The sequence below is a fragment of the Nycticebus coucang genome, chromosome 1 (genome assembly GCF_027406575.1).
Source record: "Nycticebus coucang isolate mNycCou1 chromosome 1, mNycCou1.pri, whole genome shotgun sequence".
Lineage (NCBI taxonomy): Eukaryota > Metazoa > Chordata > Mammalia > Primates > Lorisidae > Nycticebus > Nycticebus coucang.
Window position 1 is genome coordinate 151,768,347 of NC_069780.1, and position 121,269 is coordinate 151,889,615.

Below are 121,269 nucleotides of genomic sequence, written 5' to 3' on the forward strand. Positions count from 1 at the left end.
TGGGCTTAAGCAATCCTCCTGCCTTAGCTTCCCTAGTAGCTGGGACTGCAGGCGTGCACCACCATACCTGGCTAATTTTTCTATTTTTTTGTGGAGATGGGTTGGGGTGGGGCTCACTCTTGGTCAGGCTTGCCTCAAATTCCTGAGTTCAAGCAATCCTCCCTCCTGCGCCTCCCACAATGTTAGGAGGCTACCTACCACACCAGGCCCCAAATTAGCCATTTCTTGAGAGGAAGCTAATTCCAAAATTTTTTTGAGAATGAAGTTGATATAGAATACCCAGGGCTAAATCATAGATTTCAAATTACAAACACTGGAAGAATTTAGAAAGAAAGTTAAGGCAGTAGAAGTTAACATCTATTGAGCTCTTTAGGCACCAGATACTTTACATACAACATATGCTGGTAAATCAGCTCTCAAAAAAAGAAAAAAGTCCTGACTTATGGGAATTTCTGTGGCATAAATACACTCATCATAGCCGATTTCCAGCTCCCAAAATCACCTTACAAATCTCTGAATATTTAAGTCATCTCTAGACAGCAGATGGGAACCAGCATCAGCATACCACTGTTTTGCTATCCCATTTTATCCTCACAACAACCTTTTAGGGTAGGAACTAAATACTATATATCCAGTGTACATATTAGAGGAAATAGTTAGAGAGGTTTAATAATTTGCCCAAGTGCGCAGAGCTAGAAAGGTGCAGAACTTTAAGAAACTCTAACATGTATGGCCCTGATAATACCTAGCTATAGGCTGATTTTATTTTTATCTTTAAAACACAGATTCACACAGATTACTACAGAGATTCAAGATGGTAATAGTTGCCAAGTCATTCCAGTCTCCAACTCTGACTAGCTCTGTTACAGATTCATTTTCTGAGGCCCTTTGAGAAGTAAGTTTATATTTTTGAGTTTTTACTGCTCAGTAATGAACCTCCATGTAAAAAGCCCATAAGTATATTTATTTTACTTAGTATTTCAAAAATATTCTAGCCCCTCACTGCTTAAGAAATGGTTCAACTAGCAACATAATCTGAGGACCTGCTAGAAATCCAGAATCTCTGCCCCTGCCTAGATCTACTAAGTCAGAATGTTGATCCCCAGATGATATGTGTGGGGATAAAATTTTAGAAGCTTTGCTTTAGCCTCCAACGATCAAACGCAGGCTCTCATATACCAAAAGTGTTTCACATTGTAAGTTCTTCTTGCTGCTGGCAGGGACACCACACTCAGTCTTGTTCTGTCCCCTTGGTGGTGTGCAGAACAACTCTACAGAGTGAGACTTTTGCCTTATTAGCAACTAATTTAAGCAAACAAACAGCCACATTGATATTCTTTGGTAACTCCACATTCTGTTTTCCTAACTTTCCTAACAAGAAACTTCAGAGAGCCAAGTTCAATTAGATTCCTCACAAGGACTTCCTGTCAGAAAAATTAATGCAAAGACAAATATTCTAAACACTCTGGAGTTTGCCAGGAAGACACAGAGAGGAGGAGTGAGATTGCTGGAGCCAGATCCCTGTGATGTGCTAACTTAATTCAAACCACAGGACTGCGTTTGAACTTGGCCAGTCATTTGCAAATTAAAAATAGAAGTAAAAGACATGCGGTTAAAGTTAGAAGTTTCTAGAAACGCTTCTGAGATGTTCAGCAAATTCACCATCCACATAAACTTTTAAAAGCATTGTGGGTTGGGTTTTTCTTATGTTTTGTTTTCTGTATTTTCCCAAATCCGTTGGATAGCTGAGGAAGTGGCCGCAATCCAAGGTTTTCAGTGGAGGTGGAAATCTACTAATGAAACAAGTACAATTCAGAGGAAGAAAACTTTTCAAAAATATCTATTTGAGATTTTTAAAAGAAATGCCAAAGTGATTCAGATCTGTGGATATCCATAGCAACAGCAAAGCCCACCAGCCTGTATGAGCCTAAATATATCCAAGAGGGATGAGAAACCCCTTTAAATCTTTCACCTGGGCAAGGTAGTTGAGCAAACCCACCTATTAGATAGCGGCAAGAGCAGCATTAATCAGTGAGGTTAAGAAGAAGGTCACTGTGTTCTCACAAAGGTGGCCTTCAGAGATGTTCCCTCAGCATCCATGAACTCTGAGATGTCTGAATACCACAGCAGGTGCCCCCTACATCACCTCTGAACTAAAAGCTTCTTGAGAACATGAAGCACACATACCATTCTAGTCACTACCATGTCCTCAGTACCAAGACCATTGCCTACCATAGTTAATACTCATTACTTATCATAAGATTGGAAGTATGAAGTCATAGCTCCAGGTTAACCTGAGCAGGCTAGAAATGCCTGATAAATGCTCACCCAATTTCCCATAATTATATGCATAAAGATAAAAGTTCATAGGAGCCAGGAAACTTAAAGGAAAAAATATGGCCACGTCAAAACAGGGAGTGTCTGCACTAATTAGAAGTGAGATTACATGGACTGAAACAGGAACACTCACTGTGCACACAGCACACGATGGTGGGGAGCATGGTAAGACCAATGAATTCATTTCTTTTGTGGAGTTCCTTGATCAAAAGCAATACTATATGGAATATCATGAGAGTAGATACGGCATTAAGTCCACAGCTGTTGGTTTGGGCAGAAACATTGTGTGCAGAGAAGACACATCTGTATCCAGAGTAAATGTCCAATCCAGTAAGAATAAAACTTGGCCCTTTCATGATGGATTCAACCCACCACCAGGTAGCTGGCTGATCACCCAGGGAATGGTGCCAAATCAGGGCCTTAGTGTTGGTTTCTGCTGCTGGGAGGTTGGGCATCCTACAGTGGCCATAGCCAGGTGAGCCTTGGTGAGTGAAAGTCCATTTTCTAAGCACATTCATAATCTCCATCCCCATCACCATGGGAGATGACAGGTGTGGCTGGGGACAGAGGCTGAGAGGCAGTCACAGAACAGGTCATCCTACCTGCTTGATTATTAAAATTCTCTTCTGAGGAGGTCACCTTTTAATGACCCTTCCCATGGGGCACAAATAGCTTCACTTTTTTTGCCCATTCAGCAAGGCCTACTCATGTACCACTTCCCCAAATTTCCTCATCATCCATTTTCCGATCATGTTTCTTCTAAGTCCTTGTCCATATAGGGCCACAGCCAATGATAAGTCAGCATGTCATTGCACATCTGGCTATTTCTCCTTCCAAGACAAGTGCACAACCAGCTCAAAATAAACCCGCATAAGGTTATCAATATAATGAATTAGTGAGATAGCTGGTGGGAGGGAAGGGCCGTCAATAGCCTTGCAAACTGAATAATGACATAAGGCTGGATAGGCCCCTGAGCTAGACCAGTAAAGGTGTATTTCTGGCCTTGCCAGGGGAAAGTAAACAGCTTCTGGTCATCTTTACTAACAGGTAAGGAGAAGAAAGCATTTGCAAGATCCATAGCTGCATTCCAGGTACCAGAGCGGGTGTTAATTTGTTAATTTGCTCAAGCAATGAAACAAAATCTGGCACAGCAGCTGAAGTTGGAGTTGCCACTTGGCTAAGCTTACAGAAATCCCCACTCATTCTCTAAGATTCACCTGTCCTCTGCATGGGCCACAAAGAAGAGTTGAACAGAGATGTGCTCAGAATCACCACCCCTGCATCCTTTAAGTCAGTGATGATGGCACCAAGCTCCTATCCCTCCAGGAGTGTGGTGTTGCTTTTGGTTTATTATCTTCCTAGGTGGAGGCAGTTCTAGTGGCTTCCACTTGGCCTTTCCCACTTTCCACATGGGAGTCCTCACTTCACAGGTCATGGGCCCAGTCAGTGTAGAGATTCTACCTGTTGCCAAGTGTGCCTATTCCAATTACATATCCTGGAACTGGAGAAAGAACCACAGGATGGGTTCAGGGTCACACTAGACCCCTTGTGAGATGGACTTGAGCTAAAACTCCATTGACCACTTGACCTCCGTAAGTCCCTTCTCTGACGGTAGACCAGTGATGTTTGAGTCTCCTGGAGTTAGTATCAGTTCAGAGCCAGTGTCCAATAGTCCCTGAAAGGTTGATTATTTCTCTTTTGCCAGTGAACAGTTATTATGGGGAAAGATACATCCTTTTGGGGAAGACTGGGAGAAAGATTAACAGTATGAATTTTAAGTAGTATACTAAGTCCTCAGGACTCAGCCTCTCCTTCATTAAGGGGTTCTGAGTCTGTAAGCAGGCTCAGGTCTGAGGATGGACTGAGGGTCATGGCTGTCTGTCTTTATGATTCAGGTCTGTTAGACTCATTCACTTGACTGAGAGCTTTCTGCTTATATGGATCAAGTAAGAATTTAGTAGGCTTCTTATCTATTTTACCCCCAGATACACCTTGGTCAACTAGGCAATGCCATTGGTCTGTGTGCATCAGACTATTCTGATTCCTGCTTGGACTATACCGTCCATGACAGTAACTAGTCTACCTTGCCTTCGAGGTGAGTCTCACCACTTGGCCCTGCCATCCTGGGATCCGGTGACTCTTATTTCATTTAGCTCCCCAATTTAGTGACTGCAGTTCTCACTGTAAGCTCTACCTTACAGAGAAGAATACCACAGGGCTCTTCACAGATGCCAGGCACCCCTTACAAATTTATTTCTCACAGTATTTGTAGGAGTATATCTTCTGAATCTTCACACCCTGCGTAAGTAGATCTTGAATGACAAATCTGCCCTTCTACATCAATCTCCCTGAGCCTTTGAATCCTTTCCTGTACCTTATACCAAGGCAAGAGCAGCATTTCCAAATTGCTCACTGTGGGCCACATTTTGATTCACATTTCAGTTAACTAACCAGACTGTTGGGCCCTTTCAAACTCCCCAGGATGCAACTGTTAATGAGGAATCTCTGCTTACTGAGCCCATGTCAGTTTGACCTGTTCTAACTTCATGCTCTTTTCATCACTATCCTACACTTTCAATATCCATCCCCAAATATGCTTTCCAGATTTCTGCTTGTATAAATTGGAAATTCAAGTAGTTCTTGTGCAGTGTCATGCACTTCTTCACGGGTCCTACTTCATATCTCGCCTTTAAAGGCCTGCTGGACTTGGATCTAATTATGGGTCTTCAAGCAAAGAAGGGTGCTGAGGGTGGCTCCTAAGGAGAATCAGAATTGTCTTTCATAGTAATTAATTGGCATTGTCTTGCATAGCAACCGCATCAAGGGAAGTCATTATCATTTCCTCAGACAGTGCAGAGTTAATCTCCTCAGACTAAGGTGGAGAGGCCACTACCCCTGGGACTTCTGCTGGGGATGGGAAGGGATTCTGTTGGGGAGGGAAAGGGATTCTGTTGGGGATGGGAAGGGATTCTACTGGAGAGGGAAGGGAATTCTGCTGGGGAGGGAAAGGGATTCTGCTGAGGATGGGAAGGGATTCTGCTGGGGAGGGAAAGGGATTCTGTTGGGGAGGGAAAGGGATTCTGCTGAGGATGGAAAGGCCACTTCCACTAGCAAAACACTCACCAGAATTTGGAGGCTTGTTGTCTCCAGTTTTATCAGTCTTCTCACCCATCCCCATTGAACATACAGAACCTTATATTTTCCCAATCGATCTCCTCCCTTTAACAATAGATGGTCTGTGACACTGGAAGTTTAATTTGCCTTGGAATTCAGCCAACTACAGGATGAGATTCTGCAGCCACCTCAGCCCTGTGGCTCTCCTCAGATAAGGCTGTCCTGCAGAGCACATGAACACCTCCAAGTCATCTATAAGGCACTTGAGCTGGGAATTACAATCCCTGAGCCGATCCTTTTTTTCACCATTTTGTCCAGAGATATCAGGAATAGCCAGCCAACTACATTGTATTCATTCATTGTATTCAGCCAACTACATTGTTTTTTAGGTTTCAAAAAACATTTGAGAGTATCAGATAGTCACTCAGCTCCTTGCCTATGAAAAGTATGATTAGTGATTGATTAAAAATACTCAACAAAGATATTTTGTGTATCTCTATTACCACTTCACACCAAGGACTGTCAGGTGGTTTTTTCACTACTGGAATAGAACCATTATCATCTGTAAATCTAATCAGAATTGATAGCCAATTCTAGAAACCCTAGAACCAATTCTCAAATGTATGGTTTCTTGTTTAAATTGGAAATTTTCAAGGACAAGAAAAGTTCTTATCAGTAAGTTCTCACTATAGAATTATTGCAGTGAATGATAGTTAATTGGGTTGTAATATTACACTCTCAATAAACAAGTCATCAGCTTGGGCAAGGACATTTCTTCAGTGATATTTCATTCATTCACTGAATATCTATTGAGCACCTGTATTACAGGGAGTGAACAAAGTACACAAGCCCACCTCCCCTTATAAAATTTACCTTCCACAAGGCATGGTGGCTCATGCATGTAATCCTAGCACTCTGGGAGGCCAAGGCGGGTAGATCACCTGAGCTCAGAAGTTCAAGATCAGTTTAAGCAATAGTGATACCCCATGTCTGCTAAATAGAAAAACTGGCCAGGTATTGTGGCAGACACCTATAATCCCAACTACTTGGGAGGCTGTGGCAAGGGGATCAGTTGACCCCAAAAGTTTGAGATAGGTGTGAGCTATGATGCTATGGCACTTGACCCAAGGCAACAGAGTGAGACTCTGTATAAATAAATAAATAAATAAATTTTATTTTCCTGGTAGATAAATGTCTTAAATTGGGGTTTCCTAGAAGCAGACCTTGAGGTAATGATTCCAACGTGAGCAACTTACTGAGGGGGCAGGAAATACCAGTAGGAAAGTCGGGAGGTAAGACAGAGATTGGATGGCAGCCCATAAAAAGTATGTGGTGAAACCTGTTCCACATGTGGCAATGGAGTTTAACCCCAAAATGGAATGAGAAATGCAGCAAATCAGCAGGCCTCGGAATCATCCCAGCCAAAGGCAAGAGAGCAAAGGCGATTACAGACCAGCTCTTAAGAGTCACTGGCTCGGGGTTGCTCTGGGACAGGGAGAGGGCTGATTAATTCCTAGCATTTCTGGCCCACCCTCAGAATTTGCAAAGTGACCTTCTACATTCTGAAAAAAAAAAAATGCCCTCAGAACAAAATACACACACTGGCCAGTATTTGCTATAGGAAGACACACAATGAAGGCATAAGGAATTACAGGGTAATTACAGCTGATGATAATTAAAGAAAAACAAGGACATTATATTAACTATAACTGGAATTTGGCAAAGAGGCAGCCGCTCCTTTAGATGGAAGAAGGAGATCAAAGAAGGCCTCTCTGAGCAGAGATCTGGATGGTAAGGAGCCACCGTGGGAAGAGATGAGGGAAGAAAGATTTAGACCAACACCAAAGTGTGGGTTATGGCTAGTGCCAAACCAGGAACTATGTGTTATCAGTTTGTGACAGGGTAAGTATAAAAATTGATAGTACCTTTAAATGTAACCATTAGATATGGTTACAACATGTCTAGGAGGTGTCTAGTTCTATGAGTCTGCCTCAACTTCCCCATCCTGTGATTGGCAGAACTGTCACACTGAACATGGACTAGACCAGTTTGAGTGTTGTTAGTTTTGCATGGAAAGTCATGCACAGTTAAAATAGGCTGCATTTTAAGATTAGTTTGTCAATTACACTACAAAAGTATAAAAATGCCTGAGAAAAGCAAGTATTTATTTCTGAAAACAGCCATTTCTGATTATTTTAATTTTTAACAATCGTATTTTAAAATTTAGGTTAACTTCCTTAGTTAACTTACAGAAGTAAGATTTGTATTATTGACTCTTCCAGGCTTATTGAGGTTGATTTATGTTTAGTAATATGCAGACTTAGAGGTGTCTAGTTCTATGAGTCTGACAAATAAATACATGGTGTGTAACCATCATCATGATCAAGATGCAGAATGTTTCTATCACTCCAAAAGTTCTGTCCTGCCCTTTTGTAGTCCATTCCTGCCCCACTGGAAAGCCTTATCTGTTTGTAGACCTGGTGCCTTAGAGATAGAATCACACAGTTTATAGCCCTTAACATCTGGCTTCTTTAATTCAGCACAATATATTAAAGATTCATCTGTTAATTGCACACATCAGTAGTTTATTCCTTTTTATTGCTGAGTAGTAATCCGTTATGTACCACAGTTTGTTTATCCATTTACTGGTTGATGAAGATTTCAATTGTTTTCAGTTTTCTGTTATAATAAAGCTGCTGTAAACATCCACATGCAGGTGTTTCTTTTTTTTTTTTTTTTTTTTTATTGTTGGGGATTCATTGAGGGTACAATAAGCCAGGTTACACTGATTGCAATTGTTAGGTAAAGTCCCTCTTGCAATCATGTCTTGCCCCCATAAAGTGTGACACACACCAAGGCCCCACCCCCCTCCCTCCGTCCCTCTATCTGTTTCCCCCCCCATAACCATAATTGTCATTAATTGTCCTCATATCAAAATTGAGTACATAGGATTCATGCTTCTCCATTCTTGTGACATGCAGGTGTTTCTATAAACTGATGTGTTCATTCCTCCTAAGTAAATATGTGGGACTTGGTCTTCTGGGCCATATTTATGTTTAACTTTATGAGAAACTGAAAAACTGCTTTCCAAAATGGCTTCTCCGTTTTGCCTTCCTCCTTCAGCAATGTCTGAGAGTTCCAGCATCTTCACCAGTATGTGCTAAGTGATCTTAGTTGAACTTACATTTTGCTAATGACTAAGGATGCTTTCTTTGTGTGCTTATTTAACTTTGCCCTTTTAAAAAATCGGATTGTTTATTTTATCATTGAATGTCGACAGTTCTTTATACATTCTGGATGCAAATCCTTTATCAACTTTGTGTTTTGCAAATACAAACACATAGCATCTCTCAAAGAGCAAAAGTCTTTAATGATGACAAGGTAAAATTACTGTGGCTGCTGTGATTAAGGAACTGAATTTCATTTAATTTTAATTAAATTTAAATGACCACATGTGGCTAGAGGCAACTGTGTTGGACAGCACAGATTAATAATACCTGAATGCACCTTCAATGAACAATGTGTGCAACTTTGGTAGTTTTCTTTCATCCTATGTTTATTCTGATTATGTTGATTGACATGTAACATTATGCCTGTTGAATCTAATAATAAAAACTGAAGCTTGAACTCTCTGTCCTATTTTTTCTTTTTATGCTCTATCATTAGTTTTTAATCACATTTTAGAAATGTATGAATTCATAGTAATTTGGAAATTTAATAACCTGGTCCTTCACTGCAGATTCTCTGAGAGTCATTGAACAAGACAGTTGTTGGCAAAGACCCAGTCTCCCTGGCAAGGCTATTTCTCCTTGTAAATTCACAAAGTGACACTCTGGAGAAGGACATGACTAATGGGGTGTGGGGATGGACAATATGGTCAGGCCGCCTCTCTACTGAGTGCTCAGTATAGCCTCTACACTGGTGGTATTGGAGCTGGGACCAGAACATTCCAAGTAGAGAAAGAGAATAGTCAAGTTTTGGGGGATGAGAAAGGGCTTGGCTCGTTCAGGGACAGAAGAGACCAGCACAGTGGGATATTAGGAAGGGAGGAGAGTGGGGAAAAATAGACTGGAGGGGAAGGAAAGAGCCAGATTTTGTATGTTCATACAGATGGTATCCTTTCTTCCCCTCCTACATTACAGATTAAAAGCCCAGGCACCTGATAGGTATGAAGAGGCGCTTTAAACAAAACGTACTCGAAGAACAACCAAATGTTACTTACACTTGGCTTTGTATAGAAAGAGCTAACTCTTTGTTTTTATCTTTTGGGTTTGTAGCCAAGAATGATAATAATAGTCAGCTCTCACAAGAAGTCAGGGGGTGGAGTTCCATGCCACAGATTAAGACGCGGGGGCACAAAGAGCTGTGTAACTTGTCCTAATCACACACCTAACAAGAATCAAACTCAAACTCATGCCCTTTCCACTCTATTCAACTGCCTATCTTCAAAATGAGCCCAAAGCAGCCCTTTACAAACATGGAAATATCTGTATACTTAATTTGGGTTTGGTAATGATAAATGTAACAGTTTTAGATGTGATGCATGTGTTTTGAGAGTTCCCCCTCTGTATTAGCTTCCTGGAGCTGCGGTAACAAATTTGGTGTTTTAAAACAACAGAAATTTATTCTCTCCCAGTATGAAGTCAAGGCGTTGGCAGGTCCTCACTTCCTCCCAAGGCTCTAGGAGACAACCTATTTCTTGCCTCTTCCTGTGTGGTGGACTGCAGGTGCTCCTTAGCTGGTGGCTGCATCTTTCCCACTCTGCCTCCGTGTCTCTTGTAGGACACCTGTTATTGGATGTTGGATTTAGATCCAACTTGGATAGCCCAGGATGACTTCAACTTGAGATCCTTAATCATATCTGCAAAAAAACCGTTTTCCAAAGAAGGTCATATTCCCGGGTTATAAAGGTTAGAACATGCATATGTTTTATAGACCTTTCCACATACTGCCCCCTCCATACACTGTGACCTGGAAACACTCCAGGCAGTAGCTGTGACTTCTTACTCTTACCCCACTTCTTCCCCCCGGGATCACTGTCCTGAGCAGCCTGCTACCTGGAAACCATTTGTTGCCACTATTTTTTCAGTTTTTTAGTTGTCTAAGGCAGTAGGGTGAATGTAGTCCCTATTACTCCAGCCTGGCCGGAAGCAGAAGTTTCACCCAGGAGTGTGAGCTCACTGAGCATGGGGACCTGTCCTATCCAGCTCCCGGCTGCATTGCCAGAGCCTGTAGGGATGGTCGTGGCACCATGCCCCTTCCATAGCACCGGATGGATTCATGAACAAATGAAAAGTTCACCCAAATCCTTTCTTTTTCTCCTCTCTGGGACCGAGTGCCAAGCATTCCTTTTATGTCAGTCAGTTGGATGAGCCTATCCCATCTCTCCTTCACTAAGGATCTCCTGGTGTATTTCTCAGCCTCCTCCTCAAACCACTCTCAGACCCCCTCCATTTGGTGTTCATGGTTAATACAAGGAACAAGGTTGGGAAATTTAAGAGATTTACCTATGGAGCACATTTCCAGTAAAGATTTATATGATGTATGTTCTCCCTCTGTTTTTAAACAAAAAGAACATAAGGCATTTGAGGGATGGGGCTGACGTGGAAAGGGAGAGTAGATAGTGGATCTGAGCGAGCAGTGGCATTGTCACAGAGAACGGAGGCCTGCCAGTTTGCTGAGGGAAAAGAAATAGGAGGCAGGAGGTAAGTAAAAACCTACGAAAAACAAATTATAAAGTAGATCAATACATATCAAATGACATGACATGTGGTCATGTACAGAGCAAAAATGGTTTCTGAGTTTATTTTCACATTTGCAAACTAATTCAGTTAAAAAGGAAAACAGTTGTTATCATTATTGATAGCATTTATGACAGCAGCTACTACATGGCTGCCTGGCTTATCCAAAAATCTGGTCGAATTTATTATATCATATTCTTATTGCAAATATAAAATATTATAATAGATACCTATTATAGTAAGCCAAAAAAACCTGCAGAGATTGATGAAGAACAGTTAGAAATGCCCTCCCTTAATTGCAATCCCCTGAGGTAACCAACACTAGCAATGTAGTTTGTATCTTTCAAATGAAATATACAACTTGTTTGTTTCAATTAACAATAGATTAGTGACTTCCCACCAGATAAATACTCATAGATTTAGTTATGTCAAATTTTTTAATCTAAAGGATGAATTTACTACCATTTATCCAACTGCTGCTCAAATGATGTAGATTTGGGTGATTTTTTCACCACGTATAATACTGCCTTAAGCAGCCTTGTGACTGCAGATTGTTTTAATTTTATTGTCACAGATACTTGAGCCTTGAAGTATAACCTTTCAAATGACACATTTTCCTCTATCCTCCCTGTCCAAGGACAGAGCTGAAGCGAGTCTGCAGATAAAACGGGGAAAGTGGGTAATTACTCCACACCGCACATGGCCAGCAGCCTCCTGCTACAATATTTACGTCCTGTTTCATTGAGGTGGCACTCTCTGCTCACATGACCAAAATGCAGTTCTCCCTCCACCAAGGGCACGGCCGAATGCAAACTGCATTGACAGCTTTGCACATGCTCCGTCTGCCCTGTGAAGCCTCACTCACCCATTGAGGTTTCTGTTGGTTTAAAGCGACATTCCAGCTGCAGAAGCTGCGTGACCTGCCGTGTGTTCCCAGCCCAGATCCAAGGCAGGTGGCCCCACAAATACTGTTTCTTAGCCATTTTGTTTATTCGTCTGGGGGGAGGAGGGCTTACAATACTTACACACAAGTACAGCTGATGAATGAAGCCATAGAGTAACCCTCTTCCTGGCAGGTATTTACAGGAATAGCATTTACCTATTTTCATCCTTCGCCTTGACAACAACCTGCAGCTCTAATGCACGTTTAATTCTCAGACACAGGTCTTGGCAAGCCATGCTGACTCTGCCTGCTGTGTTGACTGTAACGTGTGAGATGGTGTTTTCTCCTCTCCAGAGACTCTGATGATAAATGATGAAACAGGCTACCATGGATTTCAGCACCCCATCTGTGTTTGATCAGCAAAGAGGTAAAATTCTGCTTTAACACATTCTTTGGTTCTTAGCCTCCTTAGTCCAACGGCAGGGATTTATAGTTGTAAGGAGAGAGAGAAAGGAGTGTATGTGTGCATGTGTGCGTGTGTGTTTGCTATGTAGGATATGGAAAGAGAATTTCACCCAGAAAACAAACCTGTTCTAACTGTTCACTTCTAATCAGATAAGCATTTGGAAGAGAAAAATAAGCTTATGGTCTGTCTGGTTACAGATTTTAAAAATTGGAGCTCAAGCACACCAACTATTTCAGATAATGTCATCTTTAGTCTCAAATTTTCTTAAATCTTTAATAAATATTAAAGTAAGTAATATTCAGAGAACACAACCTGGGTGTCTTTTAAGACTGTTAACCCAGCATCTCCTTGCTATATCTTCCTAAGCATCTCGTGATTTCCTTCAGGAATAGATGTTACCCATATTTAGGTTGTATTGATACAATCTGTCATCGTAGCTAGGCAATGACTTGTCACTCTGTTATGATTTGCAGTGAAGGGCACGTCTCCATTACTCCTTACTCCTTATTCAAAAAAGGAAGTAATTTTCCATATACAAAGGTTGCTGTGAAATCGACTAATCCTTACAACATTGTGTGTTTACCCTCCCAGTCTGTGTATATATATGAGAATGTAATACCTACATGTAATTATAAACATGGTTTTGTGTACATTCAGGAAATTTCCACTTTGTAAATGTAATAAGTATTTTTTAGAACCTTTTAAAAAGATCTGATATCTGTACCACTTTCTACAGTCTCTGAATGAATTCTTTAAGATCTGAAGTTCCTTGGTGATTTTATTTGTTTGGATAACAATGTGAAATGGTGGTTTGTGAAAGGCTCATTAAGAAAATGTATTGCTTCTTTCTTTTTTCCCTTTTCCTGCTCTAGGCCATAGTGTGTTTAATACCCCTCCAGCTACATCTGGCTTCCTAGGTGAATTATTTCAGTCCAGTGGGTTTCTCAAATAAGAAATTTAATTTCTGAGTATAATGTGTTCTCCAGACCCTAACTCATTTTGAATTGTGCATGTGTGTGTGCGTGTGTGCGCGTGCACCTTCAGAACATGCTGGCTCACACTGCGTTTGGATCTGAACACCACAGAGAAAAGGATTGTGACAGCTGTGCTCTTTCTTCTTTGTACACTGACTGCCGTCAGCCCAAGTGAAAATCTGCTTGAACCAAAGAGCTTGTACTGGCTAAAAACTGATGTGGTCGCGCTATACAATTTACAGAGGAATACAATGGGTTTATTTTTTGAAAATGAATTTGAGGGAGCTGGGACTGGCTGCAGAAGAATTAGACCTTCATAATGAATTCATCTGTCTTAGTGTCTTATCTTCTAGTAGGACTGAGCCCAAAACATAGTTAAAATATAGCTGTATCATATTTATTTTCTTGTAACACCTTTCATGTGAGTAATTCACAGCAGTTCCTCCGCCCTGTGTCGGGCTCCCTCCCGCAATAGTTAACCCTCTTCCTCCCATCTCTGTCTCCATCCCTTCTCAATACTTTCTTGCTAGAGGTGCCATGATATGGTGGAAACAGCACAGGCTTTGGTTTCAAAATCTTACAGACCTAGGTCAGAATGGCAGATCAGCTACTTCTTAGCAGTGTGACCTCAGCAAGTCACCTAACCTCTCTGATCGTTAGTTTCCTCAGCAATAAAATGAAGGCAATGATGCTTACCTAGCAGGATGTTGTGATGATCTGAAATAATATACAAAAAGCACCTGTCACATAGCCTGCCATGCAATAAGTATTTTCACATCATGATGACTGCTACTGCAGCTATTATTAATATTTGCTACAATTAATATCATCGCCTTGGACATGGAGTTCCTCAAAAGACTTCTCTCTCTCCAGCTGGATTGTAACAATCCTCAGATCAAAGGAGAGCCTATTAATACTGAGTGACTAGATTATATTAATCTTTTCAGAACCTCAGCATACAATTTAGAGTGGGGTTGGGGAATCTTTTCATTTTGGAAGTCTGCATTAATTTAGCTGTAATCAAATAAGGCCATATTCACTTTGATTAGGTATACTTTAAAATGCACATTGTTCTGTAAAAATCTACCTACCTTGTACTTCATTTCAAAAAATTAAAACTATTTGTTAATTTTCATGTTAACTAACCTTTTACTGACTTTGTCCTGTTGGCTTTTGGTTGGAGAGCATTTGAATATTTGCTTGCAGCATGGAGGTCCACAGTTTCAGTTGATCCTCTAGATGGGTTATCAGTCCTTTGTGACTTTAAGGGCATCTTGATTTGGGTTAGGTAAAAGATTGTAGATTCCCAGCAACAAATAGTTGAAAAGCAGGAGAGCAGTTTTCAGGCATGCTGCCAAAGGATGGCATTTTTCTATATTTTAATAGGATCTCCTTAGCATTAAACAATGACTTTAACGTGTCATCTACTGAGAACTCAATCAGTTCCATCTGTAGTTCTTTAGATGCCTTGGGGATATCAGCTAGGTGAGGATGACATGCTAATTTGAGTACGTTGTCATAAGTCTCAAAGACAGTGAAACTTTCATTGTATTCTCCAATTAATAGGTCTGTAACAGCTGAGTATTATTCAAATGATTCGTATATATCGTCCTGTTACCTTTGCTAATTGGGGAAAATGTTCATCCGAAATTTCCTTTTGAAGTAATGTTTTGAAAAAAGATTTTCAAAATGCTTAGATTTTTTTTTTTGCCCACATATCATATCATATATATAGACTTAGTTTCACCTTGCAAAGATGTTTTGATTTGATATGATATTACAAACAAAGGCTATATTCCCTTAGAAATCTTCTTTGAGTAATTCACATTGCTGATTCTATTCTTCACAAAATTTAGGTATCTGTTCTTGCAGAGATAAAATTTCAGCTAACACCTGTGCCTGTGATAGCCAACATACCTTAGAATAATATGGCAAATCCACACTGAATACCTTATCCTTCAACTTTAGCATGTTTTGGAACGGATGGTGCCAACTGCCCATGCCATCCATTAGCACAAATACAGTTCAAATGATAACTTGTCGCAAAATGTCACTTAAAATAGTAGCTTTAGCACAAAAATTTTGCTGATGGAAGATACAGCAAAAAGAAATGCGAGCATCTGGGCCTGTCCATACTTTTTAAATCTGTACAATAAACTGTTCGTGTTTGCCTGTCATGGAAGGTACACCGTCTGTACCGACACTCACTAAATTCACTAAATTCAGTCCAACTTCATGGCATTTATCTCGGAAGTCATTGAAGATATTTATTCCCTATGTTCCAATCACAAGAGTGTCCAAAGCAAGTAACTCTTTGTAGCAAAGAAAATCTTCTGTTATGACCCAAGTATAAAACTTCACTGAGTCAGTGTATCAGTTGATTCATCCAAAACAATTGAATAACACATATTTTCCTTTTGAAGTATGCAGGCAGTTGTTCTGTTAAGGTGAAGGTTAATTCATGCTGCCAGTCAGTTATGATTCTCCCTGATAGAGGCAGCTCTTTGTACTTTGAAATGTATGAGCATCAAAGCATCCTTCAACTTTAACGGTGCATCTTTTCACAATTTCTACATCGTTCGGTGGCTTTCCTTTCTTCCCAAGTATATAGCTGCTTGGGGAAAAGCAACTTAGAAAGCTGTTTTGTAAGTTGCTTCAGTGGCATTATTCCCAGGTGGTATTGCTGCTTGAAAGAATTGTCTTTGCTTTTGATTTTCATCTTTTAATTTCTGCAATACAACCTTTCACACCTCTCCCTCTAATTTAAAATATTTGTGGTCCCTGTGAGTGTTATAATGCTGATGAGCACTGAATTTCTTTAATGTTGATTTTGCAGTACCACAAAGCGAGCGAATCATCTTATCTTTAGCAGAAACAAGATAATATTGCAATTCCCAATCCTCATTAAAAAATCAGTTTTCTTCCTTCAGACTTCTCTTGGTCTTCTTTGATGTGATGGGCTGTAAAGCAGATGGAACTAAAAAAATACTGTTGAGCTGTGCAACTGTTCACAGAATTCCACTTCAGACAGACACACAATGCATCATCAAAAGCTGTACCAAACTGGCGTACTTGACCCCCATAACCTCTTACCAACCGGCCTCGTGTAGTCATGGCACCAGTCAGGTGGGGCAAGTTACAACTAAGTCATAAGCATAGCAGCTGTCAATTTAGCCCTTATGACTTACTAATGTTCTAATTGTACTGGTGTCAATCTGGGAAGATTATTTCGTTGAAATTTATCCTTTGGTATTTTAGATATATTCATGTTAAAAATAAAAATATAAAAAACAAAAAAATTATTAATATTATTAAAAATAAAAGGATTTATTCTATAAAATTTGGGTTCAATCAAAAGGCTGCACTTAAGGACCTAGAAGGCTACATGTGTCCTTAAGGCCACAGTTTCCCCATCCCTAATTTAGAGCAAGACCTAGAATAATAATTACTTGACACTTGAATAGTTTAATGATTTCATTAATCCTTCCTCTTTTAAAAAAAAAAAAATGTGAAAGACCATAAGTTTAAACCATCACATAGATTTTAAGTATTATATTGTTAAGCAAACCAAGGTGATGTGACTTTCCATAGAAAAGTTGAGTGCCAGACTTTATCAATAGTTAATAACTAGAGAATCAGGCTTGGCGCTTACATTGGTTACAGCGCCAGCTACATACACCGAGGGTGGCAGGTTCGAACCCAGTCGGGGCCAACTAAACAACTGCAACAACAAAAAAATAGCCAGGTGTTGTGGAGGGCGCCTATTGTCCCAGCTACTTGGGAGGCTGAGGCAAGAGAATAGCTTAAGCCCAAGAGTTGGAGGTTGCTGTGTGCTGTGACACGACAGCACGCTACAAAGGGTGACAGTGAGACTCTGTCTCAAAAAAAAAGAAAGAAACTAGAGAATCAAAATTCCAGCCCTCGGGTTTCACAAGCATATGTTGACAGAAGATGGGACATCTGAAAGAATCTTAGAATTCATGTAAGTCATGGTTCTCAAAGAATGACCCATTCTTATGGCTGCACGGGCAGGTTACCTGCCTGGCGATGTCTCTGGTTTGCTTTGTAGAGCTGTGAAGGAGGGAGTCTGGGTCTCCAGAATTCTCCACTCCCCTGTGTGCACTTTGCTTTCACCATGGCAACAGCTCTTCTGGTCCCACGTGCTCTCTCTTCTCTCTGGCTGTCTTCCTTCTCAAAGCCCACACACAGGAAAGGGCTGTAGTAACAGCCCTTCTTACTACAGAAGACAGAGGTTTCTGCTGAAGTCTACCTATTATGTAACTGAAGATATTTGTGTTTTAAGCTTTGTCACGACTTGTGAAAAGAAAAGCTTTGCTGTACCTGAAAGAAACTCAAGCCTCAAGACAAAGCAAAAAAAGAAAGGGTGACCCCAGGCCTCATCCACCCCTCTGTGTGGCAGAGAGGGAGGAGGGCCCAGCCCTGCCAGGTTCTGTCTGTGGTACCTGGGGCCTGTGGACCCCTCACACACAGGCTGTTTCGCTTGTCAAACTACAGGCTGCTGTTGCAGCCCTAATTAATACAGGATATGAGTGTCCTGGAGCTGCTGCAACAAATTACCTCTAGCTGGGTGGCCTACAACAGCAGAAATGTACTCTCTCACAGTTCTAGGAGCCAGAGCCAGGCTGGGGGGCTCCAACCTGCAGCCTATGGGCCACGTGCTGATTATTTGAGCACTGCTTTTGCTTATCTGTGGTGTTGGGTAGCAGGAAAATTATGCACAGACCTTTTTCTGCTTATCAGCTTTCATTAGTGTTTGTGTATTTAACGTGTGGCCCAAAACAACTCTTATTCTTCCAACGTGGGGCAGAAAACAAAAAAGGTTGGGCCTCACCCACCCCTCTGTGTAGCAGAGAGGAAGGACACCCCAAAGTAGGGCACCCCTGTGAACCTTAGGGAAGAATCTCCGTCTCTTCCCGCTCTGGCTACTGTGGCTTTCCTGCTCCAAGGAAGAACGGTGGTTTGCTAGCTAGCCTTCCTCTGTCTAGACCAGTGGTTCTCAACTTTGCTAATGCCGCGGCCCTTTAATACAATTCCTGTAGGTCGCGACCCACAGGTTGAGAACCACTGATCTAGACTGTCAGTCGAAAAACCTGCTTCATGCGCCTTCTAGTCTGTGGTGTGTCACTCTGTGTGTCTGTCTCAAAGTCCCTCAGCCCCTCTCTATGAAAGAAAAGCTTTGCTAAACCTGAAAAAACCCCAAGCCTCAAGAGAAAGCAAAAGAAGAAAGGGTGACCCCAGGCCTCACCCACTGTGTGTGTGGCTACATTTAGGGGTCACCCAGACAATTCAGGGTAAGCTCCTCCTCTCAAACTCCCTGATGTAATCACACCTTAACCTGTAAAGTCCTATAGGTAACAGTCACAGGATCCCATGATTAGGGCCACCATCCAATCCACTACCTGGAGTGAAAGGGTCAAATCCCAGAAAGCACATGACCTCGTGACTTGGTTTTTGGTAAAAATCCTTTCCCATTTAAGCTAGAAGGAAAGTTGGCATCTAAGAGGTGGGGGTGGGCTGGAGCATCTATTAGGTGCATAGTCTGTGCAGGTGCCTGACATCGATTGCTTAATGATGCCAGGTAACGTTTACTGAGCACTTAGCGCGGCTGGGCCCTGTGCTGAGGATCCTACACAGACTAGCTCATGTAACGCTGCCAAGGTTCAGCAGCAAAGCTGGGATTCCCACATAAACCTGTTTGATTTCCAAACCTGCATTTTTTCTACTGCAGGATGCCTCTTCGTTGGCCAGCTACAAGGGTTAATGAAAAAATAAGACATAAACAAAAAATAAAATTAGTGAAGCTTCTACGTTCATAATCAAGCTGCTATCCCATTGTGTTGTGGTTTTTTTAAGCACCCACACACAGATGTGCTGATTTTCAATCCCAACTTGTCATCTAAAATGAGGATGCTAAAGAAAAAGATCTACACTTTGCTGAAAAAGCAAGAGTTAAGATTCTAGTGTGACAACCGGATGCCTCTGGAAGGACAAATAAGCAAATTTCAGGAGAGATCAGGGGACAGGCAGGCCAGCAGACGGGAAAGAGAGGGAATGGTTTGGGGGTCAGTGCTGAGTTCAGGCTCAGAGACTTCCAACAGGAGCCCACAAGGAAACCAGCAACACTGGGGAGAGTTCTGTGATTGGCTTCCGGACCGACAGTCCAGATAAAGGAAGGCTAGTGGCAAATCGCAAATGCTCTAGTTTAGAAGCAGACTATCTGTTGCCTCTGAGAAAGTGCTTATCCTTCTCCCTCTCTTGGTCAAGAAAGAGGAGCAGAAGGGAAAGGAGAGATGGAAGAAGCATCTTTTTCCAGTTTTCCTGACCACCCCAGACAGAGCAGGTGTGCGAGAAGCCCGCCCTGCACCTTTCTCTGCCCCCTTCTTAATGCTGCTGCCTTCTCCCTCCCATAGACCAGATCCTGGGAGAGACTGGGACAAATCAGCGCATCCTGGGGTCTCTGCTGTGGCCTCCATCTGATACCACCTCAGACAGGCTCTGCCTCCAATAACCTGAGTGTTCCTCTCTTTACACCACCCTGGCTCCTCTCACAGACTCTGTGGAAGGGAGCTCCTAACTGATCGTGTCTGAACAATTACCACTCACAGCCACGGACAGCCATCAGTATTACCCACTGGATGGCCCCACAGTCCCCAGGGAGGGCTCCTCTTGCCAGAGTGTGCATCCCAAGGCGGGGGCGGGGGGATGGACCCTGGAGTGGCATTTAGGGCACAGAAAGGCTAACTTGGGCAGCCACATCGCCTGGCCAACCCTGATCTTGTTTCCCACAACTTGGCCAGATCAACACCAGAAAGCTAAAAGTCAGCCAGGCCACCATGTTGAGCTTCTCCCATTTCTCTTCTCATTCTCTTTACGACGTCTCCCCAAACTAAGCAACTGTTGGGTGACTGCTACCTGTGGATTTTCCCTTTAATAACACCATTTTGATGCAAGAATACTGCTATAGTTTGGCTGTTTGCCCCCCAGACATGTTGAAATTTGATCCACAATGTTGGAAGTGGGGTCTAATGGGAGGTGTTTGGGGCATGAGGGCAGATCCCTCATGAATGACTTGGCACCTCAATGATGACTGAGTTTTTGCTATATTTTCCCATGACGGCTGGTTGTTGCAAAGACCCTGGCACATACCTCCCCCATCCTTTGCTTCCTGTCCTGCCACATGACCTCTGCTCCCCTTTTACCATGAGTGGAAGCAGCCTGAGGCTCTCACCAGACACCCAGTCTCCCAACTGGCAGAACCATGAGCCAAATTTTTCCTTTACAAATTACCCAGCCTCAGATACTCCTTCATAGCAACACAAATGAACTAAAACACTAAACATATATAACTGTTTTTTGTTATGAAACAAGTATGAGACAACTTCTCCATCTCCAAATATGGGAGAGGGAGAGTGCCTGGATGCCCTGAGGGCCAAGGTTGGTACAAAATGGGCATGTGACCGGGCTTGGCACCATCTCACAGAGAGCTCATGCCACCCAGGAGTCACATGTCTCCTGCACTTGTAACTCTGTTGGTCATCCAATGCAGTTACTGCTGATTTTGAGAATTTTTTCATGTCATGAACAATCTATGGCTCAGGTTTTCTGATTTATCTTTTAGAATCGTGACGATTTTACCCTAATATTAAGCTCTATGTGCTTAATATTTTCTTTTTCTTTTGTGAAAACAGAGAATGGCCTTTGCTCACTGATGAGGCTATTCTTATCTTATTGGGTCTGTAGGGGAGGACAAGAAGGAAAGACATTTCCATTTTACACAGAAAAGTATTTCCATTTATAAACATACCCTCAGAGGTTAAGAATACATGCAGATCATATTTAAGTGTCCTAATCCTTTTAAATTTGTTGTTTGAAAATCATTTCAAACTTACAGAAATACTGTAAGAATAGTATAAAGAACACCTGTACACCTTTTATACCGAGACTCACCTAATGTGAACATTGTGTCCCATTTACCGTATTGTTTGCTATGTCAGTGTCTATGTGAGTGTCTCTCTCCCTCTGGGTGTGTGCACTTTTATTTAATCCACTGTCTGCCTTCCAATTTTGGAATTGAACTCACCCAGGCACAATTCTAAGATACTGCTTGTTCAGTTTTCAGATCACTGCCATAAAGTGAATATCACAATAAAGTGAGTCACACAAATTTTTTGGTTTCCCAGTGCATATAAAAGTTGTGTTTACACTACACTTTAGTTTACTAAGCATGCAATGGTTTATGTTTAGGAAACAATGTACATACCTTAATGAAAGATGCTTTATTGCTAAAAATGCTAACAATCATCTGAGCCTGCAGGGAGTCCTAATCATTCTGCGAGTAGAGGGCTCAGTGTAGGTGGCTGCTGACAGATCGGGATGGTGATTGCTGAAGGTTAGAGTCCCGTAGCTGACAGATCAGAGTGGTGATTGCTGAAGGTTAGGGTCCCGTAGCTGACAGATCAGGGTGGTGATTGCTGAAGGTTAGGGGCCCGTAGCTGACAGATCAGGGTGGTGATTGCTGAAGGTTAGGGGCCCGTAGCTGACAGATCAGGGTGGTGATTCCTGAAGGTTAGGGTCCTGCAGCAATTTCTTAAAATAGGACAACAATGAATTTTCCAAATTGATTGACTTCCCCGTATGAAAGATTTCACTCCCGCATGTGATGCTGTTTCCCAGTGTTTCACCACCAATGGGGGATCTCCAAAGACTGAAGTCAGTCCTCTTCAGTCCTGCTGCTGCTTTACCAACTAATTGTATGTAATTCTCTACATCCTTTGTTGTCATTTCAACAATGTCCACAGCATCTACACAAGGAGCAGATTCCATCTCAGGAAACCACTTGCTTTGCTTCATCCATAAAGAACAACTCCGTATCCATTCCAGTTTTATCATGATGTTGCACCAATTCAATCCTATCTACAGGCTCTGGTTCCAATTCTGGTTCTTTTGCTGTTTTTACCACATCTGCATTTACTTCCTCCATTTGAAATCTTGAACCCCTCCAAGTCAGCCATGAGGGCTGGAATCAACTTCTTTCAAACTTCTATCAATGTTGCTATTTTGCCCTCTTCCTATGAACCAAAAATGTTCTTAATGGAATTTTGAATGGTGAATGTTTTCCAGAAAGTTTTCAAATTACCTTGCCCAAATCCATCAGAGGAATTGCTTGGTCTATGGCAGTGATAGCCTTGCAAAATGTATTTCTTTACTAAAAAATACTCCTGGATTCATGGCCATGCCTGTGTGAACCAGCATGAAAACATTAATCTCCTCACCCATCTCCCTTGGAGCTCTAGGTTGACCAGGGGCATTGTCAATGCTCAGTCATATTTTGAAAGGATTCTTTTTTTCTGAGCAGTAGGTTTAAACCTGCAACAGTGGGCTTAAAATATATAATAAACCATGCTATATACAGATGTCATGTCATCCAGGCTCTATTGTTTCATTTATAGAGAAGAGGCAGAGTAGCTTTAGCATAATTCTCAAGGGCCCAGGAATTTTTGGAATGGTCAATGAGCACTGCCTTCAACTTGAACTCATCAGCTGCATTCTCCCCAACCAGGAGCGTCAGCCTTTCCCTCGAAGATTTGGAGCTAGGCATTGACTTCTCCTTACTGTCTATGGAAGTCCTAGAGGACTTCTTCCAATATACGGCTGTTTTATTTATTTTGAAAATCTACTGTTTAGTGCTTACACCTTCATCAGTGATCTTCATTAGATATTCTGGTTAACTTGCTACAGCTTCTGCTTGCTGCTTCACCTTGGACTTTTACATTATAGAGACAGCGTCTTTCCTTAAACTTCATGAACTAGCTGTGTTAACCTCCAATTTCTGCAGCTTCCTCCCTCCTCTCAGCCTTCATAGAAATAAAGAGAGTTGGGGCCTTACTGTGAATTAGGCTTTGGCTTATGGGAATGCTGTGGCTGGTTTGCTCTTCTCTGCAGACCCCTAAAACTTTCTCCACATCAGCAGTAGGGCTGCTTCACTTCTGTGTTTATCATTCATGTGTTCACTGGAGTAGCACTTTTAATTTCCTGCAAGAACTTTTTCTTTCCACTCACAATGTGGCTGTTTGTTGCAAGAGGCCTCACTTTCAGTCTGTCTCAGCTTTTGACATTCCTTCTCTACTAAGCTTAATCGCTTCTAGCTTTTTTTTTTTCTTTTTGAGAAAGAGTCTCACTTTGTCACCCTGGGTCGAGCGCCATGGCATCGTATCTCGCAGCAACCTCAAAATCATGGGCTCAAGCAAGACTCTTGCCTCAACTTCCCCAGTAGCTGGGACTATAGGTACCCACCACAACACCTGGGTATTTTTAGTAGAAACGGGGTCTCGCTGTTTCTCAGGCTGGTTTCAAACTCCTGAGCTCAAGCAAACCACCTGTGTTGGCCTCCCAGAGTGCTAAGATTATAGGTGTGAGTCACGGCACCTGGCCCGCTTCTAACTTTTGGTTTAAAATGAGAGACCCACAACTCTTCCTTTCTCTTGAATACTTGGAAACCTTTGCAGAGTTATTCACTGGCCTCATTTCAATAATATTGTGTCTGGGTTAGGGAGATTCGTGAAGAGGGAGAAACATGAAGGAACAGCTGGTCAGGAAAGTGGTCGGAACAAACTCAACATTTACCCATTTAAGTTCACCTTCTCACATGAGCATGGATCATGGTGCCCCCAAACAATTACAATAACAACATCAAAGATCACAGGTATAATAAGCATGCAAACATTTAAAATATTGTGAGAATTACCAAAATGTGACACAGATACACAGAGTGAGCATGTGCTGTTGGAAAAACAGCACCAACAGATTTGTCCACACGGGGTTGCCACACATCTTCAATTTGTAAAAACCACAATACATGCAAAGCACAGTAAACAAGCTCTGCCTACAATGTCCCTCAGAGCCTTTCCCCCGTACGGAACTAGTCTGCATTTAGTTATCATGTCTCTTTAGTCTCCATCAGTCTCCTTCGCTCTTGAACACTTTGGCAGACTTTCTTTGTCTTTTATGACACTGACATTTTTGAAAATTATAGTCTCTTACTTTTGTTAAATACTGAGTTGCTCTTTTTGAGTTCATCTGAGGCTTCATCGTGAGTCAGTTTAGATTATGCATTCCCAGCCAGAACACGGCATAGGTGATGTTGTGGCTGTCACAGTATTATTTAAATCCCTTATAATGATCACTGGGGATAGAGTTGTTACAGTATTAAATGTCAACTAGTTCTGAGTTCTTTATTTCTTTAGCCTGGCGCGTTAAATGATTCCCCCAATGTGAGGGAATCCTTGAAGTCGAGCCTGGGCAACATAAAGAGACCTCCTATCTCTAAAATAAAAATAATTATTTTCTTAATTGTGAAACTAATACTACCTTCTTCAAAAAAATCAAGCAATACAAACCTGAACTGTAGTGTTATACTACCTCAACTAGCAAAGGACTGTGTTTTTCAGAGTCTTTTAGCCCCAACCTATTCCCAGCTTCTCAGCCACCAAGATGCATCCCTGACAACTTGCCACCTGTGCTAGGGCCAGGGACTATCTTCCCAAGAGAAATAGGAGATCAGGCCAAGAATATTAGCCAGTGTTCATAATTAGAAGAGGAGTGATCCCAGTAGCTGGTTGAGCAGCACCCCATGTGCCAGGCACTGTGTTAAACTCTTTATTCCTATGCTGTGTTTTAATCCGTGCTACGGCCTCGGAGATAGATTCCATTTTCAGAATGGAATATGGATAGATTTCCATATTCCATTCTGAAGGCACATGACTTGCCCAAAGTACGAAGGGCTGAGCTGCCACTTTAAGTCAGGTTTCTGTCCCCTAACTGCTTCTCACACTCCCCTCCACACCAAGATACACTTTCTCAATTCTGACAGCCCACCCCACCAACCCCTCTCAACACCTAGCACAAGAAGGAAAGGAAAGAGAAGATGATGCTGGAGCCCCTGGCAGAGTGCTCGGTTCCCTCTGGGATTTGCTCTGCTCCAGCTGGGCTGGCCAGGACAACAGCTAGAGCTGTGGCTCCCGGGGCTGGGAGTCCTCTGCAGCAGGCTCTGCCCAGAGGCCTGGGCTTGGTGGGAAAGCCCAACCCTTCCTGGGTAGGGGCGGATCCAGTCTCCATGGCAACCTGCCTTTGGGGCAAAGAATGACTCCAGAATCCTGGGAGGGGAGGAGGAGTTTAAAAGGGGGAGATTACACTGTAATAGGACCTGTAGAACCCAGGTGATTAGGAACCAGGGATTTGCAAGGTCAAGACTTGGCTTCCACCACAGAAGCTTCTCAAGGATATTCTTTCTTGATAGAGCGCTGTGACGTCACAGCTCACAGCAACCTCAAACTCTTGGGCTTACGTGATTCTCTTGCCTCAGCCTCCCAAGTAGCTGGGACTATAGGAGCCCACCACAACGCCAGCTATTTTTTTGTTGCAGTTGTCATTGTTGTTTAGCTGGCCTGGGCCGGGTTTGAATCCGCCAGCCTGCATGTATGTGGCCAGCACCCTACCCACTGAGCTAGGGGGGCCGCCCTCAAGGAATATTCTTTATCATTTTCCTACTCAGCCCACTTTTTCTGTGCAGCAACAAGTTGGTGTTTCTCCAAGAGAAAGTTCAGAAATCTCTGATCCTGTAAACAAGGTCATACAAAGTTAGCAGTTGATAAAAAAGAAAAAAAAAACATTCTTTCAACCTTGGTGTCTTGCACTTTAGCTGTGGTTCCATCTATTTTATCTTTGAGACTACTTTCTTTGAGCTCTGATTCACCATAGTAAATCAGAACACAGTCTGCTATTTTTAAAAAATTTTTTGTGTGTTTTTTTAAAATTTCAGATTAATATGAGAGTCCATTAAGTTACATTGTTTGTATTTGTAAGGGAAAGTTTGAGTCGTAGTTGAGTCCATCACCCAGAAAGTGTGCCATACATTCATGCATAGTTCCCATTGGGTGGGAATTCACTGAACCTTCTGCCCTTCTCCCCTCTTCCTGAATTTAATTGACTTTTTATCTCCTGTGGGCACATGGCTGTTAATCTACTAGTTTCATTTTAGTATTGAGTACATGGGATAATCGTTTTCCCATTCCCTTTGTGGAGTGTTCTCCAAATCCATTCAGGTCATTACAAAAGACACAAAATCTCCATCTTTTTATGGCTACATAATATTCCATGGTATACATAACCACACTTTATTAATCTATTCATGTTTTAAAGGACTTTGGGGCTGTTTTGACATCTTTGCACTTGTGAATTGCGCTGCTGTGCAAATGTCCTTATGGTAAAATGACTTTTTCTTTTGGATAGACACCTAATGATGGGATTATAAGATCAAATGAAAGGTCTACTTTTAGTTCTTGGAGGAGTCTCCATACTTCTTTCCATAAAGAATGTACTAGTGTCCAGTCCCATCAACAGTGCAAGAATTTTCCCTTCTCTCTACACCCACACCAGCATCTGTTGTTTTGGGACCTTGTGATGTGGTTCATTCTCACTGAGGTTAGGCAATATGTTGAAGTGCTTTTGATTTGCGTTTCTCATTTTTAAAAACCCAGAGAAGGCCCAGGCCCACTGGCTCATACCTGTAATCCTAGCACTGTGGGAGGCTGAAGTAAGAGGATTTCTTGAGCTCAAGAGTTTGAGACTAACCTGAGCAAAGCAAGACCCTGTCTCTACTAAAAATAGAAAAATTAGCTGGGCATTGTGGTGGGTCCTATAGTCCCAGCTACTCAGGAGGCTGAGGTAGGAGGATCACTTGAGCCAAGGAGTTTGAGGTTTCTGTGAGCTAGGCTGATGCCATTGCACTCTAGCCTGGGTGAAAGAGTGAAACTCTGTCTCAAAAAAACAAAGAACAACAAAAAATAACCACCCTGAGATGGACACCTGAATTATCACTTTTATCCTTCTACGATTTAAATATTATTTTTAAAAAATGGTGTCCTGGATTTTGGCCACAACAAAGCTGACTCAGCATGGACCCCTGAATATGAAAGACAGTTGAGATGGGCTCAGAGTTAGTGGGTTCAGGTGGCCACAGCAGAAACCAATTTAAGAATGGATCCTGGAATTGTTCTGTCTCAGAATAGTAGTACTTTCAGAATTGGCGAGAACCTTAGTCCCTCCTTTATATTGGAGACTGAAGCAGAGTGGGATTAGCTGTGGTACAGTGGAGGGGATTGCATGGGCACTGGGGCCCAGTGCTGCCACCTACTGTGCGACTCGGGTGCCTACATCTACGTTCTTTGTTTTCCTCACCTTCTAAGTTAGTAGGATGCTACTACAAAGGATGGAGATAAAGATTGAATTACATCAAAGCACCTGGAATTGTGCCTGACCGCCACAAATCATTTAGTCAGTGCTAGTGATTATTATAAATGACTCGCTTAATATCATATGGACATCCAGACTCCCCAGGTCAAAAGAACATGCCACCCTCCAAGTTGTCTCTTCCCCTGTGTTGAATTCATGGCCAACCACCCCTTTTCATTTGGAAGTGCAGCCTCAGAATTGCCTGAGAAGGTAAACCATATCAGAAGGAAACTGACTCATCATGGATGCTCATAGGCTTTGGAGGGGTTCTACTTTCCCTCTTTTCTCTTCCTGGTGTTCTGCCCTGAGTCTAAGGCTTTCTAGAAAAAAACTCTTCCTTTGGTCAAAGACCAGCCTGCCGGTTTGCTTCCCCTTCATGCTGGTGCCAGTTTTTGGGGATCTGTGCTGCTCTAGTAGTCAGTCAATCTGGTGTTGAAGCAAAATTTCATTGTTTTAATTGTTTTATAATATTGTGCGAGCTGACATAGCAATGTCCCTCAATACTATTTCTTATTGGCTAGTCTTATCCTTTTTTATGTTTTATTTTTTGTTTATTTTTGCTTTGGGAATGGTAATACATTCACATACTTTCAAGGTATAAAAAATGTACAGTGTAACCCACGCTTGCTCCACTTCCAACCATCCAATTCCCCTCCATGGAAGCAAAACAATGTGATCAGTTTCTTGGGTATCCTTCCAGGGCGAGTCTATGTATTGGTAACTTTATATTTTCAATGTAATGGGTTATTTCCCTCCTTATGTTATTTAATATAGAACTATCTAGTTTTTTAACTATTTTAAAATCTGACTAACTTAAATCAAATCTTATTAATTCTACTTGTTCTATGGTTAATTCACTAGTGCTGCCGGATACATAATTAAATCATTCAAAATCCTGAGGGATATTGCCACATAGTAGTTGAGAATCCTTGCTCCAGGTCAGACTGACTGGTTCAAAGCCCACAACTTAATAACTGTGCAACTTTGGAAACGTGGTTGAAACTTTCTGTGTTTCAGTTTCTTCATCTCTAAATGTGGGTTGGGGAGAAGGAAGATACACCTATTTCATAAAGTTGTTGAAAGAAATAAATGGCCTAATTCAAATGAAACTATTAGGACAGTGCCTAGAACATGTCATCTGTAAAAGTAGCTATTATTACATTTTGATTATTTTGCTCTTCCTTTATGATTATAGTATCTCGTTTCTTTGTGTTAATAAGTAACTGTCTTATTGCATTAATTAGAGTTTGTCTTACTTCTTCCTTCCTCTTTCATATTATTATTGGGTATAATGTTTGCAATTGGTTTAAAATATATGTACTTAATCATATTAAGAATGTCATCTTCAGGCTGGGTGCAGTGTCTCACGCCTATAGTCCTAGAACTCTGGGAGGCTGAGGTGGGTGGATTGCTTGAGTTCAGAAGTTGGACACCAGCCTGAGCCAGACCCCATCTCTACTAAAAATAGAAAAATGAGCCAGGCAATGGGCACCTATAGTCTCAGCTGCTTGGGAGGCTGAGGCAGGAGGATTGCCTGAGCCCAGGGGTTTGAGATTGCTGTGAGGTAGGCTGATGACATGGCACTCTAGCGTAGGTAACAGAATGAGACTGTCTAAAACATATATAGATATATAGATAGATAGATGTTAAGGACTTTTTTGGAACAGATATCAAATTTCATCAAAAGTCCTTCTGGTCTTCACTCATATAATCATGCCTTTTTTCTATTGGTGTGATAGACATTCTCAAATCAAAGTATCTTTATATTCTGGAACAAACTCTATTTGGCCATAATGTATTTATTATTATTTTAATACCCAATGAAAATTAATCCAGTAGAACTGAATTTAGAACTTAGAATTTTGCACTGACGAATTTGTTATAGATGCCTGTGTGTGTGTCTGCATTTGTGTGTATCATTGCCAGTTTATGCTAACCTTGGAAAACAAATTAGAAAAATGTCACTATTTTTCTGTGCTTCAGTTTAAGAGTTATTTGTCCTTTGGCCATTTGACATTTAACTTAACATTTGAAAAGCATTCACTAAACCTTGCTTTAGAAGCTTTGTTCTATTACCACTAGCTTAAATTCCCTCCCTGGTGTACAGCCAACTCTTCACAGATGTGCTTCCAATTTTTGGTTAATGTGTAAAATTTTTTGCTACAATCAGTATAAATTCTAGCACAATGATGTGTCAGGCAAAACCCAGAGCTGCACAACTTGTGCAATAGGGTGGAGGGCAGGGTACAAGCTGCTAAAAGAAAGAATGGAATGTGGAAATGGGGACTGTCCACCCAATACCAAGGAAAGGCCACAAGTTTATTGGGCTACATTAGGGCTTTGCCTCCAAGTGAAAGAGCCTCCAGACAGCAGTGTTTATGGCTCCCAGGGTTAGAACCTAGGGCCTGATCGTCTGCAGCCTCAGCTGGGTTTCTCCACTTACTACCTGTGTAGCTCTGGGCAAGTTACTTTCCTACTCTGTCCCTCAGTTTCCTCATCCATAAAATGGGTGTAATTGTAGTACCTACCTTATACAGTGAGACTTAAGTGAGTTGATTTCTAGAAAGTTCTTGGCCCAGTCCCTGGCAGACAGTGAGCATTAAGTGTTGGCCATCTTCATGACTATTACTCAGACATGGACATAGCCCTGAAAAGCACCTGTGAGCAAATGCAACCACTGTGGATGCTTTTATAGATCCCAGGAGATATTGTTATTCTATAGAAGTGGTTGCGTGGCAGTTTTCACTTCTTAGAATTTTAATTCTTTCCAGTGTGCTACTAAAAATTCTAGAATTCAAAATTGTATAAGAAACATTAAAAAACTAAGAAGCTTGACCGTGGACTGACCACAAGTCTCTATGGAATATGCCTGAGGTGGACTTCGTTGGTATCTCCAAGTCCACATATGTACCACTGCAGAGAGGGTGGTGCTGGAGTCCCTGCTCCCCAAGCCACAGTTGTAGTAAATGGGCCTCCTAAAGTGAAAATAATGACAAAGTATTCATAGAGTTGCTGTTACAAATTAGTAAGAAAAGGGAGAATTATCCAATAATTGAAAATTTGTTTAAAAATCTATTGCAGTATAAAAATGAAGTTTAAAAGCTTCATATTTTGTGGAACTAAATAAAAACAAATATAAATAAGCATAAGGTTTCACAATGATGACCCTTCTGATCATATAAGCATTGAAATAAATTTTAAAATGCAGTATCCATAAATACTGAAAATGTATTTCTTAAAAACTAACATAACACAACTGAGAACTTAAGTGGCAAACGTGGAAAGGTAACTACAGCTTTATAACAGATGAGAGGCTAGGGTCTTTACTGTGTATAAAGCTCTTTCAAATCAATTTTGAAGACAAACATCTTAAATAATAAGACCAATACATAATTCCTAAAATGGGCATAAATGTATCAAAAACTTTCCTCTCCTCAGAAACAATGAAAGAAATGGCCATTGAAAATAATATACTATTCTCCTTTTATATCAGCATTAATTTTTTTTAAAAAAGATAGAGTTCCAGCCAGGCATGATGGCTCACACCTATAATCCTAGCACTCTGGGAGGCCTAGGTGGGTGGATCACTTGAGCTAATGAGTTTGAGACCAGCCTGAGCAAAAGCGAGACCCCCACTGCCTCCCCTACTCCCCACCTTCCCCCCACCCCCCCCCCCCCCGTCTCTACTGAAAATAAAAAAACTGAGACAAGAGGATCGCTTCAGCCCGAGTTGGAGGTTGCTGTGAGCCGTTTAACACCACGGCACTCTATCCAGGGTGACAGCTTAAGACTCTGTCTGAAAAAAAAAGAAAGATAAAGTTCAATATCACTGAGAATGGGGTGAAATGCATGCTCTTAAGCACTGCTTGGGGAGGGTGTATCGGTTCAACCTTTCTGGAAGGTTATCTGATAAAGAGATAAACCTGTGGACTCTCAAGTTCACCTGTGTAAAAGAGTCCAAAGGAGTTAATCAAAGATGCACAAAAAGACATATATGTAAGAATTTTATAGCATCATTCAGAAGAGCAATAGAACTTATATTCACAAAAGAAGAAACTAATTCTTGAGAAAATCTCAGCTAAATTTTTAAAATAATTTTAAATGCCCCATACAAGAATAATTAAATTAGTTACACTAGGTCTAGTCTTATGCTAAGTATAGCACATATAATTATGTAAAGTACATAACACTTGATCATACACAATTGTTGCTGGTTTATATGTTTATCATACTATACTTTCTATCGTTATTTTAGTGTGTACTCCTACTGCTTAGAAAAAAATAAGCCTGTGAAACAGCCTCAGGCAGGTACCAGGAGGTCTTCCAGAAGAAGGCACTGTTACCACAGGAGATGACAGTTTCGTGCCTGTTATTGGCCCTGAAGACCTTCCAGTGGGACAAGAGGCAGAGCTGGGACATAGCGATATTGATGATCCTGACCCTGTGTAGCCCTTGCTAATGTAAAACATTTTTTTAAATTTAAAAATAGAAAAAAGCTTATAGAATAAGGATAAAAAGAAGGAGAATGTTTTCGTACAACTGCACAATGTGTGTTTTAGGCTAAGTGTTATTATTAATACAATAGAGTTAAAAAGTCAAAAAACCTGAAGTTAATAAAGTAAAAGTATTATAATGATCTAAGGTTAATTTACTACTGAAGAAAGAAAATTTTTTTAATGAATTTAGTGCAGCCTAAGTGTCTAGTATTTATAGTCAACAGGAGTGTACGGTGATGTCCTAGGCTTCCACATCCACTCACCACTCACCCACTAACTCACCAGGATGCCCCATTTGGGTGCACCATTATTTAATATTTATAGTGCATTTCACTGTGTCGGTCTATGTTTAAATACACAAATGCTTATCAATGTGTTACAACCACCTGCGATATTCAGTAAAGTCATGTGCTGTACAGGTGGGCTGCCTGAGAGCAGTGGGCTGTACCCTGGAGCCCAGGTGTGTGTAAGAGCACTCTGTGATGTTCACACAGAGACAAATCACTTACTGACACATGTCTCGGAAGTTATTCCTGCTGTCAAGTGACACATGACTATATATAGAATGACTGTAGTTTTGTAAAGAAAAAAATTGACGTGTGTAATCCCAGCACCATGCTCGGAACTATTAGTTATTGGTTGTTACAATGTTAAAATACACATATTTCTGTATCCTCAGATCAATAGGGATTGTGTGATCCTCGCTGCTCTATTGCCCTGCATACACACTAGTGGTAACCCGGCAAGTAAAAAGTTACTTCCATCTGGACTGGGGACTCTGCCAAGCAAGATGTGACTTGCTCTTGCTAGCACCCTTGGGCTGGTCCCTGGGGAAGGGGAATTCTGGGCAGTGGGGAAGAGAGAAGGGGCAGGAGAGAGGAGAGAGATTCATTTGATAAGTGGGCAACAAAATAGCCCTGTGTTAGCCAACTTCACACGGAATCACGGAGAAGTTCAGTCATTTCTTCAGGTTCTAGCACTGTATTCCAATCCACAGAAAGATTCACAGTGGGAGATTTGAGATTTGCATGGCTGCCTGGTCCACTAGCTCTGCCCCACCAGCCGACACCACCTGCAAGATTCAGCCACAGGCCTAGGCCACTGTCCTAATCTCTGAGGGCTCTACCCACCTCAGGCAGTAGCATCTTCCAGAACTTTCTACTTCTTGTTCCCTGCCTCCTGGCCTCACAGCTATTAGGAATTTTTAATCTTTTTGCTTCCTCCTCTGGAACTGGCCTTGTCTTTTTAGTGGACTTTGGATTACACTGCTGCTCATTTCCAGCCATGCCTGCATGGGAGGCAGGAGGGGATTCAGAGGAGAAGGTGGAAGTCACAGAGGCACACAGCTTCGCCATCTGCAACAGCCAGCGCCTCAGGCTCCCAAGCTGGCCTCCTGCTGACCCTCTCCCCACTGCCACATTACATCATCCAGGGGATGGAGAAACAGGGGTGACACAAAAGGAGGTGGGATAGGATGACGAAAACCTTTCCTGCCACACACGAGTACACACAACACACCAACATTGTAACGGTGATCAGGTGATCACTTTGAGTTTACATCTTTTTCTTCTTATTGTGTGTTCACAATTTTTGTAATCCAATCATCCAGGAACTATTGTCAGACTGACTTGTAGACCCAATGCACATTCAAGCACTTTAAAGGGACAATGAAATTTGAAAGATAATTTACAGAAGGGGATGATGTGGGAAGGCATCATCTGTAAAGAGGGAGAAAGCAGAGCCCTGACAAGGCAGACCCCCAGGGAAAGCCATCTGATAGAATGTGGCCACAGCAGGGCTCAAGGGACAACAGAACCACAGCCTTGTTCAATGTCTGACACTGGGCCAGCCACCCAAATTACATATCTTGTTAAAGGATTTTCAGGAGATCAAGACTCTGGAGGCAGTTTTATAAGTGAGCACAGTGGAGGGCCACCAGGAGAATGCTTCAAACAATCCAAGGAAGAACCCACCCCACCCCCCAGCCCAAAAGTTGTTGTTCCTGAATGATGGGCAATTCATCATTTGGTTCTCTACAGATGCTAGGTAGACAGACAGACTAGCAACCAGGAAAGGAAATGCAGAGGTCAGCCTTCCACTCGATGCAAATATCTCCTCAAGAACATCCCCCAGGCACATCAGAACCTCCTTAAATACCGGCAGTGATGAGTCATCAGTACACTGATGTTTAAAAAGAAAGATCTCAGCCTTTAATATATAGGCGCACACCAGTGGTCAAGGTGACCACTTCTGTTTCAATGCTAGTCATTCCGCAGTCTTACTATAATGACTGCAATTTCTACCCATCAGAACTAGTTCTGCCTGCTGGATCTATAGAAAATAAGCCTAAACTTTCTTCCAGCTTCTCCAAAGTTGAAAACAGCTGTCATGTTCAACTGAGTCTGCTCTGCTCCAGAATATACAAACCCTTTGTCTCACCCATTCTACACCTTTGTCTCACCCATTCTACAAACCCTTTGTCTCACCCATTCTGCACCTTTAATTGGTGCCCCCCAATTAAAAGGGTAGCCTCAGGGCGGCTCCTGTGGCTCAAAGGAGTAGGGCACCTGCCCCATATACCAGAGGTGGTGGGTTCAAACCCAGCCCCAGCCAAAAACTGCAAAAAAAAAAGGTGGGGGGTAGGATCAATGGCTCACAACTGAAATCCTAGCATGGGAGGATCTCTTGAGCTCCGGAGTTCGAGACCAGCCTGAGCAATGGTGAGACCCCCCCATTTCTACTAAAAATAGAAAAATTAGACAATCTTCATGGTAGGCACCTATAGTCCCAGCTACTCAGGAGGCTGAGGCAGGAGGGTTCCTTGAGCCTAGGAGTTTGAGGTTGCTGTGAGCTAGGCTGATGCCATGGCACTCTATCCTGGGCAACAAAGTGAGACTCTATTCCAAAAAATAAAGAACAAAAGGGCAAAAGCATGACTCCAACACCTGCCACATCCAGAAAGTGAGAGGGGATGGGGTCATGTATTTGACTCTGAAGAAAGTGAGGGAGATTGGAGGAAGGATGGTCACAAGGGCAACATGGCCAACATTTCAGCTTCCACAAACCAGCAAGGCAGGTACAATCCTTCATAAAATTAACTTCAGATTTATATCTGCCTAATTACCAAAGAACTTGACACAATACTTTAACATCAACAAGATTTCCACAAAATTCCAATGGGGAAGAAAACCCATTTCAGTAGAACATGCTTAATAAATTGATCAATAAATACATATATTTTCCCAGTTCCAAAGGCCCTATACATTAAAGACTGAGACCTTTCTTTTTAAACATCAGTGTACAGAAATGAGGCATCTTTACTGAAGTGCAACACAGACAGGACTGTGTCTGTGGAACAGGAAATTCCATTTCCCAGGGCCCCAATATCCAGGAGAGACGCCAAACAGAAAGTGACATTCACAGCTCAGAAGCAGCAGCGCCACAGACACAGGGATAAGGCGATCCAAGACACTGTTGTGCTGCATCACAAATCCAGTTGTAAAGAAAGGTCTGCGTGTGGCCAGATATTGATTCTTGAGATAATGTGGTGGCAGGACATCCTCCCCACAGAAGGAAGCCCCTCCTCTTCCACTCCCACGGCAGGAAGGTTGCTTTGAGTATTTGTTCTCTGCTGGTTGGTACGTGTGGAAATCTTGGAGCTATTTTTCTTTCTAAAATGTTAGAAAGACGCTCTCTTTCTTCTTCCCATATGACTGAGACTTCCTAAAACATTCCTAAAGTCTCAGGCAGCACAGCCTGGGGGACCAAAGCGGGGAACCTGAGAAAATGTTTCAACTCACAAAATCACTAGAGCCTGCTGCACAGGGCAGAGTCTCATTAATGGAAAAGAAGACTGAGGTGCCAATAACGTCAAAGCAGTGACTCTGATGATAATAACTGAAGCACTCTGAGTCCTCACTCTCCTCTCTGCCAGGCATTGCTCTCATTACTAAATATGGATTAACTCAGTTCTCAGAACAGCCCTGAGAAGTGGGCACTAGGCTCATCCCATTTGACAAGTGAAGGATGGGCACAGAGGGGTTAAGCAACTCACCCAAGGTCATGTAGCTAGCAGGCAAGTGACAGTGCCAGGGTCAAACTCCACATGTGTATGCTGTGTGTCACATCAATCCCAGCATGCCATATCAGTGACCTTAAACTTGTTCTTGCATGGCCAGACAGTTCCAGACTGGTTTTAGTTCTACCCAGCAGAACTGGCAGCATCCTGGCTCAGGGGGCCCAGGCCAAGGCCTACAGAGACTCTTTGTCACCAGTGGATGGCAATGTTGTTGCATGTCACTGAGGGTCAGCACTGGTCTCTGAAGTTGGAAAGGCCTTGGATTCTGGATAGTCCCAAGAATGCAATTTCTCTACTGTTCCCAAAGCATCCAAGATAATCCTACAGAGGACAGTGAGAGAACTAAATTAAGAGAATGGCCAGGAAACTAATCCTTGAAGTGATGCTTCCCCTGTCCTGCCATAATATCTCTGGTATGTATCAATCATCAATTAGATATTTGTCATCTCACTAGGACATGTCTTTCTTAAGGACAAAGACTATCACCTTTGCATCTACGATTTTACTAGCCTACGGCAGATGTTAAATGAACAGATGAACAAATAAATTTCTTTTCTTCACAGGCAGTCAATTCTGCTCCAAGGAACAATCTAAGAAAGAGCGGCAGAGTCCTTTGTCCTTGCCCCAAATGAATCCAGTCATCACTAGACGACACTAGAGTAGTTCGGTCATACAAGGATTCTTAGAATAAACCAAAGAAAGCCTCCCCAAAACACCCCAGTCTGCCTTTACTCTGACTGGGCTTTTTCACAAAAGGGTCATGGCTTAAGCAGAACAATTGTCAAACTGACCTCTGGATAATTTCAACAAAATGGTCCCTGTTAATTGATGCAGTCCATAATAACCCAAAGGCTGAGCTAACACATAAAATTCTAGAAAAGCAACCCATGTTTGTATAAAATGTGAGAAGTTCTGAGGAAAATTCTCTAACCCAAACATTTCTAATAGTCTGTCATACATCTGAAATCCCAGTTTAATGCTAGGCTCTTGTGATTAGATAATCTGTGAAACAGCCATAAACCAGTTAGGTTTATTAACTATAAAAAATTATTGAAAGATATGATTTCAAGAATGTCTAGTCTTCAATTTTTATGTCAAAATTAATAGAAATCTAAAATACGTACCTTTAAAAAAATCTATTAGTGTTCAGAATTAACACAACACACAATTTTTTCTCTTTTATAACTTTATCAAATATCAAGGGCTTGTTTTCTTAGTTATAGACATTATAGGCACTATCTGTCCTTTCAATTGTAATATATTAAAGCTAGTAAGCCCAACTCCTCACTCATTATTTAAGGAAAAAAACTTGGTTTACTTTGAAGAGTATAAAAGAATAATTTGTAGATAATTTGGAAAATATAGACAATTCTGAAGAATATCCAAGAGATGATCTCCGTTGACTATGCCGCATGTTCTTATAGTCATTTACATATTTCATGGATAGAGAGTGTAATACGCAAGCCACATTTGACTTCTGTAATTACAAGAGATACTAGATAAGATATACAAGATAATAAATGGTTAATTAATACTATATTAAGTATTATAATATTAATCGAGTTTCTTCCTTTCTTAAAATATGTATACATTTTTTGGTACCCTCTGATTATACATATTTAACTTTTTATAAAATATAATCTGAGGCTGGGTGTGGTGGCTCATGCTTATAATCCTGGCACCCTGAGGCCAAGGCAGGTGGATTGCTTGAGCTCAGGAGTTCAAGACAAGCCTGAGCAAGAGCAAGACACCATCCCAACTAAAAATAGAAAACCTATCTGGGCCTTGTTGGGGCTGCCAGTAGTCCCAGCAACTCAGGAGGCTGAGGCAAGAGGATTGCTTGAACCAGGAGTTTGAAATTGCTGTGAGCTATGATGATGTCATGGCATTCTACTGAGGGCAACAGAGTAAGACTTTGTCTCAAAAAATACACACACACACACACGTATAATCTATATCTCTTCACATGCTTCTTTTTTCCTATTTCTTCATGTCTGTTCCATTTTCTCTACTTTCTGAGTCTCCCATTCTGTGTGCATCCTGGAATATCTCTTTATGCACTGCATTGAAGTCTATCTAGTTTAGCTTTCACACAGTTAGAGAGGGAAGAGTCATTCAAACCATACTCCTCTCCTAAGAATCAGGAAAGATATGAAGAATAGATCAGATAAATGTTAATATAGAGATGAATACATAAGGAAGATGGACAGGAAGAATCTATGTGTTTATATATATATATATTTTGTGTGTGTGTAGGCCTTTTGGATATCTTAAGTGTCTTGGTGACCTTTAGCAGAAAAAAAATGCTCTGCTCCCTCTTTAGATTCCAAAAGAACAATCAGTCATTCTTCTCTTTGTACCTGTTATTTCTACATCATCCTTCCTTATTTCTTCAGAAATTCTTTGAACAGTCTCCAAGTTTAGGCACAATTATTTGCATTGACTGAAACTTAGATTGACTATTTCTACACACCCTCTAGTTGAAGCTCCTTCGTTTCCTATTTCCTAATCACTCTGTGGTTTAGTATCCTATGGCAAGACTAGCAGGAACTCTGAAGTACATTCTGTTCTGCTTCACAACTCTTCCTCCCCCACTACTCTGTGCTTCATTCCGTATCTGAATTCCTTCCAAACATTGGTGGTGCCCATCTGGCCATTTCCAATGAGAGGAAGATCACCACCTCTTGAGGTGATCCAGACCATTTTTATAAAGCCCTAACAATTAAAATCCACTGCTATTTCTAATGTGAGTTTTGGTGGGGACACTCAAACCATAGCAACTATTCTTTTTCTCATATTGAAAATTCACTGCTGATATCAAACAGAGCAATTTTATCCCAAAATTATCTGCATAAAAGCCCTTGAAGTAAAAATCCTATTTACAATAACATGAAAAAAATAAAATATTAAAGAATTAACTAAGGAAGCAAAAGAAAATTTGTACACTGAAAACTAGAAATCATTACTGAAATAAATTAAAGATGACACCAGTTAATGGAAAGATATCTTGTGTTTCATGAATTAGAAAACTTAATATTGTTAAGATGTCAATAGTACCCAAAGGTTCAATATGATCTCTAACAAAATCCCAATGATATTTTTTTTTTTCAGAAACAGAAAAATCCATCCTAAAATTCATATGGAATCTCAAGGGACACACAAATAGCCAAAACAATCTTTGATAAGAACAAAATTGGAAGTTTCACACTTCCCGATTTCAAACTTACTACAAAGCTGGCATAAAGACAGACATATAGATCAATGGAATAGAACTGATAGTGTCCATAAATAATTCCATACATCTGTGGTCAACTGATCTTTGACCAAGGTGTCAAGACCATTCAACAGGGAAAGAATAGTTACTATGGTTTGAGTGTCCCCACCAAAACTCATGTTGAAGTGTATCAACAACTGCCATTGTAATAGTATTGTGAGGTAGAGCGTTTAAGTGGTGACCAGGCCATGGGGCCTCTGTCCCTATGAGAGGAAGATAATGAATAAACAAAATGTGGTACCTACATATAATTAAATACTATTCAGCATTAGAAAGGGAGAAAACTCTGACACATGCTACAACTTGGATGAACCCTGAGGACATTATGCTAAGCGAAATAAGATAGTCACAAAAGGGCCAGTATTGGTGATTCCACATATATGAGGTGACTAGAGACAGGAAGTGGAATGGTGGTTTCCAGGGGCTGGAGGCAAGGAAGGAGATACTTAATGAGTATAAAGTTTTGGAAGATGAGAAGAATTCAAAAGATGAATGGTGGTGATGGTTGCACAATGAATGTGAAAGTACGCAATGCCACTAAATTATACATACACTTAAAAATGGTTAAAATGGTAAATTTTGTTGTGTATTTTTTACCACAGTTTTTTATTTTTTTTATTTTATTTTTTTGGAATTAATATTTCTTTTTTATTATTATTATTAAATCATAACTGTATACATTGATATGATTATGGGGCATCATACACTCGCTTCATAAACAATTTGACACATTTTTATCACAGTGGTTAACATAGCCTTTCCGGCGTTATCTCAGTTACTGTGCCAAAACATTTATATTCTACATTTACCAAGTTTCGCAAATACCCCTGTACCACAGTTTTTTAATTAGGAAAAAAACTCTTCAGATTACCTGAAAACTTCTATCATGACCTCACAGAATAATCTTCAAAGTAAACACATTTATTTCCTCTAACTCTTCTTTATATGACATGAACGAAGTTCATTCATATCCCATTCTGATCACTCTCTTCAGAATGTTCTCCAGCCACCGATAGCCCCATTTAATCCACAGGCCATAGACCTCAGTATAACGTCAACTAGTTAAGAATGAAAAGGGCCTATCACCTCCACCAGTATGGTTACTAGGCTATTAATAAGGCAACCAGGGACCCTACTAATTTATTAAAACACTGATAATTTCTATAGAGCTAACTGTCTAGCTAAAACCCTAAGTTATTTATTTATTTACTTATCTATTTAGAGACAGAGTCTCATTTTGTCACCCTTGGAGAATGCTGTGGTGTCACAGCTCACAGCAACCTCAGTCTCTTGGACTCAAGCGATTCTCTTGCCTCAGCCTCCCACATGGCTGGGAATAAAGGCACCCACCACAAAGCCCAGCTGTTTTTAGAGACAGGGTTTCACTCTGGCTCAGGCTGATCTCAAACCTGTGAGCTCAGGCAATCCACCAGCTGCACCCTCCCAAGTACTAGGATTACAGGCGTGAGCCACTGTGCCCAGCCCTAAGTTATTTTTCAATGTGCCACTGCTAAAACATTTTATCAGTTAAAACCCTTGCAGTGAAAAAAAAACAAAAACAGAACCAACACAAAAAAATTCTGTAAACTGGCTTAAGTTGGAGACATCATATCATCTGACTTCAGATTATACTGTAAGTCTATAGAAATGAAAACAGCATAACATTGATGTAAAAACAGACATATAGATCAATAGAACAGAAGAGAAAACACAGAAATAAACCCACACATTTAAAGCCAACTCATTTTCAACAAAGGCACCAAGAATATACCTGGGGGGAAGAAAATGGTGCTTAGAAAACTGGATATCCATATGCAGAAAATGAAATTAGACCCTTACCTCTTACTGTGTTCAAAAATCAAATCAAAATGGATTGAGGATTTAAATGTAAGACCCAAACTATGAAACTACTAGAAGAAAATATTGGGGAAACACTTCAAGACATTGGTCTAGGCAAAGACTTCTTGAGTAAGATCTCAAAAGCAAAGTCCACCAAAGCAAAAATGGATAAATGAAATTACATTAAGCTAAAAACCTTCTGCACAGCAACAGAAATAATCAAGAAAGTGAAGGGACAACCCACAGAATGGAAAGCAGTATGGAGGTTCCTCAAAAACTTGGGAATAGAACTACCATATGATCCAGCAATCCCACTGCTAGGTATGTATCCTAAAGAGAGGAAATCAGTGTATCAAAGAGATATCTGCACTCCATGTTTATCACAGCACTATTCACAACAGTCAAGAGATGAAATCAACCTAAGTATCCATCAATAGATGAATGGATAAAGAAAATGTGGCTTAAATACACACAGTGGAATATTATTCCACCATAAAAAGGAATGAAATCCAGTCATTTGCAACAACATCAATGAAACTAGAGAAGATTGTATTAAGTGAAATAAGCCAGGCACAGAAAGATAAATGTCAATTTTTATTTACATGTGGGAGCTAAATAACTGAGCTCACAGAGGTAATGAATAGAAAGGTGATTATCAAAAGCTAGGAAGGCTAGTGGAGAGGGGCTAATTAATGGGTACAAATATGTAGTAAGATAGGAGAAACAAGATCTAGTGTAGGGTACCACAATTGAGCAACTATAGCTAACAATTTATTGAATATTTCAAAATAGCTAGAAGACTATATTTGGAATATTCCCAACACAAAGAAATGACAAATGTTTAAGATGATGGATATCCAAATTATGCAGATTCAATCATTACACATTGTATGTTTGTATCAAAATATCACCCGCATCCCATAAATATGTACACATACAACTAATAAATTTATAAAACTAATTAAAAATCAACAAGCAGAAAGAGAATTGATCAACATGTGTTAATGTTCAAAAGATAGTGCTAACTTCAAGTGTGGCTTGAGTCAATACTTCAAATGATGTCACCAGGTCTCAACTATTTCCTTCTCTTGACCCAGCTCTGCTGTTTTGTGTTGTCTTAATTGTTCTTAGGCTCTCTACCCATAAGATGTTCACCAAGTCGCTCCCAGGTTCATGGGTGGTAGAACAAAGTAAAAATATTATTCTCAACAATCCTAGTCAACATATTATTGTTTTTCATCGTCTCTGACTGGGTCACATCCCCGAATCAATCTCTGTGACCAGAATAATGCTGGTGCTACATGGCTTAGTCCTAGGTCACATGTTCTGCTCCTGAGACCAGGATGCAGTCAGTCTCACTGAATCAGTCAATAGACTGAAAGTAGAGAGGAGGTTACCCCTAGAAAATAATCAGGTTAACATTACAGAATAAGGGCATATTGAGCAATAAAAACAACATATTCAACCACCCTTAAATTAGTTCACCTGGGTATTTTATAGATTAAGATAAGTTACCCTAAGTCTATCCATATTGGATATGATCTTAGTAGAATCCTTCCATCAAGGTATTTTAGGGATCTTAATCCTAGAGGGCACTGCATTTATTGTTTCTCTTGGCTGCATTTATTTTGCAGTGTGATAAATGTGCCTTACATATCTTATTGCACTCAGTGAACAGGTTGTAAATACATTTATATGTTACATCAGTACATTATATAACATTTAAACAGGCTAAGAACACAGAGCTCCTCAACCCACCACCAGGATCTTCCTTCTGAAGTGTTATCACCGTCATCTCTGGATGTGGTTGTACAACCAGATACAGGCCCATCTTTGTTAAATCTGGGCCCTATTTCTTGTGCCCAAAGATAACCAATCTTACGAAATGTCTAACTCCTGGGAAGGTTTCTTCCAGACAGCTAATGTCATACTCGAAGTATGGATTCTTTATCTAGACCTCATCTAAGAGAGATTTTTTTCTCTACATGTTCCAGATTTCTTATGTTTTCTAAGGACACTAAATATTTTTTGAAACTAGCATCAGTTTTACAAGTCATACAGAGGGTGCAAAAAAAATGTATAATCTTTTTAAGAAAAAAAAAAAACCCTGTATTAAGTTTGTAATACTCAAGTCACATTGACTTCTGCAATTCCAAGAGGTACTCAAAGTGACTTATATTCATCTTTTGTTAACAGTGTATGTTGAGTATTACAATTTTAATATAGTTGTTCCCTTTCTTAGGGTGTGTATACATTTTTTGCCACCCTTTGTGTGTTGTGTTTATTGCATGACAGGCCCTGTTCTAAAAGCACGTAAGAGTAAATATTAACTCATTTTTTTCCTCCTACCTATGAGATAGGTAGGAGTCATCTTAATTATCATCACTGCCATCTTAAAGACAGGGAAACTAAGGCCCAGAGAGGGAAACTGGCCCAAATTCACACAGCTGTTCAGTATAAGCCAAAATTTACACCCAAGGTGCCTGGCTCCATAGTCCTTATACTTATCATAGAACTGGTATTTGACACCCCTCCTCTCCCATTTCCAGTCCCCAAGCAAATACGCAGGTGTGTCTGCTCTAAAAAAAAGTTACCATGGACAAATTAGGGAGCAACCACTCCCTCACAAAACAGTTTGTCATCATGAGTGAATCATTTTCAATAACAAGATCCTCCTGAGGCAGGTCAACCAATTAAGGTTCGTTAATGCCATACCAGAAACACCAGGATATAGAAACCAAGCCAAAGGGTCAGAACTACTTCCAACTAAAGATCAATTAGAACTGAAAATATCTCTGGCATAATGTTCACATTAGTAGAAAAATACAACTGAAGAAAATTTTTCTGACACATGTCTTTCCCCTGAGCAATGGCTGCACTCAGGGGGGAGAGAACCATGCCTAGGCCAAGTAGGATGAGCAGAGGAGCCCAAGGCAGCATCTCACGGGAGTCTCCCTGGGAGCAGAGCCACTCAGTCCTTCCTGTGCTCACTGGGGTCGCCTGATCACAGTGCTGTTGTTGCCTTTGACAGCGGCATTAGTCACTTTGACAGTGCCATTAGTCAGCTCAGTCATGCACAAAGGTGTAATACAGGTGGCTTCCAGATTCAAAGGAGTTGCTCTCTTTCTTCTGGAAATTCCATCTCATGATGGTCCATGATTGAAATGAAGGGGCTTTCATGCAGGGACAACATGCAGAGATGAAGCTGAGTTGAAAGAACAAACTAGGGATGTTGAAGAACCTCAAACTAAGATCGGGGGAAGCCATTTCCACGTGTACAGCTGAAGGAGAATGGGAGGGGACAGTGCTATCAGGGAGCCCTGAGGGCAGAGGAAGAGCCTCCTTGTGGGGAGAAGGCAGCTCCTGCTAAACGCTGCACTAGGAGAGGGTGGGAGGAGGCGCCCATGTCTCTTCTCCCCCAGCATCCTGCCTCTTGTGGCCAGCAGGAGGTGAGGAAGCCCCGGGGTGCAGCCAGCAAGGGTCAACTCTCAGGGCACAGATTCGGGCAGGAAAGGGTTGTGAGTACATCTGGAGGACAGGGAATGAGGGAGCACAATGTCTCTTTCAAAGGCGGGTAAACCAAAAAAGGGCTTCTGTCATGAATGGCAATCATAGGGCAACTCAATTGCTCTTCACACAGAATTGACATCAAATATGGATAAACTGAGTCATTGGGAAGAAAATTCCTAAACAGGGCAACCCAGCACCAAGATGAGGGCCCATTGTCCTCTCTAGTCTCACTGATTTCAGGAAGCCTGAACATCTGGAGAGAATCTCAAAGACATCTACTCCCTCAGGCTCCTTTGCAAAGGTAGTGGCATTACAGATGTCCACAGTGGTCCCCCTTTCTTCAGAAGTGGTGAGGTTGCCTGTGATCAGGATGACTCAGCCTTCTGCCTCAGTTCCCTAGAGAGATGTCAATGAATCACTCGTGTGGGTGACGACTTGGTATTGTTATTCTTTCACTGAACTCGCTCCACATGCTAACACTGTGTCTGTTTGTGCATGAAGGTGACTCATCTGAGGAAGTTGACTTGACCATGGTGTATCAGGCAGCTTCTAATGGAGATGTCAATGCTCTGACCGCAGTGATTCGGGAAGACCCTTCCATCCTAGAATGCTGTGACAGTGAAGGTGAGATATTTATGCATTTTGAATTCAGAATGTTCTGCTCTATCCTTTTAGAGATAGTATTCAAAGATAAGCAATGTTAATAAAATTAGATGCGACAGCCACTTTGATACTGAGGCTGTGTGCAGGCAACTCAGTATTTCTTTAAATAACAGTGTTGGACACAACCTTCAAATCCTTTCTATCGTCTCTTCTAATGCAGTCAGTTGGTTTGAGTTTGTTTCCAATATCTCTAAATAAAGAATCCAAGTAGATAGGCCAAGGAGTTAGAAAAGAGTAGGGACAGGCTACTTTGGGTAGCAATGGATGTTGAGAAAGGTAACTGTAAAGGGCTTTCCAAAAGCAGCACAAGGACTTCTGCTTCTGGGAAGATGGAGTAGATTTTCTTTTCTCCTATTCTTTCTGCTCAATACAACTAAACACCCTGGACATTATATAAAAATAAATATTAAAAGACTCTAGAAGATAGAGAGAAAATGACAGATTGGCTATGACCTTGGCACCCAGGAAATGACACCGTGGTGAGTTTCCTGAGTTTTCTTTTTGCTTCTTATATCCCAAGAGGAGCTAAAGAATCTGACAATCCAGACATGCTGATAGGTACAGATCAAAAAAGTCTCAACAACCAGCCTGAGTAAGAGCAAGATCCCATCTGTACCAAAAATAGAAAAAATTAGTTGTGCCTTGATGGCAGGTACCTGTAGTCCCAGATACTTGGGAGTCTGAGGTAGGAGGATCACTTGAGCCCAAGAATTGGAGGTTGCAGTGAGCTATGATGATGGCACTGCACTCTAGCCTGGGTGACAGAACAAGAATTTGTCTAAAAAAAAAAAAAAGAAGTCTTAACAAAACCTGGCTCTCTGTAGCCAAAGGACCAGGAAGGAACAGCCTAGTAAGATAGAAAACATTTTGGACAATAATTAATGTCTCTACTTCAGCCAAACACCACAAAAATAATTGGCCCAGCCCCATCCATTCTGAAAAGACCCACCTGGACCTCCACCCACCCCCTGACAGGAATGAGGTGCCCTCCCCTCATTGCTGGACGGGGTCACAGAAAGACTTCTTGAGAGTTTGTACTTTCACCATCACCCAGTTTTAATGAGGTGTTCCCTCCCTCTGATGCCAATGGAAGTCATGTAGAGAACCTAAACTTCTAATCCTGCCTTACAACAAAGTGGCACCCCCTTTGCCACCTATTTTGAGTCGTGTCAGAAGAAGCCAGTTCAAGGAGAAGGTTAGAGTTAGACCAGGAGCCTCATAACATAATAACCCAAAAGTCCAAGTCTCAATAGAAAATTACACCAAGAAGCAGGGAGCTCTCAAACCAAATGAAAAATCTTAATCAACAGATGCCGACACTCAGATAATGGAAATATTAGCATTATCTGATGACGATTTTCAAATAGCCATGACAAAAGTGCCCCACTGAACAATTGAAAACATGCTTGAAACAAATGAAAAAACCAGAAAGTGTCAACGAAGAAATAAAAAATATAAAGAACAACCAAAGGGGAATTTTTAGAAGTGAAAATATAGTAATCACTATTTTAAAACTCAATAAATTCAGAAGCAGAATGAGGTCACTGACGAAAGAGTTGATGAACTTGAAAATAGAACAAAACAAAGTATACAAAAGGAAATAGATGATTTGACTAGCCCTGTAACTAGGAAATTTAATTCATAATTTTAAAGTTCCCCAAAAGGGACATTTTTATGCCTAAATGGTTTCAATGGAGGTTTCTATAAATTTTTAAAGAATAATCAGCATTGATTTTGCATAATCTCTTTCAAAAAAAGAGGAGAAAATACTTTTCAGTTACGTTTATGAGCAAGTATTACTTTGATATCAAAACTGGACAAAGATGATATAAAAAAGAAACCTACAGACTGATAGTCCTCACAAATACAGATATAAAAATCCCTAACAAAATATTAGCAAATAGAATATACTAGAAGAATTCTTCACCGTGATCAAGGAAGGTTTGATCTAGTGATGTAAGTTCATATTTGAAAGTCAATGTAATGCATCAAATTAATCAGCTAAAGAAGAAAAATCACATGTCCCTATCCATTGATATAAAAAAATAATTTGCCAGAATTTAACACACATTCATAATAAAACATTTCAGAAAAATAGAAACAGGTCAGGCATCGTGGCTCATGCCTGTAATCCCAGCACCTTGTAGGCTGAGGCAGGAGAATCACGGGAGACCAAGAGTACGAGGATGAAGTCAGGGAGCTATGATGGCACCATGTACTCCAGCCTTGGTGACGGAGCAAGACCCTGTTTCTAAAACAAAACAAAACAGAAGAATTTGGTTGCAGAAACAGAGACACACAGGAGCTGGCCACGTGAAGACTGAGGCGGCAGAGATGCAACGGTTCTCAACCTGTGGGTCGCGACCCACAGGAACTGTGTTGAAGGGCCGCGGTATTAGGAAGGTTGAGAACCACTGGATTATGGCATGATTGGAGCTGCCACAGCCAAGGGATACCTCAAGGTGTGCGGTGCAGTACAACAGAGAGTCAGGGAAGTGCTTGCTAAAGAAACGTACCTGAAAGCCAGTATATAAAGACAGATACAAATTAGCCAGAAAGAACATGAAATTCTATGAAAATACTATCTGGAAATTCTTTAGCTTTATTTAATGAGCATGTCAGATTCACAGATTGCTTCAGAAATCACCTATCGTAGACCGTTCTTGTTATTTTCTCCCGATAGTTATGAAGGAAAGAAGGAAAGAAAGGAGGAAGGGAGGAAATTTTGCCACTATTTTAAGACAGCCCTTCATGGCTGCTTTTACCCAGTGCAGATGCCTGGAAGAGTGTCTAAAAGGGCAAGATTTGAAAAGAAATTGGGCTGCTGGCGGCAATCTGTGAATGAGAACAGCAGTCCTGAAGTTTACCTGTTCTCAGAGATCTCTGAGGGTCACAGCTCACAGTTCTCACCAACTCCAACCAAAAGACATCCAAACAAGTCTCAGCTGGGCAAAGAGTTGTCTGAGGTTTGGTTTCTTTGCCCGAAGGAAAGTGAAATACCGAGATTCTGTGTCACAAGCCTGGCTTGTTCCAACAGCTGCAAAGTTAATCAGAAGGTACAATTTCATCTCTTTTTATTTAGGAAGAAAATGCATAGAAAACCAAATGTCTTGACCTCTACTGATTCTGAAACAGAGAAGCATTTCTGTACCATGGCTCCTTTGAGCAAGAATTGGTGCACCCCAAGGCTGGGCCACTGTCACTGCCCGTTAGCACCCACTGCCTTCAAGAAAAGTGGGCCAAACCTGCCTGGCTAGCTGGAGCCGCTTTCCAAAGGCACTCCAGGTTCTGCGGTGTTCAAGCCAAGTCAGGACAAACCTGCCCATTATGTCCCAAATTATGCTGAAGCAGTCAAAAGCAATTTTTAACATCTGACCAAAATGTGTTAATCAGCCAACTATTGAAAAATTACAAGAGACTGAAAAAAGAAAGCTAGCAAAAGCATACAGTTTATATAAATGTAGCAACAATGTTCTTTTTCCTTCAGTCCCATTCAGTTCAACAGCTGGGTTTCTGTTGCAAAGAGCAAAATAAACAGGCAAGTGAAGTCTGCTCATCAATTTCATGAGTCAAACATTTTTATAGGCTGTTGAAATGTCTCATTGCAGGATGCACGCCCTTGATGCACGCGGTTTCTGGACGTCAGTTGGACACAGTGAAGCTACTGCTGAAGATGGGAGCCAATATTAACATGCAGGATGCTTACGGCCGAACAAGTTTATGCCTGGCCACCTACCTGGTACTGAACCGTGACTGTCACAGGGGCTAAGCAGCAGGGGGTGCTAACAGAGTCATTAAGGGATCCCACTTACAGAAGAGTGATCTTGGATTTATGCAGCTGGCCACTGGAACTAGAACGAGAAGCTGTACTCCAATCATCTTCAACGTTTGTATCACCACTTAGAGTGGGTTTCATTGATTTGAGTCATTTGGATGTTCTGAAAAATCCTCTAAAATTGAGGTGATATTGTCATTAGAGAGACATTTCTATCTTAATAGCATCAGAATTTCCCTTGAGACATTTCTAACACACTTGGTACTTCTAAGAATGGCCTCCATAAGTAACCCAAAGAGTGTGGTAGCACTTTAAAAGTCCAGTTAGTATCTGTGGGGTAGGATTGGCTAGGGAACCTGGGGAAGGATGGGAACTGGGAAGAGTGGGTGGGGGAGTACAGAGTGAGGGAGACATACCAGCTCCTTAAGAGGCAACACTAAGCCTAGGACCCAGCCCACAATCGCTGCTCAGTTTAAAAACTGGGTAGTGAGGCTGGTCCTCAGCACTGGGGGTTTCAGTTTGGCATTTCCCAGCATGACAGCAAGCTTGGTTAAACCTTCCTGAAAATCTACAAGCTCCTCTATTCTCAAATCCTCCCTGTCATCCTCCTGGGAGGCCCCAGGGCTGCCTTGAGTCATGTCAAATAAGTCCTAACCACAAGGGTCATCATTCTTCAAAGAGGAAAACAGAAATTCTCATCATGACCGCTGTTGATGGTGTGGCTAAGGCAGTGTGTTCATTTGCTGCTGCCGCCTGTCGCTGGGGGCAGGTTCACCATGGAGCAGCCCCACTGAAGGTGCCTTGCTGAAGGAAAACATTTCCCTTCCACTCACACCATCCCTTCCTGCCATGATCTAGCACAGATTGCAATGAAGCATTGTTCAATTCTCACAGAGATTTTCTTTTGAACCTACCATTTCATGTTCCATTTGCACACGCTCTTTCTCTAGCACTCACAAATCCTGGAGGAGTTTTTCAAAGTCTGATCCCCAGATCTCTTGTGTCAATATCCCCTAGGATGCTTGCTTCAAACTGAGGTTCATGGGGTACACCCTACACCTCCCGAATCACATACACAAGAGTAGTGAGTGTTGAGGGGCCAGGGTCTGCCTGGAAAACAAACCTTGTTGGCAATTTTTATGCCCACTGAGTTTGAAAAGCAGTGGTCTGCGCATCTCAGCAGAAGTCCCGGATCTCAGATAGACATGATGGCTGTCCTCCCAGCTCCCCTCCCTGCTAGCACATGCCCTAATGAATACTCTTGCTGTGGACTTTTTTGGCATCTGAGCTGAGGAAAAGAGAAAATCGGAATCAAGGGGTGGAGAAAGGGGGAAGAGCAATTTCTAAGGTTGTCTGCCACTACCTTACAGATAGTGAATACGAACTATGCCTCTCTTAAAATTCTAAAATTCATAATTTCAGATTTCTTCAGCTAGACAGTTACACGAGGGACTGGGAAGAAATACTCTTCTAGAATGCAGTAGATAGTAACATGCATCTTTGAGAACAGAGGGATGACAACTTTGCAAACAACTCTTTCTAGGACTGCACTCCAAGGCACTGCATGAGGGGGTGGGCCTTTAGGACGCCTTGGTCTCACCCCCTTAACTAGGCCCTGCTATGTGGTTCCCCAGGGTGGGATCCCTCCCTGGCTCTGCTGAGGCTCATTAGGAAAGGAGGGTATCCTGGGATTGCACTGTGAAGCCCATCACTCCTTCCTGGCAATGTTTGAATTCAAGTATTAATGGGAAACTTGGCAAAAGGGACACTTAGAAATGAAGTTTCACTACAGCGCCATGTTTAGCAGACCAGTAAACTTACCATAGATTCAGGACCTCAGCAGATCACTTCACCTCTTTGGGCCTCTTTCCTCATCTATAATGTGTAGTAAAAATAATAACCTCATTCATCACAGCTGTGGAAGAAACACATGTGGAATCAGCCCACAAATAGTAGGTGCAAAACTCTTTTGTTAGTTCTAACTAGTGACCAAAGGTTTCAGATAGTGTGTTAAATGGTTTTCTGAAGAAGAAAAGAAAACCACACACACACAGAATTCCAGGAAATGTTGCAACATGATTTCTAAAAAATGTTTCAAACCTTCCTTCACCAAAAGAACCAAAAGATTTACTTCTCAAAAACCGTAAATCTTTGGCAGTTCCACACTTTCCCAGCATGCCTTTCTTTGGGTCTCCAGGTCATTTTTTTTTTTTTTTCCTTTTTAATCTGAGAACTTGATGACTTGGACCAGCGATTCTTAACCTGTGGGTCGAACTATATTAAAGGGCCACGGCATTAGGAAGGTTGAGAACCACTGACTTAGACATTAACAACTAAAACCAGATTTAATACATGGATAAACTATGAATCAACACCAGAAATGCCAGAAAAGTATTTGCTTCTCCATAACTTAGATAGTACTGGTCAATTCTACAAACCCATACTCAATATTATTACCTATGAATTGTGGTGGGCTTTTGTTGAGAGATTTTCTTTCCACTTTTCAAAACCAAAAAGTTCTTTACTTACCATCACCTTCCTTCTTCTCCATGCATTGATTAACATTTTTGATTTTCATTGCTTTCAATATTGTAGTATTAGGAAAGGAAATCTTCAGTTATCTTTCTCATCTTTCTGAGTAATCTTGAGGCTTACTTAGATGTGAATGGAGGAAGGCAAGTAGCTTGCTTCTGAACAAAATAGAGAATTATGATATCTTTCTTTGTAATAATAGTTTCATCTATGGATAAGTCTATGTAAAATTGAATGAGTAACCCAAGTGGTTCTGGATGAATGTAGCAGAATTCTCCTCAGCGTGCAAACCAAATTTGGTTATCAATAGGGTTGCATCAGTTTATGTAGCATCGGAGGAGGTTGAGCTTAAGTAATATTATACCCACCCTTTGAAATGGGAGAGACAGTGGGAAAATATCCCAACTGTTAAGTGTTGACAAAGGAAGGGGAAAGCATGGGGTGTAGCAGTATCTGGTCAATTAGTAGACAGCAAGTAATTCACACAAAATTTTTTAGGGAGTTCATAGGTGAATAAAACACAGTAATGGGGAATCCTTGGAGGGTACTGGTGTTATGCCATCTTTAGGGTTTGGGCTTTTAGCATCAGAAAGATCTGTCAACAAGGTGGCAGAGTTCTAGCCATTGGGTGGGGCTCAGGTTAGGCCTCTCAGTGTTGGGAGGGAGACTGGTTAGAACAAGCAAGATGCTGTCCTTGTGGTTACTAGATAGGAACTTGGAGTAGAAAACCAGGGCCTGTAAATTGAAATGTAGAGTGGAAGCTGAGACTGAGATATCTCGTAGAAGCCCAATTTTTACAGCTAGACCATGACATCCGAGTCAGTCTGTTGACAGATTTGGAGCTAAGCCCATAGTAGCAGAGGCTGGAGCTGGATGATCACCCCCTAACATGTGTCACATTTGGCCCTAGGCACCAGTATTGTCTGAGCATAGAAGTAGAATTCCAGTGAGTGATTCTGGAAAGGGGAAGGGGAAGTCTGCCTCTGACAGAGTAAAGGTCTTTTAGCAAACTTGGAAATCTGTACCTCAAGCCCTTCAGCCCTCTGCTGAGGCATCTACTTTGGAATTGTGGTCCTTAACCATTTGAAGTCAAATAAAATACGTTTTCAGGCAAACCAAAGAAGGGGGATAAAAAGCTAGAGAAAGTTTGTGGGACTATGTTATGTGAGCTTATGTTATATAATGCTGTGGTTGCACTTGTGTTTCAGGGTTGGCTCGAAGGCTGTGTGAGTCTACTCAGAAATGGTGCCAAGCACAATATCCCAGATAAAAATGGCCGTCTGCCACTGCACGCTGCCACTGCAGAGCCCGACGTGAGGTAGGTGGCCAGGTTTACACGGTGCTCAAGTTGGAAGGGACCCAACTTGCATTAGAGGGTCATCTAATCCATCCCTCTATGGCTAATGAAAACAAAACCTATTCATTTTGTTCTAGGAAAAACCCTAGAACAGTGATTCTCAACCATCCTAATGCCGCAACCCTTTAATACAGTTCCTCATGTTGTGGTGACTCCCAACCACAAAATTATTTTTGTTACTACTTCATAACTGTAATTTTGCTGCTGTTATGAATCATAATGTAAATATCTGATATGTAGGATGTATTTAGGTGATCCCTGTGAAAGGGTTGTTTGACCACCAAAGTGGTCGCAACCCACAGGTTGAGAATCACGGGCCCTAGAATAATCTTAAACCCCAATCTCATTCCCTTCCTACTTTGATAAGACCTTTTCCTCCTAATCTTTGATTTAAGAATAAATGCTATTTTTCAGCATCAGAATTCATATATTCATTCATTCCATTAATCACCCTGTCATTAATTCAATAACTGCTTACTGAGTGCATATTGTGGACCAACAACTGTTTTAGTCCCTGGAAGTTCCATGGTAAGCAAAACAGAACCTCTGGTGTCACAGAGCTTACATTCTAGTGAAGGGCTTAAGTAACACACCAGCACACAAGTAAATAAGATCATTTCCAATAGTGACAAGTACTGTGAAGGAAACCAAATGGGGTAAAAGAACAGTGACCAGGCAGAAAGGTTCATACTGAAACTTAAAGTCAAGCCAACCTATAGGCATTGAGAGGAGGCAAAGAGTCGGAGACAGGGGAACCAGTAGGTTGGAAGGAAAACTAGAAGTGTGTGCTTCTGTAAGCTCGGTGAAGAAGTAGTCTCAAGTAAATTGGATAATCAGAAAAGTTACGTTATTGTAAGACAATTAAGTAACCAAGGAAAAAGTTTTGCCCACACCAACAGTAGCTTCCCCAATCTTCCTTGTCTACATGGCCTTCAACCATTCTTTTGAAAGCCCCTCCAAGCAGATGACAAAAGAACTTTCTACTATGGAATCAGTAATATCAGGGGCTCTTCTTAACCTCTGCTGTACAGAACATGCCTCTGACAGGAATTTAGCATTGCCAAGCCTGGGCTGCCAGCCAGCACTACAGGGAGTGTGTTCTGTGTGCCCCACCCTCTTCTCTGTGTCCATACCCCAAATCAAAAGCTCTACCTGGGTTGAGGAGCCCAATCCCCACTTCCAAGCTGAGGGATAACCAGATTTCTTCATTTCAATCTCTTTTACAGTAAAGTAAAAAAAAAAAAGTATTGGGAAATTCCAGAACTGTTCCTGTTCCTAAGGATTGCCTTTTAATGTCTTGGACTCTGTCCAGAAATAACAGAAAACTGGGATTTACCCAAAGCCCAACAAAACAAGGATGTTTAGAAAGAAACAGCAGGCCCAGACAGTTCATAGTCAACAGACATCAGAAAGGATGACTCCCTCTTAATGAGTATGGGGTGGGGGGTGGGGGGGAGAATGACTTTTCTAGACAATCCATAAAATTGTTTAGTCAAAAAAGCATAGTATTCCCAAGAGTTGTCTTTAGAAAGTAAGTTTAAAGTACACCCTGTTGGATTATTCTGCCTCAATTTATTCTACTTAATTGCTTTTACTTGCCTCAAAACAGTCATTTCAAAATCTACTGACTGATTCTGGAAGATGAAAGCCTACTTTAGGATTGGCAATACTAGCTGTTGTAACAAATAAAACACAAAGCTTCAGTGTTTTAACATGATAAAAATTTTCACACAGATAAACAGTCCAATGTAGGTGGAAGGTAGATAGTGGATAGTAGGTAATGGATGGCTGTCATATGGTGATTCAAGAACCCAAGACTCCCCCAGCCTGCAGATGCGAAAAGAGGAGCATAGTCATCCCCCCTTATCCTGGAGGGATATATTCCAAGACTCTAATATATGCCTAAAACCATGGACAGTACCAATCTCTATATATGCTATGTTGTTTCCCACAAATGCATACCTATAAAGTTTGATTTCTAAATTAGGCACAGTGAGAAATGAATAACAATAATTAATTACAAATTGAGCAATTATAACAATATGCCAACATCACTACTCTTGTGCTTTGGGGGCCGTTATGAAGTAAAGTAAGAGTAACGAACACAAGCATGGTGATATGAAACAGTGGACCTGGTACCCAAGATGGCTCCTAAGAGGCTAATGGGCAGGTGGTGTAGACATCATGGACACACTGGACAAAGGGATGATTCATAACCCAGGTGGGACAAAGTGGAACAGCACCAGCTTCTATCACGCTACTCAGAAAAATGCACAATTCAAAACTTGTAAATTTCTAGAAGTTTTCACTGACTGTTTTTGAACCTTGATGGAGCACAGGTAATTGAAACCAAGGAAAGAAAGACCACAGATTAAAGGGGGACTACCATGTAGAGAAGCCTCACTCAGTTCCTTAAACCTTCAGCCTACAAATGACACAATTCACTTTTGCTCACATTCCATTAATAAGGACCAATCATCTGACCATATCTGGGTATAAGGAACTTTCAGGAATATAGTTTCTTGCCACGAATCGACCTCCCAACTATCACTCCAATCCATGAAAGGATTGTCTCTGCCCTCAACCCATTGCAGGGGTATAAGCCCTGTCAGTCAAATTAACATTCAAGGTCATCTTAATCAGTTGGTTAAGTTCAGCCTTTAAAATCATTGCAATAATAAATTGAAAACCAATTCAACTGTACTTCCTCTTCTGTGGACTTGTGTCTCCATTTGTTACCATGCCTATAAGTGCCCTACACTCTCTAGGATCTACACTACACTGCTGTAACTGAGAGAGGCAGAGAGTCGTGGCTTCCCTTTCTCTTCAAATTGGACCCAATGACCCAGCCACCACCTTTGGATGAAACCAGAAAAATAAACATCCCTGTGTTCCAATGACATAGTCTTGTTGTCCTAAAAGGCCCTTTAACTGATTCTGAAGGAACATTATAATGCTGAATTTTATTATACCTTTCCTATGTTTAGGTACACAAATAGTCATCATTGTGTTACCGTTGCCTACAGTATTCAGTACAGTAACTTGCTGGCACAGCTTTGTAACCTAGGAGCAAAAGGCTATGCCTACATGTATAGTGGGCTATACCATCTGTTTGTGTAAATGCTCTGTGATATTTCCGTAATGACAAAATTGCCTAACAACTAATCTCTCAGAAAGTATCCCTGTTGTTACGTGACACATGACTATAGTTTGGTTACCTACAGAACATTTGGAAACTAGCTTGCCTTAAAGAGTTTCCTATGAAATTATGCTGTTAAAATTAAATATTTTATGGTTGTTTTATTGAGAAATTTTATGACCATGGCAGAGTTTGATCCCTCTGAATGAAATATTCAAAGTAGAAACCAACCAAGACAGTCTCTGCTGCAGAGAAACTGGGCTTTAGTCACCCATTTGTTTGTGTGTCATCTTGAACTCAGAGTTGTTTTCTGAGAAAACATGAAGTCTGGTCTGTCTTGTAGGTAATTTAATCCTGCAACCATAATGCAAGCCTGTTTGAATGCTCAGTGTTCCTTAGTGGATGTTCTCACCTTCCTGAGTGCTCCTGATGCCCAGATATGGTCAAATGGCCAGCTTGGCTGACCCCTAAAACATATGGGTTTGCATTTCACTTACAGCAACGATGCCGATGATGATACCAACATTGGCAGTTTACCGTGCTCAAGCTCAAGCAAAGTTCTAAGTGCTTTTTGTGTACTACCTCATGTAATCCCTACCACACCTCTAAGCAACAGGTGGTATTTCCATCCCACTTTGCAGTGGGACACATGGAAAATAATTAATTGCCTACTGCATGTGTGAAGATAACCTGCCCACAGGTCTACTGTGCTCCTGAGACCCACTACTGTGAACCTTGTAGAATTTATTTCAATGGTCATATTTTGTCAGTAAGCCCTTGCCCTCCATTAAAAGACCTTTTAAGAAACAGTTTTGAAAAACTTATTGGCTCATCGTCAGGGTATAGTTTGCTCATGATAGCATCCAAAAAGTTCTATATAAGAAACCACAAGAAAAATTCCTACTAAAGAAGAGATTACTGTGCTTCTACTGAGAAATTATTTTTGGTTTTTACTATACAGACATTGTGACCTAAGATTATGTTTCTCTCTTTGGATGTTTAGAAAATTCAAAACTTGGCCAGGTGTGGTGGCTCACACCTGTAATCCTAGCAGTCTGGGAGGCAGAGGAGAGTAGAATGCTTGAGCTCAAGAGTTCAAGGCCAGCCTGAGCAAAAGCGAGACTCTGTCTCAAAAACTAGCTGGATGTGGTGGCAGAAGCCTGCAGTCTCAGCTACTCAGGAGGATCACTTGAATCCAAGAGTCGTTGGAGGTTGCTGTGACCTATAACTCCATGGCACTCTACCCAGGGTGACAAAGTGAGACTGTGTCTAAAAAAAAAAAAAAAAACAGAAAATTCAAAACTCTATTTGTGTTCCACCTCTAGCACCCATATAGGACTCTAGATCACATCTTATCTTGCCCTTATTTTTTCTTTGCCTTGTTTCTTCACTAGTTATCTCATTTTTCTACACACGTATGTACATATAATATGTATATGCACATGTATACACACACAGAGGGTGCCAAGAAATGTACACACATTTTAAGAAAGGAAAAAAACTGTATTAAAATTGTAACACTCAATACATACCAGTAACAAAAGATGAACACGAGTCGTGTTGAGCACCTCCTGTCATTACAAAGTCAAATGTGACTTGAGTATTACAAATTCAATATAGTCTTTTCCTTTCTGAAAATGTGTGTACATTTCTTGGCACCCTGTATGAGTGTTATGTGTCTGAAAGCCACCTTCACCCCGAAGGGGAGCCAGGAGTGCCATCTCAGGTGTCAGAATGACTGAGTTTGAAGCTGGCCCCAGCTCTTATGACTGTATTATCTTCAGTAAGTTAACATGTCAAAGCGCAGCTAGCTTCCTTTTCTGGAAGAATGCAGTGCTCGCCTTGGGGGGAAGTAGGCGGCGTGAATGAGAAAATATACAGGAAGTACTGAACACAGCACCTAGTATGTGGTCCGTGTTCAGCGAGTGTTGGTGATGATGACGGGTGATTACATGAATGATAAGGATGACGGTCATGATGATGGTGACAGTGGAAGAAGGAAATGGGTAGCATAGATCAGGTCTAAAGAAGGAAACCTTGCAACTGTATCCACCAGCACTCACCTGGGCCTTCTTCACCTTGGCACACACAGGTCCACAAAAAATATATGCACTTGCACGGGTCCGTGTACACGCAGTCCAGCATCCCACCAGCATGCACACTCATCTGCTGCAAAGCTTTTCAGGGTCCTGTTTGTGTGGACCCTGGGACACAGACAGCTACTAAGCTTCAGAACCCAATGAACATTAAACTCAACCATTCAACTCACTTGAAAGTCCCTTTGCTGCCTTTGTCAGTGTGTGCATGTCTATAATTTCCCCTAATCATAAGTAGTATGTACAGGCCACTGGCCCCGTGCTCAGGGGATCATATTGGTTTTTAAATCTGCTGACCCTTAGATTTCCAAACAGCAAGCTCCTTCCACTTGGTGCTCACTGGAGGCTATTCAGAGGGAAGCCTTAAGCCCAAGCTGCTTATAAACAAGGCAAGGAAGGGGACACTTTAGTTCGCCATTTACCTCTGAGGGATGCTGCTTCTCTGATAGAAACAGCTCCCTTGCAAACCATCAGTTTCAGTCCACATCCCTAGCCAAATCCCCATGCAGAGGGGATGGAAGCTGATGCAGGGATAAGTGATTTATAAGTATGAACACAGAGGCACATTGGGTTGAGAACAGCAAAGAGGCACAAGTTTTATCTCTCAATTCCCCTTCCTGCTTTGAACCCTCTGCTTCTCAGCAGGCCTGAGTTTTTTCCTTTCAGCCCCTTAGGGAGCTTTCTTGCTCCCTGGCTGGGACATTCAGAGGGCACCAGTGTGAAAGAGAGGGCCTGATCATTAAGACAAAGCTCCACAGAGAACAGAGTTGTGTTTGTACAACGGCTGTGCATGCCAGCATTGAAAGGCAAGCAGCAATTTCCTCCGAAAGCAGCCTTGGGGCTCTCTGAAGGTCTTTTTCACGGTCTCCATGGCTACCTGTGATTTTTTTTTTTCTTCTCAAACAGAGCACCAGCAGCTCTGTCTCTTTTTATCACTCTTGACTGCAGCCCAAGGGAGGAAGGAAGCATTTCCTTGGGGTCCTGCTCTCTGGTTACCAGGTGGTGTGTTCTAACTCACAGTGGAAGTCTTACTACAGCCTGGGGCGCCTGCAGGCAGCTTCAGGGACAGAAAGCAGACATGGCTGGCCAGGGCCAGGACCATTTTCCCACCCATTACTGGGGTGGCCAGCTCCAGGGCTGGAAAGAGCCCCAGGGGCCAACAAAACAGAAAAGCTCACAGAAATAAGTTGCCCCCAGAATGCATCTAGCTGATTTCTCTCTGGTAGTAAGGGAGATTTCAGAAAATAAAGCAGAGGAGCTTAAAAAAAATCATTATATAAAACTTATGATATAAGGGCTGTTCTGAGTGCTTTGTACACATCAACTCACTTAAAGTCACAATAGATCTTCGGGAAGTAGGTGGTGTGCTCTCTATTTCACAGATATGAAAATGTAAATGCCGGGAATCTCCTAGCTTGCCCAAGGTCACTAGCTGGTCCCTCAGGAGTGGGGATTCTAACAGAGGCAGTTGGGCCCCAGCCTTGGGGCTAGGATCATTCCTGCTGGGGTTTAGGCCTCCTGTCCTAGCTCGGGGGACAAGGGGGGCTTCATGCTGCTGCCTCAGAGGTCTGAGGGCAGGAGGGAATCTGGACAGGTGGTAATGGGGCTTGTGGAAGAAAAGCTCCTCGGCAACCATGGCACAAAACAGAGACTTGGGGAAGGCAGAGCAGGGGGCTGCAAGTGGTCTGGTAATGAGACAGACATAGGACTATACCTTGCAGATGACCTCTGTGCCACAGGACAGAAAGAGAGCACCAGCCTGGAATGTGTGCCTGGTTTCTAGTCTAGCCAGATCCCCGGAGCACTGTGTGATGGCCGTGGATAAGCCACTCACGGCTTTGGGTCCTTGGCTTTCATAAAGTAAGAAGCAAAGAGTGAAGATGAGAGTGAGGGCCTTTATCTGCCAGTTTGTGTCCAGCCTTGAAGGTCAATGAGCTTCAGAGACAGGAAGAGATAAGGTCAGGAAAGACAACGCCAGCCCGCATCAGGCAGGGCCGGGGCAGGGAGGGTAGGGATGCTACCAGCCGCACCTGAACAATATTTTAAACCAGCGGTTCTCAACTTGAGGGTCGCGACCCCTTTGGGGGTCTCCTGCATATCAGATATTTACATTACGATTCATAACAGTAGCAAAATTACAGTTATGAAGTAGCAACGAAAATAATTTTATGGTTGGGGGTCACCACAACATGAGGAACTGTATTAAAGAGTCACAGCGTTAGGAAGGTTGAGAACCACTGTTGTAAATATATTTAAAATAACTGACAAGAGATTGGTTAACAGGAGAGTAGTCTCCAGGAGAGTAAGAAAATGTTATCACCTCCTAGGCCAAAAGGGGCAAGGAAGGGAGCTAGTCCTGGAAACTTCTGAGAGCTCTGGTGGTGCCTCTAAGCTGTAGGTGACTGGGCCTTGGCTGGAGAAACGCAGTCACTGCCAGAAAGGGAGCTGTCTTCTTCCCTCCCTGACAGTTCTCCCCTGGCCAGACCCAGTAGGAGGTCAGAGGGAAGGATGCCTAGTTGACACCATCCTCAGAGGTCAGCATCAGAGAGGACATTGCAGAGAAACGATGGATTTGAGAGGCAAATTCAGAAAGATCTAGGCACAGGGTTCATCCCACAGCCTTGGGCTATGACAAGAGGTCTTGCTCACCCCACCTCTCAAAGTGATCACCTCTGCCCCAGAAGATCCTATCTGCTCAGGGTTCACCAAGGATGACCACAGATGACCTTCTTCCTTCCCTGCCACTCTCTCCCCACACCCCAGAATAGGTGGGCCTTAGAGAGTAAACAATGGCCAATAATAAGAGAGGAAAAAGGAAAGAGAGAAAGGAGGACAGTCACCAGTTAAGCCTTGCCCCCATCCATGAAGCATCTATAGGGGCAAAAAATATATATCTATATCAATGATGAAAAAAATAGTGTCATCCCAAATGCAATTATTTTTACTGTCTTCCCATCAGACAGAGAATGCGTCTAGAATTCAGAAAGCACAAAAGAGATGTGCTACTTGCAGTCATGACCATTGTTCCCTTGAGGACTGTGTGCAGGGGGACAGTGGCCTATTGGATCATTAAATCCTCAACACCTCCACTGCTATCGTCCCCCCTAGAATACACATGAGGATACAGAAACTCAGACCACACAGCAGTGACACTGAGATCAAATCTCAGCATGATCCTGGCTTCCCCTCTGGACAATGATAGACTAGCTCCCTGGTAATTTCACCTCCACAACAAATAACCAGAAGTGCATCCCCACTGAAGCTCTCTTTGTATTACACTTACTAAGGCAATATGGTAAGTGTAAGTTTCTTCTATTATAAGGAGCAACCCGGGCAGGGGTCCTCAAACTATGGCCCATGGGCCACATGTGACGGTATAATTGTCTTTGTTCCCATTTTGTTTTTTTACTTCAAAATAAGGTATGTGCAGTGTGCATAGGAATTTGTTCATAGTATTTTTGTTAAACTATAGTCCAGCCCTCCAACTGTCTGAGGGACAGTGAACTGGCCCCCTGTTTAAAAAGTTTGAGGACCCCTGAAAGGCTTTAGATGTCATCTAAGCTTAAAGACAATGAAAATTTGACTGGGGAAGAAGATTAAGTAATTATATTTTTCAAAGTATTCTTCCAAATATTCTGAATTTCCTCCGTTGTCCACCCATACACTAGTCTTTATTTTCTTGATGAGTATTCATGGATTCATTCTTTCAGCATTTTTCTCAATAGTTTCCAAACCTGGCTATTTACTAGAATTTTCTGAACATCTTTTTTAATATGCAGAAGCCGGGCTTCTCCCCAGACCTACTGAGTTAGAAACTCTTGAGTATGGAGTCCAGATACTTGTGATTAAAAAAAAAAATCGGGCTGCGCCTGTGGCTCAAAGGAGTAAGGCGCCGGCCCCATATGCCAGAGGTGGCAGGTTCAAACCCAGCCCCGGCCAAAAACTGCAAAAAAAAAATCTACCCAGGCAATTCTGAGATGGAGGCAGGCTTCAGACTTCCAGGGTTACATGTTCTAGAACTTACACTTAGTGTGTTCCAGGCATGCTGTAAATGCTTTATGCATATTAGTGCATTTAATCCTCATCCTGAGCTGTAAGATGGGGAGTTTTTCCTGGCCCTATCTCACAGATGAGGAAATTTAGGCTCAGAGGGGGCAAGTTAAGTAAAAATACTGCCTGAGGTTACAGAGCTGATGGGTGGCAGGGCTGGGACATGAGCAGGGGCCATCACCATCCAAGACCCTGAGTTGCTATCCACTGCGCCAGTTGCTTCTCTCACAGATGGAGCACTGGCCTCTGTCACTGAGTGGGGGCATCATTGAGGGATGCTTCACACAGATTACTGTCATCTCATGCTTATATATTTGCGTATTTCACCAGGAATGAGCGAAGTCGCCCATGCTGACTACCTCCTGTTGTCATCTGTGCCTTTATTTATTTATTTATTTATTATTTTTATTTTTTTTAGAGACAGAGTCTCACTTTATTGCCCTTGGTAGAGTGCCATGGCGTCACAGCTCACAGCAACCTCCAACTCTTGGGCTTAGGCAATTCTCTTGCCTCAGCCTCCGGAGTAGGTGGGACTACAGGTGTCCGCCACAATGCCCGGCTACTTTTTTTGTTGCGGTTTGGCCGGGGCTGGATTCGAACCCGCCACTCTTGATATATGGGGCCAGTGCCCCACTCATTGAGCCACAGGCGCTGCCCCTCATCTGTGCATTTAAAGGGCATGACATATGCACCTAGGAGTGGAGCAGTTTGAAAGCACTCTAGAAGTTTTTGTAAAATGAATAAAAACTAAGCCTTGGATGATTTGGGTTCTTAAAGAACATGCCTAGGTGACACAGCCTGGTGAATACCATGAGCCCAAAGATTCACTTTCTCCATTTCCCTCATCCTCTCCAGGAGCGGGGGGGAGGTGGGAGAGGCAGACCAGCATGCCCCTCACAGGCACCTTCTTCCCTTCAGTGAGCTGCTTCCCCCATGTAGTTGGAAAGAGCACTCTCCTTCCCTCTTCTGGAAGCCTTCCACTGACCAGCTTGCTAATGTATTCTTTTTCTGATTCCAAGAGAACCTTGACTGTTCTTTTGAGCTGCTTCTCTCATTTCTCCTTGCAGGCTCCAAACAGTCCTGCTGCAACAGTCCAACCTTGGTGAGATTAATCACCAGGACAATGAGGTGAGTCTGTCCTCTCAAGTAACAGGTGCCTTTTTGCTTTCAAGGGTGGAAGGTAGGGCTTTTCCAGAACCATTGTGCTCCCTCTCCTAAAGACACAAAGAAGAGAGTGGAGCATATTTTTGTGTTCCTACACTGGAAAGGAAATTTTTGTCTCTACTATTAATCCTCAGTAGAAATTTATCCCCACCATGGGTGTGGGTGGCTTTTAATAGGGAAGAACTTTATTGCATTAAGTACTTAAGCATTTATCGTACGACCGAAATTTTGTAATTTCCCTCTAGACATTGAGAAATATAAATATTACTCTCTCCAGTCTTGTCGAGTCCCAGAAAGTTAGATTACAAGCTATGGCTCCAGCTGTGCTCTTTCTGTCTGAAAGGTGACAGAGAGCTGGGCGCAGTGGTGTGGACCTGTAGTCCCAGCTACTCACGAGGCTGAGGTAAGAGGATTGATTGCTTGAGCCTGAGAGTTCAAGTCCAGCCTGTTCAAAATAGTAAGACCTCAACTCTTAAAAAAAAAAAAAGAAGGAAGGAAGGAAAGAAAGAAAAGATGACTGAGATAATAATTCCAGGCTACTTGCTCCAGACACCACATTATTAATCTCAACGATCACAACTGCTATTTTCTTTATATTACAAAGACAATATTGTAGAAGGCTTCCAAAGAGACTGTTCATCACTCTTGAACAAAGTTCTTGAGGGAGACACTATGCTGAGCTGCCCCAGTGTAGCTTAGGGTCTTATTACATCTGTTTAACTCTTTTAAAATTGAAGCTAATTTTCATAAGGCAGCCTTATTTCCTTGACAAGCTTCTTAAAACGAATAAATGCCTGATTTTTAATAAAATTTTTAAATAAATGTTTGGTTTGCTGCATCTCACTGAGAAAGTCAGATATTATGAAAAATGCATATTACACAGGTGCTGATTACATTATTTTCAAGGTAGCAGGGTGGGGTAAGCCTCCTAAGAGTTTTCTCCTGGGATGAACTCCCACCCCTCTGTCTTGAGCTTTTCCATGACAGGCCTCCTTCTGACTAGGTTTTAATGACCAGACCAAAAAGTGTCCGGGGCTGAGCTTGGACACCTCCCCAACTTGGAGGTCACGGGCTGCTTTGGCTCTCCATATCTTCAGTGTTTTAGATCAAAACCCCAGAGGAAAGAGGATTGCACTGGTTTTAACTTCTGCTTTAAAAATGAGAAGCAGAGATGAGACAGCACACGCTGGTCACTCTCTGCCCACAGTGTGAAAGCAGGGAGCCTGAGTGACCACAGTTCATATCAGCAGATGGTGAACTTTCAGATTTTAGGCAAATTGTCAAACACTTCCTTCACTTCCAGTCCCTACCCTCATCCCCCAAACTGGGTCTAACTTAGAAAGGTGCCAGATTCAGTTATTTATAACTGAGCGCTAAATTTCACGCAGACCTCCAACTGGTCTACCTCTCAGCCGAACTAACATCCCCCAGCAAAGGCCTAGTTCCCTATTTGTCTCCACCCTGGGAAGCACCCAGCTAGTGGAGACACCGAAAGTAGACATAGCACCTTGCAGATGTGTGGTAAATATTGGAAAAGTCCCGTCTTCCTCCTCATGCAAAGCGACCTACCTACTTGAAAAAATTTCTCCCACTATTCTACCAGCATGTGGACCCCTTGGGTTTTAAGCTCTAAGAGACCTGGCAGAACAGTGGGTTCAACAGAGGCACTTGCTGCTCAGTGTCACAGCTTCCACCTGTGTTCCTGTCATGGCGTGTTTGAAATACACCTGAAACCAACTGACTGTTAGCCTGTGTTTTTCATACTATGTATATATATTTTTTGAGACAGAGTCTCACTCTGTTGCCCAGGCTAGAGTGCCATGGTGTCAGCATAGCTCACAGCAACCTCAAACTTTTTTGGTCAAGTGATTCTCCTGCCTTAGGCTCAGGAGTAGCTGGAACTACAGGTGCCTGTCACAATGCCTGACTAATTTTTAATAGAAATGGGGTCTTTCTTTTGCTCAGGCTGGTCTCAAACTCAAGTGATCCTCCTGCCTTGGCCTCCCAGAGTGCTAGGATTACAGGCGTGAGCCACCACACCTGGCCCATACTATGTATTTTTGATATGTGAAAATGTGTACTATGTATTTTTAATATACAAAAATACACATGTTCATAAACACAAGAGGGTGCCAAAAAAAGTATACACACTTTAAGAAAGGAAAAACTCTTTTAAAATTGTAATACTCGATATATAATGATAACAAAAAATGAATACAAGTCATATTTAACTCCTGCCATTACAAGAGGACGTAATCAAAGCATATACCTGATATAATATGGACATAGTACATAATGTATTATAATACCTCTCTTCTAATGTATATACATTTTTTGGGCAATTCCCTCTATATATTTTATATATAGTATTGTTAATAAAAATTTAGGAGGCCATTGTGTTAGGCATTTGGCTCCAACAGACCAGACTAAAGTTCAAAATGGGATCATTTCTTCTTAAGTTTCAAGTTACCAAACTGAAACTAATCTAAGCTTCTGAGAAATCAGGATAAAGATAATAACCCAATTTTCCAAACAAGCCAGTTTCAATGGGCATGATAATGAAAGTCCTTCTGCCTTTAATCTCTAAACAAAAACCAACCTAAAATAAACCTGATGTTGGCTAATCAGTTATTTCTCTATTGTTCTGTTTTCCTGTGTCCACCTTTCAAAGATGTGAACTTTGAAGACACCAACCTGATTTTTGTCCTTTGCTTCTGCTTTCCGTCACCCCTTCTCTTGTCTTTAAAACCAACTTCCTCTGCTGGGCTCACTAGAATGCTGATTCTATTTTCTTTTTCTTTTTAAAATTTTATTTGTATAATTTTAAGGAATACAAAAGCAGTTTTGGATAGCCGTCGCCCAAATGCTTATTCTATTTTATGGAATGAAATGTTGCCTAATTAAAAAAAAAGTCAATTGAGACCTTTGTAATTTTACCTATTAACAATATATTACGTGTAAATATAAAATGTAAATATTGTACTTACGTGCGTGTGTGTCTTTGCTAGTGTAAGCCTATGAGAATGTGGAGATTGGACAATTAAGTTCCCGAACATGCCCCAGAAAAAGAGCTACAGACCTCATTGCTGAATATCACTGCAGTCGCCTTCCAAGTGTGGTCATCCCTTGGCCAATTGGTGACCTCAGTGATAGTCAGCAATGAGGTACATAGCATTTTTCTAAAATGAGTTTTCTAACTTAATTGACAGACCTTGTAAATTTACCAGGCAAAGAGCTCTTATCATTAAGAAAGAAGGGCAATTCTGAAATAGAAATTTCCTTTTCATTTGGGGCTTTCCTTTTCATTTGTTGCTTTGGTGGAGTTGCTGTGTTTTGAACAAGCAATCGCCTCTCTCTCCTTCTCTCAGTCATTTTTCATTGAGCTCTAAGCATCACGCAGCCGCCATTGCCACTGTATATGTAAAACAGATACACACACACACCTACATAAACACACACACCTACACACCAGGAGGCAGAGAGCAAAGCCAAAGCAATGAGAGAAGGGGTGCGTTCCTGCTGGTTAGAAGCATTATGGTTTCCTAGTGCCTAGAGGAAAGAGAGAGGCATAGCCCTACTATTTTAATGAAATTATTTTTCAGGAAGACCTGAAGGAGTCCCCAGATCATCACAATAATAGTTAAAGATTAAAGAATCTATTAGTAGAAATCTAATATCATTAAAAGATATATTCAATTGAAAACTGAAACTAGGGAATGAAGAGAGGAAAGGAAGAAAAAATTCAATTTTTGAAGTCATCCTGTAACTGCTCAAGCAAAACAAAACGTAGCCCTGTTTTACGATGGAGAGGTGAATATCACCGGATAGAGGCTATCCTGATCTGAGTTTAGTGACTGAAAACAATTCTTTGTATTATTAGTTTTTACTTAGATAAGTAACACATGAACATGTTAGATTTTTAAAACCACGGTCTATTCAATCACTCCTATAGTTCTGGGGGAAGGCGCCCACCTTTCCGAATAGTTCAAAATGTCTGTTTCCTGGGCTGGATCCCCTCCCTTCAATTTTCCATCGGGTTGCCCAGCTCCCCAAAGTATTTCAAATATATACTAGGAAGTCCTTAATTGCTTTTTCCCTGCCACCTTTGAGCCCAGGTAATAGCTGTTTGATGTGTCTCTTTCCCAATCTTTCATATATATTCACAGGAACTATCAAATATTACATAAAATAGATCACTTTATATGTTCTGCTACTTTGTTTTTCTAAATCAAGAATACATAGTAGAACTCTTGATAAGTATAGACCTGACTTATTCCTTTTAATGGCATCATAGTGTTCTGTACTATGAAAATACCTCATTTATTTAGTCATCTCCCTATGGATACATATTTTGGTTGTCTCTAAATTTCCACCACCATAAAGAGTATACTCTAAAGAGTATTTTTTGTATAAGCCTTGCTGAGTACTTTATACAAACATTTCTCTAGAGAACTGTTAAGTCGTATTTTTATTTTTAATATACACTGCCTAATTATTCTCCCAAAGTGGCTATATCAATTTATAGCTCCACCAGTTTTGTAAGTAGTGTTTTATTTTTTTCAGTCGTTGCTGGATTTTCTTCTTGCTATTTGAATTTCCTTGATTAGTAAGATTGAGCATAGTTTCACAGATATAATAGTCTTTGTTTTTATCTTGTTTCTAAGAAGGTATAAAAAAGATATATCTCTTTTGTAAACTGGCCCATTTGTATCCTTTGTCCACTGATCTATTGAATTACTTGTCATTTTCTTGTTGATTCATAATTTATTTTACATTTTGAACATAAATCGTTTGCTGTTAGGTTGTAAGTATTTTTTCACAGGCTGTTGCTTCTTTTGGAACTGTTTATAATGTCTTCTCTTGTATGGAACTTTGAAAATATGATATAAAGAAAATGATCAGTCTTGTCTGCTTCTTTTTGTTTTTGATGTTTTTTTAAAGAAGGCTTTTTTTTACTCCCAAAGAACTAAATTACATAATGCTAAGTTATCTTTTAGCTAGTTACAAAATTTTTTAAATATGTGGTTGCATTTCTGAACTCTTTGTTCTGTTGCAGTGATCTGTTCCTTTTTCCTGTTTCATTGACCACACAGCTTAATTATAAAGCTATGTTGTTTAGAAGCGATTTGCCCTGCAGAGTTTAACACTGTGGGAAAGTGAGATGGGGTCAGATTGTCCCTTGTGCTTTTGTTCTTCAAATCAGGACCTGGGGGGTTCATTGACAAAGGCTCCTCTACTGCAGCTACTGGGAGTTAAGAAGTTTCTGCACAACTACAATCTAACCTCTCCTGCTCCCGTTTTAGCTTTGACAGGAAGCACACCCCACTAAGAGGGGCTGTGAGCTAACAGCATCTGGGTTAGAACTTTGAATGCATTTTTCCAGAGAAGCACTGGTATGCATGGTATTTCAAATTTATTGTTGATTCTATATTGAATACACATTCTTATGTAAGTAGACTTTTGTGAACAGCCTGACAATCCAAACTTCAACTGTTAACAACCCTCTGAGAAATAAATTGCAAAAGCAGATGTGAACTTTTGGACGTAATTCTTAACACCAGTTCCACTTACTACATTCCTAAGATATAACCATAAGCCTTTATTGTTCACTATAAAGGCAAAATCAGGAGAAACAGTCTCTGACTCTAGAAATCTTTTAACAGCAGAAGTTATTTTAAGTGCAACAGAATTTTTATCCTAAAACTAAACACCTTTAAAAAATGGAGTAGGGTCACACCCCATAAATTTCTAGAGGCAAGCCATGTCTGTTTCATCTTTGTATCCCTAAGATTCCAGCTCAGTAATTTGCATATAGTGAGGCTCAAAAAATTAGAAAAAGAGAGAGAGGGAATTAAATTCAAGAAAAAATTGGGTTAATTTATTTTATGATTTTTTTTTCCTATATTTTGTTGATTCAACTTAACTACTGAATTTATGTTCCAGGCTTGACTCCACATGACTTTGTTATTTCCAAAATCTACTCCCCCAAATATAAGATTTTTGTGGTATTAGGGGTTTCCATATGAAAAATAAATAAATTTTATATCATTTAGAAACTTCGAAAAATGTCCTATAGACTCTAGAGCAGGAGTCCTTATTCTTTTTTATATATAGATAACTTTCATGTGTTGGTGAAGCCTATGAACCCCTTCCTAGGAAAATCTCTGAAACCACGTAAAATAAAATATAAAGTTGACCATATCGCTAAATTGATCATCTCCTTAAGTTGACCTAATTTTTGTAGCCCAGACACTCACCACATGCACATATCAATACTATACACCTAGTTCCTTATCTTTACCTCCTCTGTATGTTGACTAGTTTGTTACAGTCCCTTGGATGGTCAACTTACAGAGGTTCTACAGATACAGGATTAGAAAAGAAATCAATTACATTAAATACAGTTATCAAAATATTTTATTTACTTATTTATTTTTCATTTTTATTTATTTATTTTGAAACAGAGTCTTACTTTGCTTGCCTCAGGCTAGAGTTCTGTGGCGTCATAGCTCACAGCAACCTCAAACTCTTGGGCTCAAGCCATGCTCTTGCCTCAGCCTCCCAAGCAGATGGGACTACAGGCACTCGCCACAACATCCTGCTAGTTTTTCTATTTTTAGTAGAGATGAGGTCTTGCTCTTGCTCAGGCTGGTCTTCAACTCCTGAGCTCAAGGGATCCATCCACCTCAGCCTCCTAAAGTGCTAGAATTACAGGCGTTAGCCACCACATCCCACTGTATCAAAATATTTTAAAGAACAATTTTGTAATAGTAATATACAAGCTTTTTTATTAATGCATTATGGGACCACTAAATACTATAGTATTGAAGCAGTGATCCATGTAAATAATATATGTTAAGTTTGAGATATCTGTAATAACTAATGTGTAGGAAAGTATCTATAATTGTTGACAATACTGTGAACAACATATTTGACTGTATTCATAACTGAAAAAGATGCCAAATTTCAAGTAGAAGTTAGTGAAAATAAAGATGAAATTATTTTTCTGATGCAAGCTCAGAAATAAATCCTTATTTCTATCCACAGACAGAACACCTACTGTAGCAGTAATTCTAAAAAAAAAAAACAAAACAAACAAAAAAAAAACCCCGACAAAACCCAGATCTTCAAAAAAATCATTGTTTTAAGAAATAAGTGAAATAATTACATATAGCCTCCCATGATCTACTTGCAATAGTAAAATAGTTATTTTATTCATTTAACAAATATTTGTTAAATACCTACTACGTCTCATGTAGGCTTTATCCTTGCTCTAATAGGGTTCACTGTTTAGTGCAAGAGAATATAGATGTTTTGTTTTGTTGAAAAATAAATATAACAACTTAGGCCTCTATGCTAAAGGTGCTTATTAAAATAAGTTTGTACTTCTTAGAATTTGCTCCTAGATTTCCACGATCTAAGTTCACCTGCAGTTTATTATTTTTCCTGTCTCATTTAAATTATGAAAATCTTCATTCTTATGTCTTTTTCTTATGTCAGAGGAATTATCCTTAGAATTATCAGAGGAAGAAAGTGAGAGATTTTTTAAAATGTCATTATTAGCAGCCACTCCCAGTGTTCTAAAATCCAATTACAAATTAGTTTTGGTCTTCATTTATAAACTTTAGCTATTGTGATGTTAGGTGTTTATTTATCTGGATTAGAAAACTCCAAAATAAGGACAATTAATTAATTTACTAAGCTTTCTGATCTATAGGATTTTTTTTTTCAAATATAAGTAAAAGAAAATGGCTTTCATTATTGGACTTGTAACACCATCTAGTTTTTAAAATTAGATATACTTTTAAAGTACATCATTTATTCAATTTTTTTGTCTAAGGAAGACCCTATATAACTTTCGTGGGGTATAGTCATATGTGATTGGGGGATTAATAGTATATGAATTTCAAAATGTCAACCAGAGCTAAAGTGGACTTCTGTGAAACTCTAGATCCTTCAGAGGATGTTTTGCTGACTCTCAGCCACCTGCTGTACCCCTGTCTCTGCCCCACCCATGCCCCAAGAACAAGGGGTGCACCTTGCACCCAGACACATCAACATTTGTCTCTCAGTCCCTTCAGTGTCACCTAGGGCCGTCTAAAAGTGCAGTTCTGAAACATGAAACCTGCTAAGCACTAAATCAGATTTCTGATTCAAAAACACAAGAAGTTACAGTGGTTTTGATGAAAAAAAAGAAAGAAAGAAAGAACGAACGAGGTTCTGAGAAGCTGGTAGGACTCCCAAGCCCTTAACTGAAACTAGGGTGGCAGAGGTTCAAGGTGCAGGATTACTCATCTGCACCAGAGCACTGTTCTGAAGCAAGCCTACTGTGTCCCTGACACTGAGAACACGCGTTTCGTCCTATTAGAGACCTGAAAATGGATCCCAAGTCAACCAAATCTAAAGTTTTCCTTCAAAATATTCTGAAGAGTGTATATTCTTAACTGAATGTTTAGAATATTACTCTTTTTGTTGTTGCTGCTGCTATTGTTGTTTTGGGGGTTTTTTTGTTTTATTTTCTTAGAGGGAGAGTGTCTTGTTTACTAAGTTACTCTTCACTCTTTGAACCAATACTTTTTGTTTTTCAAGAGAGGAATTCTACTATCACTAGGGCCATCTGGGTGTTTGTTGCAACTTGTCTGCTAGTAACTCCTACATTTTCAGCTCCTAGATGCTTGGAAGGCTCAACTGAGTCCTTGCATCCAGCAGACTCTGATTTGGTATTCCCCATGAGTCCAAGGGATCTTGGATGAGCTGCAATTCACTAATTAATTCTCCCAGTAAGCATTTCTTGAACACACCATGTGAGCATGCTGCAGCATCGGCCTTTCTGTGGAGCACAGCCTATTGCCAAGCCTGAGGTCTGCCCCTTATGCAGTCATAAGAATCTTAACATAACCCAACTACAATGTGTCCAGGTTCAACAGAAGCTGAGGAAAGGAGAAGCAAGCACATGTAGGGAAATGTTCCTTAAAAAGAAGTGTTATGCAACACCAACTACTGCCCTTGAGCTGATTTTGAAAATTTTGGTTTTCATGTTATTAGCTCTAAGAAGATTTATTTTTATTTCTCTTTAGCCCAACTGAAAAAAAAAAGCAAGAGGAAATCTCTTTTAACTTGACTGTTCACACCCATTTATATTACAAAAGTATAACAATACAGTACGGTAGAACCTCCACAGTTGACCACTTCCCTACACTGACCACCTCCTGAAGTTGACTTAATTTTCTTAGAGCAGACATGTACTATGTGTACGTATCAGTACAGTAGGCCTAGTTCCTCACCAAGCACCTCTGCATGTTGACCAGTTAGTTACAGTCCCTTAGGAGGTCAAATTACAGAGGTGCTACTGTAATTGAAGTCTTTATTTGGGGCCATTCAGAGGATTGCCAGTTATTCCTGAGGGCATTCTCAAGTTTCAGGGTTGGGGGCGGCGCCTGTGACTCAGTGAGTAGGGCGTCGGCCCCATATACCGAGGGTGGCAGGTTCAAACCCAGCCCCGGCCAAACAGCAACAGAAAGTAGCCGGGCGTTGTGACCGGCGTCTGCAGTCCCAGCTGCTCGGGAGGCTGAGGCAAGAGAATCGCCTAAGCCCAAGAACAGGAGGTTGCTGTGAGTCCTGGGACGTTATGGCACTCTACCAAGGGTGGTAAAGTGAGACTCTGTCTCTACAAAAAAAAAGAAAGAAACTCAAGTTTCAGGGTTGAGGTAGACTGGGGTGGTGAGAATGAATATACTGTATATTTTATATCTTACAAAAATGTTAATAGTATTTTCCAGCTGCACTTTTAAGAGGAGACCAGAGGCAATGCCAAATGAAGCAAATAATATTCAGGGTCTGGCAGAAGTAACGCCTTTTCGTGCTTGAGTGCGACATCGTTATGTTACAGAATTACATGCACAGATAACCCCTCTTTTTCCTGAGCTGGTAATCTGTATCAATCTTTTATTACAAAAGGATAAGCGTAATTTTGTAACATATCAATCTCACACTCAGGTTCTAAAGGTTGTTACTCTGCTGGTCCCTGCAGAGTGGCAACCCTTACACTAGTGAGAACCACTGTTTTAAAAAGTGAGATTACCGGGCGGCGCCTGTGGCTCAGTGAGAAGGGCACCAGCCCCATATGCCGAGGGTGGCAGGTTCAAACCCAGCCCCGGCCAAACTGCAACCAAAAAATAGCCGGGCGTTGTGGCAGGCACCTGTAGTCCCAGCTGCTCGGGAGGCTGAGGCAAGAGAATCGCGTAAGCCCAAGAGTTAAGAGGTTGCTGTGAGCCGTGTGACGCCACGGCACTCTACCTGAGGGCGGTACAGTGAGACTCTGTCTCTACAAAAAAAAAAAAAAAAAAGTGAGATTACCTAGAAAACAGTTAAAATCACAAAGAGAAGAATTTTTAGCATCTGAGCTCATTTCAACAATGAAAGTTTACCAGCATGGTGTGTGAAAAGAGCATCTTTTTCTCCAGCGTCAGAGAAATCTGGATTTGAACCCCAGCTCTACCCTGTGCTCAGTCAATGGCCTTAGGCACGTTACTTAACCTGTTTGTGCTTCAGGTTCCTGGACTATAAAATGGGCCTAAAAATACCAACCCCAGGGGATCATTGCACAGATTCAATGAGATGTATGGAATGCTCCTGGCACCAAGTAGATGTATGAAAAATAATGTTCCTCCCACCCCACTTCTTCACCAAAATATGCAAGAGTTGGATTTTCAGTAAGGGAAGGGGGGTATTATTTTAAGAGATAACTCTTCTTTGTTGTTATTTTGTTTGGGGGGATCCTTTTTGTTGGTTTTGAGATGCATTCTCATTCTGTTGCCCCAGGCCAGAGTGTACAGTAAACCTCAAACTCCTGGGTTCAAGTAGCTGGGGCTATAGCTGCCTGCCGAAATGCCCGGCTAATTTTTCTGTTTTTAATGGAGACAGGGTCTCTCCTATCTCAGCCTCCCAGAGTGCTAGGATTACAGTTGTGAGCCACCATGCCCAGACAATTGAATAACTCATAAAGCCTAGCAATTGTGTTTAGGAGACAAGAATTAACATCGCACAGCTATGGTTTAATAATTCACAACCACATTTTCACACTGAATTCTCGCATCACTAAATCACAGTGGCACAATCATAGCTTACTTCAGCCTCAAACTCCTGAGCTCAAGCAACCCTCCTCCTGGAACCTTCTGAGTAGCTGGGACTACAGGCATGAGCCATCATGCCCAGCCTCTTGTGTTCAGATTTCTGATCCCAGAGGACCCAATTAAAAATGAAGAGAATTCATTTCAATGCACTGAGCTATTCTGAATTCCAAGTAAATATTCAGCTATTGGAATGGAAATAAAAAAGTTCCACTACTTTTGGACTAGCATTTTTCCCATATGAAACTAATTTTTTGAAACGTCTGCATTACGTTTCAAGTGTCACATAACAGGGAGCCTCAGGGTATCTCTGGAGGCTCCCTGTTACATGACACTTAAAACATAAATGCAGACCATAATTTAAGGATTTAAAATATGGAGCTGGTTAAGGGAATTTAACGTTTCTAATCCCAGTGCCCCACAAACCTCAAACACTAGATTCAGTTCTGTACTCAGCCAAGGCTCTGAAATTCCTCTGAAGCTCAGCTTCCTCTTTTATACAATGAAAAGGACAATCCCACCTGCCAGAACTGACTCCTGCTATAGCAAATGACTCAGGATCTCAGTGGCCTGCACAATGAAAGCTTATTTCTTGCTTACATCATGGCCCAGTGCTGGCTGGCAGGGTGGGCCTGTTCTCTCACATCAATCAGGGACCCAGTCTTTTTAATCACATGGTTCCAGCATCTTCTAAAGCCTTGTCCTCCTCTGCCTTCAGTTGTCATCTGAAGAAAGAAAGAAGGTATGGAGAACCAGATTTCCTGGGCCAGGCCTGGAAGGGGGTTTCCATGTCTCCTGTCCACATTCCAGATAGTCTGGATTCAGCCTTGTGGCTGAAGAGGAGAGTTCAGAGACTGGGGAGTTAGGCTGACTGTGTGCCCTGGAGGAAGTGGGAACAGAGTTGAGTGAACATGAAATAGATTAGTACTTACTCCAGAAAGTTGTTTGGAGGATTAAGTGAGATAATACATATAAGAAATCACGAAGCTCTCAGGATCAATCCATGCATAGACCCTCTATAGTTGACCACCCTGCCACTTTGACCACCTCCTATGTTGACCTAATTTTCATAGATCAGAGAGGTGCATGTACATATCAGTACAGTAGGCCTAGATTCTTATGTTGACCAGCTCTGTATGTTGGCCAGTTTGTTACAGTCCCTTGGTGGTCAAATCACGAGGTTCTGCTGTATTAGCTCTGGGCCATTATTACTGTGCTCCTGACTAGGCTGAGGCCCAATTCGTCCACTCAGCGCATCCTGGAAGGAACCAAGGAGGACAAGATGGTGTCTCCTATCTTTATGTTATCTGTAGCAATGGCTTCAAAGAAGCTTCAAAGCTGCCCACACCCACTGCCCCCTTTATCAGACATCTTAACCTCAATTCATTTTAGATACAGCTCATGTAATTGAGATGAGTGGGCAAGGAGTAGAGGTAAAATCCTTTCGGAGTCTGTATTCCCAAATCATACTGATTCGTTTTGGCTACCATTTCTCAGTAGAAGCTCATTTGCCATTAGATTATACCTAAACCATATGACCTTGAACTCTGATGGCTGGAATTCACGGAATTGACTCCTCCCAGTCTGTTCTCCACTCAGCTGCAGAGTAACTTCTTCTGAACAGTGGACATCTGATCATGCCATCGGCTGCTTCAAATCCTTCACTATCTCTCCACTGAATTTAGAATACATTCCAAGTGCCTGGTGCAGGGTCGGTATCCCACTCACCCTCCCTGGACCAGCCCCTTCCACATCTCCAACGCGTCCCACATCTCTCTCCTCTCCTGCCTCATCCATTCATCCGCTCAACAGCTCTTTCTCCAGCCCCTGTTCTAGGCACCGGAAATAGCAGTAGGACAGACGACGTCCCACCCTCTGCAGTGGGGACTGCATTCTGGTGCAACACCGTCACGGGGGCCTTCATTTGACACACTCTAGCCTCTGTGGCTTGGTGCCAGCTGTCCTCTTCTGACAGGGGCCTATTAGTTTGCTCTCTCACAGCATCCTGTGTGCGTTCTTTACAGCATTTATCAACCTGCAACTCACTTGGCTTTTTTATGTGCATTTATTGTCCGCCTTCCTTTACCAGAACGCAGTGTTCCTGAGGGTAAGATCTTGTTTACCTCATTCGCTTTGGTATCCTCATACCTGTTCACCTGGTGCAAAGCAGAACCTCAATAAATATCTATTGAACAGGTGGATTAACAAATGGGTGAACTAACAGGCAGCCACCATGGCGTCTGGGGACAGTCCCCAGGCCTGGGGGAAAGTGTGAGCTCCAGTTTCCTTCCTGACAGCCAGAGCTTATCTCTGCCCCTCTGATTGTCGTTTCACAGGGAATGACCCCACTCCACTGGGCGGCTTTCCACAACCAGCCTCAACACACACAAATGCTCTTGAAGAAGGGTGCAGACCCCACCCTTGTGGATAAAGACTTCAAATCGGCTCTCCATTGGGCAGTGCAGGTGAGAAATTGGCTGGTGACTGGGCTTAAGCTTACATGGCAGAAAGCAATGTTAACAATTTCCTGAGAGTGTCTTATGTGAAAGATGCAGGTTTTGGCACCATCACTTGTTGAGAAGATGCAGAGGGAAAGTAGTTATAGACTATCAAGGGGCCTCCCTGGGCTGTGCCTGCCTCCCTCCCTCCCGCGCTCGCTCTCTCTCTCTCTCTCTCTCTCACTCTGACACACACACACACACACACACACACACACACACACACACACACACGCCCCTCTCGCTCTCCTGACTTTTGCTACTGGCTTACGGCATCCCAGGGTAAACTTTAGAACAATCCCCTCCAGTCATTGAACCATCACTCTGACTCCCGTCTTCCTTCCAATTCCCCCAGCTGATTCATTCCAGGAACCCTGAGTTCTATGCTGAACAGTGAAAATAATGGCTCATAGCCCCGGATCACTGTCACATAAGGTCTGTAACAGTGCCCACAACCAACGAAATCACAGCAGGCCCACAGAGTCTACTGCCCAAAGAGGGTAAAACTGAGGTGAAAGAGTGATAGTAGCTGGCATGTGCAGAGTGCTTTACACTTTCCAGGGGAAGGATTAACTGAAAGTTCTCTGCTCCTTCCTTCAAAGACAGCAGTGAGGCCTCCTTCCCACACACCTGCTAGCCCCTCTGTCTTGTGATGCCCAAGCACAGATCCCCCACGGCTGATTTCTGTCAGCTCAGGAGGGCACCTCTGGGAGATGCTGCAGGACCCTCCTGTGAGAATGGTTTCGGCTGCCCTGGCCATGGTTTCACTCAGCATTTTCATGTGCCAAGCACAGCCAAAGTGGGCACCTGGGACTTTCAGGGGTGACACAGGTGCCTGATGTAAGGGGAAAACAAAAGTGATCTGCAAACTGCCGTTTTTGTCCCTCCAACCTTGGCTTCCGTTACTCTGCAGCAGGGCCAGCCCTGGACAAAACTGCCAAGTGAGCAGAGCTTGTTTTTGTCACCCCGCCCGCCCTTAGCACTCTCCTGCATACTTTCAGTACCTAATTACCCGCCCTGCCTCCTCGCTGCCAGTCTCTGCCCAAGGCCCATCCCCCAGGGGCCAGCCTCCGGATAGCAAGGGGTCACTATTGCCACAGTGGCCCTGGAGGAACCAGGTGGGGCTCCCAAGATGCGTCCATGTGCTGGTTCTTAGCTGAGTTGAATGTTGCATCAGAATTAAGCACTTTCTATATATTTACCCTCAACACCCCTAGGTGCTGTTCCCTAGATCTGGGACATATGCTCATTTTGAGAACTCTCCCCAGGTACACCCCCCTGGCATGCCTCCTCTGGTCGCTCATGCTCTACCCCAGCCCCAATTTACAGCTGCTGCCCTAGACACTGACCTTGCAGTGGCACCACCAACTGCATTTATAAAATGACAGGTTCCCAGACCCTTCTCTAGACCTCCTGAGGTAGGCACTCTCGAAATGGGAACCCCTCTTTTTATCCTGCATGAGTCAGTTTGGCAAAATCACAAGAACCACATACTCAGCTCAGAAGATTTGAGTTTGCACTGATAGACCTGGGTTTGATCTGAAACAGGTCACCAGCACCCGCTTGGCTTAACTGCTAAGAGCGTCTTAGGAGTGTGGACGAGACCATGCATCTGACAGTGATATGCCATGTACTGTGGAAATGGAAGGGAGGATCATTTCTATTATGGTTCCTGATTTCTTACCTGAAAACTTTTCATACCCATGCCTTCATAGTCTTTCTCTCTATTAAATGCTATAACTCTTAACCCGCTACAATGATTTCAGACCTGCCTGCACAATAGAATGATCTGAAGGGCTTTTAAACAACACTGTTACCCAGACCCCAATTCTCATTCAGTTGTTCTGAAGTGGAGCCAAGCTCATCAAGATTTTTTAAAGTTCCCTCCTTTCCCAAGGAAATTGGAATGTGCAGCCACGGTTGAGAACCACCAGGATAAAGGAATTTATATTAATGGGTGCTAACACCTTACCTACGACCAGAGATGTTTGCATTTTGATTGTGATTGTACAAACATTTACTTCCTCAATCACTTACTAAGTATTTCTTGAGCATCTACTATGTGTCTTGCATTGGAGGTAAAAAGATTAAGGAGACAGGTGCCTTCTAACACCCCTCCACTGTGTGCAGCATTGTATGCGTGCCATCTAAGCATGTTTGCATTTATTTTTCTGAGGAAAGAAATGTTCTTCAGTTCCTCAGTGAGAATCAGGGACTACCCACAAAGGTTACGAATCCCAGCTTCGGGAGAACTGTGCACCCTGTCGCTTCTCTGTGGTAAGCTGGAAAATTCAGAAGTGGTACTTTCTGCCATTTACGCTGCAAGGACGGGATAATTCCAAATGTCAGCTGAAATCATTATTACTCTTGCCTGCTTTGGCCTTCTCATTCATTTATAACACAGCCAGGCATTGTGCTCCTTTTAGAGTTTTTCCATATGAATGAGTCTATTTCCCATTGTCATTTATTCCTTTTGCTGAATTTCCTGCTTTTCCCTCCAAATACAATGAGATCACATTTAAAGCTGTAGTACCTTGAAATATTAAGGACTTTGTTTTTTTGACTTAAATAACCAAAGCAGTAAAGGCTCAAAACACCAGGCCTATGAAATAAACGAAGTTGGACTTCTGCTCCCGTTTCTCTTGTCCCTGGGTCCCTGGTGGTCTCTTTCACTGGGCCCATTGCCCTCTTTTACCCTCCCCAATCTGCCCAGGAGGCCATCCTACTTGGCTGTCTCTGGGCTAATGCTAAGAGCCCCTGTCTCCAGCACAGTCTCCCCCGATGGGCCTCCCAGACCCTGAGGGGCATGTTCTTGCCTGTGACAACATCAGCTTTGTCCCCAGTCTACACGAGCATCTCTCAGACCAGGCTGTCTTTCACTGCTCAGCCCCGCAGAAGTTTAGTTCCTCAATCCTTTTTTTCACTCTCTCTTCCTCAGAGAGCTCTTTGGTTTCTGTGACCTCAACTACCATGTATGATTCAGAAGATTCTCATCTCAGTAACTCCAGTTCTGACCTCTCTCTTGAACTCTAGACACACATTTGGGCATCTCCCCACAGTTGCCCACAAACACTTCTAACTCAGCATGTTCAAACCGAATCCATGGTCTTCCTTCCCATCGCATCCCCATCCCTCAGCAGCCCAAGCCAAACAGACCTTTGTGCGGTCCATGAGCACTGCTTTCTTGGAACCCATCAGAGCTGGTTACCTATCAAGACCTCTCAGTCCTACCTCCTCAGAACTCTAATCTCTGTCCCCCACTTTTTATCCCTACTGTCAGGTCAACGGCTCAACAAGGGACAGATGGCATACTCAGATGGGGGTGATGGAGGAGAGTTTCATAAAGAGGCTATTTGTCACACAAGCTTGGGTCTAGCAACCAAACTGTGACCTGGCGGGAAGAGACTACGTGATGAATACCCACTCCCTCTTTCCTCCCGTCAGTGCCACCCACATGCCAAACCCAATGAGAAGCCAGAGGGCAAGAGAGCCCATTTGATGCTGAGAAATGGAAGGCAGGAGGGAGAAAGATGGGGGAAACCTGGAAGAGCAAATGGAAGGCAAAGAAACGCATCTCCCATCACTTCCGTACCTCCCTACCTCGAGCTTGCACCCTCTCGCACCTGGACACTTGTAGTAGTGATTTCCATACTCTCAGTCCTTCCCTTTTCCAGTCTATTCCTACAGGGCTTTTCCTATGAATCACAATGACATGTACCAACATAGCTGTTATGCCAGAACAATGGCAGTCACTGTCGCTCAGAAACCTCCACTGAGTTCAATTTTGTGATAAGGAACAAATTCCTTAGGCTAGTGATGCCTGCTGTGAACAACCGTTTTCTGCCCTTGACCTTTCCTCTCCAGCCCATGTAGCCTTTGTTCCAATGACCCTGGAATATCAATAATCCCCTGGATACACCACAGAGGCTCATTCCATCTCCCCCGTGGTCATGCTGTTCCATTTGTATGAAATCTTTCTGTGCTCCCTGCATCATCCCTTCCACCTACAGAATTTTTGCTTATTCTTTCTCATTCCTCAAAGCCCAAGTAAATGTCACTTGCTCTGTTGAGCTTCCTTTCAGGACTGTTCCCTCCATGTCACCGCTAGGACACCGCTAGGACACCGCTAGGACTTGTGTTACAGTTAGTGGAGTGTAAGGGCAAGGCACCTTATTCATCTAAGTGCCTCTCAGCACCCAAAACAGAGCTTTGTGAATCTTAGGTCCCCAAAGAGATGTTCATTGAATTCAGTCCAATGAACTTTTCCATCTCAAGTCAATGGGGTTAATGGTTTACTGAGTTATCTCTGTGGAAAAATGTTTTATTTAAAGACTTTTTTTAGAGAAGTTTTAGGTTCCCTACAAAATCAAGATGAAAGTACAGAGATATTGCATATATTTCTTTCCCCCACATGCATGGTCTCCCCCGTATTAACATCCCCCACCAGAGTAGTACATTCACTACAGTGGACAAACCTACCTTGACACATTATTATCAACCAAAGTCCATAGTTTACATGAGGGTTCACTCTTAGCATTGTATGTGCTGTGGGTTTGGACAAAGTATAATGGCACAGACCCATCATTACAGTATCACAAAATAGTTTCACTGCTGGGAAAACCCTCTGTGCCCCACTTGTTCTTCCCATTCTCCCCTAAGCCCTGGAAACCATTGGTCTTTTTACTATCTCCATCATTTTACCTTTTCCAGGTTGTCATGGTTGGAATCAGACAGAAACGAGTCTGTTCAGACTGGCTTCTTGCACTTAGTGTCACACATTTACACTTCCTCCATGTCTTTCCGTGACTTATAGCTCCTTCCATTCAGTGCTGAACAATATCCCATTGTCTGGATATGTCCGTTTATTTATCCATTTACCTACTGAAGGACATATTGGTTGCTTCCAACTTTTATCAATTATGAATAAAGCTGCTATAAACATCTGTGTGCAGGTTTTTGTGTGAACATAACTTTTTAACTGCTTTGGATCTATGCCAAGGAGCATGATTGCTGGATCACATGGGAAGACTGCATTTAGGTTTGTAAGAAACCATCGTCAAACTGTTCTTCAAAGTGGCTACGCCATTTTGTGTTCCCGCCAGCAATGAGTGAGAGTCCCTGCTGTCGCCCAACCCCAGCATTTGGGGTTCTGGGTGTTCTGGACTTTGGCCGTCCTAATAGGTATGTAGTGGTATCTCACTGTTGTTTTACTTTGTATTTTTCTGCTGATATATGATGTGGAGAATCTTTACATATGCTTATTTAGCCATCTGTATGTCTTCTTTGGTGAGGTATCTGTTAAGGCCTGTGGCCCATTTTTTAATCAGATTGTTTCCTCGCTGTTGAGTTTTAAGAGTTCTGTGCATATTTTGGATAATAGTCATTTATGAGATGTATGTTTTGCGAATGTTTTCTTCTAGTTTGTGGCTTGTCCTTTCACTCTTTTGACAGTGTCTTTCATAGACTAGAAGTTTTTTATTTTAATGCATCCAATTTATCAATTCTTTCTTTCATGGATCATGAGTCTATGTCTAAAAGTCATCTAAATAGTCATTGCCAAACCCAAAGTCTTCTAGAGTTTCTCCTGTCTTCTTCCAGAAGTTTTATAATTTTGTTTTACATTTAGATCTATGGCCATTTTGAGTCAATTTTTGTGAAAGGTATTAGGTTGGTGCCTTGGTTCCTACTTTTGTGTGTAGCAGTCCAGTTGTTCCAGCACTAGTTGTAGTGACCATCTTTTCTTCATTGTATTGCCTTTACTCTTTTTATCAAAGATCTATTGACTATATTTAGGGTTTATTTCTAGGCTGTCTATTCTATTGCATTGAACCCTTTGTCTATTCTTTTGACAACATCACACTGCCTTAATTACTATAGCTTTATATCGAGTCTTGAAGCTAACCCATCCTACAACTTTGTTTTTCTCCAATATTTTCTCCCATATTGTGTTGACTGTTGCAGGTGTTTTGCCTTTCCACATAAACTTTAGAACCAGTTTGTTGATATCTACAAAATAACTTCCTGATATTTTGATTGAGACTACATTGAATCTATAGATGAAGTTGGAAGAACTAATAATAGTAAAATTTTCTAATCATATTCATGTCAGTTTTTTATATATCTCCTCATAGATATACAATATTATATGTTTATTTTGTTAAATTTGTGCCTAGGTACTTCATTTTCAGGGGATGCTAATATAAATAGTATTGTATTTGGGTTTTTCTCTTTTTTTGAGACAAGGTCTCACTTTATTGCCCAGGCTAGAGTGCCATGGCATCAGCTTAGCTCATAGCAACCTCAAACCTTTGAGTTCAACAGATCCTCCTGCCTCAGCCTCCCAAGTTGCTGGGACTACAGGTGCCTGCCATAATGACTGGCCAATTTTTCTATTTTTTAGTAGAGATGGGGGTGTCACTCTTGCTCAGGCTGGTCTCAAACTCCTGAGCTCAAGCAATCCTCCCACCTCAGCCTCCCAAAGTGCTATGAGTCACCACACGCAGCCAATAGTATTGTGTTTTTAATTTCAAATTCTACATTTTCATCACTGGTATATAGGGAAATGATCAACTTTTGTATATTAACCTTGTATCCTGAAGCCTTGCTATAGTTGCTCCTTAATTTGGGGGATTTTTTTTGTTGTTATTGTTCTATTCTTTCAGATCTTCTACAAAGACAACCATGTCATTGAAACAGAAACAATTTTGTTTCTTCCTTCCCCATCAGTATACTTTTTATTGCATTAGTTATGACTTTGATTACAATATTGAAAAGAAGTGGTGTTTATTTGGTGAGAATGATACCTCTGTAGGCACATTTCATTTCTGAGCACTGTACAAAGGGTTAAGGATCTAAGAATAATTCTGAAATAATATTTTAGGCTTAACAAAGCCTTCCAGGAACACATGCCACAATAACAAGACATGTTATGATCTTATTCTGACAGTAAGATTTTAAACCATCTTAGCAAGTCAGTAAGAGGGGTGAGTATCTACTGCTCCTCAAATTTCACCACAACTCCCCTCCCTCAACTACTGGGAAATGTGTTTATCGGGAATCTCTCTCAGCAGCACTTTTCTTTCAACATCCTTTTCAAGGAAGGATAAGAAAAGAACTGCACCAGTATAAAATAACTATTTCATATTCATCTGTTCAATATGTGGTTACATGGTTGAAGAAATTAGATACACACACACAAACACACATTGTTGATCTGTGGTCAACTGTTTGAACTATGTCAAACAGTTGTAATAAATAAATGTTATTAAATTTTAACTCTACAAATAACTCTGTAAATAAATTTTAACTCTATAGTCAGAAGGCCAAAGGATAATTATAAACGCCATATACCAGTGGGCCGAGTTCATAAGGAGAAAAAACATTACAGTTGGAAGGCACCACATCGGTCATTTAGTCCAATACTTCAGATCCCAGGTAGGGAAACCAGTGCATAATGAGCTTACCATGTGCCCAAGTGCACCCTGCACCCATGCAGGAACCCAGGCCACATAGCTCGGTGCTTGATAAGAAGATGACTGCAAAGCCACATAGCCCATAATTAGCAAAGAGAAAGTCAAGTTTATGAAATTAACCCCTATTACACAGGGAGCAAAGACACTGACCTGTTTAGGAAGCTGGAGTCTTGAAGCACAACCTAAGTTAAAGTGGCCTTCCCAGGTCAGCTCCCCGATGCTCAGGTCAGAGAGAAGACGGGTGGAGAATAAGGAGGGAATACAGGGACTCTCTGAGGAGTAAATACAAGTAAAGAAAGAAAAAACAGTGAACAGAGGGGGATAAGGAGGAGAAAAGGGAGAAGTCAAAAAGGACGAGTAAAATTTAATTCTGTTTGGCTTTGCCATGGTTTGTAAGGCTTGTTTTACTTGTTTGTTTGTTCATTGCTCAGAAAATATTTGTTGAGAGTTACTCTTTGCCAGTCTCCATCGCTACAGAAGGATTCCCAGGCACATGTCTAATAAGAACAGTGCAGGGAAATCTGGAGATTTCCTCTCACCAGTCAGCTAGAAGCAAAAGCCAGACCCTTTCTACACACTAACATAGCATAAAAGGGGATTTTCTTTTCCACTTTAAACACAAGAACATCTATTAAATGAAGTAGTTCAGCAGCCAAGGGTCACCATGCCTCACACTCTCCCACCATTCCAATCTTCTGCTTTCTCCCCAGGAGGTTCTGCCCTATGCCTTTGGGTTTGGCAGCCTCTAGAGTCCAGGATGAGCAAAAAGCCTAGGTCCAAAGGGGCTAACCATGAAGATGCTCCAGACTCTAAGCCAAGGATGTTGGCCACCTTTCTCTAGCCCCAAACCCTCAACTCGCAAACATTTGCACTAAGGAGATAGACTCTAGATCTTCCGCTGTCTCCACCACATCTAGCATGTCTGGCTCCAACTGGAAGGATGAGGCAGGGTGGTCTTCTCATATCATAAAACCCTCAGCCTTTAAAGAGGGATGTGTGACTAAAACATTGGCTTCTGCTTTATATAGTCATCATCACAAGACAAGCAATGCAAATACCATCCCAACTTTCAAAAGAAGGAAGGAGATTGGAGTTCCTCCAAGAAGAAGCCATCATAGAAAAAACCAGTTCTCCAGACATATGTTAACAAATGACCAGCTAGTTCTAAATCTCCCGCTAGACTCCTTCAATGGTCACCTAGAGTAAAGAATTCTACAATCTGGCATTTTAATTTTTTTATTCATTTCCTTGTAGAAAAAATTATTACACGTTAATTTAACTTTCTTCTTGGCAAAGCTTCTTGTGAGTCGGGCTTCTCCACCTCTTCTCCCTCATGAGGGGCAAAGAGCAAAGGAGTAGGACTCAGTTTTGAAGGACTCAGTGCATGAAGGTGACATTATGGATTACCTGTAAGGATGGAGAAACAAAACCAATACAACAAAAACAAACAAATTCATAATCCTCCTCTGGCCGCCCAAAGTAGAATTCCAGAGCTCTTTAAGAATAGGCTATGCACAATGTTGCTATTTGCCCCTATCGATAACATTTCCACCAAATGTGAACCTACTCTTCATTCTTCCTAAGGACCCATCTGGGCAACATTCACATTTCTTCTGTGCTGCTGTCTCCTAGTCCCTGTGACCCTCCCTGCTCTCCGAGGCTGGCTGACACCCAGTCCAGATTTCTAAGAAGGGAATGGCGGTTACTAGGACACCACTATCCAGGCCCTTGGCTTACAAATCAGTGCTCTCTAGGACACCCTCAAATTCTGCGAAGGTGCACCATAGCAACCTCCCTAGAAGAGGCTTTTAAAATACCTAAAGTGAGCCCTAAAGAAGGTTTTGGCTGGTAAGGCACACATCACTGCTACTGATGCGGTAGGTCAAAACAGAATTTTTCACTTCATTTCCTCCAGTTTGAACATGTAGGATCAAATTAATAGGGACCACCCTTTATCAGAGACAGCAGGGTACAGTGGGGTAATGCAAGGCCTCTACAGTCACTCTGGGCTCTGCTAATTCTTAGCTGCCAGGTTACTTAATCACTGTATGCCTTCATTTTCTCCTCTGTGGTAATAATAGTACCTACCTTGCAGGTTTATTGTCAGGATTAAATGAGTTAGTGCACAGAATGGTTTACAAAGGTATCAGGCACAGAATGTTCACTTAGGAAATGCAGCTATCACCATTGTTCTTGGGAGGTTCTTCTTACCACAAAAAGGAAATATGAATGATGGTATTATAAGTGAGATTCAGGAATAGAGGCAAAGGAATTGTGTGGAAAATGCAGGATGAAAGGTAGGTTGGAGGAAACGGGTAAAAAAAGTGAGAGTCTGTCTTCACTGATCCCTGCTGGAGATCGGCTGCCTGGGACTGGCTGGTCAGGACCCCAGAGGAGGCCCCCTGAGGGCTTCTGGGTGCAGCCTCCATTTCAGTTCACCACTTCCTAAATGACTCCTCTCAAAGGGGAGGCAAGGTGGGAGGAGACAGCACGCGGGCTTTTGTTCTCTTCATCTGGGTTTGAGGCTCCTTCCTCTACCAAGAGGAGAAACTATGAATTGGGCGGTTTGCCTTTTGAATCACCTTGGAAACTTAAATTCCTTTACCCTTCCAGGAAATAGTAAACAAAAATATTCATTGAGCCGACCCTCTTTTGCTTCTGTTTTCTTTCTTGAATGGCTAGTGTTTTTTTAAAAAAGCATCTCTTGAGCAATTAAAGGTACTGTAGGAGACTCGGAAAACCTTTCCTGGGCCCTGTGGCTCTTCCTTCTCCCCCAACCCTCTGTGTGTTACTCTGCCTGGCCTGGCTCCCGCCTGTGGACATCATCTTATTGTCCTCGTCTGTTCTTGGGGACGCTGCCCCATCTCCTCTCTCTGGGCCCCATTGAAGCTCTTGCTCTGGGTCAGGTAGGCAGGATGCTTGCTCCTGGGGTGAGTTAGAACTGAGATGATCACTTCGGGGGCATTTCCCCAAGGGAGCATCTTATATTTGGGGGTACGGGATGAGGGGAATAAAATGTCTGTACTTAAAAAATAAAATAAAATAAAAGGTGTTTCAGGGCCCTTCAAAATATGTCTAACTAGCATCAAGTGAAAGAATCTTAGAAAAGCCGACAGAGCAGGCACGAAGCTTGGGTGTGTTCAGTGCAGCCGGCTTCTGACGGCAGGCGTGGCATAGCACTTCAACTATGGCTCAAAGTTACTTAGAAGTCGTTGTTAGACCAAGGAAAGGTGGAGGGAGGAAGCGAATGTAAGAGGGAAGATGAGAGGAGCAGAATGAAAGAGTTTGTAGGCAGGGATCACTTTCTGAGTATGGGACCAGGGTGGCCTACAGGGCCTGGTGCTCAGAAGGAAACCAACCCTGTGCTTAAGGAATAATGGTCTGAGGTCGCCGTGTGGAAATTACCACTTCATCTTTTAATTAGTTTTCTAAAGGAAATGAGATAGGACAATGGAGCCTCCCTTCCTCCTTGGGACGGATGCTGTTCATCAGCCCCACCAAGTAGGAGTCACTGACTCTGGGAGGCTTGGGGTCAGAGTGTGCCGAGTTGCAGGGCCACCCAAGGCACCTGCAAAGGTCTGCATTTAGTGGTGAGAAGCCCTAGCACAAGGAAGTGTGACATTAAATAGGAAATAAAAGTCACCATGATATGTCAAGAGAGACATGGAGGAAGAAGGGAATACGCTTTTCTTCTGCAGCCCTGCGTCTCCGGTCAGCGCTCACCATAGTCGCTTCTGTAACATTGAAATTAACTCCACCAGTTTCTCAGCATCGACCTCTATGGCAAATGGGGAAACCAAAGGAGACCAAATGAGCAAGTTATTGTCTAGATGACCCATCTATCGTGCTAGCTCTGACATCATTCCGATTTAATCGATGTCCATCTTTAGCCCACTAATTATGAAAGACAATTTCGCCCTGTAAGAGGCAAAAACCTCTGCAGTGACTTGAGACCAGTGGAAATTTGATGGAGGGTTTATATAGAATGTATTTTCTCTCTCTTTTCCTTTTCCTTTGCTTTCCCCCCATTTTTTTTCTTTTCTTTTCTTTTTTTTTTTTTTCATATTTTTACTTTTCCTTTTACTCTCAACATGCACAGATAGGGGCATGAACCAGACTGCACATAATGGGCTTCCTCTGGCTCTTTTTCCAGAGTGGAAATAGAATTCTGTGCTCCATCATCCTGAGCCATCACCAGGGGCCATCCATAATCAACTACGATGACGAGAGCGGGAAGACATGTGTGCACGTGGCCGCAGCAGCAGGTTTCAGCGACATTATTAACGAACTGGCAAGAGTCCCTGAGTGTAACCTGCAGGCCTTGGATGTGGATGACAGGTATCCCGGGCAATTCCAGAAAGTGCTGGGAACGGCCAATTTTCCCCAATTGTTAATCTTAAAATAAAGATGTTTAAGGTGATAGCCTACATAATTATATTCTTATTGCCAGTAACACAACTATATCCTTATTGCCAGTAATACACATGTGCTTCTGACAATAAAAATCATCTATTTTAGTGAAGGAAGGAAAAATCATTGTTATGAAGAGGAACGCTGTGACTGTACAGTATTGTCAGATTTTCCACTTTTTGCTAAATGGTTTTGGTGTTCTCAGAAGGCTTTCTGTATTTCAGCTTCCTGCTATATGCTCTGTTTGTTGTGAAAGGTAGGTTTTATTTTTTTCCTTCATTCCTGGTTATATTGTACAGCTTACAATATAAGCTTGATATCCAGAGAAAAGTATAATAGAGGCAGTGTATTCAGAACTTCTGGCCTCTTAGAAGTAATAGGGACTTTATCAGGACTTTTCTTTTTCCAGTCATTAAAATTGTATTGGCTGGAAAAGGTAACTGAGCCAATAAAGGTAAAAAGACTTGTATCCCAGGTAATTAGCCACTAAAAGAACACGTGTACACCTGCCTTCCAAATTCAGAACTTTTCACGTAATGGCCTGCTTATCTAAATTTCATTTTGGTTAGGCTCTGAGTCAATGGAAATGTAAGGAAAATACAATAACAAACAAGACTATTGAAATGAGTGTAAGCCTTGGGCACTATGCTTGTTTTTTTACCCTCTTGTATTGAAGTACAAAATTAGCCACCTACTTAACCCAAGATTTTAGATGCCCCAAGAAAGCACCTTCTGGTCCCTAATACCTGAAATTCTTTTAACACAGGGAAAAAACCTGGGGGCTCTACGTAGGTTTCAGAAGTTGGAGGTGGCTAACATGATGACTTTAATTAAAATTAAGGTATAAATCATCTAAAGGAGATATTAAAAGAGCAAATATTGATCCTGAGCAGGACTGAATTAGAAGAACTTGATGTACAGAAGGAGAAATGATTCATAAATGATTCATAAAGAGAAAAAAGGAACACGTATTAGAAATGAGGACTGGAGGAAAGTTCATCTTCTTTGAAACACTCCCAGGATCAGCTTTAAATAGAATATTTCCCATTTTGCAGTACCACACAGCTAGCAAAGAAAATCCAGTTCCCCAGGCCTCAGGTAAGAAAGTAAAACCAAGGGAGCAGAGAAAGAGCAAACGATCAGGTCCCCATGAGGGCTCCCAGGGGCAGAGGCCTCCCAGGGGCTGCAGCCCCTGCCACCATGCTCTGGTCCAGTGTCTCATGAACTGGCCAAATCCCAGCCTCCATTTAGCTTCATGTTTTCTGCAGTTGAATGTGCGACTGTACCTTTCTGTCAAAACTAGAAGCTTCTCTCAGTAGCTGAATTTTTCAAAATTTCCATTGGTTTATGTGCTTAAGCATTTACAGTAATTACAACTTGCCTTACCTTTACTAGTGAGAACTTTTCCTAGAGAAGGTTCTTGTGGGAAGGAAAGAAAAATAAGGTGAAAATCTGCAATATTTAAAATATTGTAGTACTCACCCAAATTAATGACACAGAACACACAACATTGAAGCCACGTATGTAGCTTAAATGTCCCAAATTGCATCAGTCTGGGAGGTCACAATTCATTTTCATGTGCAACTCATTTATCTTCAGGGAGGATGCTGTTTTATCAAGTTCTCTGTCTGTGTTTCTGGGAATTCTCTGGGGAATGTTTACGTGGTTCATAAATCATTTCTTGGCTATCAATACCTCAGCCTTGTACACATCCCTGCCAAACAGAGACCACTGCGTCAGCCCACCACTCATCTCTGCCAAATTCATTCTGCTTCTTGAGCTCTGTCAGCACTCTGCTGTGATCAGCCAGACAGATCTGCTGTGTTTGCAGGACTGTCCTGAAGCTTAGAGATAAGAAAGGAATCGTAGTGTAGTTGGCACGAAATTGGGACTACGGATGGGCCCCAAGGCCGGGGGTGTATTAGTTAGAGGTAATCCACATGCTGCCCTCACTTCTCAGCAAAACACATAAGTTTTCCCCCTTTGCTTCTGGACCTCTTCCTCACTGATGGACAGAGGAATTAAGACAGTCGGTCTTAGAAATTGTTGTAAAGGAGTATTTCACAAAGCCTCAAAGTAAGTCACTGCATGTTGGTGGGCCTGACTAGATTAACATCCATCCCTCCATCTACTAAATTACACACTCTAAATAGGAGGGCATACCCTGCTGGGAACTCATCTCATTTCAGAGTAAATTTTGTACTGAGACTTCTCTCAAGTAGGATAAATCATATCTGCTACATTCCAATACATAGTGTGATTGATCACTATTGAAAAAATATACAGCACTACTAAATGCTATAAAATTGCTCCCCATATAATGACATGAGGAGGAGGATGTTTAACTGACAGAAGACACAGTCTGCACCTGGGGACTCTGGGGACACACTGCACACAACATGGATGCCCTCCAGACACGCAGGTCAAAGGCCCCTCACAGACAGCCCCGCCCAAGCCCATCTCTGCCCAGCTCCCTGGCTACCTCCAGGCCTGAGGACACCTTGGATGTCTCAAGAGTTCCCTTCTGTCCAGGGCCCAGGCCCCACGTAGGGCCGAGAAGTCGTCCATGCCCTCCCTTCCTGTCCCAGGGCTGCCAGAGTGACTGACAGAAGGGATAGCTGTTCTTTCCATGGGAGACCCCATTCTCAGTAATGTCATCCTGCCCTCTAACTCTCCCCAAGCCCCAGAAAAAGCTCAGAACATGGTGGTGTGACATCAGCACATCAATATGGCTTATTCAGTGTTGCATAAAACCACATGTAGAACCAAGTATCCATCCCTTTTCACAAGATTTTCCAGGATAACCTGATGGCCAGGCATTTTCCGTGGTCCACCTCTGAGCTCTTCTCTGATCTCCTGATGATAACTGCCTAAGCAATTACTAAAAATCCACAACTTCCAAAAATAATAACTCACAGGCACAGGGCAGTACAAATACACACCTAAAAAAAGAAACATTTTTTCCGAGTAAAGATGGCCTTCAGAGATGTGACTCTGTCTCCTAGCAAGTCGACTTTTTATATGCTTCAGCAAAGCCTCAGCTTCTCAAACTTCTGTTTTAAATCTAAGTATTTGCTGTACATTAGGAACACTTCAAAACCCACTGGGACAGGTTAGCAAAATACAGGAAGTCTTTCATCGAAGAGAAATGCAAGCCTTGACCTCATAGAAGGTAGAAAATAGCAGCCCTATTTAAATGAATAGTCCAAATTCTGGCTTCTACTCACAGAGTTTTTAAAAATGGCTCTGGCAGTGCTTGTGGCTCAAAGGAGTAGGGCACCGGCCCCATATGCCAGAGGTGGCAGGTTCAAACCCAGCCCCAGCCAAAAACTGCAAAAACAAACAAACAAAGTAAAGAAGATATATCACAAAAGCATCCATTTATTCTCCCATCTTATTGCACCCTATTGGGTGAGGCATTGTGCTAAGGTGCTAGAATAACATGGTGAGTGAAAGATTCTCAGTCCCTTCCCACATGAACTTATAATCCATATAAGCGGAAAGAAAGGAACATTTACTGGGCAGCACCTGTGGCTCAAAGGGGTAGGGCGCTGGTCCCATATGCCGAAGGTGGCGGGTTCAAACCCAGCCCCGGCCAAAAACCACAAAAAAAAAGAAAGGAACATTTACTATGTCAAGTCAGTCATTTTACAACTCAGAGTTTTAAAAATCATAATGATTTTTTTAATCCATAATTTAACCAAATTTGTGTCTTTGAGTCATCCCACTAAATTAGTGGGAAATTTAACCTTGTCTTTTTCAGCCCTTGCCCCTTTCCCTTGTTGTGTCATTGTTCGGTAATTTTTTATCAGAGGTGGAGGATGGCCCCCTTGCCTTCAGTCCTTGTCCCTCCAGGTCAGATGACATCTACTTGTGCCCATGCTGTGCCTTGGGCAGCCCGTGGTCACACTACTAGACGTACCCCAGACATTCTGGGTCCCAACCCCCAGCAGTTCTGCTGGGAAGCAAGGTTCTGCTCTCCTTTGTTCTTGAGTCCAGTGGTCCTCTTTGCTCCTCCCTCCCTCTTGTCACACCTGCCTTGCCAGCTGAGGGGGTACCCTCGTTCTCGTGTCAGGAAACCATCTCTCATCTTTGCCTTTGCTCCGAATCTGCTCTCAGTCCTGGCTTGGCTTTAGGAAGCAGAAAGACACTAATTATTTCTCTTACCTACATTGCTATGCCCTTCCCCTGAGACTAAGAACATCTCTTTAAATGGGGGGAAGAGGAAGGGTAGAAAAACACACCCCATATAGATCAGGATCTCAAAACACAAGCCCACCACATGGGTAAATGGTGTTGAGGAAAGTTGCCTATGTAATTAGAAAAATAGCCAGATTGGCTCCACACTCCATTGCACATATCAAAATACATGTAGAGACACTTGCATGCACAGTCTTTTATTTCTATTGAAATAAATCTAAAACAAAATTCCAGCTTTCTTCTTATTTACATTCAGTAAATTTACTTTTTTGGTGTATGGTTCTGAGTTTTAACATACATAGATTCATGTAACCACCACAAACAGAATTTAGAAAAATTCTATCAACCCCAGTACTAACTCATGTTGTCCTTCTGAAGTCATACCCTCTCCCAACTCTAAGCCCTGGCAACCACACATTTGTTCTCTGTCCTTATGGTTTTGCCTTTTCCAGAATGTCATGTAAGTGGAAATACGTACTATGCAACCTTTGAGGTCAACTTATTGCATTTATGAGAATGCATTTGAGATTCATCTATATTGTTGCATGTATCTGCAGTCTGCTCCTTTTTATTACTGAGTAGTATTCCACTGGATGGATGTACCACAGTTCATTTGTCCATTCACCCATTGAAGACCTTGGGTTGTTTCCAGTCTTTGGCAATTATGATAATGTTGCTATAAACATTGTGTACAGGTATTTGTGTGAACATAAGTTTTCATTTCCCCAGCAAAATATCTAGAAATGGGAATTCTGAGTTACATGGTAAGTATATGTTTAACTTTAGAAGGAACAGCCAAGCTGTTTTCCATAGTGACTTCTACCACTTTGCATTCCCACTAGGAAGGCGTGACAGTTTCAGCTGCTCCATGTCTTCACCAGCACGTGGTATTGTCAAGCTTTCTTGTGCTTTGGAAGTTTCTCCCCCCTTATTTTAGCCATTTTAATAGGTGTGTAATGGTGTCTGATTGTGCTTTTAATTTGCATTTCCCTAATGACAAAGTTAATCCAGCACTTCTTGAAGTGCTTATTACCATCCATGTATCATTTTTGATGAAGTGTCTATTCTGATATTTTGCTAATTTTTTTAATTGGTTGATTTTCTATCTTTTTCTTTCTTTCTTTTTTTTTTATTTCTGACAGAGTCTCACTCTCCTGCCCAGGCTTGAGTGCCATGGCATCAGCCTGGCTCATAGCAATCTCAAATTCCTGGGCTTAAGTGATCCTCCTAACTCAGCCTCCCAAGTAGGGCTTATTTTCTTATTGCCCAGATCTGAAAGATTTTTTTTTTTTTTTGAGACAGCATCTCACTTTGTCATCCTTGGTGGAGTGCCATGGTGTCATAGCTCACAGCAACCTCAAACTCTCGATTTTAAGTGATTGTCTTGCCTCAGCCTCCCAAGTAGCTGGGACTACAGGCACCCACCACAACACCCAGCTATTTCTAGAGACAGGATCTCACTCTGGCTTAGGCTGGTCTTGAACTCATGAGCTCAGGCAATCCATCCTCCTCCTCCTCAGCCTCCCAGAGTGCTAGGATTACAGGCATGAGCCACTGCTCCCAGCTGAAAGATTTTATATACTAATTTTAAGCCCTCTGTTGGATATGTGATTTGCAAATATTTTCTCTTTGTCTCTGGTTTTCTATTAATTTTCTTAAGAGAATATTGGTTTTATAGTTTAATACATTTTATAGTTTAATAATAAAAGAATTAAATTTTATAATTTAAGGTGAATATTTTCTACTTTTTGGCTAATGCTTCCTTTTGTAAACATCACATTATGAAATACAAAATGAAAAGGCAATTAAATATGATTTTTTAAAATTTTTAGAAAAATGACTAAAACATTAACAGCAACAAATTGAGCAACAATTGAGAAAATGTTTTCATAAACATAACTTGTTAAAGATCAGTATCTATAAAGAGCCTACTGCAACTAGTAAGAAAAACACTGACACTCTAATAGACAAATGAACAGAGGGCATTGAGTTATTCAATGAAGAAACTCAAATGGCAAGTAAACATATATTTCAAAAGTTCAAGCCTACTATTAATTAATTTTTTAAATTGGCTGATTTTCTTTTGGATTAATATTTCTAATGAAGAAATAACGGTAAACAACAGTAAATTTCATTTTGCCTGCCAAACTAACAAAGAATTTTTTTTTTTTTTGGTAGAGACAGAGTCTTACTGTACCGCCCTCGGGTAGAGTGCCGTGACATTAGACGGCTCACAGCAACCTCTAACTCTTGGGCCCACGTGATTCTCTTGCCTCAGCCTCCCAAGCAGCTGGGACCACAGGTGTCCGCCACAACACCCGGCCATTTTTTTTGTTGTTGCAGTTTGGCCGGGGCTGGGCTTGAACCCGCCACCCTTGGCACATGGGGCCGGCGCCCTACTCACTGAGCCACAGGCGCCGCCACAAATTGGCAAAGATTTTAAAGGTGGTGATCACACTCGATGTTGGGGAAAGAGTAGGGACACAGCTAGTAGGAGGATCAATCTTCCTGGAACGCAGTTTGACACTTTGTGAAAAAAGCCTTAAAACTGTTCCTACTCTTTGACTCAGTACTTCCTTTTCTAGGAAATTCTCAGAAAGGCCAGACAGCGCAAAAGGGCAAAGAGCTAGAGGAGAGGCTCCCACGCATACACACACCATCATCTTTCAGCCTCATGTGATACACACTGTTTCCACACTGTAAATAGCAACAAGACTCCCACCTACCCCAACTCTGAATGGGAACTGTTGCTGGTTGAGCAACCTGTACCATGCCTGTGCTCAGACACTTGTACTATTCCCATGTGGCCTCCAGGACCCCTCTGCACTGGGCTGCAGCTGCAGGGAAGGCAGAATGCGTCCAGTCACTGCTGGAGTTGGGCATGGACAGCAACCTGAGGGACATCAACGAGAGCACGCCACTGGCCTATGCCCTGTACTGTGGCCACACGGCGTGCGTCAAACTCCTCTCCCAAGAGAGCAGGTGAGTACGCCAAGAGGCACTCACTGTTTTCTTCTCGAAGATTTATAAAATGGGATGAAATTTTTTAAATTGCTGATGTGCAAAACCAGCAATATTATAATTATAGAATATACATAATGCCAAATAATATTAAAGATATTAAATAATTATATAACTAATTACATAATTAGTTATAATTCTATAATTAATGTGTTTGCCATCATCCAGCATGGAGTGGAATGTTCTCAACTCTGTGGGACAAAATGGTAGTAATAAGTGTGAACCCATCAGCCTTATAGTCATTGAATTTGAGTCTCTTCTTTTCCTTTCTCTCCTTTCCTCTTCCTTTCATACTATGCCCTCCTTTTCCTTCCTTTGCCTAAATTAGCAATTCTTAAACTTTTTGTTCTCAAGACTCTTTTACACTCTGAAAAATTGTTGAGGATCCCAAAGAGCTTTTTGTTTATGTGAGTTACACGTATGAATCACACCTATCAACATTTATAGCATTAGAAACATTAAAATATCATGTAAAATAAATAATACAAAATGTATTTATGAAATCTATAAAAATATTTTTAAATAATAAAATATTCATCTAAACTAATAATAAACTCATTGGATTTACATATTAATATAAATACTGTATTTTTAAATTAAAAATAAAAATGTTTTATCTCACATTTATGATTTCTGAAACAAAAAATAATTTTAATGAGAAGAGCAGCATTGTTTTACATTTTTAGCAAATGTCTTTGATATTTTAAGATAAGCTTAAAAGAATACAGCTGGGTTCCCACCTCTGCCTTCAATCTATCGCAATCTGATGTTTTGATTGAAGGACCTGGAGACAATCAGCCTTACATAGATATGTAGCTGGAACAGGAAGGAGTATTTCATTGCCTTTTCAAATAATTATGGGTATTTTCTTCTTTTGATACTTCACCAAAATTTGACAAGTAGTGTTTTCCTAAAGGTTAGTTGCAATGTTTACTCAGTTACCACATTAATGAGCTTTTTGTACTCTGTCACATTAGAATCCATTACTATGCCTTATGCTTTAAGTAGGTCTTATACACATGCATGAATTTGTAATATCTTGCATTGGTCATTTGGAAAAATATTGATTCATTTAGTTACAAGGATCTTCCAAATGGCTCGGCACCTGTAGCTCAATGAGTAGGGCACCAGCCACACGGACTGAAACTGGCGGGTTTGAGCCGGCCCCCACCTGCTAAAACAACAATGACAACTGCAACCAAAAAATAGCCAGGCACTGTGCCAGGCGCCTGTAGTCCCAGCTAATTGGGAGGCTAAAGCAAGAGAATTGCTTAAGCCCAAGAGTTTGAAGTTGCTGTGAGCTGTGACACCAGGGCACTTTTACCAAGAGCAACATAATGAGACTCTGTCTCAAAAAAAAGAAAAAGAAAAGGATCTTCCAAATGATACATTTTATTCTATTAGTACAATATCAAAATATCACATTTGTTAATATCACCACCCATCTCATCAGAAACGCCTTTATGTCTTGGGACGCTGTCCAGCTCACAATATGAATACAAATCTCCCAAAATTCTGATTTTTGCTTGAAAGCTAGACTTTTGTCACTGGCAACAATAACTGTCAGCTGTTTCCCTTGAAATGAAACACTCACTTTGTTCATTCTTAAAATATTTTTATTGTGGGTGGTGCCTGTGGCTCAGTGAGTAAGGCGCCAGCCCCATATACCGAGGGTGGTGGGTTCAAACCCAGCCCCGGCTGAACTGCAACCAAAAAATAGCCGGGCATTGTGGTGGGCGCCTGTAGTCCCAGCTACTCGGGAGGCTGAGGCAGGAGAATCGCGGAAGCCCAAGAGCTAGAGGTTGCTGTGAGTCCTGTGTACATCATGGCACTCTACTGAAGGTGGTAAGGTGAAACTCTGTCTCTACAAAAAAAAAGTATATATATTTTTATTGTATGTATAAATATTAATATGTGTAAGGTGTACAATATGAGTTTTGAAATAAAAATGCATAAAGCAAAATTACTAGTCAAGCCAATTAACATATCCCTCATTTCACAGTTACTTTTTGTGTATGTGGTAAGAACACCTACAATCTCTCTTAGCAAATCTCCGGTAAACACTACAGTGTTATCAGCTGTGGTCCTCGTGCTCTGCTTTAGCCCTACATGGCCCTCATCCTACATACCTGCACCTTGTACTCTTTGACCTACATTTCCCCATTCTCCCCACTCCGCCCTTAATTCTGCTACATTCTACTCTCTGTTTCTATGTATTTCACTGTGTTTTTCAGAAAATTTCCACAATTGCCCAGCTCCACATAACCATAGTTTGTCTGTAAGTTATAAAAAAGATGATTCACACAGGTGCGGGGGCTCACATCTATAATCCTACCTGTTTGGGAAGCCAAGGCAAGAAGATTGCTTGAGGCCAGGAGTACGAGACCAGCCTAAGTAAACATAGCTAGATCCTGTCTAAAAAAAAAACCAAGAAGAAGTAGAAGAAAGATGTTCCATCAAAGAAAGTGTCTAGTTCAGCTGGCTACTCAAACAATCAGACCTGTGCTGTATCGCAAGACAATCATCATACCTTAGAACACAGTAGAATTGTTTATGAGTGCTTGTTTGCCAGTGGTCAACATTTAATCACATTAATGACATTTTACTGACTAAGCAAGGATATTATTAAGTTAAATCACTTTTTTTTTTTTTTAACCATTAGTACATCAACAACTGTGAGTTGTCCTGATTCGTACTCAGGCATCCACAATTTTACCCACCACCTCTATTGCAGCCTAGTGAAAGAGACAAATCACATCTTGGTCTTACTATGAATACAGTTTTAACCTTATAACCCCCCTGAAAGAGTCTGAGGGACTCTTCCCCCAGGGTTTAGTGGCCCACACTTTGAAGCCCACTGGCCCAAAGCACCACTTTTTTAACAGGGGGGATGGACTGTAGCATTTGCAGATATGGTACTAGTTAGCCCCGGGACTACCAAAGGAAAACTTGAAAGAATGTCAGACATCTCTGGGATCCTGTCTGGGAGTATTAGGAGTCCACAAGCTGTGTTCATTATTTCAAAATGCCTTTGAAGGTGAAAGAAGGAAGATAATAATCCTTTTAATAATAGAAGGATAATAACACGGAAATGAAGATTCAGTAGAGAAAACATTCATTATGCGAATCTGGAAGAACCCGCGATGCTTTTCACATCACAGATCACAGCATCTCATTTCACAGAGTAATGTTGCAGTGTGACTCTCAGGGACACATATGTAGGTCAGGTTTCATAATTGAATCACACCACAGAAAGCGCTAAATCAACTGAGGCCTCAAAAGAGAATCACACAGAATTTTCCAAGAAATGAAACGAGAATAGTGCCTGGGGGAAGCTCTTGACATGAGCAGAGCCAGCTGGACCAGTGCTGACCCTTTTCCTGAAACTTGCCGGCACATTGGGCATTATTCACCTTCCTGCTGTCATCCCGGCCTCTGGCTCACACACTTCCTCTTCTGTAGCTGGAGCCCAGACTAACGCTTCTTTCCCTGGTTTGCTTTGGTACACTTTTTTAAAAAGTATTTTTCAACAGGAAATTTAGTTTTTAAAAAATGAAAGAGAAAAAACACACAAACAGCATAAAAATAAAAAAGGCAAGGTTCCTGACTCCACACTCAGGGATCTCGTTCAGGGAAAGCCTACCCCCTCTGTCCCCACCTGTCCAGCCTCCACCCTCCTTCTGCTAGTTGAAGCCTGAACTCAAACCTTTGGCCTTCATCTCTGACTGAAAGCTTGCACTCCCTGGGAAGTGTAATCAGAACAGTCAGGGGCCGTCAAACTATGGCCCGTGGGCCACATGCGGCGGTATGATTGTATTTGTTCCAATTTTGTATTTTTACTTCAAAATAAGATATGTGCAGTGTGCATAGGAATTTGTTCATAGTTTTTGTTGTTGTTGTTGTTGTTATTATTTTTTATTGTTGGGGATTAAGCCAGGTTACACTGATTGCATTTGTTAGGTAAAGTCCCTCTTGCAATCGTGTCTTGCCCCCAAAAGGTCCCCCAAGGCCCCACTTCCCTCCCTCCTTCCCTCTCTCTGCTCTTCCTTTCCCCATAGTCCAGCCCTCCAACGGTCTGAGGGACAGTGAACAGGCCCCCTGTTTAAAAAGTTTGAGGACCCCTGCATGGCTCTTTGCAGCTTAGTTAACCCCTTGTTGAAAACAGATGATCCAGGTGTAAATTTTGAAAGGATAGCCCAAGAGGGAGCAAGGAGAATCTAAGAAATGTCCTCATTGTGCAAAGGACTGGCTTTGAAAGGGGATCCTGAAGGGCGTGATGAATTCTTTCACATCAGGAAAGATCTCAGAATGGGCAAGGCAGTATTTTGGTGAGTGGTGCTGTCTCCACCTCCTATCCTCACCCATCACCCTTGTCCTTTTGCGTTCCCATAGAGCAGAGCCTACTCGACCTCTTCCCTCCCAGGACGGTAGACCCCAGAAGAAGGAGGGACGGTTCAGTGTTCTCAACCAAATCTTTTGCAAAAACAAGAAAGAAGAGCAGAGAGCCCACCGGAAGGATCACAGCCGGGACCCACACAGTGGGGACAACACCTCGGAAGTTGATGACATCATCACCACCTTTGACAGCATCGTGGGCACCAACTGCCAAGAACAGCCTGGTGATCAGCTGGCTATGGTTGAATTTAAGAAGAGGACCTCAGAGAATTCAAAATATCTCTTGCCAGAAAAGAAACCTCTGGCCCGTAAGGGACTTCCGCCAATCAGAACGCAGAGTCTTCCACCCATCACCCTGGGCAATAACTTCCTGACAGCCCCTCACGGGGCCACCTCCCACGCAGGCCTGAGCTCTGGTCCTCACCACACCACACAGCCATCTCAGAAAAGCCGGAGTGAGCAAGATTTGCTAAATAACAGAACCGGCTGCCAAATGTTGCTGGATAATCCCTGGAAAAGCGATTCTAATCCGGTGTTCTCCTACAAAGCATGGACTATGTCTTCTTCTGATAAACTGCTAGACAGATTGCTCACTGGCCGGCCCAGTCGCCAGGACGCGTGGGTGCCACAGCTTCCTCATCTCCATCATCCATCATCAGGTAATGTCCTTGACTTCTGCTTCTTCATTCCCGGCAGGCTTTCCACAGGAAGTGTCTCCTACATCTGTAGGTGAGGAACTGGAGTGATGAGAGCCTAGAGGGCAGGGCGGGAAGAAAACGTGTCACTAGAGACAGCCTTTCTTCCTGGAGTGCCACTAGATTTGAGATTTCCAAACCCAGACAATATTCTGTTTTTCCACCCTGCCAGCAGGCACCGAGTAAAAGTGTGCGTGCCTTCTCTCACCTTCCCAGCAAGTGTGTACGTGTGCAGCCGGCCAGCTTAGGGCAGGAATGTTGTTGGCATTTCCACTCGCAGGGATTCTTAACCAGGGGTGTGTGCAAAACCACCTACAAGGAGTTTGTGTGATTGTTGGGGGGGGGGTTGTTTTTTGATCCGTGGGGGAATTTTTTTGGAGGTGGTGTTGGGTTTTTTGTTTGTTTTTGGTTAGGGTTTTTCTTTTCTTTTCTTTTCTTTTTCTTTTTTTGAGGCAGGGTCTTGCTCTGTCACCCTGGCTGGAGTACAGTGGCATCATCACAGCTTTCTACAGCCTAAGACTCCTGGGTTCAAATGATCCTCCTGCCTCAGCCTCCTGAGTAGCTGGGACGACAGGCACACCCAACCATCCCTGTCTAATTTTTTATTTTTTGGTAGAGCTGGGGGTCTCACTGTGTTGGTGGCTCCACGATTGCCAGCGGCACACTCTCTTCCCTCCTCACGTGTGCATTCTAAAGACTTTGAGGTAGAAGGTGGCTCCCTCAGATGTATTTAGACTTACTCAGGCACAGGAGAATATAGATAAGTACATGAAGATTATTTCCTGGTGTCTGAGAGAAACTCCACTCAAGACGTTGCTTCCTCCATGAAGCACAAACACATCTGGCTGTGGGTATGATCATCTCTGCATTTTCTCTGCAGAAGGAAAAGGAAGGAAACAGTGGTCTGTCACTTTTTGACACTTTAGTGGCCTCCAGTGCTTCAACCCAACCGGCTTGCTGGAGTTAGCCCCGTCCTGGGCAAACTAATGGATTCTCTTTTGATAATGTGAAAATTTGAAAGTCTAATTCTTTTTCTATTTCCAAGACAGAGTTAGACTATCTCTTATGTATGGTTTAGGATTGGGTTCAGCTTCCCATAAAAGAATGCCAGAGTCACAGTGGCTTAAACAACGTGGAAAAGTATTGCTCTCATACACATCAAAGTGGGCAGTTCCCAGACGGATGGGCGCCTTCCATCTGTGCGTTCCCCAGACTGACATACAACCTCCATTCTCCAGGTCACTCAGTCAATGGGGGATGGAGCAGGAGGAAGTGGAGGGAAAAATGGATATTCCCCAGTCGAATCAGCTCCCGCTAAAAAGTCATGTGCCTTAAGCCCCACCCTCCTGCTTACCGTCTCACTGGCCAGATCTTTAGTTGCATGGTCACACCTATCCACAAGAGAGACTGGAAATTGTCATCTTTTAGCTGGGTATATTGCTGCCACCCCAAATTAAATTTGTTTTTTTTTTGGTTTTTTTTTCCTTTATTTTTTTTTTTTTGTAGAGACAGAGTCTCACTGTACCGCCCTCCGGTAGAGTGCCGTGGTGTCACACGGCTCACAGCAACCTCTAACTCTTGGGCTTACGCGATTCTCCTGCCTCAGCCTCCCAAGCAGCTGGGACTACAGGCGCCCGCCACAACGCCCGGCTATTTTTTGTTGCAGTTTGGCCGGGGCTGCGTTTGAACCCACCACCCTCGGCATATGGGGCCGGCGCCCTACTCACTGACCCACAGGCGCCGCCCCTAAATTTGTTTTTAAGAGAGAGTAGATATTAGGTAGAGAGCTAGTAGATTCTGCCATATGAGCCATCCAAAACTTTCTATATTATTTGAAATAAAAAGAAATTGAATAAACATGTTCAGGAACTCATTCAGTACCCAATAAAGTAACTGGAAAAGTCCTGGGCAGCAGAATAGCAGAAAAGGAGAAGTGAAATTCTCCAAGAGAATATTAAGAAATTAGCTGAGCCTATATCAAGGCATTTATTTTTTTCAACTCATATTTTTAGATGCTGATTATAACTAGAAGCCATTCTACACAGATGAGTCAGATGAGATAAATCTCCCAAGAGATTCATCTTACCTTCAGCCTATAAATGAGCCTCAAGGAATACGGATTTGCTAAAATGGTGGTGCAACTGACTTTAAACTGACTTTCTTCTTGTATTTAGATACAACATCATGGAGTTTTTAAATGGAAAAGATCTCAGTCATTCAATCATACATTAAATGATTCTTGAGTGTTTATGATACTAATTTATCAAGAGGCAGTTTACACCACTGGTTAAGAAGAGGATTCTATATCTATCCTAAGTATGCACTAAAAAAAAAAAAAAGAAAAGAAAAGAAAAACAAAAAGAGAACGATTCTAAAGCCATGATGCCTGTGTTCAAATTTTTTTCTGCCACTGGCTACTGTTTAAGCTCTCTGAGCCTTTGTTTCCCAGTCTGAAAAATGGGAGAAAATACCTACCTCATGGGGTTGCAAGTAACTGTTCAGATTAAATGAGATGATGTGTGCAAAGGACTCAGAATAGTGACTTGCACATAATGCTACATGTATATACACCCACATTTAAGGATTTTTTACTGTGTCAGGCCCTGTGCTAAGCACCACACCTTGGAGACAAGCTAGAGATGACCTTTGTTTTAAAGATGATGAAATTTAAGTCAGTGTGCCAGGCAATTGCCTGTCTTCTCCCTTGGGAACTGCATGTCCCAAGCTCCCATGCCAGCTGGCTCCCCATGGGTGGAGGTGGGGAGCCCAATCGGAGGCACTGAGGAAGGTTAAAAGCAGGAGGAAGAGAGAAGCCCAGTGGGAAACCAGTAGCTGGCAGGGTCCCTGCTCCTGTGGGATCCCCAGTCGGGCCCCGTTTTCCCCTGGTGCTGACTTGCCCGGCTTCTGGGCCTTGCTAACAGCTCTGCCCCCATCGTCCCTCCAGCCTAGCAGTGGCAGCTCTTTCTGCCCTGGTTAATCGCTGGATTGGCCCTTCACCTGCTCTTTGGTTGGCTTCTCAGCTTTCCCATCAACAATATAACCAACTTTCTGTATGAATTTCCCTCTGTTTGAAAATCCTAGAGCGGTCTCTATCCTAGTAGATGAATGCTGATTGACAAAGCAAGACAGGTCATCTTTCTGGCCTACTTTTCTTACCCTCTGGATACAGGGCTGTGACCACTTTGTCTCATGGGGCCCTTTCTGGTCACAATTCACATGTCCTAGGAAAGGTAAATGATTTACTCAGAGTCATACAGCCAATCAGTGATACATTGAGAATTTGAACCCAGATCGAAATAGGAAAGCATCATCACAGCACTGTTTTTCCCTTTAAAACTTGAAGTCCAGATTGTTGGTATACATCCTAATTCTCTACAATTGTTCTCCCCAGTATAAGAAGCCTTCCCTGCCTTCTGGATATTATTTTTCTGAACCCAATTTAATATATTATTTTTAGAATTACTGAGGCATGCCAGTAATCTCAGCTACTTGGGAAGTTGAGCAGGAAGATCACTTGAGCCCAGGAATTTGAGTCCAACCTGGCCAATATAGCAAGACCCCATCTCTTTAAAAAATAAATAATTAAAAAAAATAGAACTACTGAGAACTTCTTCACTATAACTGAAAGGGTTCACTTACATGGCTTAAGCTGTTAGTCTAGGTAGGTTGAAACTTAGCAACTTTCTACATTGAGCACCTATTTTATGTGTATGCTTAACATGATAAAGTGGATGCTGTAAATCATACCACTGTACCACTGACTTGAACTTGGATAGTCCCTTATCTTTGGATTTTCTGTTTTCCTGCCTTGGGTTCAGGAGAAATAATACAGGCTAGCAGTGCTCCTGTTTGAATTCCGGGCAGCCACTATCCCGTGCTTACATCAGCAACCCTGAACATTTAGCTGTAATGATTATTGCTTAACATTTATTGAAGCCTGTCAGTGGACTAAATGCAGAGAGATGGGGGATGAGTCACTTATCCTAATGAGTTGAAATGTGGATCACATCAGCTTAATTCACTGCAAACAGCTTTCAGAGAAAATGGAATAGAAAGCTCTGCGGTGTTTTCTACTAGCCTGGTTATTTACAAGCCCTCACGAGAAAAGTAAGAAAGTGTCACTTCCTTAAGACAGAACTTTCTTCTCCAGAATTTTCTAGACTATTCCAGCAACAATGCACCCTTCTATCTAGGTAGGCCTGATCCTGTGACCTCGTCTATTTAAACCCATCAGAGACTTGCATCTTTTCAGGACGAAGTCCTAAACTGGACAAACCCTCTGGATACAGGGCTATGACCACTCATAGCGTGGTCTGGCCTCAACTTCCCATTCTCAACTTCCCACCCCCACCCCTTTCAGCAGTTCCTTAAATATCTCTCAGTTCTTTGGTAAAACCATACTTTGTCACTCTATGACATCTTTGCCCTGCTTATTTTAGGTTCACTCGGTCACGTGCTAGGTGGATTTCTCCAATTTTTTAAGAACCAGCTCAAAACTCACCTTCTATGTGGTGCTCCCCAATCCCTGTAGGAAGTTCACTCTTTCCTACTACTCACAGTAAGCTGAGCCACCTCCTATGACAACCTGCACACTTCCCTTTCCAGAGCATTGCTGGGGAGGGGTTTTTATCCCCAATTTATAGATGAAGAAATTGAGACATAGAGGTTATCTCACCTGCCTAAGGCCACAGAGCTAGCATTAATCAAGCAAGGTCTATGGAATCCCAGAACACCTCAACCTCCTGGAGCCTTCATGCATCTGCAATGCCCTTATACACTCTAGCACAGCACTACTCATGGGGCTTCCAAACAAAGAGTTTGCCAATTTCTCTTCCCACATAAACTGTAAGCCCCCCCACCCCCAGCACCTTGCTTTCTCCTCTTTCTTCTCTAGGGTCTGGAATATAATAGATGATTTCTTTTTTTTTTTTCATGGTTTTATTTATTTGTTTATTTCTTTATTCTTAATCTATTGCTGTAAGTTCACTGAGAGTACAAAGAATTTGGTTACACCATTTGCATTTGTTAAGTGCCTTTTATAATTGTGTCCCACGACCAAGAGGTATGCCATACACCATAACCCCCCAATCCCTTTCCTTCTCCCCTCTCCCCAGTCCCTTGTTCCTTGAGCCTCAAGGAATATGAGCTAGCAGTGCCCCCCACCTTGATTTGTGTTTTTTTCTTATGTGGGTATGTATTGGATCATCTACTGGCTTCACATTAGAATTGAGTACACTGGATTCTTGCTTCTCCATTCTTGTGATACTTTACTAAGAAGAATGCATTCCAACTCTATCCAGGTTAATACAAAAGATGTAAAGCCTCCATCTTTTTTAATGGCGGAATAGTATTCCATGGTATACATAGACCTCAGCTTATTAATCCATTCCTGGGTTGGTGGGCATTTAGGTTGTTTCCACATTTTGGCAATTGTAAATTGAGCTGCAATAAACAGTCTAGTGCAAATGTCCTTATGAGAAAATTATTTTTTTTCTTCTGGGTAGATGCCTGGGAATAGGATTGCAGAATCAAATGAGAGGTCAATAGATTATTTCTAAATTATTAGTTATTATTATTAATCCTGAATTCATTTCTGGTTCCTTCATGTAAGTCTGAAAACCTTTCCTGCCCTTTTCTTCTAGGACAATGGTCCTAGATTCTGTCCCCACAAATTGGACTTTCTGGAGGTGCCTGCAGCACAAAGACAGCTTTGGGCTGTCTTTGAAAACAGAGTAAAATGCCAGCATAGAACCAAGTTGAACTCCCCTGCATCTCCCAAGTCACTGCTGCAGCCTTTCTCTGCCCACATCTTCCATTCTAACTACATTGCTTTGGGAGGCAGAATAGTAAGCATTATAGTGTAGAACAGCTCTGTGTTGGAGTCCAGGCTCTGTCACTTCCCACTATGTGACCTTGAACACTTTTAGAACTCCTCCAAGTCACGGGGTCCTCATTTATAAAATGGAGGTAATAAAAGAGTCTACCTCCCTAGAAAAGGTGGTTGTCAGGATTAAATAAGACGATGCCTGCAGCATTTAGCCCAGGTCCTGATGATAGTAAGTGCTCAATAAACCTAATTTATAATTATCATTATCCAACTTCTTGCTTTTGAAATTTCTGTTCAAATGTTCATGGATAATTAAGGTATGAGCTAATATAGATTTTAATGTCATTGCACCAAAAAATGTTTTCTTTATAAATAATGGCTCCTGAAGTTATTTTACCTTCAAAGTTCACAAAAATGACAAAATATCCACCAGGGAGACTAGAGATTTTGCTCCATCTCCATCAACTGACAATGCTGAGAAGGTGGCTGCTCCTACACAGACACTCCACCAGGAGGTTCACTTAAGCAGATGGAAAATGGATCTTAACTAATGCTATTTTTTCTCTTTCATTTTTTTTTTTCATGCTGAAGACTACTTTGCCCAAACAGAAGACTCATAAACTCTAGGAGCATTCCTATAGCAATTCTAATTCCATCTTACCAGACTACTAGGCAAAAGACCAAATTACCTTTTTTCCTAATGTTTATTGCATTCTTTACCTTGTAAATGCTCTTCTTTTGTTCTCCAACTTAATCTTCATGATAACTGGAAAAAAACAGATACAATTATTTTCACCACTTCGTATATGAGGAGATTGATATTGAGAGAGGTTTTGTTACTCGCCTGAGGTCATACAGCTAAAAAGTGGGGAAGCAGGGAATTGAGCCTAATCCTGTCTGACCCCAGAGCCTAACCTCCTGGTTATTACCCCATTCAGTCAACTTCTGTCATAAACTTAAATCACTTTGGTGTACACTCCTCTATTTTCAGATATATCTGGAGCATCCATCTCTCGTAATCAGTAGCATGTTGATGAACGTTTAACCTCTAAACATGGTCTCTAGGAGAAAAATCAGTATTTGCTGATTTCTGGGGTGTAGGTCCTCCTCCTGTGCCTGATCTCACGACCCTCGTGTGATGTCAGACAGCTCAAGAATTCCTGAAAATGTAACCAGCAGCTGGTCACTCTGCACCCAGCCACCACTGCTCTCTGTCAAGTTAGAGAATAGATTTCACCCAGCTTGCCTTCAGGTTGGCGATTCTCAATCCTGGCTACACATGAGAAATCATCTGGGAGCTGAGAAACATCTGCTGCATCTCCAGAGACTCCGATTTACTTGATCTGGGTAATACCCAAGGCAGCCGTACTTTTCTCTGATTCCTGGGATAATTCCTATGTGCAGCCAGAGTTGAGAGACACCACCCTAGAACAATGCCCTACTCACCACCTACTCATTCATCAAAGATCTGATGACTCTGCAATCAGTTATGCTATATCTATACTATTTTCAACTTTAACTTTTAAGGGGTAAGTAACCAACCGTGCTTGTTCATAAAATTTTATTTTTTTATTTAAACTAGTTCATTCAAGAAATGATTTCTAGTATATTTCCCCCTCCTTTAAACAGTGACTGGCATATAGTAGAAATGCAATAAAGTGTAGCTATCATCACTTTTTTCATTGCTGTTACTACCTTCAATGCAGTGATCTCTAACAACTTATGATTCTCTTAACCATTGCATTTTATAATCTACACTTGATTGAGTCTCAAGTGATTGATGTAAATATGTTTGTCCCCAGGACAAAATTTTCATCATCTCTCCCCAAGCAGACCCAAAATGAGGGATCTTCCTTTCACTCGGAACAACCTAGCTCCCCTACCAGACCAAAAATGTAAGTATTATGAATCTTCCTCAGCTTTCTTTGCAAATGCTGACACGTCTAGACCCAAATATGTGTTATTTCAGTTTACTTTCATTTTCTAAGGGAACATCAGGTGCCAACACTTACAAATTACAGGAAAACAGAGACCGTCTTTAAAGCTTCATCCAACTTGGTAATGCTCATTAAAAATAAATAAAAGAGAATACTCCCTTCAGGAACTTTTGTGTTTGAACTATATAAACAATAACAAGTTTACTTTGCTATGTATTATTTGACGTGCTTACGAAAGTGCTTTAAAAATTCTTAAGACTGGCTTCTTGACCTTGATTTCCTTACTATGTTGGATAGAGAGAAATGTACATCATCTCTGTACTCACAGTTCCTACATTCCTGAGCAAAAAAACAAAAAAAAATGCTGTTCATCGGGATTATTTATGTATTTTTGATTAAGAATATTTTATACAAAAATCTCTAACATAAGATGTTAATATATTCTTTTGGGCCAATGATATTCAGACTAGAGTGTGCCTAAGTATTGCCCAGGATGCCTCCCGCCCAGGGATTCTGCGTTTGGATATTCTCGTCACCGTACTCTGAGCAGGTTTGATTACTGTTTCCATTGCAGAGCCAGAAGCAAAACTACAGGACACTGAGTCTTCTGCCTCAAGAAATAATGTTTACTGGATTCTAATTTCTTTCCTTTTTGTCCTCCTATTTTATCCCACACCCTTTGTAACACACAGACACACACACACAGCTTTTCTATATCCTGCTAGTGGTAGGTGATTTCAGAGCTGCCCTTATAAAAATGTTGGGAGAAGGCCAGGCACAGTGGCTCACACCTGTAATCCTAGCACTGTGGGAGGCCAAGGTGGGTGGATTGTTTGAGTGCAGGAGTGGAGACCAGCCTGAGCAAGAACAAGACCTTGTCTCTACTAAAAATAGAAAATTATCTGGGCATGGTGGCCCACACCTGTAGTCCCAGCTACTTGGGAGGCTGAGGCAAGAGGATTGCTGAAGCCCAGAAGTTTGAGCTAAGATGATGCCATGGCACTCTACACAAGGCAACAAAGTAAGACTCTGCCTAAGGAAAAAAAAAAAAATGGGAGAATTAAATGATGTTTTACATATGTAAAACACTTGGCACATTGTTTGCACAGAGTAAATATCCAATATGTCTCTTCTTCCTGGGGCTAAGGTTTGAAGATAAACCAAGAGTTCTAAAACTCTTTCCGTAAAAACAGGGAACCATAAAGCCCATAGAACCACAGCTCTGTCCTTTTGCAGATAAGAAAACTATGAGGTGAAGGTTATCCCTCCAAAGGCCAAAGCCACACGGAGAGTCAGTAGCAGAAACCAAGACCTTTGCTTGACAGATAAGTTCCTCTTCCCTTTACTTGATTTGTGCAAAGTGAGAGCTTTGGATGGTGTCAATTCTATCCTTGAGTGAAATTCAGGCCTGAACCTGTTTTTAAGCAGAACCATAGCCACTAAGAAATCTAGTGAAGGAAAGAGTCACTCTGTCTTGAATCCTGCTGGGACTTGGAGAAGCCAAAAAAGGGAGGTTTTCTTTGGCAGAGCCAGAGAGCTTTGCTTTTCACAATTAAGTTTCGGGACAGAAGGAAAGATAAACATCTTTGATCAACTTAGCTCTATGAGAAAGAAATGAAAGGGCACACAATGCCTTTGCTAAAAGAAACCCGAGAACTTTTTGAGGTTTGCATAAAAGCACAGCGCAAATGGCCTGGGCTTGTTCAGAGACTTGTGAGCAGCGGCTGAGCAGGGCACCTGCTCCACCCCAAGGAACAGCCCCGCCAGGCACGCACAGCCCAGTCATGTTCTGAACAAACATGGTGCAGCCTTGTACTCGTGCGTATTTGAAATCCCAGATTCCGTGTGCAAACCCGGGCAGACAGGTATACACACAGCTTCCCTCCGCAGCCCAGCTCTCAGCCAGACATGCTTCTTAGAAGTGTCTCTGCTCCTAAGGAAACAATACACCTCTCCTGCCTCCTTTCTCATAAGCCTTAAGGGAATCTTGAAAGAAATCTTGAAAGTCTCTCGTTCTGTTTTTTTTCTCTCCTCAGTTCTCTCTGGAGAACCTCTACGGACGAACCGAGTGCTACCTGCTATCCCAAGTCAGCGGGGACACGGCACACCAGCTGCAGACAGTGAGCCCTCTGCCAGTCCCCCAAAGGATGAAAACTGACTGTGAGCCACCCGCCGCAGAAATATAGATTATATATATATATTTTTCAACTCTCAGAGGATGAGAGATCTCGTTTATAAGAACAAAGACTGTAGTCAGCTACATTCTATAAGCCATTCAGTTTTATAACTCAAAAAGAATAAAAAATTCTTTATTCCAAGTAAAGACACTTCCTAAATAAGCACTTGGAATCTTTGAGTGTGTACACACTAGAGGTCTGTGAGTTTCTGTGACCTCTACACGCCAAAAGTAAAAGACAAACTATGTTGCCAGCAGGGAAACTGCAACGTTTGGTTCCCTCTGGGCCATATTTGCTGCTTCTTGTCATTGTTCGGTTGTTTTTTGCTGAATGACTTTATGTTTTTAGGGGGGGAGAAAGGATGTATGCTTTGCTGAATAAAAAACAAAAGTACATTCCAGACACGTTCTTCACATTTATTGTAATTCTACCTTGGACTAATGAAACTTAATTCACACGAAAGCAATCAGACTTATAATCAGTCACAGTTAATGGCTTTGAAATGTACAATCCTCTGCAAAATATTTTCTGGCATTGTGTGTTCCTGGCTACAGCCCAAGTCACTTGACAATGTTTATCTCCTCTTTGTTATTTGATTATTTCCACCTGCTGTCGTTTTCTGATATTGATTGTTCTAACAGGGAGAAGGTGGTGTGAGTCAGAAAGGTCTACCCTGGCCTCAGGAGATTGAATAGGTGTTTCTCACATATTCCTCAAATATGCTACATGTCTATTTTTTCTGTTTCAAAATAATGGTCTCTGCCTACTGAGGACTTTCCCAAACTTGAGACTTAGCAAAGCTTTGAAAGACTACTATTAACTGCATATTTCCTTACTAAGATGTTTGTATGTTGTTTGGATTGATCTTTTTTTCCTAACGTTTTAAAAATCTTTATTTTTTTAATGAATTTTGATGAGTATTTTTTCTTTTTTATTTTATTTTATTTTATTTTTATTAAATCATAGCTGTGTACATTAATGCAATCATGGGGCACCATACACTAGTTTCATAGACCGTTTGACACATTTTCATCACTCTGGTTAACATAGTCTACCTGGCATTTTCTTAGTTATTGTGCTAAGACATTTACATTCTGGATTGATTTTTGACTAGAGATCTGTATAAATTTAAAGGCTTAGCCACATGAGATAAGGGTGGCTCCATGTTTTTTTCTAAGCCTGCGTATTTTGTAAATATCTCAAGTACCTGTGTAACATTTATCACTTTATATTATTTGTTTAGAGAGGTCAGACTGTACCATTAAGTAGATAGAAGCTCTTCCGGGACCGAATCATAATTCTTTGGGTTTGCACTTCTAGAAATTTATATGGTGCCTGGCACCAAGTAGACACTCAATCCTTTTTTTCAGGAAGGAAGGGAAGGGAGTTGAGAGGTAGAGCGGGAGTTGGAAAGGGAGAGAGATGTAAGATATGATAATGAAACAGGTCACAGTCCGTCATCCCATCTGGATGTTGACAATAGTCCAAATCAGAGATTATAAAAGAGAAAGATATGGATCAACCTCCCAAGCTAGCAACAGCTAGAAGGAGGGCAAATCATGTTAAAGATGGGAGAGTTCTTGGGACATAGCTTCTGAAGAGTGTTCTTCTGTGTTTCATTTAGTTTGTGGACTGTTTTTGTCTTTGAAGAATCATTCTTTATATGCTTCAGACGGATCAGCTATTCAGTGGTGTCAGCAGGCTGCTCCTGAATCCATGTCCACCCGCAAGTAGATACCTGGCCCTCCACTGCCTGATTAGTCAGGATAGGCTTGCTTCTACTTCAATAATGAACAAGCCCAAGGCTCATGGGCTAACACAGCCTGTTTCTTATTCACAATATGTTGAATGGTATTCAACGCCAGCTGACAGAGTTGGCTGACATAGACTCCATTTCGATATGTGCTTCCTTGGGGACAAAGCAGAAGAAATGAGAGGTGAGTCTTACCACGTCCTCTCACATCTCATTTGCCAATTCAGATGGACTTCAAAGGAAGTGGAGAAATGTAATCCTTCTATGTGTCTGAAAAGGGGAGAATTAGAATATTTATGAATTATCCAATGTATTGTCACACTAAGCAACGTGCAGGTCCTGAGTGACTATTTAAGGCCCTAGTACACCTCTCCTGTAAGTAGATAACTAAGAGGTCAAAGCAATGTAAGAACAAAAGTGTGCAGCTCTAGAAAAAGCCACTATCCCCTAACACCTGCACTTATTTCTATAATAAATAATTTATACACAAATACCCACACAGAATATTCTAATGTTGGGCTTTTCCATCCAATTTGATTTAGGAATTTTTTTTTTTTTAGCTATGAAGAAATATGATACTCATTACCATCTCTATAAATAGAGCAACTGTCCTTTTGCCACCAGGTCAATTTGCTTATTTAGAGTAGATTCATCCTGGGCCTATACTTCACTGACAAAGTAAGGGGCCATCTGCAGTGCCATCCAGAAATACAAACATAACTGTTCATGTTGCTTTCCCTCTCCTTTTTGAAATACAGAAATGCATATCTCCATACAAGTGTATTTTGGCATTTTAAAGGTACTCTTTGCAAACAACCTTCTCAAACCCACCATAGCTTTAAATGGGGTAACTAAGAAGGAACATACTTAAGGTTAGCATGAAATATGATACCCAAGCTAAAAACTAAGGAACACAATAGCAGCTTTCACATGTAGTAACTAGATTCTAATTATCTTCGGGGGGAAATGGTATTTTCAAATCAGGAAATGCTATCAGAATCACATATTTCCTAGACTCTCAAAGGAAATGTAAATCCTGAAAGATAAAGACTCAAAAACCTGTACGTTTTTGTCAAAACTATGGTCTTTGAAAGCAAATGTCTTCCCATTTTGACCTCTGGTCTAGTCTAACCCTGGTTTTTTGGGCAGCCAAATGAGTTCCAAGACATCCTCAGAGGTCAAATCTGGGAAGTCAGTGAATAGATTTTTTCAAAAGCTGAAGAGTTTCCAGTCAGCATGTTACACCAGCACAACTGTCACTATAGGGACAAAGGTAGTTTTCACACTGATATATGAAAAACAGGAAATAACTCGTTGATTATTAAACCTTTAGTAAAAATTAATGGTACATCACTTTGCAATTACTAGTGGTCTATAAACTAGGGAAAATGAGAACAAAAGAAAGATTCTCAGTTCCCCAAGGAGGGTGAGGTAGACCTAACTGGTTGTTGGTAAAGACAGGGTGCTGAAGTTTGCGGAGACTGGGGCCAGCTGTAAAATGGTAAAGGGAGTGGAGGGTAAAGAAGCCTGAAATTGACCCTACATGGGCAGTGAACTCAAGACCGGAACACAGATACAAAAAGATGACCATGAGCAACACGTCTGTGCACTGAAAGGGAAGCTGGACTGGTTCTTACAAAGTCTTAACCACACTGGTTAGGTAGACAAGAAACCTAAGTGTTGGCATCACTGACTTTCTTTCTCATAAAGCTACTTCATGTTGATTTGACCTCATATCTTGATCAGCAAGTCTACCTGGGAAAGGAGCGCCAACTGTGAGGCTGAAGGAAGTGGGGAGAAGAACGGGGGGATGCTGAAAGCCAATCCTTTCACCAGCCAGGCCTACACCTAGGTCAGGGCCACACTCCTCCCAACCCAGGAGTGTGGCTTAGCATTTCTCAGGGTAGCAGGGCAGCAGGACCAGCATCCAGCAGTTTTCCTTTATTTTAATTGCCCCAGCAGAAAGTAGAAAGGCATTTACTGTACTCCCAAGGCACCGTGTTTTAATGGATTATCCATTACTTTTTCTCTCTTCACTCAAACCTTTAACACAACAAACCTTCTTTGTTTACAAGAAGCAAAACAAACTGATTTTTATGTCTCCATTTTTCTTAACCATTTACCCTTCCTGTGGGTGTGTCATGAACTCTGGAAGTGGGAAAGGGCAGGAAAGAGGCCTGGAAGACCAACCAACTTTCAGAATAGTTCCCCAATTGGCTGTACAGAGCATAGATCTGGCTGTACAGAGCATAGATCCAAATATGTGTGTGTACAAAGCATTGAACAGAAGTAAAAATGATCACTCACGTACCCTGTTTTCAGTGTAACTCTAGTTCTAATGAAAGTGGCATAGAACTGGTAAAGAAGTTTCTCCAGTGTGTTTTATCTTCCACCTTTGGTGAATGTCAACTTTACAGACTATCTTAAAATCATAATGAATTTAATAAAATGTAATGCTTTGCTCTGATTTTTTGTTAACTTTTACATTTAACCATCATGAATGTATGAATAATTGTTTCTCACTGAAATTTAATCTGGAGAATGTGTCTTCTTGACAATTTTTTAAGAGAAAAAATGAATAAGGTGGTAAAGAAGAATGACCATTTGGATCAGGAAGGTGTACATTTTCATAAAATATGCCAGCCCTTCTACCATGGTTAATGTCCTTTCTAATGAAAAGAAAAATACTTGTTAATGATGACTTTAATCTTTTAATTAAAAATACCATAAAAAGCAGTGGTGGAGAATATCAAAAGAAATGGCTCCAGCAATCTTTGACAAATTTGTTCCCTTGTTCTCATTTACCGTTTCTCTTCTGCTGCTAACTCTCCTTTCTCCAAGTAAAGATTGATTTTTTTAAAGCAACAGCTTTGTGAACCTCTACTATGTATACTAATCTGTGTGAGAGAGCTGAAGTTATAAATAAAAGAAAATGCCTGTTCTCATAAAGCTCTCCAGATTGCATTGTAACTGATAAAACAATTGCCCAAACTGTTAATTACCTTGGGTCCTATTTTCTGACTCTGTCCCCTTGGTATCCCAGAGACTGCACCCAGCCCGACTTCCAATTACTGGGACTGCTGTTGCTAATAGCCTTGATTTTCCTGGGCGTCATCCCCTGTGAGAATTGATGCAACATAAGGGAAAACAAAATCAGAAGGGAGCACTCCATTTAATTTAGAGAGATTCTTTAAATGTGCCATGAAGTCGAGGGTTCATTAAGAGGAAGTTTTCAGGAGTATTTGGCAGCGGAGGGGGAAATGGAGGCCACAGGGTGGGGCGTGAATAAGGGAGACTTTTTACAGTCAGAGGGTGCGTGATGGGGCAGAGAGAAATGAAAATCAGGAACGGAAACAACATACAAACTTGCAGCAAAGAAGGAAACAGGAAAGAAAAGGAGAAGCAGATGGAGGACCTCGAACACCAAAAATAAGAATAATAGTAATAGTAAGGTTTGTAGTTGAAGTCCTAAATGAGGAAAAGGAGAAACAACAGCAGCAGCTGAGGCTTTCTGGTCTAAGCACTTCACAGTCAGCACCAACAGCTGCTGTTTCTCAGATATTTGCTGTGTGCAGCCACTGTTCTAAGTTCAGTCCTTATGCAGGTCATCTGGTTCAACCCTCGTGACAATCCTATGAGGTAACGTGACTGTGCTCAATTTATGAAGAAGAAAGTCACACATGAGCAAGCGGCAAGTCCACCATTCTGGCCCAAGCAGTCCAGCTGGAGACCCTGTCTTCTGATCCCTGCTACGTTGCTTCCCCAGAGAGGTGGGCTGCTGCCCAGACTGCCAGAGCTCAGCTGAACCTCGGGCTCCTCTTCTGGCCAGGCACATGGCAAACTACAACTCCCAGCCCCTTGCAATGGGAAGAGAAACCGGCTGATTCTGAATGTGAATTGCTGTGATGTGCCTGACTTCCCTAAAACCTCTGCCAGGGTCCTTGACCTGTGGTACCTTAGCCAGGGAAATCCCTTGGATGACGTATGTGGACAGAGAGTGAGGGACACTCTCTGTTCCCTCACCAGAAGTCAAATGCAGAGGAGACCCAGAGGCCCTAGAATAGGCCAGAACCACTAGACAGAAGCCATCTGAGTCCTATTACCAAACTCTTAATTAGACTTAAATGTTTTCAAAAAATCACCTGTCTAGTATTAAACCACTGATTTTAAGAGTTATTACAATAGTTATTATTGCTGCAGTAGTTATTACCCTGATTAACAAATAGCTGAGGTAAACAGTGATTTTAATAAAAGGTGATTTTCATTAGTATGCTTAAGCCAAAAGTTAGGAATAGAGTTAAGATGGGAGATAGTCAGAACACCATGGGATCAGCTGGGCATCGTTGTTTTAGTCATTGTAACACCTGGTTCTAAGGGAAGGCAGTCTTTTGCTGATAAGACCTCTTTTTTTCTGGAAAAGCTTCTTGTCATCTGTGAGTGTAAACACGAATCTCAGCAAAACAACAGAGTGGCTATTAGCTTTGCTTGTAGAGCTAATTCCTCTTCAGATACTTAGTGGTGGGTGGCGCCTGTGGCTCAAGGAATAGGGCGCCAGCCCCATGTACCAGTGGCGGGTTCAAGCCTGGCCCTGACCAAAAACTGCAAAAAAGAAAAAAGAATACTTAGTGGTAAGTAACCTGGGCTGATGAGGAATCTGTATGCTCTTGGAGGCCAAGGAATCTTGTTAGCCCAGATCAGGTCAAGTGCATTTCTTAGTAGAGTCAACCTGAAACTGTGTGGGGGATCCCCGAGCCTGAAGCAGACATCTCTCTCTTCAGGCCTCCTTCTCCTTCAGTCTCCCAATTGCAGAGAGGTCAGTGAGAAGCTGGGCTTCTGGGTTCTATCCACTCACATCACCCAGGGGATTTCCCAGGCTCGGGTCCCACACTCCTTGCCAGTCTCGGTGTTTGTCTGAACATCCAAGGCCCTGACACATTCCCAATTCCAGACAATTGCCTCTTTATTTTGATATTTACACTTGATCTTAGCCAAAAGGCCGAGAAACAATTATTATTTTGATACTTAAATCACTAAGTCACTGCTGCTCCTGGGGTTTGTGACCACTGGGGGTACAAGAGGAGAAGGGGCGTGGAATGGAGACTTAGAAGGGTCTCGCCACGGAATGCTGGCCAGGCTGCCCTGGTGAGGTTCCTCTCTTCCCACATCCTGTCAATCACCAGAACACACATGGTAACTGGTTGAGTGATGGGGGGAAAATGGTGGAGTTAAATGGAGAACTCAGAAGGAAAGGAGAGGAAGAATGGAGTGTGGCCACTGCCTAGTTCCTATCCTGCTGCCTAAAAGATCCTTCAAAGAACTTTCTGGATTCACCTCTGCCATGGGGTAGGAGAAAAACCAAGAGCCAAGGCTATATGGAAAGACTGACATCTTAGAAGCCTGTCAGCCTAAATCCTCAGGCTGTTCTCTGAAGGTTCTCTGAAGGTAAATAGAAATGGCCTTGTGTACAACAAGGGCAATCTTTGAACTTTTTGTCTTTAGCCTCCTAGGCTTGGCTCTTGATCAAATACTGCAGTTATTTAGGCTGGCAGGTTCCCAGTGTGATTAAAAAAAAACAAAAAATCATCCTGCTTGCCCTGCAGAAGCAATGGGCCAACTGTATCCTGAGTGACTCCCCAGAACCAGAGGGTTCTTGACTACGTTTTAAAATAGCCTAATGAATTTCCTTAAGTATGATACATTTCGGTCTCTTCTATGGGTAGCTGTCAATGCCATAAAATCACAGAACTTTAGAACTGAACGAAATTCTATGAAACTTCGTTTTTCCTTGTTTATAAAATATGTTGGATGGGAACATCTCTAACTATCCTTCCAGCTATCAAAGTCTATGATTATGTATATGTGATATGTGTGTGTGCAGCACATACCTGTAAAAGGAGACCATAAAGTATCGAGTTAGAACTATTTCTTAAACAAACATTCCAAAATGAGTATGTAACCCATTTTTTGAAGTTAGTCTCAGCAGAATGGAACACGAAAGCAATTCTAATCCTGCCCATCACTCAATAGTAAACTCACTCTATAGACCGTTTTTCCAGATTGCAGATAAAATCTCAGGCAAGCCCCATAGCTTTTTCCAGGCCCCAGAACAGACTGTCATTTTAGAAGTTGAGGAAAGTTGACCAGGACAATGCCAACCTTACTGTCATCTGAACTTCTAGCTCGGGTCTGCTTTAGGCGTGGAAGCCTGCAGTGGGGCCTTGATGCCGCTGGTTTCTTCTCTCTTCCTCTGTTCCCCTCCTCTCCAACACCCTCGCAAATGTTTTAGACTTGTCAGGGTCAGACCGAGGGAAAGAGGGGATGAGGGAGAAATGTGCTGTCTTGCAAACATACTGTCACACTCCAGCCTCAGTGCCCGGCAGGTGCCAGCCACAGCAGTGCCACTTCTTGTCCAGTGGGACTTACTAAAGGTCATCTTGATCTCTTTTGCTGAGAACCATTTCTCTCCTCTAGCTGGCAACTTGTGTCTCCCCCCAGCCCATGTGATCTGCTGCTCATTCTTCCACTGGGGCCCCGTCTCTGCTCCAGGAAGCCCACTTTGGGGGCAATCCATTAGGATGACATTGGTTCCTACGTGGTGCTCAGGAAACATGCTCTCTTACAGCTTGCTCCTGAGACTCCTCCTTTATACTCCAGCAGGTCTCCCCGATGGTCTCTTTGAAACCCTTCTCTGTGGCTTGAGATTAGAGGGAAGCACCCTCCCAGTCTTCTCCCCAGGGATGGAGGAAAATGGCCCAGCTGTCTATTTTTCCCCAAGGACATTCTCTCCATCTGTAAGTCTTTTCAACTTCCCCAACTCACAACCAGCTCCTAGGAAGCCTAGAGAGGATAATGTATTAATTCTGTCAAAATTGGTTCGGACCTCCTAGTATGTCCTGCCTGGGTTCTCTAGGACCTGTTTGGGTTGAGAGGACTTTTGACACCTATTTTTTTGTTCTTGATCAAATTCACAAACAGGTGAGTAGCTGATGCTCAAAGAAATTAAAATTTGACAGTCATTTGTCTTTAGTTATAAGTAGGATTTCACCTCAAACTATCTCATTCAGGCTCTATTTAAGAAACATTTGAATATTTCATTTTTATTCCAGTTCAAACATTTCTAGAGAAAAAAATAAGTGTTACGATCTGATTTTGTATCTACCTGAGTCCACTCAATATGTTTTTTAGTTTAAGAATATAAAGTAACCAAGATCTAGTAAAATAGAAGAAAAACAATATTTCGATCTGGCTCAGGAAATTAATTTTGCTTATTCAAATTTCATGTCATAATTCAGTTCAGATCCTGGCTATAGCATTGACCTTATTGACACCTTTCTCCTTGGTCTGAATGGTGGATTAAGTAAGAAGCATTAAATGGTGCTATATCCTCTCTGAGAATATAGAAATGGAATGACTTAATCCAGGGTGACTGGCTATTCCCATTAGGTCTTTGTAAATTCCCCAGATGGCAACTGCAAAAGTCAGGTATGTATGATGTTGGCCATGGGTTTGAAAAAAAAAGCCAGACATGTAAAATGCAATAATACAATATTTTATGTACAGTCTCTTCCAGATATGCCCAAAATATCAGACATGTGAACATCTATTTTCTCCAAAAAAAAATCAAAAGTTCCATTATGAATAAAGTTTATGAATAATGACGTCACGGTGCCCCGTAATGACCTCCTTTTTCCCAGTACACAATAGCCATTGCTTTCCCTCAAGCAAACCAAAAATTGGCTTATTATTTTATTATTCATTTAACTATTAGAAATGGAAAACAAGTGTTCCAATTGAAAAAGTTTAAAACAATCCTTAAACAAGTTAAATGATGTCAATTTTGCATGAACATTTCCAGGCATTTAATGAATGGCTAGATGCATATTATCAACATATAACAAGAATAACCAGGAAATCTGTATGAAGTTAAAGAACATTCTCCTTAGTAAAGTATCTCAAA

The 121,269-nt window shown here is 41.8% G+C and overlaps 1 protein-coding gene across 1 annotated transcript; it reads left to right on the top strand.

The window, feature by feature from the left end:
- Positions 1-12,162: 12,162 nt before the first annotated feature.
- On the top strand, positions 12,163-113,570 carry ANKRD55 (ankyrin repeat domain 55). Its single transcript, XM_053590344.1, has 12 exons — positions 12,163-12,268; positions 12,351-12,502; positions 45,524-45,646; positions 49,294-49,424; positions 53,201-53,310; positions 63,702-63,762; positions 77,264-77,392; positions 89,051-89,235; positions 96,322-96,489; positions 100,921-101,582; positions 109,248-109,340; positions 111,419-113,570. Exons 2-12 carry the CDS (start codon positions 12,445-12,447, stop codon positions 111,538-111,540), a joined length of 1,842 nt encoding a protein of 613 aa, XP_053446319.1. The 5' UTR covers positions 12,163-12,268; positions 12,351-12,444; the 3' UTR covers positions 111,541-113,570.
- Positions 113,571-121,269: the final 7,699 nt, after the last annotated feature.

What these genes read in the sequence shown, in the direction of transcription:
- ANKRD55 (XM_053590344.1), top strand. Translation starts at nt 12,445, where the DNA reads ATGATGAAACAGGCTACCATGGATTTCAGCACCCCATCTGTGTTTGAT. An exon ending in CTCCTCTCCCAAGAGAGCAG is followed by an intron (nt 96,490 to 100,920) that starts GTGAGTACGCCA and finishes GCGTTCCCATAG; the next exon opens with AGCAGAGCCTACTCGACCTC. An exon ending in TCTCCATCATCCATCATCAG is followed by an intron (nt 101,583 to 109,247) that starts GTAATGTCCTTG and finishes GTTTGTCCCCAG; the next exon opens with GACAAAATTTTCATCATCTC.